This window comes from Nymphalis io, chromosome 16, assembly GCF_905147045.1.
Source record: "Nymphalis io chromosome 16, ilAglIoxx1.1, whole genome shotgun sequence".
Classification (NCBI taxonomy): Eukaryota; Metazoa; Arthropoda; class Insecta; order Lepidoptera; family Nymphalidae; genus Nymphalis; species Nymphalis io.
Genome location: NC_065903.1, coordinates 5,808,988 through 5,953,166, shown reverse-complemented (window position 1 = coordinate 5,953,166; position 144,179 = coordinate 5,808,988).

The window sequence follows — 144,179 nt, the reverse complement described above, 5'->3', positions numbered from 1 at the left end:
GTATCATCGAGGACAGCGACAGCGAGGGCCACCCGCCGCGATCGCTGTTATAGAGTGACCATGATGTTAGTGTCTACTAAAAATACTCTTACTTATACATCTGAGCTTAATTCAGCTTAAAGTCTGATGCCCAGTATATTTTTCCAAATTAAATTTTGAAAATAATACAGTTACTATTTTTTTTTATTGTTGCTTTTATTTATTGAGTTCATATCAGAGAAACTCTGTCAGGATTCAACTGTATACGGCTCGACAAATTGTATTATTTTCTACAGTAATAAAACGATTTTTTTTAATTCAATTGCATGTGCATGATACGTAAATCCATGAATAATTATTATCTAGATTTCGTTTTAGTCTCTTCAGAACACCGTAAGAGCCATTATACAAATTTATGCACATAATACCTTGACTTTCTGTCTAAGAGATGAAGGGGTCTTTTTTCCTTTTATATAATAATACTCTGCGTTACTCATTATAAAAAATGAAACTTCATTTAATTCTTTATCTGTATCTGAGGTACAAAATTGTGTTAAGCTATTGCGTTTCATTTTCACTTGTAACGAAAAATTAAATATAAGATACACCAACGGCACGGACAACATGTCTTTAAAGATACAAATAATACTAAAAAACACATTGCATCCTAAAACCGTGGTTTTTTTTCATCACTTACATAAATCATTAATAAACTTTGAAAAATTTTACATGATCAAATAACATGATATATTTTCCATTCCAGTAAAGGTAGACACACTACGCTATTGAGATTTATTCATGTCACTCTAATTAACTGCACTCACGCTACAACGGGATATAAAGTTTGTGCCCTTAATGTCTTAAAATTACCCATCCTTGATATTATGTACTGTGCCTTCCATGATTAGTGATATATATAAATATTCCACTAATATATAGATAACCTCTAATGGATAAGTAAATATAAATGTATTGTATAACATTCTTTTCTACAATATATATTTCAAGGTTAAGAAATAAAACAACCAATAATCAAATTATTGTATTATATTTTTTCTTTTAACTCTACAAGCAACCAACATTTTGTTAATTTCATTCTACAATTAAAATAACATTATTTTTATTTACCCTTCTGCCCAGTGGGTCCTTTCCGGCTCACTGACACAAAAACACTTCCAGATCTGAAAACTACAAATTACTGATATAAACCTGGTTAAGATTATAAAAATTAATGCTAAAACGAACTGCTATATAGGGATTACATATTATATATATATATATATTCGCCGGGAGGGCAAATGACTCTACTCCACCTGATGGTAAGTGGTAGTAGAGTCCAAACGCGACGACGGCCAGTACAGACGGGAAAAACATTCTGCACTAGCCGCCTTCGCCTTGCCGGCCCGCAAGATGCCTCTTCACGCCTCGTTTGAAGGAACCCGGGTTGCAAGAGGGGGGGAACACGTGAGCTGCACGTCACTGCAACCGGTCCAAGGCCTCCAGTAGGTACTTAGCGGAGCCATCCCAAAGGTGCGCAATATTCAACGCAAGACCGTACCTGTGTTTTGTATAAACAGGCACAGTGACCTCTTACTTGATGGTAAGAGGTCACCATCGCCCATAGAAATTGATGTCGTAAGAAATATAATCCATCGCCAATGCGCAAATATCAAATTGATATTAAGTCTAATGTATCATGATAAAGCACTCGTAGTATTACTTGCTACCAAAAACTTTATCAATTAAAAGGAATTTGTTGAACGAAATACCATATGTATTAATCATTACAACTATCAATCATTCTGTAAAAGGGAATTCGGTTAGGGCGTGGACCCATGATTATGGTGCGGCATCGTGTAACGGCAAGGCGGCGCTGCGTCGTGCCGCAGCACGGTGCCGTGTACAGTCCATTTCGATGTTTTGCGAACGCGAAGTACGTCTCGTTCTTCCACTAAAACTAAAATTGTAAACAAAGTGATGCTTCCCCGGACTGAGGAACCTCGATAAAGATCTACGTGTTGTTTCCACTGTATCTCTTATATTTACATTTAACATTTTTGTTGATAATGTTGTGTGTAGGTTTGTTTTAAAAATAACTTGATCGATTCAAATGTAAATACATAACTATATATAAATATATAATTGACGCCAATGTTTTAGTATATTTTTTATAATAATATATTATCTAAGCAACAGCAAAACATTGCGGTTCTCCATACATGGCACCGTGCCCGGTGTCGCACCGTAGACATGGGTCCACGCCCTTAGTGTATATTATAAATAATAGAAAATGATGTATCGTTTTGGAATTATTTTGTTTTCATTTTTTGTTATGTTATATGTAGGTGGACCGCCAAATTGGCCACCTGATGTTAAGTGGTCACCACCACTCATAGACTTTGGCAATTTGAGAAATAATAATCATTCCTTACATTGCCAATGCGCCACCAACCTTGGGAGCGAAGATGTTATGCCTGTAGTGGCTTACTCACTCTTCAAATCGTAATGCAACAATACTAAGTATTGCTGTTTAGTGGTAGAATATCTAATGAGTGGGTGGTACATACCAGTAAACGGGCTTGCACAAAGCCCTACCCCACCTAGTTAAAGTAGTTTTTATTTAACTATTCAGATTGTAATAGTTGTAGTATTTGATTATTTTATTTTGTTTATTTTACTATAGTATCATGTTTTTTGGTGATTGGTAAATCAATTTACACCTTATTATGAGTTTCTTTCACCGTTTCCTCCTAAGGTCGAGGTATTTTCTTCTCTGAGCCGGTGCTAGTTATGACTGACTATCATTAGGTAACTAAGTGTAATGCTACATTGAATAAATGAATTTAAAAAAAACAATACAATTATTATATATGTTACAATTTAAAAAGAATTCTCTAATTAAGAGAATAAAATTGTAGAATAAACAAAAAGCAAAGTATAATTTGTATTCATAATTAAAACAATTTCACTTCACAAAGCTCATTAGTCTATACAAGATTTTAAAAATGACCAGCAAAGTGAAAAATATTGTAGAAATGTAGATTGGGTAGATTAGTAAAATGATAATTAAAAAAGGGTTAAGAGACTAAGTAATTTGTTTGGATTAAGTTTTTGTATTTGTGTTTATAATAGTAATAATAATATTAGGATATAATATTTAACTTTATGTCATGTTGTTCTCATGTAATGGATGTTCGTCTTTTTTGAGAATAAAGATTCTTTGAACTGATATCCTGGGACATTATTCACACACGGCCATCTGATTCCAAATTAAGCAGTGCTTGTACTATGTAAACCAGACAACTGATATACTACATATACTACTTTTCATTTGTTAATACATACTTATATATCGATTACACCCAGACTGACAACAGACATGTTCATGCACATAAATGTCTGTCCTGTTTGTCAGTGGAAATCGAACCCACAACTTTCGGCGAGATAGGTAAGTATCTACCAACCACGCCAAACGACCCGTCAGATAAATTATCTCGTGAATGACGGTGAAGGAAAACATCGAAAGGAAACCTGCATGTGTCTAATTTCATTGAAATTCTATCACATGTGTATTCTTCCAACCCGCATAGGAACCTTCAACAAACCTTCTCCTTAAAAGGCAGAGGAGGACTTAGCCCAGCTGTGAGACATTAACAGGCTGTTACTGGGCTGTAAGAATTGGTCTTTATAATTCTAACAATAGGTATATCAATGTTCAGTAGCGTTAAACACAGACAAGGTCACAGACAGTCAATCCCCTAATGTAATAAATTAACTATTTAAAAATGGTTCAATGAACAAATAAATTAGATGTTTTTGTAGTAAGACACTCAATACATTTTCTCATTTTAAGTACTTAAGTTAATAAACGGCAATCAAATATAATGCTTATAAAGAAGTGAATTTTTTAGCAAACTTAGACAAAGTAACATAGCGATTGTCGATTTCGTTTGTAGAAAAGACATACGTTTTCGATTCATCTCGAGATCAACAATTGAATCATAATGACGGGCAAAAGCGAATTTCGATATTGCTTCAAATGCCGAAAACACTTCGTCTACCCAGAGCGTTGTTTCCAAGACTTTTATACCTAACATTAGCTTCCTTAACAATTTTGAACTTAGGATTTTAGCATAAACGTTATCGCTCCACTTAATGTAGGTCACATTTGGTATTCAAATCCATGGCAACACGATGTGCGGCAACAAACTAATTTTACATATAAGGACTATAATATTTCATAGCCTCTAAAGTTACGTTTTGCGAGATTAATATTAGAATATAACAACATTGGTTTCTATAACTAGTAAAAATCCAAATATTAGTTGTCTATAGACGATTGTATTAATTATCAATGAGCTATTACGGATGGTACATAGAACGATTGAGTGATCGTGTGTTTTATTGAACTTCATAGACAAAAAAAAAGTTGAATACATACAATTATACTATACAATAAATCATAATTGCAATGGATAAATTATTTTTCATACTATTTCTAAGGCTACTTATTAACAGTATCAGTTTGAAATAAATCTAAATTGATTTAATTAATAAAGATGATACAATAATCATATTAGAAATAGTTTGTTCCAATTAGGAGATAACATACCACTGGCGAATTTCTTCTAACATATCTTTTGTCCATAAATGGATATGTAAACTATTTAAGTGGAAATTATTCAATTACGAGAACAACATTAATTTATTTCAATTATCCTACGAATTGCGATGTTTAATTTCTATTTATTATTATTAGTCATAAAGAAGTATATACCTTTTTGTGATAAGGTATGATAAACATACTATCACTGTTTAGAAAAATAGCGAATATACTACATAGAGAGATTCAGCAAGGTTATTTAGGAATAGTCTAATTACTAGACAATATTGGCATTTGATGTATTACAAATATATTTTTTGTATCAAAAATAACAATAGATATAAATTCCTAGGCTGTATTATATAGAGTACAAAGAACCCATCCTTTATTAAATTTAGGCATTATTACATATCGTCCATTTATTTTTGTACCCGTATATGTTAAAGTAAAGTAACGTAACAATCTGTAATTGTTAAATTAAACAGTGGACACTGTTGAGCTAAGGCCTCTCCTCCGTTTGAGGAAATTAGTAGCTTATTCCATCACATTGCTCCAATAGGGCTTGATGAATACACATGTGGCAGATTTTCATCCAACATATGCTCGCGATGTTTTCCTTCATCGCCGCAGCAGCCGCCAGAGCACGTTGAATTATAAACACAAATTAAGGTTATGACTAATTACAAATTTATTAGCTTCAACTTATACGTAAGTAGAGAAATTATTTTATGAATTGATAACTAATATATGTAAATCATAATCGTATTATAGTAATTAAACCTTTAACTTGGTATTCCTTGACTTTCACTGGAAGATTTATAAGAGTAGATAAACAAAAATAACATTAGTAGAATTTCTTTGGAATAAAACTAAAGACGTTTTTGTTGCATATTTTATTATATGTTTTGAATCAACAAGCGTTAATTATGAGATTTACATTCTTGCGTAAATCTGAAAGAAAAATTGTTTATCTTTAAGATTATCTTATCTTTATTTATTAATTGCATCGTAAATAGAATAGGATATCAAAAAATATTAAAGTCCTTAAACATGTAGTAGGCGTTTCACAAGAAATCAAAACAAGAAAAGTAATTAATCACTTTTGGTGAAGTTTTACATACTTGATTTTCCAAACATGGTACTCGAAAGCTGTATGGTAGACTCGTTTAACGTGCCTTTACCGAAAACCATATATGAATTCTTAGAACAGAGAACGTAAATATGGTATGTGAACTAATAAGCCAATGGCATATACTTATCGTTAGTGGTAGCGCTTTGCGCACGTCCGTTTGTGTAGGTCCGATTGAAACACCAATTATTCTACTGCCAAATAGCAACACTTTCTCTATAGCCATTTTCCTGTTTGAAGAGTGAGTGCTCACAGTATAATTCAGGATACAAGCGACATAATGCTGAGTAAGACTTGGTAAGTAAGGTGGCGCCGCATTGATGGTAAAATAAAGTGTTAGTATTTTTTTATTGATCGTAATATACATTTTTATAATTCTATTTAATAATAATAAAAGTATTTTATGCCATTTCCAATATAATGCTTGCTCAATGTTGGAGTTAAGCTATACTTGGTACAATGTTTTTTTTTAAATTCGCCAGCTCATAAATAGAGCACCTGCCATATTGAGCAAATCGTAATGATAAACGACACCTACATACATGTACATACAGGCGTATGATATTACAAATAGAACATTGTTTAGTCGATTTATTATATATATTAAATTATATTATTATTAACACTTATTCTCTTGATCTTTACAACCCTTTTAACCGTTGACGAAGGTGTTTCTGTTTCCGCGTTGTTCGCAGGATCTACTAGAATGGTTTGAAAGACTTAGATAAACATTTATTGAGAAAGGTTTTATAAATTATATGACTTCGCGCTACACCCCACGAGGGCGTGTAGTTGCCAACTAGTGTTATAGTACAATACAGGATTATCAATAAGACAACTTATATAGAATAAGACACTGTCTTTACAGGTCTTGTCAAATGTATTGAAGGAAGTTTTATAAGATGTGTGTGATTAAAACAAAAAAAAATGTATATGTTAAACATGTTCCTATTATATTTAATATATATAATTAAATATATCTTTTTATTGCTTTTGTTATAATAGCTTTTATATTCCAATGTTGTCGTATAGTTTTTTTTTCAGGAAATAAAATGTTATTCAGGGTTAATAAACTGCATCACCATATTAAAACGAAGAAAGGAGTGGTTAGTTGCATCCAGTTTGTACAAAATAAAGACAAAATAATTAACAATTAATGCCAGCTGGTCCCATATGCTGCAGCTAGCCCGTGCGTATATTTCCAGCTGTTTGTATCTAAGATTTTTTTGTTGCAGATTTTTTTAATAAGTCGTCCTAATTAACTTTGTACATTCTACTTCCCATTTTATAAAATTAGATATCATATTTAGACTTAAATTTTAATAAATCAATTAAATAATAACTTCTTTACTTTGCAAATGCATGATACCTATTCTTGTGTGAATATAGTATGACTGTCATTTGATTTTACACAAAATATTGTTGCTAAAATTTGTGTTATGTAATCCTATACATAAAAATAAAATATATGCATTCGTTGTGGTATGTTATATGATAAAATGTAATAGATTTTTCTTTGAAACGTGATTACCTAAGAAATTTCTATAATATCATGTTCATTACTTAGCGTGAATTAAATAAAAAATATTCATGTTAAATAATTAAACATAACTAATTACAGCAAAAAACATAATTAATCCATTATGTTTATTATAGTATTTTGCTATTTTATCTACAGAATGTACGCATTAAGTGATTAGAAAGCAATAAATGGGAAGTGTATCGTTAAAAGTCAATCGGTCGGTTAACAGATAAAGCTTTAATTAGTTCTTCTAATGTTCCTCAGATAGAGTTCAATATGATCGTTTCGAATTTGTCTCGCCTTAAATTGCACACGTTTACAAAAGGACGACGTGGTCAGTATTGTTTTGTATTTCTCGTTAATACGTTATATAATACCTTACTTGGTAGGGCTTTCTGCAAGCCATCTGGGCAGGTACCAACCATTTATCAGATATTCTACCGCCAAACAGCAATATTTTTTGTATTCCGGTTTGAAGGGTGAGTGTACAGTGTAACTACAGGCATAGGGGACATCACGTCTTAGCTTCTTAGGTTGATGGCGCATTAGTGATGTATAGAATGGTTATTATTTTTAACATCGCCAATGTCTATAGGTGGTGGTGACCACTTATCATCAAGTGGCCCACTTGCTTTTTTCGCTATCTATTTCATTAAAAAATAATAATATAATAAGTTATATCAACGCCATATTTATAAACATATTTTACCTATAAATAACCAAATAATGATTTCGTGGTTGTATTTAATAAATAACCATAATATACCAAAATACAAATCACATTAATGTATATTTTATTAAATATATATAAATTCGAATATTTAATTCGTGTTTTGTATTTAATAGACTTTATATTATTGTATTCATATACACCTATATCGTTTATAAATCATGTACACTTTCATTCTTTACTTTGCAATTGCATGGATACTTGGTAAAGACGAAAAGGTATTCCTTTTATTATTTAGGATTTAAATTGACAACAATTTTAAAAATTATTCTGGTGTAGAAGTAACAATAAAAATACTAAATTATTTAAATAACAATTGGTATAATTTATATTGTGATGAAGTTAAAACTATTTTTAAATGTGTTTAATTAATAAATACAGCGCTTAGTCGATAATTAAGCAGACAAAATAAAAAAAACTATTTATTTAACTAATATTGTAGTAATGGCCGAGAAGCCGAGATGATCTAGTGGTTAGAACGCGTGAATCTTAACCCATAATAGTGGGTTCAAACCCGGGCAAGCACTGCTGAATTTTCATGTGCTTAATTTGTGATTAAAATTTATCTCGTGCCTGACGGTGAAGGAAAACATCGTAAGGAAACCTGCATGTGTCTAATTTCCTTGAAATTATGTCACATATGTATTCTACCAACCCATATTGGAGCAGCGTGGTGGAATAAGCTCTAAACCTTTTCCTCAAAAAGGGAGAGGAGGCCTTAGCCCAGCTGTGGGACATTAATCGGCTGTTACTGTAGTTATTTTTTCTAATAACGAAACATTGGACAATAATTTAATCAAGTGTTAATTCGTTTATAATGGAACTACCAATGGTGTTCATTATTTTTGTAGTGATTAATAATTCTTATTATAACTTGTACGTATAACACTGTAAGCATTTCGAGATATATAACTAAAAGTAGGGTAAATTAACAATTCAGACGGCTAGTCCCGCTTCAACTTGTTTAAACTTCATTCGTTAAATCAAATTGGATGACGAGAAACTTAATGAAATTCTGGAATTAACAAATAGGTGCGTAGTCTGTGTAAAATTTGAGTTCTGTTTTGTAAATATCCAGTTTGAGTGGCGGATTTAGGTTGATGAAATTTCATGACGAAATATTATAAATTTCTTATACAATTGGTAGTACATTTTTAATTAGTAAGATACATTCTTGGCTAAAAGAGCAATCTAACTTTTCATATTTATGTGTAGCCTATTTCAATCAAAAAAGCAGTAGATATAGACAAACCTTACATAAGATTGGAGAAAAATTCCATGCGATTTGCAATGAGCTCTGTTATATTACACATTACGAAAATGTCTTGATTAATACATCTTTATTTTAATACAACACGATTCCATTAATATACTCATTCCAATTTTAATTTTACTTCCTAAATTCTGATATCAACTTTACCGACATTTAAAACGCCATGTTTTCACGAATCAATTCAATATCGAACTCGTTTATTTGCCTTTTCTCCTTTAGTAATTCGAACAGGCTCTAATTATAAATGTGATTTTATACATCTCAGAGTTAGTTTTTTGCGTATTAATTTTAACGAGATTTTTTTTTAATCTGTGGGTATAGCAGTCAATATGAAACAAAATTGCATGTTATTTCCTGACTCATTTGTCAATTGAAGTTAATTCGTATAGTTGGATAGTAAACAAGAATGAATGACTGAACGATATGCTCTATTCAAAAATATTAAATATCGATAAATCCAAAAATGCCAACCTCGACGTCCGTTTAATATTGAATAATCAATTTATTTTGAAAATTATTTGAACCGAATATTATCTATGCCGTAGCTTAAAAATATCTTTACTTTATAAAAAAAAATAAGGATCAAGTGACTTTAAATGTAATATGTTTAAATGTGTTATTACAAACATAAGTACATAAAAAGTAAATAAAAGTTTGCCTTTTTATAGAATATTAAGCTTATATAACATGAGCCTTAAGTCAATAGTCATTTCATTTTCATTAACAGTTAGTAGATGTAATTTGAATGCTATGTTCCGTATTGATTTTTTTATCTTTGTTATCGGCGAGGCTGACGAAGGCAAGTCTGCGACCGAGGTCACGTAACATAATGTAGGTTACTTGATCTGAAATAACTATTTGCGAATCCAGTAATTATGTCATTCAGAATATATTTCATTAGTGCTATTATGTAAGAACTTACTTCGCATCTCACTCATGGATTGTTGAAAACAGATACTGTGATACGCAATATTGATACGTGTATCAGTTATCACAGAGAAATTCTAAAAACAATTTATAGTTAGAAGTCGAATGCCATAAACATCGATACTTCCAAATTTTTTTTAGAAGTATTATTATAAGTATATACATTAAGTACATTATTTGCTTTACATATTAAATATTATGTTTTGAAATAATTATTCATTTTTATGAATTAGAATTAGATAAAAAATATTGTTATCTTTTTCCAATCATGGGCCTTGCAGCAACCACTCCTGTCAATTAACTTTATTAGTAAATGAAATATTTCAATCTATTTTTATTATTATACTATTTGGAATAATATACTTTTCTACGAAATTGGATTAATATAATCAGCACCGTTATGATCAATACCGTCTATTTGTATACTTATCCATATAATGAACATATTTAAATTCACTTTGTTTTTCTATATCGATGTCATAAAGTGGTTATCGTGTACTATAATGGTACTCTAATGTGATATACGTTATTTTTACACGACTATGCGCAATAAAAATGCCATACATATTTCGAAGCGAGGCACGCCTGTGTTTTATTATGTACCTTCATATCGGTACGAGTTATTGCCGATAGCAGACATAACGTATTTCAATTATTTTGACCTAAGGACGATTGAATACTGGTGGATTACTGGTGGTAGGGCTTTGTGCAAGCTCGTCTGGGTAGGTACCACCCACTCATCAGATATTCTACCGCAAAACAGCAGTACTTGATATTGTTGTGTTCCAGTTTGTAAGGTGAGTGAGCCAGTGTAATTACAGACACAAGGGACATAAAATCTTAGTTCCCAAGGTTGGTGGCGTATTGGATATGTAAGCGATGGTTGACATTTCTTACAATGCCAATGTCTAAGGGCGTTGGTGACCACTTACTATCTTGTGGCCCATTTGCTCGTCCGCCTTCCTATTCTAAAAAATATTGAGTTAATTTATTTTAACATACAGGTAAGATAATTAGACACGATGTATCTCGAAGACGCTCACGTGTAAACAAGTAGCGGCCAATTATGAGACGACATGAATATAATATTAGTTTAATATGTTTTATATATCTTATATTGCAAAGCATATAACTTTTAGTTCTGTTTAATTTGTCTTAAAACTTTGATTTTAACTTTAAAGTCTAGTAGTAGAACAAACTTATTAACGGCTAAATATCATCATTATTTATACTATATCTTAATTATTAAAAATAATAAAAATGAGATGAATTGGAGCTGCTTTTATGATAAAACACTTTCTCACTTATTTTACCACTATACTTTGTACTACTTTGTAGTTGGTGTTACATTTTGAGCCAATGTAATTATACACAAGGGACATAACTTCTTAGTGCCAACTTGCCACCAACTTAGGGAAGTTTTGTGGCGCGTTGGCAGTGTAAGAATTTTTTTTTAATGTATATGGACGGTAATTATCATTTACCATTAGGTAGCTTATTTGTCAGTCCGCTTATAATAAAAAAATATGAATATTTTTTAATTTATTTCATAGAGTTTTTATTATAATATTGTGTGTAGCTTAATCCAAATGCTCAGCATCGGGAACTCCCATTCCCCTTTGTCTGCGAATGTCAAGATTCGCAGAATGTATACAATAGTGTCGTTCGATATTTCGTAAGATGGCCCGGCCCTTGCTTTCAATATGATATGCTTTTGAGATTTATATATGTTATATAAATAAATATAGCGTTCCAAGATTAAATATATGAAAGCGTTCTAAGTGCAATTTTATAACAATGCATCTTTTAATAGCGACTGCACTATTTTTAATTACGTTCTAAAGATTTTATCAATTGGATTTAATTCTTGGCGTTGCGGGACAGCGAGTTGCTAAGGAGTTAAATCTAAATAAAAATGTCAGGAAGTTAATATATGTTTGCCGAATGTTTGTAATTAGTAAAATAATTTTATGTACCAAATTTTTCATTTTGTTGTAAATTTGTCAGTGTTTTGCAGCTATCAAAGGATATATTATATATATAGCGCATGCATGTATTGTACCTGCGTCATAGTTAAAGTCAATATAGCCGCAGATCATATAGTTCTAGTATAGCTATTCTGTTACTCACCGCAGAACACGATCCTGAAATGTCGAAAGTGATATATGACATTGACCATAATAATTATAAACTTATATATATACTACTGTACTAAAATTCGATTATAAAGATTTCCTTAGTAATGAAGTGAGTTCAACAGAATAGCACTGCAGTTGTCAGCTGTCATTTATGAGATTCACTCGATGATATATATATATTTTATGAGAATTGAGTTGCTTCTTAGAATAACCAATTGATCTCTCTTGATTTTAATGAACGCTATAATATGTCAAGTCAATTAGAGAAAATAAATATTAATCCTGAAGGTTAAATAGACAAGAAAAACAAACGCAAAACGCAACTGACAATCATACACAAATATATAAGAGTAAGTTCTCCTTACTTTATTAAAATCAAAAAAGGATTTCAACATAATCGAACATCCGTCTTGTAATGACGATTGTCTGTAATTTTAAATTAGTTAAGATAAATTACAGCGTATTCTTCGGGCTATGTTGCTGTTTTAAGATTAGCATTTTATTAATTGTACATATGAGTAAAAATGCCGAGCTGGCCCAGTAGTAAGAGCGCGTTAATCTTAGTTAATATGAAATATGAATAATAGTGGGTTAAAACCCGGGCAAGCACCATTGAATTTTCATGTGCTTAATTTGTGATTATAATTCGTCTCGTGCTTAACGGTGAAGGAAAACATCGTGAGGAAACCTGCATGTGTCTAATTTCACTGAAATTCTGCCACATGTGTATTCCACCAACCCACTTTGAAATAGCGTGGAGGAATAACCTCCTAAACCTTTTCCTCAAAAAGGTAGAGGAGGCCTTTGCCCAGCTGTGGGTCAAACACAGGCTATTACTGTACTGTACACAGGAGTTGATGAAGGTGATAAGTCATAAATATGTAATTTCATAGAAATGAGCATCAAAGTTTCAATTCACATTTTGCATATATGTAGAATTATGCCTGACTTTGAGATAAATAAAATAGCTTTATTATTAAAAAATACAAACATAACATCTTACTTCTTAATAATAAAAAAAATAGAGTAACAGATAAAATAAGCACAATCACCTGCATTCACTTACATTTTCAATTTAGATTGTTTACCCTAGTTATCTATACAGGAACAATTTAACGGCATTTCGGGTGTGTTTTGAGAGTAAATCTAGAGTGTATTTTACGATGAAAGAGAGTGTCTTCAAAGTATTTAACTCTAAAAATACTTGAGCAATTGTAATGTTATCCTGTGACTTTGAACTAATTTAAGTGGCAACGACGTCGCATTATTGGTCTGTCTAGACATATTGTGATTTAAATTAATATCTCTCCTGAGATACAACTTTGTTGCGAAAATTATAATCAGTAACTTATATGTTACTAACTATATCTAAAGATTATAATAAAGTTAGTATTACCACTAAGATTTTATTATTCACATTACATTACAAACGTTTTTGTTACTATATTTTCCGTTGCAAATTGGAATGATTACACTTTTCAGTACCTAAGCACGACTCCCCCCTCTCCTGGGGCTTAAGTAATCATATTTTTATCTTTTGATCTTCTATAGATATGGAAAACTTAAATGAATTCAAACAGTTCTTCGATTTTCTTATGCTATCACTATCCTTGTAAATCATTCTTCCTGCGAGTCTGATTCTTATGACCCTTAGAGAGTTGTAGCCTGCCTTGCATATTCAAATTAAATCTAGATCAACGAATGTGTGTCTTAATTCAAGGAAAATAAAGACTATTTTCCATAAAAAAAAACTATATACAACGTGTTCTATGTAAAACTGGTGAAAAGGAGGATGCCGTGTAAACGTTGCGTTGAAAATCACCTCGCTTGTGTTTGAGCTTACAGGCCGTATCAAGGACCACGCTGAAAGCATTCATACTTTTACAAATTGTATGACGGTGCACATAAACGCAAGTTGTATGTTCTAATGTGAGCTGTGAACTGAACTATACTCGAGTTTATTCTTATTTTAGTTAACACTAAACTCTCGCTTTATATAATGTGATCATTTACATATTAGATATGTGCATGTACAATATACATACATACGTTTGCATACATAAAGCATGTGTATATGTTTAGCTGTAGAATTTCTGAAACGTGGGTGTTACCTAAGTCAATATAAAATAATAAACAAAATATGTTTTATTGATATTTGATATGCTGTATAAAGAACTTTATACATGAATACATTTTTTATACTCCAATTTGTTAATTTTTAATCAAAATCCGAATTCGTTTATTTCCGCAATATTTATCTTTTTATGACAGCGAGCCTATTATGTGTAACAAATTATGTGTGTTTTCGAAAGGTAGATGCGGAGAAAATAGGTTGTCGTTTGTTAAAAGGGGGCAAACAAACGTGAGAGTGATCGGAAAACGGTTTTATCGGATTTATGAAACAGTAAAAAATTGCGGCTTTAATAAATTTATATAAAAAAAAACACGATTTCCCTGAACGAATTATTTAATTAATTTGTAGACAGTAGCATTGAAATAATATAAGGATTATAACGAAACCCTCATACACAAATCGGTTAAGGCATTTATAAGTTATGGTAGAATAAGAAAAGTCACATACATGAGCCCTGAAAATAATACACTTCTTATTTTGGGTAGTTGAGTAAAAAGGACATTGCTATGACATTGACTATATTTAATCAAGTTGACTGCGCCGTAGTGAAGTACTATTACGTATACAATTTGAACACAATTACTGCATTATCTAAGTATTGCGCAGTGCTGTCTATTGTCATCTAAGCGTTGCCATCTTGCAGTGGTCGTATGTCTGGTTTCTATGGGAACGAGTACATTTTCTATGAATAGCTAGTGCGAAAGTAAACGAAACCTAAGTTGGCCAAGGGCAGATTATGTAAGACGTAAGGTTTGATGTTGATAAATTAAAAGATTTATAATATATTGTTTTAAAGAAACAGTATTAGTTAATAGTAAAGTAGGTTTTATTCTTATAATAACATTTTTAAATTGTTCATAAGCCCATTATATATATTTTTCAAATTGAAATTTTATTTACATTTATCTACATGGTTTATGTTGTAATAAAAAATATGAACTAACTCACTGAGTAAATATCTTTTCATTGATAATAGTATTCATAATTTTGATTCCAGCGCCATCTTTGAATACTTTTAGAAAACACTCGTGGCTCTTGACAAGAACTTTACCGTTAGTTCGTTACTAAGTTCTAACAGTTTTAACAAGATGGTGTATTTGGAATCGGAACTAACGAAGATAAAATGCAATATAAATATACTAGTAAAATGGTACATATCATATTGTTGTATATAATGTACATGATTATTTTGTCTGAATTAACAATTCAAAAATAGTGGTAGTATGAAAGCACTCATACTATATATCATAGTTAAAAAACTTAATGAAAGCACTGAATTAGCAGCAGTAATAGAGTTTTTTTTAAGACATGGATTGTTATATTTTATTTTTGTTATCTCTTTCTACCTTCTATCATTTAAGTTGAGTGTAATGTTAGTGATTATATTAGTTATTCTATAAGTGTCCATCGTGTGTACCATTCAATTGTATTGTTGTAAATGCCTATAATAATGTATAATACTGTATTAGCCTACTGCTGTCGTAATATTTTGTTATTCATTTTGTAGATATGTCGATGGAGCCGGTGGTGTGGTTGATAGATACTTGCCTTTCACGCCGAAGGTTGTGGATTCGATTCCCACCCACGACAGACATTTGTCTGCATGAACATGTCTGTTTGTCCTGAGTCTGGGTGTAATTATTTATATAAGTATGTATTAACAAAAGAAAAGAAGTATATCAGTTGTCTGGTTTCCATAGCACAAGTTTTGTACAAACTTAATTTGGGATCAGATGGCCGTGTGTGAAAAATGTTCCAGGATATGATTATATTATATTAACTTTTATTTAATTTATAATTAGGATTTGAAAATAAAAAAAAATATTGTATGGTTTCGATAATTTATAGAACGTTTGCAGTTCAGCGCCACCTAGTATCTATTATATTAACTACTAACAACCAAGGCGACAACAGAAAGAACGTTCGTGGTTTCTCACAAGGGTTCATTTTATTTACTGGAATTCTAATACAGATGTCACTTGTAATGGATTGTAAATGTTTAATTTATACTTATATTATAATTGTGAAAGTAATTATGTCTGTCTGGCTGTTTCTGTTTTAGGGCTACGGATTTTGATGGAATTTTGTATGAAGTCAGCTTAAACCCTAAGGAAAGGCATTTATATCTAAGAGCTGCTATTCGGGCGATAACTAGTTATATTATAACTTGAGTCTTTTCAATTTATTGTTATTTAAAATAGGTCAAATAACATATACAGTAAAATCTAGTTTCTAACTTTATATTTACTAAAACTAACTGCTTACGACGCTTTTAATTGACAAACCTTTTATAAATAAAAAGTAATATTTTTCTTAATCAAGGCGAATGATATCTATTTTTTTCGCAAATTTTCTATAGGATATTTTTAAAAATCATATTGAATTTCAGACAGCTACGATATGAGCGCTTCGTAGTCTTTTAAGAATTATAGTTTCTTCACAATGACAATGCTTCGAGTTTTATATAAAATAATTTATTATGAAATACGCCTTTTCCTGATTGTGCTGTTTAATTCTATGTAATGGCAATTTAAATTTTTAATTAAAATAAAGCTGAGCAAAAAACTGTACTTCGAGGTAGCAAAAAACTAGCGAACGGAATAAGACTTTCTTATAGATAAAAATGAAGGTGTATTTTTTTCGGAGTTAAGCAAATTGTTCTTTTTATACGAACTGTAAACTTAAATTTATACGAAAGTATATCGTGATTATAATATAGGAAAATGCTAGAGTTATTTCTTAATGTAACTAATATATAATAATTATGCTCAGTATAAAATGGTCGTGTAAATTTGCACAGCTTTCAAAGTGTTGACTAAGTCTACGTCATCGGCGTTCAGTAATTTGTTATACGAACTGCAAAGAAGTTTGTGTATTCTGAATATTAACTTTTCATAATATAAGATTTTAAATGCTAAAGCTAAGATAGCCTTTTCTACCATTCACGGATGAAATTACTGTTTTCAATTCCATATGTCGTGTCCAGCGATGAAGGTAAATATCGTAACGTGCTGTGTTTTATAAAATCTGCTTAGTGTGTAGCCTGCCTGCACTGGAGCAATTTGGTGGAATAAACTCCACACCATAACCTTAAGAATATTCTCCTAAGTCCTTTGTACAGCTGTGGGACATTAGTTTGCTGTTAGTATAATTTATTTATAATGTAAGTAATAGTCAGCGCTATTCATTAAGTTACTTCAAATTTTAACACAAAAATGATTAGTGTAAGAGGGTCGTGTAAATTTGCACAGCTGTCAACGAGTTGAAGTTTATAATAATACTTTTGACGTCATCTCCGTCATTATTTAATGTAACTTCGTCTTAAAACGAGAGAGTTGAAAATCGAACCTATTATGATTCAACAGAAACGTCAAAAATAAAAGAAAAATATTGTACCATTTTTTTATTCTTCTCTGAATTCCTATTTTAAGATTTCAACATGTTTTAAGCCGATATTATAAATATCCTGACAGATACGTACTAGAAATACAATTTCAAAGATTCCGGCAAGCTGTCTGCAATTTTCCAGCGCATGGGCTGAGATAAAAGCTTTCCCGTGTCATAACTCCTGCGTAGTGCAAACGTATATTATGAAATATTGAATTGAAAATAAGTTTCCTTCGCGCTTATGAGGCCGCTATCATATATTACACGATTCTAAGTGGAACACAATGATGTGATTTGTACATTTTTATACTGAAGTATGTCAGCCTTATTACTTTTAATACGAAACGAGTTGTTTCGGATTAATCGTTGTTTTATCGTCTCGAACGTAAAAGTCACAATACAAACAATGCTAAGACTGTTGTGAATACGTTAACACAGTTACGAGTATTTACATCTATAGATAGACTATGATAAACCTTTTCCTCAAAAGGGAGAGGAGGCCTTAGCCCAGCAGTGGGACATTAACAGACTGTTACTATAGATAAAGTTCATTTGAATATAGATTGAAAATAACATAAAATGACAAAATAATCTAATATTACATATTATTTTTAAAATTTTTAAATTTCAGTAGCCAGCATACCGTCCTTCTGATTGTGTCACCATATAAATTAGCGCTGCAAAATAAAGAGATAAAATACTTTTAATCATATCAATTTTATTGTACAATTTTTTATTTTCATTTTATGTTCATAGGTCTACAAAACAAAATGACAATCAAAAAATTCATATGATTACATTTCTCTTGATGTAGACACGACATACGTTTTTGATTAAGTGCGAAAAAAGTATCTAGTCTGTGACAGCAACAAAGACCTAAGCTTATTAGTTTTTTTAATAGTTAAATAATTTAATCTATCGAAACAGTTTTTTTAAACTTTTTTTTAATGAGGCTATAGAACTGTCGGTAAAAATATCATAATTAAAACTAATACTATTATAAGAGAAACACATGCGGTATAAAGGCGAGTGGCTAAGTACATTTGTTTTAGAGGTAGGAAGACAAAAGGTACATACAATATCGCATGCGACTATTTGGGCGAGGAATGGAAAACTGTATGCATTGCAGGATATCGGACGAGTCAATAAGTCCATGAATTAGCTTGTATAGAAAGATAATATCATTTATTTTCCTTCGAGTGTAAAGTGAGCTTGCTCTGTAAAAATTCAGTCTCTGTGCATACGATTTCAGTTCGAGACATTTATTATCGGTGTAAGAAAGGTGATATAAAAATCTCTTTTGAACACATTCAAGTCTATTTATGTGCACCTGATAGCAAGGACTCCACACTACACTGCAATACTCCAGGATATTTCGAACTAAGCTATTAAATAAGAGAATAGAAACACTCGGTTGCCTAAATATCTTTAACTGTCTATTAATAAATCCAGATAGTTTTGACGCTTTTTTATTATATGATCTAGATGTAGCCTAAAGCTTAGTGAACTATCAAGTATAACGCCAAGATCACGTATGCTCGTGTCACGTATGCTTCTTGGATAGTTGAATTATTATTGATATAATATGTCACCTTATCAGAAATAATCTTGCGAAAAAATTTTACGTAAAAACATTTTGTGGGGTTGAGGTACATTTGATTTGAGTGGCACCAGTCACAAATATAGTTTATATCCGTTTGCAATATTAGCTTATCTAACTCATTATTTATTACGAGATAAATTTTCAAGTCATCAGCATAAAATTTGAAGTTCGATTTTATATTAATACATAAATCATTTACGAAGATTAAAAAAGTACAGGGCCTAAATGTGATCCTTGAGGGACTCCTGAAGCTACCTCAATTTCTGCGGACTTAAAACCACAAATATTAACTAATTGTGAACGTTTTTGTAGATAAGACTCAACCCATCTCAATAACGAACCATGAATGCCCATGTGTTCAATTTTTTTCAATAATAACCGGTGGTTCACAACGTCAAACGCTTTTCTGAAGTCAGTGTATATTGAATGAACCTCTTTTTTCTTGTCTAAGACATTTGCAATTACCGATACATAAGACACTAAATTTGATGCTGTTGATCTACCTGCTAAAAAGCCGTGCTGATTACAATTTATATATTTACGTGTATGGCCTAGTATTTCCCTATGCACAATTGACTCAAGTATCTTACCACAATTAGATAGTAATGATATAGGAAGATAAGCAGTTACATCACCTACATCACCCCCTTTGTGGATTGGTATTAAATGAGCTTTTTTCCACATAGACGGGAATATGCCCGTCTTTAACGACTTATTGTAAATTGTGGTTAAGGGCTTATACAAATTTTTTGCACATTTTTTCAAAAATAATGGAGGTAATCCATCAGGACTGGGTGATTTATTTGTATTTAAAGACTGAAGACATCTCAAAACGTCGACTTCTTCTACGAACAATTTACTGAGTGACATAACGTTGCTATGGATTAGTAACATCTGGTGTTGGCAGTATTCACGGCTTAAATTATATGTATTCTGGAAATGCTTGGCAAAAAGGTTAGCTATGTCCTGCCCACCCACTGCTTTATGGATTTCTAGGGTCATTTCATTGGGAATCGAAGTACAGGTACTCATTTTACTTTTAATAAAATACCAAAAATACCTTGGATTTCGACGTAAATTATTAGGTGTATTATTTATATAATTAGTATAACATTCTTTTACCAAAGCCTCACATCGTTCTTGTAACAAAGTGTAACTAAGTTTATCCATTTCATTACCGTAAGTTTTGTATCGTTTATGGTATTTCGCTTTTTCTCTAAGAGCTTTAATAAGGGATAAGGAATACCAGACAGGGAATCTCTCATTCGTCGGCAATTTAACTGGAGTAAATTCATGAATAATTGACATTAATTTTGAGTAAAATACTTCAACCATTTCGTTAACATCCCAACATCCTAACCATATAACTGTCCAATCTATGGTTTCTAAGGCAGAATTCAGCGCTTCATAGTCACATTTTGTATAACTTAGGATTTTATTATACTTGACAGTGGCATATGAGGACTTTTGAATTAATATTTTGAGAGGGGGATGATGAATGTCAGACGGTACTAGAGGTGCTGATACTTTGGAAATAGCTATGCAAGCTGGGTCAGTAGAAAAAACTAGATCTAACATTTTTCTATTTGCATTCAAAACACTGTTACATTGGTACAGATTATTGAATGTTATAGTGTCTACAAATCTATTTACTACGTAGCCATCGGAAATCGATGGTAATAGAAAAATAGATTCAGCGTTGTACTCCCACAATAAGTCACTAAAGTTAAAATCCCCCAGGAACATAATAGATGATTTTTCGTTTACTTTCGTACTACACGCGATAAGTTATATAAAAACATGTCAACATAATTCCCATATAAAGGTGGTGGTAGGTAGGCAACACTCATATGAACACTGCTGCTCCCTCCTATTTTCATAGTAATCCATAAGTACTCACACGTCGACTCCCAATCATACTTTCGAGTAACTTCAAATTTCTTAGAGACAGCAATCATTACGCCGCCCCCATCTTTTTTGTGAGAAGAAAATGAGGAGGAATATCTATCACGCCTAAATATGTTATATCTCTGATCAATTACTTCGTAATTATATACAGTATCGTTTAGCCACGTTTCGGTCAAAATTATCATATCATAATCATTAGCCAATACGGATAAATGAAAATTTTCTACCTTCGTTCTTAAGCCTCTCACATTTTGGTAATAAATACTTAAATTGAATTTTATAATGAATTAAAACATAAATACGCATACTTTACATTGATTTAATGAATAAAGTTTATAGATTTTGCAAAAAGCCTTTATCCTTAACTATTTTAGCCTCCGACATAATATTCTTGCGCACGAAGATTTTCCCATTGCGTATCCAAACAAACTCGTATTCTTCTCTTTTTATTCTACTGGTGGTAGGGCTTTGTGCAAGCTCGTCTGGGAAGGTACCACCCACTTATCAGATATTCTACCGCAAAACAGCAATACTTGATATTGTTGTGTTCCGGTTTGAAGGGTGAGTGAGCCAGTGTAATTACAGGCACAAGGGACATAAAATCTTAGTTCCCAAGGTTGGTGGCGCATTGGATATGTAAGCGATGGTTGACATTTCTTACAATGCCAATGTCTAAGAGCGTTGGTGACCACTTACCATCAGGTGGCCCATATGCTCGTCCGCCTTCCTTTTCTATAAAAAAAAAAAAAAAAAGACTATCCTGGTAGCTGCATGCAATTGTTTATTCACAGGCTAAAGATGTTCCATCGCATAAATGGGCCGATTGACTTCAAATCCAAGGTGTGTTGAATTGAGCTTATTATCTTTATTCTTAAGGTTGTATAATTTGACAGCTGCTAGAAAATTGTCACGAACTCTTGGGCTAATCATTTTTATAATAATGCTGCGAGGTCTTTTGCTCCCCGAGTTGTATTTAGCAACCCTGTGGCAATTTAACACATCTTTATCTGATAATTGGTACGACACAGTGCTTGCAAGTTGTTTAATGTAGGTAAACAAATTTTCAGATTTGCTTTCTGGTACGCATTGAAGTTCAATGTTGGAGTCTCGGGATCTCTGCTCTATTTCCGCGAGCTCCGCTGTTATTTCATGTAGTTTTGTTCGCAGAGTATTGTTTTCAGCTACAACATTCGAAATCATCTTTGAATTTGCTTTATTAAAATTCACTTGATCGTCATGGACTTCCGATCTTCCGACTCACAGTCTTTGTAATCTCATCAAGTTCTGTACGCATTTCAGAATCTTTTGTGCCAAGTTCTTGGATATCCTTTCGGAGATTACATAAAGATGAGTCGTATTTACTTAAACATGCCTGTTGCTCTTTAAATTTGACATTCATCTCACTCCTTAAGCAACGAACTTCATCAAGAATCATATCCTGAACAGATGATGTATTAAGAGTACAAGCTTCCGGAGCCAGTAGGAGACTTTTTCTTTGTATTATGTTTTAAACTATTGTCTTCCGCCTTCAAAGTGTGTTTATCGCAGTCTGGACACATCCACTTAGATCGTGAAATCGCGGTCGTTTTATTATATTTCACGCATTCTTGATGATAATGGTTAGAGCAATTTGTTGACGAACATCTGATACGCTTTTGAGTTACCAGAATATTCGTAGTACACAAAGAGCATAACACCATTGTTAATAAAAAAAAATATATTAATAGTACTCAATAGTAAACTTATGCCCACCGGCATCTACTTCATTACTAAATGTATTTTAACAAATATCACTTAAGTTTTTATTAAATATTTTTACACTATATGTAGATTGTCCTTTAGTAATTTAAATAGTATATAATTTTTTACTTAACGCGAACTTTTTACGGAAAATAATTTAATTTAAGTGAGGAGCGAGTACAGTACGTTGCTATCGAAGACGTGACACGTGACGTATTCCATTACAATAGTATTATATCAGGCTGGAAGAATGTACATGTTAATCCTGAACGAAATACCCGATATTTCATTAGTAGGAGATTATCTTTTCTTCATTTGAAATGCCCTGAGCTAGTTACCTCAATTTAAAAAGTCGAACGGCAAATAAAAAACGCTCCTCACTGTGTCACTGCTAACCGTAACGAAGGTAATCTATTTTACTTTTTAACGAGCACGTTTATTGAGAATTTCCAATGATTTTTTTTGTAAGGATTGAAAAACCCTTATTACAAAGTATATTTTTTATTTTGGATTCTTTAAAAGAAATGTTTAAACATTTTTAAGAAATGTTTTTAGAATTTCTCATTGATTGGATTTATCTGGTTAGTCTAATTATCAAACTAATAATTTTTAACAACATTATCAATATTTAAGTGTATTTATGTTCAGAATTAATAATATTGCTGTTAAATAATAAATAATAATTATCCTCTGGATCATCACAATCAGAAAGACTAGCTTTTTGCGAATGAGATATAAACAGGTGCAGTCTGTTCTCCTTCCTTAGGAGGTACCTAAGGAGGTTTCTCAGGAGGTACCTCCTTGTAAAAAATCTACATAAGTCGAGTGGTTTTGGATTTGGTTATGCAGTAACAGTAACAGTAACAGCCTGTAAATGTCCCACTGCTGGGCTAAGGCCTCCTCTCCCTTTTTTGAGGAGAAGGTTTGGAGCTTATTCCACCACGCTGCTCCAGTGCGGGTTGGTAGAATACACATGTGGCAGAATTTCGATGAAATTAGACACATGCAGGTTTCCTCACGATGTTTTCCTTCACCGAAAAGCACGAGATGAATTATAAACAGAAATTAAGCACATGTAAATTCAGAGGTGCTCGCCCGGGTTTGAACCCACGTTCATCGGTTAAGATTCACGCGTTCTTAATTTGGTTATTCTTAGTTTGGTTATGCGTATTTTCTGAAAAGTACGCATGGAAACTTCCCGCGACTTCTGTAAAAGCAGTTAATTCTAAGGTAGTAGAGTAAAATGTATCAAACATAATATACATATGTTCATTTTAAGATACTATTTCTAGCTACATACTTAAAACCTAGGGATTCCCGTCTGGTGCTTTTTCAATAATGTCTGCTATTATTTATTGTGATATATTATTATTATATATCATATATCAATTATTCCTTACGTCTTCAATTACCGTAAGCCTGTTACGAAACATTTTACTGAAATTTTTAGGTTTATTTAGAAGAAAAAAAGAACTTCTTTCATAAATAAACAGTTTCACTTACAAAGCGTCGAATTAATTAGTTAATATCTTTATACGTAGAAAAAACTATAGATCTGTAGAATAAAATAGGTTATATAATTTCATGGTGTGTTTAATCATTTTCAAAGAGTGTTTTTCATTTTTCTTAAACGCCGAAAAAAAAATTTCGTGTATAATATCTTTAAGTAGATTGTTGTAGGTACTCCCTCTAACTGAATACTACCATTTTGGTCCATATTTCTTCCTATAAGAACGACCATGAAAATCATCGCAAAAGACGATCGTAAAATGTCACAATAGCATTTAAAAGATACACGCATCAAAATCGCGTGTCATTCATTTGGTTGTCAACATTTCACGAGTGAGATTCGAAGTTGCACAAAATAACATAGCTGACAATTGAAATTTATATTTGTTTCGTCTAGATGATGATTGATGAATATTTTGTGCCACACGTTGGGTGAGGCATAAGTCCAGAAGACTTCGATTAGACTTTGATTGGCTGTATAATTTATGATAATCACTGCTGCAATGTTTAAATGCATAAAGTTGCATAAAAATAAGAGTTCTAAAAAAAGTCTGGCACGAAGCCGGGGCGGGTCACAATTTTATAATAAAAAATAGATTGTACTCTAAATTCTACTTGTTAAAATATATATTGAAGCAAAACTTTTTATAAATTAAATTATTTGGGCGTAACTTTAGAGCGTACATTAACTTTCTGTTTTCCACGCGTAATCGCATGAATACGCCATTAATCTGCTTTTGGGTTGATGATGTGGATAGTAATCCATTTTAAATCGCATTTCATCGAGTGGGAAGCCAGCGGGATTAATACGAGTGATCGAGCATTTTGTGTACATGCATTTGTTGTACTTCATTATAAATAAGCCGATCGTGCTGTAAATGATATTTAAAACCAGTGTTAGTTTTAATAAGAAAAAATAGACAAATTCTTGTTTCAATTAAAAAAAAGATTGTAAAACAGCTTTAACGAATTCTCATTTTGAATTTAGCAAATTTTTTGCTTAATATTAGTTCTAATACAATAGATACGAAAAAATAATACTTCTGTTATAAAATAAAATATAAAAATGTTTTAATCTACATAAAAAATAAAGTAATAAAAGGTTGTCCTGTTAATATTTCAATGCTGGACAAAAGTCTTACTCCTCTTGAAGAGAAGGTTTCGAGCTCATTCAACCCTACTCCAATAAATGTGTGATGGATACACTGCGATAGATTTTCATCCGACACATGCACGTTTTCTCACGATATCTTCCTTTATCATCGAGCACGAGATAAATACGAATGAATATTCAGTAGTGCTTGCCAGGTTTTGAGCCAGCAATCTCTGTCATCAGGCTACATGTGTTTACTACAATTGTCCACACGCGACAATTAAACTTTCAACAGACAACACGCAACGAGAACACGCGGAATTGTACATAATTATTTTTCTTCTATATAATTGGTGATGATTATAAAGTATAATATATAAGAATAAATGAGTGAGTGTGATGTTGAATGCTCTTATTACAGGAACTAGCAGTTTCGAAAAAAACATGGTGTTAGATAGTGGCGGTATTGTTTTACATGATGATGTTCTCCTGACCGATTTTGGTCACGGCGGCCAAACTCAAGAGAGATTAATCAAGTGCGCAGGTCATATTATAGTGCAAACACAGATGCATTTTTTAGTCCAGCAAACCTCTCGTAATCCGATGGGACGGTATTCCAACACGACCAGAAAGATTTCAGGCGCAGGACCAACAGCTTTACGCGCTTTCCGAGGTATGGAATATATACACTTCCAACTTCTAGACTCCGGGCTACTACATTTTACTGGCCTGACCTGGACTTTGGACTTCGGGATTTGCGTCATTATATATAGCCACTAGATCAACGAGGTATACAGTTGTATCACATTTATTTATTTTATTACCCACACATTTATTTATTATTAGGTAATAAAATGCTACCTTGAATCTAGACGAATTCTCAAATCAGATTAGATATGCGTTTTTAATAAATAATTGTCAAGTGTTTTTATAAGATGTTGCGATCGTAATATTATAATAATAATTTATACTACAATTGTTTTGTTGAAATTATAATTATACTAAAATTATTTGTCTGGAAAATCTAGCTGTGATAGCTAAAAAATAATAGATAGATAAATAAAAATAAAACTAAAAGTAAAAGCCTGTAAATGTACAGGTGGGCTGAGGTCTCCTCTCCCTTTGAAGAGAATGCTTGAATTTCTATAAAATTAAATATATACAGGTTTCCTTGTAATGTTTTTCTTTACCGCCGAGCACGAGATGTGCTTGCAGGGTAAAATAACTTACACTACTACTAACAGGGTAAAAAGGAACTATTTCTTATCAACATTTGAATATAATGCCATAAGGATATTTCAAAATATCTTAAATTACTTACGTTGGGTTATAATTATGACTTTACATATATAAAATCGGGCCATTTCGGAGCTGCTTAATTAAAATTTTCAGCACTATTTTAATGAAGATACTTATGAAAGTAAAGAGTGATTAAAGTTTTGAAACAAAAAAAATTGGGTCAGTGCAATTCGTTACTTGGTGTTCGGACATAAATCTTCTGACAGCGCTAACTGTTAGCGTCAATTATTCAACGAGCATAGTGTTGTTTTTTGAATTTACGAGATGTTATTCTCTCGCTTCGGGCAAAGAGTATGTAAATGTATCGAACAAAATGTAAATGACCTGTGGGCTGCGGCCGTCCGGTGTAGTCTGAAAGTGGGACGTCACCGCTGTGAAATTATTGTATTCTTTCTTCTCTCATGTGACCGCTTCAGGGTTAGAATATGATTGGGGTCATGTGATTTCGATAGTAGATATTACTTTGATCATATTCTATTTAAGCAAATTGTAAAACAGTTTTTTTATATTAAGTGTATTGCTTGGTATATATAAGTAATGGCCTTACTTGTAAACGTTGTTTAGCGGATTATTAGTTAAACAATGCTGTCTCGTTTTCTTTCGAATGTCGAATCAATAATGACAGAAAGAGCAAAGTGAGTATTTATCAAAACAGCCGCTAAGAAACGTGTATAAGTAGGCCTTACTTATAAGGCCATAAGTATATAATATACATTTAAGTACTTACGCAGAAGCATACATTATATATTTGAAATATTTACTTTACGTTGAACTAATTTAACTATTATATTATTGAATTAATACTTGTTGATAGGGTTTTGTGTAAGTCCATCTGGATAGGTACCACCCACTTATCATATATTCCACCGTTTGCAGCAATGCTTCGTATTGTTGTGCTTCGGTTTGAAGGGTGAGTGAGCCACTGTAACCGCGGGTACAAAGGATATAACATCGTTGTTCCCAAAGTTAGTGGCGCATTGGCTATGTAAGGGACATTTATCAATTGACTCACTTGCCAGTCTGCCTACCTAATACAATAAAAAAACTACAATTTACATAATCTTACTTTACTTTTTATATTCGCCGGGAGGGCAAATGACTCTACTCCACCTGATGGTAAGTGGTAGTACAGTCCAAACGCTAAGTTGGCAATCCAGGTGCATAGCTGAGCAGGCAGACCATATGCCAGCAGCTTGGAGAGAAGACTTCTGTGCCAGACCCTGTCGAAAGCCTTGGAGATATCGAGGCCGACAGCAAACGATTCTCCATGCTTGTCGATAGCTTCACCCCAGAGGTGTGTTACGTACGCTAGAAGATCACCTGTGGACCGTTTTGGTCGAAACCCGTACTGACGATCATTAATTAAATAGTGATCTTCTAGGTAATGGATCAGTTGGTTGTTTGAAATCCGTTCCATCGCCTTACAAAGTACTGAGGTGATAGCTATTGGCCGATAATTTGCCGGGTCCACATTAAACCGCTTGCACATTAGCTCTTCTCCAAGCCTCAGGCATACATCCCGAAGAGAAAGAAAGTTGGAACAGGCGCGTTAACACAGGAGACAGCTCCGCCGCGCACTTCTTCATCACTATGGCTGGTATTCCATCGGGACCGCTAGCTTTCCGTACATCAAGTGATTGCAGCTCCGCACGCACATCACGTTGCCTGATTTTGATGTCAGGCATCGTATGGCCACATGAAGGTATTGTAGGTGGCAGCGCACTACAATCATCGATGACGGAATTGTCGGCAAAGAGTTTAGCCAGGAGATCAGCTTGCTCTTGCGGACTGTGAGCTAGTGATCCGTCCGGATTTCTGAGCGATGGCAGCGAAGGTTGGCAGAAATTGTTTTGCACAGACTTGGTCAGACGCCAGAAGCTACGGGAGCCCCTAGGATGCGAAACAAGGTCATGACCAATCTGTACAATGCGCTGTACATCCGCTCCCGTGTATGTCTTTCTACAGGACTTGGAATTTTTATTGTAGTTTGCTTTCAGTGAGTCAATGTTAGATGCCCCGCTAATGCAGCCGTTGATCCACTTGCGATATGCCGCCTGCTTAGATGATACAGCATCGGCACATTCACGAGTGAACCAACGGTTACACGTACTCCTACTGACGAGATCTGAGCTAGGAATGTAGTATTCCATTCCTAACATGATCCCGTCAGCAACAGCAGCGGCACTAGCTGTCGGGTCACTCCCACTGAAGCAACGTTCCTTCCATGGGACCGACGCATAGTAATCGCACATACCGTCCCAATTTGCCGACTTATTGTGCCAAACGTGACGTTTGTATACCGCTAGTGGCGGCAGCTTGGCCTGTGGCACTCTGGTAGATATAGGGCTGTGATCCGACGAGCCAAGAGGAGTCTGAACCACAACCTGATATTCCACCGGGTGAGAAGTCAGCAGAAGGTCCAGTAGAGAAGGTGCTTGCCCATCAATGTCTGGATCCTGGTGGGCTGATCAACCAGTTGAGAGAGAACCAAAGAGACGTGAAGCGAGCGACGTATTGCCACGATAGGGATGGGCAAAGAGTGGAGGCGTGTTTCCCCAAGTGGTTGCCAAAAGGAAAAATACACTGACCCGCCGGACGGAAGGGCCCCCGAACCCCCCCGGAAGTGGCCGCCGGGACCCCACCTTCCGGTTACCAACTGGCACGACGGTCCACCCCGAGATTATGCGTGGCCTGGTGGGGCAGCCTCACGAGCTGGTTAGGCACGCTCGGGCCCCTGTACTATGCCAATGGCGGCCAGCGGAACAGCCGTTTATTCGGGTCTCATTGTCCGGCAGGTCAATACAGTTTCCCCCGGCATTGGTTCAACAGCCGTCTCCATTGGACCAACACCCATCGCGGCAATACTCGCTCGGGCTCTGGCTGTACGCTGGCTGACCTCGAAACGCGGCAGCAAGCCACTTCACGAGTTTTTCACCATGCGTACGGTGATAACAAGCCAGGCGGATGTTTAACATCCTACCACCAGATGAGTAGATGGTCGCTCAGATATCCCTTAGTCGCCTCTTACGCCACCCATTTTTTTTTTTTTTTTAATTTGTCCTCCTGATTTCGCATACGGCGGCCAATCTCAACGGAGATTAGCCAACTTCAAGGTTGGTGATACATTGGCGATGTACGGAATAGTTAATATTTCTTACATCTCCAATGTCTATAGGCGGCGGTGACCAATGTTATCTGTTTACGGAATATATATAAATAGCTATTAAATGTTACAATAATATGTGACTTTTCAGTTTATACCCTAATTCATATCATACAATAAAATCTGTTTTAATTTCGACTATCAAAATATGATTTTACACAAAATGGACGAAAGGATTAAAAACTTAAATCAGCCAACTGGATTACAAACAGTCCAAAACGGAGTAGATTTAATACGTATAAAGCCATTGTACGTATTCCTAAGTATAATTCATAAGTGAGATTAGACCAACGAGTTATTGTACACACATTGAGAGATATAATAAATTTCGTTGAGATTAGAATGAAATATATTATATAATATATCAAGATAATAACGAAATAAATATGATAATTATATCATACGTTTATATTATTTTTGTTTTCTTTAAAACAGAGTGGTATAAATCAATGGATTACATTTATGTTACAGCATCCGTTTTTCCGTTTGTTGTAAGACATGTAAAAAGTAACTTGACTTGCTTTATTTTCATTTATTAAATTTGTGATTTATTAGCTCTTAAATTTGTTCTCTTTTGGAATTACTTAAAAAAAAAACGCCTCATCTTCAGATTTGATTACATTATTTTTGATCTAAACAAACTAAAATATCTTTATTTTAGTTGAACGGTTTCAAGATTCGTAATGAAAATAAACAATATTGTTTACGGTCACTTAAGTAACTTTAAGGACTTAATCCTGTCACGTCAAATCAAAAAATGTCATGTGAATTTTTAAAAAACTAGTTTAAAAAACTAAAAAAACACTATATGTATATGTAACCTGTAAAATACCACTCTTTTTTTTAATTTTTTGTCCTTGCGATTTTGGCATGTCATGTGTCATTAGTAAGTGTGCCAATCTTCAAGTTTATCAGATGTCTTGAAGGTGATGAAAATCACGTTGAAAGCTTCTGTTACATTAGATTATTTTAGACTATTTCAGTTTTGCACGTGTTATAAAAATATAAAATCAGATCCACATATACTAAATGGCATAATTACTTCTTTGAAAATAAATTTATGATATTATGACAGATTATTTTTAATCTCTATAGTTCGAACAATATATTTTTGTCACAATTGGAGAGTGCTTTTTGTGTTTTCTACATTGTATTACATCCAATATTAGTTAGCTATCATTAAATATTTAATATCTAGACGTGAAATCGTATCATAAGAATAAAGCTTAGTAATAATATTTAAGTGTTTTAGACGTAATTATTTTAATACAAATGTTTATAAAATTAAATAATTTTTAAAGATCTAGAAGCATTCGAAAAACTTTCAAATTAGGATTCAATAAACCTTTTTGAACTTTTTAAAGATTGCTAAAATATTCGAAGTGACTATTCGTGTTTTATAATGTACTATTCCTAAACTTTTCAGTCACAATCAAAAAGGTTTATCTTTTCCCCCAAAAATATCTTTTTCTTGCAACATTGGCCAGTGTCCAAGGTACAAGTATATAGTTAGTTGGGGAGCTAAGGTACAACAAAGCAAAAAATCTGGTAACAAACTTCATCAAAACATTTATAATTATGTTATTTTCGAAAACCTATACTATCTAATACTAAATATACTGAGATTTGAGTGCAAATAAAAACATTTTAATGAGTGTATATTCTCATGCTAAATAAATAGACAATAATTAAAGTGTGAAAAACGTACATTTTGAGAAAAAAGTAATGAATTAGCTCTTTTGTCGCCGGCGAATTACAACAAATCTGTCACATTAGAGTTTAGGATTGTTTAACATATGCATATGTTTTAAAGGGCGGGAGTTTTCGTAAAATTGTCATTATTCTAAGTAAAATGTTGTCCAATGTACAACAGGTTGGACTAATTACTTTATAACACAATTATTAAATACGATTGCAATACACAATTATCCGTTAAATTGAAATTTGAAACATAATTTTGGTTACATTTCAATTAATCGACATTAGTCAAACCTGAGCGAACTTAAGTTAGCTAATGTTTTACTTTTCTCTAGATTTTTAAATACATTTGTCAATATAATTCGATAATAATTAATATGTAATAAACTCTAAATATTATTAATATTCTTAATATTAAACTTATATAATCTCCCGCGATTTTATAAAAATATTGTTAAGTTTTTTCATGCGGTCAAATTTAATATTGTAAAATTACGATTACAAAGTCCTTCCACCCTTTCGTAATTAATAAAAAAATACTGCTCACTATTACTGAGTAATTAACGCAACGTCATAAACATGTACGAAAATGTGCCCGGGGGTTGATGTTTGTCACTGGATGTTAGTTCTGCGACCTTGTTTGATTCTGTCACGTTCATTAGTTGCAGTGGTATAGCCAGAAGGATAAACATCCATATTAGGTCCGTAGTGTGGATGTTGCTGAATAGATCACTTATATTTGGTTTACGGACGATGTTGTCTCTTTGATGTTATAATATTTAATCGGTAAAAATCTAATAATATTATTATATTTGTTTGCCAAATGTTAGTAACTTAATTCATCTCTTGTATACATGTTAGTTCGTTAGGAAATAATGAATAAATGATACAATAGCACACTTGTATAATCTGTTATGTGTTTTTTTGAATAAAAAAATGTATATACACGAATATTAAAAGCGAAAGTATCTCTGTCCGTTTGTCTGCTATGTTTTTACGGTTAAAACACTGAACCGATTTTGATGATATGTTATATGAAGCTGGCAAGGACCCCAAGGAAGGACATTGGCTCCTTTTTTATGTCTGTCCCCCCCCCTCTAACATAATGAAATAAAAGTAAATAAAACCAGTGGAAACAAAAAAAAAGGGCGTAAAAAAATCTGCGTACTAATTAGAGTATATTTTATTCATATTTTTTTACAAATAAATACAATACAATGTTAATTATTGAATTCATATATGTATGTATGTTTTATGTCGACGAACGTGGTAATCGCTATAATTCAAGACATTACTAATACTTCAATTTTATGGATTCGATAATATCTTGTGAAGTCCTTTGAAAGGTTTGAACTTATGAATTTCGAATTACGTATTAAGGTCACCTGTATACTATTGGGCTATTAATACTAAAAAAAATATTATTCGTTTCTAAAAATACAATTCAGCATTTTATATTTTCTTTTACAATACATTCCAGCATTAGTTTCTGATAGTTACCCGAAATACTTTTGCTTAAAATATCGTCCACGTTAATATCGATATATTGTAACCTATTTTAAATAGATAAATATATACAGTTTCGCTATGTCTATTCACCCAAAGTAATTCAGCAAATGCGGATACGTTTAATCGGACTCCTTCCACAGACATCCCGAGCATTTAATCTCCGTCTCCCTATCGACTTCACAGCCTCAGCCTGCATTGAAACTTTATGCAGCCGACTGCGGCAAAATCGAAATAAAACTACGAAGCAAACCAACCGTTAGAAAATCCCGCGTAGAACTTTTCACTAACTGCTGTTAGTGAATTTTTATTCTGACCCGAATACTTGTTCGAATCGGTACATGTTCCCTTTATTAGTAAAATATAAAATTTAATAACTGGACGAACGATTTTTGTAACGCCATGATGTTAAATAAAGTTTCGAAAAAACGTTTTTTTTTATAATTATAAATTCACCCAATCGTTAACACTTAATAAATGGCGTTATATTTTTATATATAGCCTAGATGGCCCAGCGTAAATAATAATCGATGATAGTGGGCTTAATACCATGAAATTTGTGTTTATAATTCACCTTGTGCTCGAAGGAAAGCATTTTGACAATGCAACTTGCATATGACTAATTTTACTGAAATTCTCCAACATGTATATCCACAATGGAGTAGCGTGGTGCCAAACCTTCTCCTCGAAGGGAGAGGAAGGCTTAGCCCAGGACTGGAACATTCACAGGCATTACTTAATTTTTATATTTGTAAACTTTATTACGTAACAAAAATAATTTGCACGAGCGCTTCTGCATTATCTACCAGCGCAACAATTAACTTATTATTGATTATAGCAGGTATGCAAAATGAAAGTAAAATAGAAAGATTTATTTATTTATTTCTTTCCATTTAATGGAAACAAACAGTACATAATATATTTTATAAATATTATAATAATAATAATATCCTGGGACATTTTTCACACACGGCCATCTGATACCAAATTAAGCTTGTACAAAGCTTGTGCTATGGAAACCAGGCAACTGATATACTACATATACTACTTTTCTTTTATAAATACATACTTATATAGATAATTACACCCAGACTAAGGACAAACAGACATGTTCATGCACACAAATGTCTGTCCTGGGTGAGAATCGAACCCACAACCTTCGGCGTGAAAGGCAAGTATCTACCAACCACGCCAATCGGCTCGTCATCAAATATTAATAAGTAATTGCCAAGAAAAGTTTAAAATGATTGACTTACACATAAAATGCGTATATGATCATTTAAACAGATATAAATGTATAAAATATATATATGCTATGTAAATGCTATAAACATTATTATTCATACGTCTGTGAATGTGATGGACGATATGGAAGAAATTAATCATATACACATTAATAATTTATACCTATTAATAATTATTAATAACAATCATTGTTAATTATTATAGTATCATACAAGATACTTATTACCTATTTTTAACCAAAAGCTGGACAAAAAACTTCAAAATTTATATACACTTAAGTACATTAAGTTGCTATTATAGTTTAGATATAATTTTGTTTTAAATTAAATTTATATTAATTGTTGTTAAAGGTAATGTGCATAGGTAGATATGTAATAATTCAGTGATCGCTTAAAATGTCAAGCGATCACTGTATTTAATTGATATTAATCTTTGTGCGGAATTCAACATGAAATGTCTAGTATATATGTCAAAGCAATAATCGTACAAACAAATTGTGGGATAATGAATTGCAATGGAATATTTCCAGCAAACATATCAAAATAAAAAATATATTTTATCATTTGGTTAATAAACAATAAATAAAAATAAAAATGAGTCTTTGTATGTTTGTCCTCTATGTGTTTTCAAACCATTCAACTGATTGAAATGGAACTTTGCTGTGTTGGTTTGGGTACGGATGGGAAGGTTCTTGACCCATCAAAAACTAAGTGTATTTCTTTGTATGATTGTTCTTCAATATGAACGTTTTATGTAGAGGCTCATTCTACCCGTGTGAAGCCGGGACAATTACCTAACGAAAAGCAAAAGCTATTTATATATATACAGGGTGACTGGTTGAATACTATCAATATATTAGGAGGATACTCGGTACACGATTCTTATTCGAATTATGTAAAAAAATAGGTATTTAATTTTTGACCAAATTTACAAAAAATTAAATTTAAATAAATGAAGTGTGGACACAAGATGGCGGCGCCGGCCCGGCGCCGTCGGCGGCGCCGGCGGCGCGTGCGGCGCGGTGTTGTACTGTGCCGCTTGACACCCGCAACACCTGCCCCGCGTTTAATTAGTCGGACGAGCGCTGCCGTAAGGTTCGTATGTCCGTTTTCCCGCGCGCGCGCCTAGCGATCGATCTTAAGCGTATACCTAATCTGTCGTGTGTGATTCGTCATTAATAATTAAGTATGGCTTATCAATACACAAATGCAAAATACCTGCACATGGTTCGTGCTTAGATAAGCTATCATTCGCACGCGCGCGAAAAGCTTACCGGGTGCTATCAATTTGTACCGGGCGATGTTCCCCAATCGCCGAGTACGTACTGCTAGCGTCATCTTAAACGCTAATCAAAGGCTTAAGAGACTTTGGACAGTTCTGTACTCCAACTCATGCCCAAGGACGAGCAGGAGCGGCATACCCTGTCTCCCTACAAGCAGACATTCTCGAGTATTTCGAGAACAATCCAGAAGCGAGTACTCACCAGTGCTTTCGAAAGTGTTAAAAGTGACCCATTCGTGTTACATCATGTGAAAGACAATATGCGTAAATGTGCCGAACTGTGTATCACACGAGAAGGAGCTCACTTTGAACATTTGTTAAGGTTAGTGTAGTTATGTAGGTAAATAGTTTAGTTTAATGATTGACAATCGTTGTAAATAAGTATAATTCCATTTTTAAATACGCCGGAAATACTAAGATAGGTAAACAGTTCATATTAATTTTTGTCCCAAGTTCACATCATTTACCTAGTCAACAAATTTGTTGCTTAAACGAGTGAAATATCTTGGTATTTTTGCCTATCCTAAGCCAGGATTAAAGTATGAAGAGGGATTGGATCATACTTGTTTATCAAAGGTAGCCTGCTACCCTGTTAACACGTGGCGACGTTTGGATGTAGGTATACTACCGCGTGATAATTAAATGTACCTACCTGTTTTGTGTCGACAGCGCAGCTAGGGTGTCCACACGACGCGTAATTAATTACATAACTCTTGGTTAACTTTACTTAGAAGTTTATTAATATTTATGTTATATGTATTTTTTTTAATCATATATGATCGTCAAAAATCACGTCCTTAAGTATCGATAGTATTCAACCAGTCACCATGTTCGGTAATTAGTAATAATTCGGATAATTAAATATATAGATATATATAAGTATATTTAATTATCCGTTATTTTCTGTGTAAGTGTAAATTTGGGCTTAGTAATTAACCAAAGATTAACAATTTTGATTTAGTTATACCCTTCTCGTAAGAAGTGATTTATATTTCTTACCTAAACTGACCAAAGTGCCCGTCAGCCATCTTGAAATAAGTTACAAACTTTTATTATTTAAATTATAAGCGTTGTGTTTTTTTAGATTAAATAAAAGTATTTTTAGATAAAAAAAAACCTAATGGATAGTTACTGCGCAAACAATTTTAGTGTGTAGTTTCGGTAGGATAATAAATTCGACTCCAACAGAACAGCTGTTCTGTATTACAATTTGTTATTGCAAAAAACGGTTGAAAAGAACTTTATAAGAATATTTGCCTGAAATATATCACTACAGATATAAAATAGTATTTTCACGATTTCCTAATTAGAATAAGCGAAAATAACAACAGGTAACAAAGGCCGCTTGATTGCACGTCTGTTTTGCATATTTCATTGACCGAAAATTTAATTTTCGTCGTATTTTATCACCCCACCCTCGAGGTTATTTTATAGTTATTTCGATTGTTTTGAGATATTTTCAATAATGAAAAAGTAGAAAATGAAAATCTGTGAACAACCTGAATAAAATACATTGAAGACATTTTACTTAACATCGAGTATCATCAACATTTATTTAGAATAGAATAGAATATGCTTTATTGTACACCAAAAGAGTTAAAGAACTATTTTAAACACAAAACAAAAAAAAAAACGAAAACTATTTTGTACAAAAGGCGGTCTTATCGCTAAAAGAGCGATCGATCTCTCCCAGACAACCTTTAACATTTATAACATTTAACATTTATTTATTTATTATAAACATCGTGAGGAAACCTGTATGTCGTGAATGAAAATCTGACACGTGTATCCACCAATACGCATTGGAGCTGTGTGGTGGAGTAAGCTCCAAAAACCTGCTCGTCAAAGAGTAAAGGAGGCCATTTGTTTTGGATCAACGTTAACTCAAGGTGTTTCAAAAGATTCAATTTTAGGTTCTGTTTTTAATTCATATAAATGAATTTTCTTGTAATATTAAAAGTATTTGTAATATTGTTTTTTTTTGATGATCCTCTATTACTTCATAATTAGGGTGGGTGTACGTCATAATTACGGTTATTTTTGTAAACTTTATGTAACAGAAATAACTTAATTTTGATGATATACAAAATACAATATCTTTTTTAAAAATAGATAAGAAAAAATAAAATCGATTTTAGTGTTCACGATATGGTAGTATTTTTAGAAGTCACTTCAGATTCGAAGCTTTAAAGGGTAACTTTTATTAACTCTACCTCAAATAGAAAGTCTCTTTATCTGATCATCATACTGCTCTATTAGTATTATTTATTTTGTTTTGATAGTTTTATATCTTATAGAATATTAGTGTGGGGTAGCACTACAGATTCTGAAACTATTTCCATAGGGCAAAAATGTTTATGAGTTTTTAATCTTATACCCTTAGTATATAATCTTATACCCTTCCTGGGATAACACAAAATATTGTGAGGTACAATAAAATCGAGAGCCGGTTGGCATGGTTGGGATAGTTGCCTTTCACGCCGAAGGTTATGGTTTTGTTTTCCACCTAGGATAGACATTTGTGTGCATGAACATGTTTGTTTGTATTGAGTCTGGGTGTAATTATCTATTCTTCTTCTTCTTCTTCGTCGTGATACTTTTGTCAGAGCGGTCGTGGTCGTCATGAAGTATTATGAATTATTCGGCGCAGATGTTATTCGCCTCACGAGCCTTCACCATAAGTCCCTGTTAGTGGTGAGCCTGGTGCATTCATGCAAAGGACCGCCATCAGTTGTTTTTATTTGGTCGGTCTATCGCATGGTCGTCCTTCCACGTGGTCTGATGCCATCCACCTTGCCTTGAATAACAAAGCGCTCAATGGAGTCATTTCCTTGCCGGGAGTAATTATCTATATAAGTATGCATTTACAAAAGAAAAGTAGTATATCAGTTGTCTGGTTTCCATAGCACGAGCTCTGCTTAGTTTGGGATCAGATGGCCGTGTGTGAAAAATGTTCCAGGATATCAGTTCAAAGAATCTTTATTCTCAAAAACGTCACTTACATGAAAACAACATAACATAAAGTTAAATATAATAATGGTTGCCATATAGGTAGGTACACGAGATATAAAGTAAGTTTCTTATGTCATCAGTATTAATTTTCCAAAATGTAATATGAGAGCCGATACTTGAACTCGTTAATTGAGCTTACATTTTTTATAGTAGGTAGTAATTTGTTATAAAGTTGTATTCCTTCAAACGTTATATCTTTTCGTGCATACTTAGTTCTAACTTTCGGGAGAACTAATAAACTAGGTCGACCGGTGCTACGCTTACTTACATGCTTCACAAAGGTCAACTCAGAATGTATGGATTTACTAATGATTTTTCGTATTAATATACATGAGTTATATATATAAAGCTGTCGTAGATTCATAATCCTAGAATCCTAGACAGGGATATCCAAGAAGTATTTTTACTATTTTATTTTGTTTCCTTTGTAGTTCTTGTAATTTTGTTTTAGCAGCATTACACCATATATCGATTAAATATAGCAGAAGTGACTTGACCAAGGAGTTGTAAATAGTATAGCGTAGTTTCTGAGGTATGCACCTAGAAATATTTTTTACTAAACCAATTAAAGAGGAAAGTTTTTTCTTAATGTGGTCTATATGGTTGTTGAAAGTTAGATAGTTTTCTATTCTTAAACCAATATATTTTTCGCTAGTTTTCTGTTCGATTGGAATGTGGTAACGGTTAGCGTGTGTGGAAAAGTTTTATTTTTTGGTTTAAATATTACATAACATGTCTTAGAAGCATTTATCGTTAATAGATTATAATGGAACCAATCGTACAAAAGATGTAGATCTTCTTGTGCTTTACCGATAATATCATTTATGTTGTTTCCAAAATAAAGCAAGTGTCATCCGCATACAAAGTTAAGTGACCATGTAGTTCCAATGCTGAGATGTTATTTTTAATTATAAGAAAAAAAGTGGTCCCAAAATAGAGCCCCGTGGAACTCCATAGGTGATAGGCAAAGCCACACTTTGGACACTTCCAATTGTAACAACCTGCGACCTGTTTATGAGATAGGATTTTAATATTTTAAGTACGTTACCTTTGATGCCAATGTTTTCAAGTTTATGTAAGAGGAGGTTATGACTTATGGTATCAAAGGCTTTTTTTAAATCGATGAACACGCCTACTGCGATGTTTTTTTTAACTATATTTTGTCTTATTTTTGTTATTAGGTAAACAGTTGCAGCAGTGGTGTTACTTTTAGCCCTGAAACCGTATTGTCGTTTAGATATAAAATCAAAAGAGTCCAAGTGCGTAGCTAAACGACTGTGAATTAGTTTTTCTAATATTTTTGAGAACAGAAGTTGGACAATAGTCTCCTGGGTCAGTTTGAGGTCCAGGATAGGAGTTACTTTTGCGATCTTTAATGAGTCCGTTAAATTTCCTTCAGACATAAGTTTGTTGAAACATTGAGACAAGCTTTTTGAAATCAAATTTTGGACACATTTTATGGCTTTAGGGCTAATCTTATCTATACCAGTTTATCTATACCCGTGCTTGTGTTAGAATCTAAATATTTTAAAATGTTTTCAATTTCATTAGAGCTACATGGTTCCAATGTTAAAAGTTCATAATTGCTATTACTATTTATTTGATATACGGGATGTAGAGTGTCATGATATTTTTTAAGTATTTTTTGGCTAGGACTAAAACTATTGTTGAGAAATATGTGGTAAAAACATCACAAATTTCGCTCACATCGGTGATAACTTTTGATTGCATGATAATTTTTGAAGGATCATTTGTTTATTAAAGTCCATGTCTTGTTTGGGTTGTTTGCACTGCTTTTAAAAAGTTTATAATAGTATGAATTTTTTGTATCTTGTATTAACTTAGTCGTACCATTTCTCTTTAAGATAAAATAATTTAGTATATTCTGACTTTTCGGATTGATCTTATGTTGTGTCCATTAATAGTTCCTTTGACTTATATCATCAATTTATTTATATGTACAATTATACAATTTACAATCAAGTACATGCATTTTTATTATAATTTCGAGTTCAGTAGAGTTAATTATTGTCACTGATGCCCTTAGACTCTAAAGAGGCATTCAGTTTTCTGTAGTCTGTTGCTTCATAAGTAGTACGCAATTTTTTCGGAGGTTTATATTTATTTATTTGAACATAGATTTCATTGTGATCTGACATTTTCAAATTAATAATAGCAAAGATAAAATATTATTATAAATAATATTATTACGCTAAGTAATATTTTTTTAACAAGACTATGTAGATAATAACAAAAAGAGGTAGTATTCGTTGTTTTTCATGTATGTTCTAGGTGTGTAAGTTCTACTGGTGGTAGGGCTTTGTTTAAGCTCGTCTGGGTAGGTACCACCCGCTCATCAGATATTCTACTGAAAAACAGCAGTACTTGGTATTGTTGTATTCCGGTTTGAAGGGAAGCCAGTGTTATTACAGGCACAAGGAACATAAAATCTTAGTTCCCAATGTGAGATAAGGATTCACCATTTTTTTTAAATTTATATTATTTTTATTTGCGTTTCCATTTAATTTTTGTATGATTTAGATATAATTAATATCCTCGTATTATGTTTACTATGCGAGAAAAAAATTCAATGCATATTTAATTAAATTATTTTCATTCAATGATTTTAATAGTTTAAGCTGTCTCGTTGGTCTAGCGACTATATGTAGGGCCGCAGACTTGGACGTCCTGGGTTCAATTCCTAGGTCGGGCCAATAAAAAGTTATTGGATTTTTCTGTCAGAAAATTCTCAGTAGTCTCCCGTGCCTCGGAAAGCACGTAAAGCCGTTGGTACTGCGCCTGAACAATTTCCGGTCGTGTCGGATTGCCGTCAATCGATATATAGATATAAAGGAGATTATTATATATAGTATAATATTTGTTGGACTACAACACATTCGTGTTAATTTTTCGGTAATATTGTTACCAATATTGTAAGAGAACAAAGTGCAGCTGTTTTGTTCTTTTACAAACTATTATTTTAGGATAAAAGTTGTAATAATAATACGTTTAGGTCAAAATTGTTTTATATTGTACGAAAGTAAATATTAACTTAACCGAACAATTCATTTGAGGTCAAAGTATTAATAACAGAATACACTGTGTATTTAGAAAACGTGATCGTCTTTGTCCTAAGAAAATAAATGTACGAAAATGTTTGAAATTACAGTGTTAACTTAACTTCATATACTAAAGTATACGTACATATATAACAAACAATTTAAACATTTAGTTAAAAAAGTATTTTCTTTTTTAAGTCATGTATGATATGAATTACTAAAGCCTACTAAACATAATAATAATAATAATAATGTCCTCCAGACCGATTTCGGCTACGGTAACCAATCTCAAGATAGATTAGCCAACTGCGCAAGACATATGGTAGTGCACAAGTGTGAGCGCAAACACAGGTGCACTCTCTATTGCCTAACTTATATAATCCGATGGGACGGCAATCCGACACGATCGGAAAGAATTCAGGAAAATTTATATATTATGTTATACATACTTGTTAAAATTTAAAAGTACCAAGTTAAGTATCGCTAATTGTTATGGCTTGTTGTCATTATTGTTGTTGTCATTATATTTATCGCGTGGTATAATCACCGGGAAATACAACTGGGATCAACAGATAACGATGGAAATATATTTATCACATCAGTTCAATTTTAATATTTAACTATTTCTTTTTTGATATGTTTTCATGGTGAATAAATAAAACAAAATAATAAGCAACTAAAGGAATTAAAATATTTTTCATATGGACTACGTAGTTTTTTTTGAGCTTTATGCAAACCTATTAATCCAATTTATGTTAGCTTAGAGTTTCAAATGCTTTACCGAATATTTATGTATTGATTTTTTTTTTTTGCGAATTTGTACAGAATGTTTCAAACACTTTTTTGGCAAACGCTGGCAAAGCTATAAAATATTAATAAAAATGAATTATTTTTTTAGATCTCTAAAATAAAATGACTATGTAATGGCTGAAAGGTTGGTTAAAAATATATACTAAAAAAAAAAAAACATAAAATTTGTGTTAGGGCTTTTTGTAAGTGAGTTCGGATAGGTACCACCTTATTGCATATTCTAGCGCTAAGCAGCAATACTTAGTATTGTTGTTTCGGCTTAACGGGTGCGTGGGCCAGTTTACCAGGCTCAAGAGAGTCATATCATAGTTTCCAGCTTAGTGGTGCATTGATTGTGGACGATCTTTTTCAGTGCCAATGTCTATAGGCGATGGTGACCACAAATCATCTGTGAGCCATTAGCTAGCCTATCTAGTATCTATATCTTTTTTATTAAAAAAATAACCTCAAAGTGTATATGCGAAACCGACACTGGAATTTAGTCCTATTGGGAAAATGACCTCACTCGTTTTTGTTCATATCATGATGACTGATATCAATATCAATTTTAGAATACAGCTTATAATATTATATTGAATTGTTTCAAAAATAATTTAATAACCGAAATTCCTCAAAGCATTGAAAAACTTTTCCAATAAATACTTCACAAAACTTTTTCAATTTAGTTCTGATCAATGTTACTTTGTTGTGATATTTTTTGTGAAAAAAAAAATACAGTTTTCTATGATTATCTTCAGCCGTAAGTGTTATATTCAGAGAAATAATACAGTAATATACATTCGTCATTACTATTTTATTACGAAAACTTACACTTTCCTAACTTACGTTAATACAAAAAAATACAATAAAAAACTATTTCTTAATTGCCAGTGCCAAATATTACAGTAAGGTTAAATAATAATTTTGATAATATATATTAGATTAGATAGAAAAAAACCGAGATGGCCTAGTGGTAAGAACGCGTGAATCTTAGCCGATGATCGTGGGTTCAAGCCCGGGCAAGCACCACTGAATTTTCATGTGCTTAATTTGTGTTTATAATTCATCTCGTGCTTAACGGTGAAGGAAAACATCGTGAGGAAACCTGCATGTGTCTAATTTCATTGAAATTCAGCCACATGTGTATTCTACCAACCCGCATTGGAGCAGCGTGGTGGAATAAGCTCCAAACCTTCTCCTCAAAAGGGAGAGGAGGCCTTAGCTCAGCAGTGGGACATTAACAGGCTGTTACTGTTACTGTTACTGTATATTAGATTTACTAATTAATTATTTTCAAATATCGAACTCCAGCTTCAAAAAAAAAAAAAGATAGATAATCCTTTATTGACATACTTGTATTTTATATGTAAACAACCCGCTATTACATAAATTTCATATAGTTAAAGTGCCTCGAAGAACTTCCGCACGGACAAATTGTCATTGTAGTTATTATAGTTTTTTTGTACAATAAAGGTGTGATGAAGGTAGATGAAGAAACTCGTGCGATCGACGTCGGAGGGCGAGTGAAGCTCCCAGTCAGCTCCTAACCGCTTCTATAAATGGATAACATTCACCGCAAAACCTTAAACTGTACAGTTATAATGAGTGTGTTGGACGATGTAGCTATAATTGTGTTTTATAACGAGAGTGTAGGATGAACTAATAAAACATGTATCTACCGATGTTTGTCAAAAGTAGATTTTACCACAAAACGTCCCAGTTTCAACTTGTCTTTTGTTGTGTGACAAATGGTCGAATAAGTTTCTATGATATGGGTTTAATTTGTACGAACAAGGTTGGATATAATGAATTTCATATTAGTTGTTGTGTTTTATTTATTGAAAATGTAGTCTTTATCTGATTAATTACCTAACTCCTAGCAAAGTACTGTTTGATAATATAGAAGCTCATCGTTTAAATGTAAAGAGAACATTACTCATCCGTGGGTTGTCAAGGACTCTTAATTTAAACTCAATATTGTATAACCGAATTACTTCTTGAGGTTCTTCGAATTTTGCAGTAATAAAAAGAAAATAAGAAAAGAGACTTAATTTACAGATTTTTTTTTAGTTTAACTACTACTTAAAAAGTCACCATCGCCCTTAGACATAGACATTGTAAGAAATTTTACTAAATTCTTCTCTTTGAAGAAATGATGAGTAGGTACTGGTCTTATTTTGAAATTGAACAAATAGCTCAATTTTACATTTAATTGCGTAAATATTTAATTAAGATTTTCAAAACAAGCAATAATAAATGCACCTCCAAGTCCAATCGGCTTGAAAGCCTTCAAACTTCCTAAAGATGTTTCTTTACAACAAGTTTAGTTGGAGCTTATCAGGGACGGTGAAATTTTCGTTAAAATTCTCTTCGGAAATCCGACTCGATAGCAACCTTCGCTCCGAATCGAGTTAATGGTTTTGAGTTGAAGGTATTATGTGGCTATAGAGATAAATTAAAAACATTAATTTACTTTAGATTGCAGGCTCTTGCTTTATTTTCTTTTTATTTGTTTGTCGCATTATAAAAGTATCGTTTTGTTATTTTTTCGCAAGCTTTATAGAAAACTACTAGCAGTTGAATATGTATGTATGTATCGAAAATTCCATATATCTTTCATATATTTTCTATTGTACATACCTCTCGATAATCATATAGCTTGTGTTCAAGGATGAAGTTTAAGTAAAGATTAATAGATCAATCGATATATATATATTTGTCACAATATTCTGCCACATTACTTACGAATTAATTTATAGTACATACGTATATTATTTTGTTTACACATACACATTATATATTTATATCTAGACATGTGACATTTACTATTCGTAATATATATATTTTTTTTGTTTTACATCTGTTTCAAGCCAGAATGAACTTCTAATTAATGTCTAATCAGAATTTATTAGATAACACAATCCATGGAAAAAAGATTTATTTAGTTTTTTATTTCCTTTTTTGAGAATGATTTTGAGTACTTATTTCATTCATAATAGAGGAAAACGTATAGAAGCGTTCCTATTGGTTAGATACGCGATTACAGAGCCACATGTATTGAACTACGTCTCACCGATATCCGAACTGACAGGTCGATATTTTAAGCGCCATCATAATTAAGTGTTAAGTGTTGTTAAAACTATCTGTGCTATATATTAACATCTGTTCTATTATGATTATATTTTTTTTATATAGAATAGGAAGGCGGACGAGCATATGAGCCACCTGATGGTAAGTGGTCACCAACGCCCATAGATATTGGCATTGTAAGAAATGTTAAGCATAGCTTCCATAACCAATGCGCCACCAACCTTGGGAACTTGTTATCTCCCTTGTGTCTGTAATTACACTGGCTCACTCACCCTTCAAACCGGAACACAACAATACCAAGTACCGCTGTTCTGCGGTAGAATATCTGATGAGTGGGTGGTACCTACCCAGACGAGCTTGCACAAAGATCTACCACCAGTAAAAGTGTGAATAACAGTCCCTGGTGTGGTGTCAGCAACTGGTAACTTATGGAAGACACATAAATAGGAGGACCGAAGGCACGTACTGGGCCCAGTCTGCATAAGATAGTTGGTGCTGTTGAAGATAGGTGCATAGGCTCAATTACCTTAATAATTACCTTATAAAATCGTAATGATATAGCCGTGAATCCCACGCAAAACGCTGCGAGATTTATGCGGCGTAACATGAAATAACATGACGTTTGATATGTGGTGTAAATATACCGATTTGGGTCACGGTGGGACAGTCAGCTAGTCAGTAAGCCAATTTTTTTATTGACCCAACCAGTCATTAGGGTCCACTAGCTCCGGATCTGCAGGATGCATCCCGGGATATAAACAAATATATAAATAGCAGGAAACACGTAGTAAAATATAAAGTCAATGACAATGAACCAATTAACATTCCGTATTAATGACCTTTCCAATAAATACATTAAGTTTTCAAAGGTCTATCCTGTTATATATATACCATTAAATAACTATTTGGGCACTTAAACTCGACCCGGGATAACACAATTAATTATTTTGTTCACGGCGTATTGAAAAATAAGATTGGCATGCTTAAACTAGAATTAATCGATAGGACAAAAAAATTTGTAAAGTCTGTAGACTTTATAATATAATGTATATTGCTTTGTATATAGTTAATTATTTTATGGCAATATTTAATTTAAATATTTGGTAACTATTTTATATCATTTTACAAATTCGTACGTGTAAGATTATCAAAATATAGTAACAAACAAGTAAGGTTTATAATTTTATAAACTGCCTGTATTTTGTTTTAAAATTATTAATTATTGAGAGCAATAGAAAAACAATTTAAAGAAGGGAAGGTTAGGTCATTGCCCTCGTTCGCGGTTGACATTTTTCATACAAAAATCGAAGCGTTTTATTGATCGTTCTACATTTCAGAAATAATTTATTTTAACAATACTTTAGATCAGAAATTGTTTCATATAATAAAAACCTATCGGAATCCCTTTGTACGTATTAACATTTGTTTTTATTTATTTAAAATTAGTGATACACATATTTTAATCAATTGAATTGAATTAATAATTTCACATAAAATAGACGTTTTAGTAATTGAAATTAATTTAGCACAAGGACGTCTAATAATAGTTAATACATGAGATGTATACAGGTTCCGGTTTCGAAGACGATTAAGTCTGTATCGCATTAACTATCGCTAAGTAAACGTTATCGCTTTATCTACTACGCGATGCGAAGCATTAATTAATTCAGTAAACCTTCGTTGCTCTTTATCGCTTCCTTGAATAAAAATTTGAGTAACTGTTTGTATGTGAAGACGGTCAAATCAATTACTTTAATTTTGTCTTGTTGGATTTTATACTAAAATATTCACTGAATAAACTGTTTTTGAAATAATATTAAGTAGCGTAGATTCTCATCTGAGACATGATTTCATCTGAGCACGAGTTGTTTAAAAACCCAAAATAAATAGTTTGTGGTGCTTGTCAGGTAAGACATTATTCGGTTAAGATTCAAGTGTTCTAATCACTGAGCCGTCACGGCTGATGAAACCTTTTCATATCTATCAATAAAATACTCACACTGCTTTAAAGTTTAAAAATTTACTATACTGTGTAGTATTTCTAATAATACATATTCATTATTTATATGTATAATGGTCATCTACTGCAGAAAGGGTAGTCTACTGTACCGACGGTCAAGAATAATAAATTAATTATTCGCGATTAGATATATGTATGTAAGTATCACTTAACAATTGGTGTAATATATATATATATAGGCCTCTGCATCTTTGACAGATGATTTAAGCGGCATTGCGAAGGCACTTGCGTTCATGACTGAAAAGACCAATGCGAGAGAGGATCCTTCGGCCGCACTTTCGACAAGTGTATGCGCCCCCAGATGGGCGGGGGTTTGAAGCCCGCTCATGACGCCTAGTGCATTTTTCTTTTAGTAAGAAGTGTCCTCTCCGTGGATGCTGCTACGCCTGGTTCAGGCGACTTTATGACAACACGGGCTTGCCCAGTACCTATGCCACCCTCTCCTCCTCCCCAGCAGGATCCGCAGGAATGACGAGCCAATACGTGTGGTGCTGGTTTGGTCGCAGGTGACTGGCTTACGCCTAAACGGAGGCACCGCTCCGGGCTTAATATTAGTTTTCCTTCTTCTTTGGCGTGACGCTGGGATAATTTTGGGAAACAGCGTATCAAGGAGAGGGGTGAGGATACTGTGATCACGGAAGATACAGGAATGTGACACTAGTAGCTAGAGCAGTCCGGGGCCGCGTACCCGTAGTGATTCCAACCAGATATCGGACAGATAACTGGTAGATCCACCGTCTATACAACTGACAATTGGTGTAATAAGAAATTCTAAAATGCACATGAAAAATAATATCAATCAAAACAATAGAAGAAATACATCCCAGACACGAACAAGAAGTTTGTGGAGGGCTGTTATTTAAGTAAAAAAAAAACTAACATTTTTAATTAGGATTCCTGATCATTATATATTATTAAAGTGAATTTTAATGCTAGTTGTTGTCTGTTATGTAGATACAGCATACATTTTTCACTAATTTAACGTTTGCTAAAGGTTTGTACAATCATTGAAACGAATTAACGTATTTGTTTAAATATATTTTTTCAATGTCCTATTTAATAATAAACAAATAAAAAAAAACAAATAAAAATAGCTTTACGATAGCTATCTAGCACTAAATACAATATGTGATACTGAATTTTGAAATTTTTGCAGCGTCAGCCTCGATATAGGTTTATTTTTTTAATCGCTATCTCTTTCATCTCGTTATTTACATAAGCGCTTGAACACCGCTTCGCTCGTTAGGAACTAGTTGCTGTGGGAATTTTCCTTTATTTAAAGAAGTAATAAAAATAAAATTAAACTCATTCAATTAAATAATTTGAATGTATTTATAATAATCGTTCTGAAAACGTTAGAAGGGATGTAGAATTATCTTGAAGTAATCAATCTTTACAGATAAAAGATGGCGCAAGTGGATTTGCAAGTACTAAATTTTGACATATTGCCTACAGTTTATCTCGCTTCGAATCGAAAAATATCGTGATAAAATCTGTATGCGTCTCAAGTACAGAATATATATCTTATATATCTGTCAGTCCAGCGAATCACTGTGGATTATCCTGAAGCCTTCAGTTTAAAAGGGAAGAAAATCTACCTCGGTTTAGATAATAAGGAGAAGTTTCCAAGCTAATTAAAAACTAAGAACGGAACGGAACGAAAAAAATCAAATCATACAAGTAAAAATTCTTATTCAAAATTCTTATATAGAAACTATTCAATTACTTATTATTTAATAAGTAGATAACTAAGATATTTCAATATAACACATAATATGTGTTATATAAAGTGATATCCAGAGGATATCGCGAACCCCTAGAGGATATTAAGAAGAGCAGATGAACATTCGATACATACAATGCTTGCTGAAATCATAATCACTAAAGTCAGGTAAAAATAAACGACGCCACAATATGTATCATTGATTAAAAGATCACTTTTGCTGATCAACATTACAAGTAGCAACATTAGTGAACTATAAAGAAAAATTATAATTCACCCCACGATCAGCCCTCTTTATTAACTGTGTTGGGCAACTCAAACTCAATTTGGCGCTGAAGGGATTACGAGGGTGCTACGTGTTTCAGCTATTGTTGTAGCGAAGAAAATATCGTCGTATTAAGATTGCCGCTAAAATGGAGCACGTAACCGAGTATATCTATTAATTCTGTGAGAAAATGAAGAGAGCTGTGAGAAATATGGAATGATCTGTATGCCGTAAAGATATTAATGTCTTTGATGTACATTTTAGCCAAATAGAATCCCCATTTGGCTGAAATGTCAATGGAACATTTCTTTATTATATTTTATTTACATCATTTACTTAGTTATTGTAAAATCCCAAAAAAGTCAAATAATAATTTAAAGTTGTGGTACGTTTGTCCAAATTTATGTTTCATTATATCGAGTCTTTTTTTTGCGTCTGTCATTACCGAAAAACCTCGTCAACAACATCTGGTGACTAGTGATACTGCCTGATAAATACACAATGTTTCCCTTTTTGATATGTTTATTTTTTACAACACTTGACAAAAGTACTAGTAGTAAGTAAAAATATTAAAAATTGTTCATACGGGTTACCATAATTAATTGAAAAATACATTTTTAAATGACTTTTAAAATAAGAGGTAGGTAGGTAGAGGTTTTAAGTTTTTCACTTCACTTCACTTTGCCATCTCGGTGTGTTGGTAGATTTATACAATTAATAACAAAATTTCTATTATCATATCATATTATATTATATTTATTATATTAAACTTACGTAAAAATATTATAAGATTTTAATTTTTTTGATTTAAACTGATATATTCGTACATAAATTATAATTTTTAGAGTATTGACATTATTTGCACAAAATAAATGGTATATGAAGCCACACCTGTAAATAATCTTTTATTTGTAAAATAAAATGAAACATTAAGTGGAATGCGATTTTTATTTTGTGGCTTTAAAATAACTATATCTCGAATTTCGCATTCGAAGTGTGCAATATTATAAGCAAAATTAATACAAAGTAGAGTATGTTATCTCCTATATCCACTATACAGTAAGACTGTAAAGTTGTGGTAGACGCAATAAGACCGGTTGAAAGTTGAATCGCTAACAACTTAAACTAACTAAAAAACTTTATGGAAAAAGTTAACTGAAATGAAGTTTCTTTGAGAATTTCGCCTCGTGAGACTTCATTAGGTTTATTATTCATTGGCTGTTCCCGCGGCTTAACTTGTGTTACGTTTGGATTAGGTATACCTGTAAGTGTCTCACCATGAAGTTAAATATTCTTCCTCGACGGACAATCTAAGGCGATAATAATGCTACAAATTGGACTGGTGTTAACGCATTCAACTAAATAAACTTTCCAGACCTTTAGTATAGTTAGTTGCTTGCGCGATTTCAACCGCGTCAAACGACTAGCTCAGATCGCGAAAGTCGTAACGTGATTTTATATAGCCCTGTACAGTCATATCCTTAGATTATTTATTTATTTTTTTGGCTCACATAACTTATTACAAACATTAAAAGCAATTATTGATTATACATAAATAAAGCTAAGCCTAAGTTTTATGGAGTTTTTTTATCTCTAAAACATTAATTTACTTTTAAGTTTTTCTTTCTCTATTTTATACGTTACCTTCAGATTTAAAATTAATTAAATAATTATACATCTTTATCCTTCACGTTATATACTTAGATACATCATGTTAATATATTTTTTTATCTTACATATAATTATTTGTGATACAAATGTGGCTTACGAGTTTTTACGTAACCATTTTACGTTATGACAAGTAGACTTGTTATTTGCTTATAAATGCTTATATTGTAATTTATAAAAATAAAAACATTACCTATGTTATAAATAATAAAATCTGAAAAACTCTTATTGACAAATTGATAGTATTCCGACCCCACCTTACTACAAAAATATTAGAGCGAACTTAGTACGTACATAATTATTTAATTAACTACTTCAAATTAACAATTACACCTTAATTACGTTAAAATTATACAGGTGGTATTGTGTTACTATTTCTGGTAGAAGGGCTTTGTATAGACCCGTTATGGGTGGCACCTTCTAACATATTATTTTACCGCTAAACAGTGTACCTTGTAAAAAATAAACTAGCCTTTACTTCAAAGTTTGTTTGACTTTTGCGGAGATAGGGCGTGGGATTCATTTTATAAGACTTGTTTAAAACTGTAAATGTTTAACGTACTAGGGTAAGTTACTTATTATGCACTGATTGTTTGTTAAGATTGACTAGCGCTTTTATTTCTAGAATTCTCTTTTAAAGTAGGTCACTTGCAAATACATTCGCGTCGAACGAACTTAGGTATTTCCATGGTATTAGTTTTTAATTAATTCAAATGCTTCTATAAATAACGAGAGGATCCATCTGTGATAACTGGTTATTACCATTTAAAAACAACATAGCTATGTGCAATCATTATATATTTTGACTGGTGGTGGTAGGGCTTTTTGCAAGCTCGTCTGGGTAGATACCACCCACTCATAAGATATTCTACCGCAAACCAGCTATACTTGGTATTGTTGTGTTGCGGTTTGAAGTTTGAGTGAGCCAGTGTAATTGCAGACACAAGGGATATAACATCTTAGTTCCCAAGGTTGGTGGCGCATTAGCAATGTAAGCAATGGTTAGCATTTCTTACAGTGCTGATGTCTATGAGCGTTAGTGACCACTTACCATCAGGTGGCCCATATGCTCGTCCGCATACCTATACTATAAAAAAAATCCTTGGCTTCTCTCGCGTCATAATACAACATTTCAAAAAACCAATTTCTATATATCTTTTTAAAAATGAAGGATTATCATACAAACTTTCATTCCCTTAGGGCTTCAATTTTCCTTCTTCAGTGCTAACGTACTGTGTAAAAGGAACTCGTATGCAAAATTTTCATGGTGCTAGCCCCAGTAATTCAGGCTTTGCGTTGATGTGTTAGACAATCAGTTATTATTTTATATAAAGATAAAGTGGACGACTTTATCTTTATATATATAGACTGGGACGGATTAAGCTGGTTATATTTTCGCGAATTTTACAATTTGATTTGATTCTTTCTACTTTTTGCTTTCATGCTACTTTTTCAAGCCATTTAAATTTTTTAAGTAATTCATTTTTATAATTTTGATATGTAGTTACCACTTACCATATACAATATATTGTATTTAAAAAGATTTAAATTGTTTCATTTTTAGCACGTATAATGATTAAATTGGTTTTCTTCATTTTTCCAACAAAAGAGAACGAAACGAAATATTTCTGTTCGGTAATAGAATAACTGACAAGTGAGTGGCAGACGTCTTAAAACGAAGACGTTCTTTAAAATTTATAAAAGCATTATTTGTATAAAGTTCCATGGAAAAGTGAGATAAAAAAAATCTAATGTGATGTACTGAAAATACTTATAAATGAATACTTGTATTAATTTCTGTTATTAATTATTTATTTCTTACATAAATTAATATATGTACTTACTTAAGGTCATCGTAAAAAAAATCTTAATTATTTTCGTTACATAAAATATTTCCAAATAGTCTCACGCAAAGCGTCCGTTTTAATATAATAATACTTTTTTACCTTAAATACATAAATAAAATCTGAATGCGACACACGCTGGATCCGTGCCATGTTGATTTAAAAATTAGGTACCAGGGAAGCAGAACGCGACAGGCGCTTGGTCCAGCTCCAAGAGTTGCCTCGTTTTGTGACAGTTCGCTGATAAAGCCAGCCGAGCTGCCAATGACTTTTATGAAGAAAAACGGAAATAGGTTATATGTTTGTGTTTATTGTTAAAGTCATTGTTATTAGTGTTTATGTTCGCGATTATAATACCAATATTAATATTATAATAACGTTGTTTAACCATTTGAGTTTAACACAATGTAGGTTATACTTAGTTATGGTCTAGTAAATTATATAGTATGAGCCTGGGTATATTATGTTCTATTCATAAACAGTACCCGTGAGATGCCTATGAAGTTAAGGCTAGTGTAGATAATAGGTCTCAAGGCGCAGACCCGCAATGATTCACGAGGCCTTGCCGTTTATTAGAACGCCGAAGGATTATATTAGCCATAATTCATGGTTTCGTCTGTGTTTCATTTAGACAAACGAAACAAAACTCGCCAAAGTAATTTCTTCAGTTTTTTTCAAAGACATAAGTCTCAAGCATTGTTGTCGATGTGGTCGTTGATATTTCATAGTATGAAAAGTGGCTTGCGATCTTATATAGTAATAAATAATAAAATTGGATATTATATAATACAGATGTATTAATGCAAGGACATTTTCACACAATGGTACAATGGGTCAAATTAATCCAGCGTAGGAAAACAAGCAAGCCCGTTAATTACATGCTAACGAAGTTTATTCGGTGCCCAGTGCATAATTGGATTTATGCACTGAATAAATTAGTGGTCTACTGTCTACATGTGCGCGTTTTGTCAATAGCTTTGCAATTTTGTACTGATGTATCTGTCCGTGGTATGTAGATATAATATGGTAAAGCTGTTAAATATACCCTTATTAATTGTCAACGAACTCTTGGTGATATTAAGGGGCGAGTTTTAAAGTCGAATATAATTACAATATGATGTGCGAATAAAATATCGAATATACAGCAGCTTAAATAGACAGCAATATATTTTTGTAAGCTTACATTAATTAGTTTTCTAATGAGATTAATATGTGTGTTTTAACGTTGTTAAATTGCGTTATGTACGCGAACGAAAGATGAAAGAAAGATGATTAATTGAAATACAAAATAATGTTTATGTCGTTTTTTTATAGTATTTATTAGTTAGGCAGAATGTCAAGTGGGCAATTTGATGTAAAGTTGTCAACACCACCCACAGACATTGGCGTTTTTGGAAATATTAACCACCCCTTACATCGTCAATGCGCCACCAACCTTGGGAACTAAGATGTTATGTCTCTTATGCTTGTATTTACACTGACTCATTCACCCTTGAAACCGGAACACAAAAATACTAAGCACAGCTGCTTGGAGATAGAATAAGTAGGTGGTACATACCCAGACAGGCTTGCAAAAAGCCCTTCCACTTAATAAAACTTTTTTTCTAACTATATATGTGCCTTTTTTAGTCATTCGCTTTTCACATGTTGTATTTTATTCATCTTTATCTCAGTCTGTTAAGAAGCCGAGAGGGCACAGCGGTTCAAACATGAAAATCCTTACTGAAGATTAACCACGTGCAAGCACGTGGGTTTAACCACGTGCAAGCACTACTAAATTTTGTGTTTAATTTGTATTTATTTAAAATTCGTCTCATGCTTCGCGGTGAACGAAAACACTGTGAAAAAAACATCATGTGTCGGCTGATTATTAAATTACAATTTTATAAAAGTAATCATAAGTTGATAATCTACTATGATAATTTTTATAACAGATAACGCATCAAAATAGCGTAAGTTTTTTTAATTTTTATAGTATAGGTTGGCGGACGAGCATATGGGTCACCTGATGGTTAGTGGTGTCCAACGCTGAACTCAAATTGGTTTAATAATAAACAGTAACAGCCTAGGGACTCAAATTTGGTAGTGTTAACATCTTTCATGCCTCAAAAATCACGTAAAGTGGGCTTTTACTTTTTCCAGTCGGATCAGTTATTCCGTCCCAAAAGATTAAAAGAGTGAGGAAGTAGAGAGTGCACTTATTCTATAAAAAAAATATTATAAAAGTGAACTGTATATAGATTATTCTAACATGCACTTAGTTGAACAATCAGAATAGGCACAGAACACATGCAAACGTAAATCGCGTTAGTCACCGAACAGATAGGTCACAGTGATATAGGATCGTCCGTCAATAGTTAGCTGGTCCACATCGCGATCATCAATCAAACCGCCTTATCTCGTCCAGTTCGATTCCATACATTTATCCAGGAATGGGAGATATTGATCTAAAATCTGCATTTTGTTCTTACGTTGCATTTTATAGACTTAAATGTACTGTCATTTTGTAATTACAAATAATTGAATATAGAATATCGTATTTGTTTTTGTATTTAATATGAATACGATGTTTATTATAAAGATAATAGACCAAACAATATATGTTTTTACTCGTGATCAATTGCATTTTAGTAGGTATTATAAGAGATTTTATTCAAATATACATTTCATATTAAATACAATATTACCAAACGTGTGAACGTCACTCGGTTGATTTTTGATAGATAAAGATTAATGACTTTTATCAACGTAATGGATTTTTTTTATAAAATCAGTAATCGCCAATGTCTATGGGCAGTGGTGAAGAGAAGATTTCTGCTATTTTTTTCCATTTAACATAATGTAAAGTAATTTTATTAAAATAAATGTCTTTGAAATGAAAATTAGAACTGAGGTCGGCTTCTATACTTTAATATATGTTGCATTGCATTAATTTTTAATGTACGTTGCCTGTTGCTCTTAAAACTATTACATACATTCGTTCTTTTCATTCGTATTCAATCTTCTGATCTCATACATTCGCATATTTTAATGAAATAATTATATTGCTAGCATAGTTCAAAGTGGCATCGATCGAGAAATACTTAACTAAATTAATTAACGTTTCACATCAAACGAGATATCACATCTACTTTGTGGTATTTAATAATCGAACAGTAACTTTGAACTTCTAAGAGATACAACTATTATTTCAATTGATATTCTATCATTATTCTTCCATCAATTATTATATTAAATGCTTAAAAGCTTAAACGCTTAAATACTTGTAGTGTTTAAGATAATTTATTATTGTCTTTAAAGATTAATTAAATATATTTGACATTAGAGGTTTATAAGGTAAAAACATATGATGTTCGTATTAAGTAAATCGATTAGTGTTATAATTTGAAAAAATGCCAACAGAATTGTGTAGGACGTAGCGTTAACATTTTTAACGTAATTTATTTTAGGAGCGTGACGAACTCGGTACTCATTAAGTTTCGCATGTGCATTCCCATGGAAAATAAAATATTAAATAGACTCGATTTAGTTATTCTTGTTTTAAAATAGAATTTCTAAACTGTGAAATAGTTAATATTTCAGAAGCCAACTTTTATTGGTCGCTTCGTATCGTAACAGCCTGTGAATGTCCCACTGCTGGGCTAAATCCGCCTCTCCCTTTTTATATAATAAATATAATATCCTGGGACATTTTTCACACACGGCCATCTGATCCCAAATTAAGCTTGTATAAAGCTTGTGCTATGGAAACCAGACAACTGATATACTACATATACTACTTTTCTTTTTGTAAATACATACTTATATAGATAATTACACCCAGACTCAGGACAAACAGACATGTTCATGCACACAAATGTCTGTCCTGGGTGGGAATCGAACCCACAACCTTCGGCGTGAAAGGCAAGTGTTCTACCAACCACGCCAACCGGCTCGTCATCTGTAGTCGTTTTGAGGAGAAGGTTTGGAGATTATTTCACCACGCTGCTCCAATGCGGGTTGGTGGAATACACATGTGGCAGAAAGAAAATAAATAGAAAATAACTCTTACTTTGTATAAAATAAAATACAGCTTAAAATATATTTTATATATCCCGGAACCAAAGATCCTACAATATAAACATCAACAACTTAAATAACCTATCTTTATTTTCTTGGATTTCCAATATATGTTCAAATATTTACATACACGTGTCATAATACTTGCATCTTCATATCCCGATATTTGATCTTATCCGATTTTTTACATCACAATCCTTTTTCATCTCACGCAACACACGCTCGATAGAGCGTCATTATATATGGGAGGCTTTTAGGGAGAGTAAACATCATTAACGCATCGCGGGCGGAGGTTAAAAACATTGAAGCATTTTTGTCAACCCTTTCAAAAAGAGCTTGCATTAACCGCTTTCAGTATGAATACTGTGAAGTCAGAAGTGTCATGTGTCAACAGTTTTAAAGAAATTTATATTTATCAACTACAGGTAGGTTTTTTTTATTTATTTTGTCAAATATCACTTAAATAATGCACTTTTTATAAGTAGTATTTCATTCTCTAATCTCTTATTCTTTATTTTATAGTAATGTTGGGAATACTACTATTTAGGTACTCTTGGCTCACGACTTCGACTGCCTCAAATTTATTGTGCCGTAGATTCCGTATTTTCCCATAAATCCCGTAATTTATATGCCTATAATCTTATCCAGATTCTAGGCTACCTCTATATCAAATTTTATTACAATAGGTTTAGTGGTGTAGTTGTAATGAAATAACAAACAGACAGAAGCTCTTTCGTATTTATGTGTTGTTTTCGATTCGATGTAGTTTATCGCGATTATTATGAATAAAACTTATAATTTAATAACATTAAGCGACCAATAAAAATTTGTTATTTGTGATTATAATTCATCTCGTGCCTTACAGTGAAGAAAAACATCGTGAGGAAACCTGCATGAGTCTAATTACACCGAAATTCTGCCATATGTGTATTTCACTAAACCGCATTGGAGCAGCGTGGTGAAATTAGCTCCATACCTTCTCCTCGAAAAGGGAGAGGAGGACTTAACTCAGCAGTGGGACACTCACAGGCTGTTACTTTACTTCTATATAAATAAATCATTATTATATTACAAAAATTTTAATTTCAGTCCAATGAACTTGACTTAATCTATGCAGGTAAAGAAATAGTGGAATCATCATAAGAAGTATTTAAAGGTTCCATTTAGTCAAAAAAATTGATCAAAAACGGTTGAGTTTTAAAAGGTTTTTCAAGTACTGCTATTTCGCGGTAGCATACCTGATGAGTGGGTGGTACTTACCCAGACGAGTTTGCACAAAGCCTTACCACCAGTAAAAATATAAATATACGTAGTTTTATTGTTATCTATACACATATAATTACTTGTTTGTACTGATTCATCAACGCAGAGCCTAAACCAAATGTTTAGAAACTGGAAATTTGGCAGTTTTTTTATGATGTAAACGCCCACTAAGGAACGATTTCTGGAAATTCCTGCCTTAAGAGTTAAAATAAGGGTTGTTTTTAAAATTAGCGGCATGTTTCATATACAAGCTTAAAGAAGTAAATAAATATGACTTTCGCGTTTTTGAAAATCTACCACCTAAGAGAGTAAAATAAGGTTGGTAATTTTTTTACGGGGACTTCGTCATTTTTGATGTAAGAAAACTGGTATTTAATATTAAAACTTCTGAGAAAACATGTAATTCAAAGTTTTTAGAAATTTCACCCAAACGGGGGGCATTTTTTTTATTTTACTTTTGAAGAGTTAGAATGTTTGTTACATACAAAAAAAATACCATCCATGAAAATAATCGTTTGAATTTCAAAGTATATAGTTCCCTTTTAAAGTTTTCTTCGCCATGACAATCGAAATTTCCAAGGCCCGTCGTTGAACATGGCCGGCATTGATTTTAGTGAGATAGTTATAACATGGACAGTTTATGTTACATCCAGAGTGAGTTCTGCGAGAAACACAGTATTTTAAGCCACAAAAAGAAACAAACGTCGGCTACAAATGTTTAATCTCAGTTTGATAGAATAAAAAATATAATTTTAAGCATGCTCATTTACAGTATTAACTATATCCAGCCGTATGACCGTAGAGGGGTCGTATTTAAGCAACAGAATCGAAGATCTGGTGACATGCATAAAATATTTTTTTCTTCAATCCATTTAAGTTACCATAAAATATATTGAATCAAACTACAGGGATTCACAGTAATTTCACTGATGATTATTAAAAAAATAATCGCCAATCTAAATAAGAAAAAACCTTTAACATACTTTTTTCTAACTGGAATGACATGTCATGCTTCTTACTTTAAAATCACAGACTTCAAACAATCATTTATCCTTTACTTATACTTAATATTTATTTCTTTCTATTTTGTTACCATTTATTTCTGAGAAAATTACATCAACGAAATACACAATGAAGTAAAATGATATATCAAAACAATTTATTTTAAAACGGATTCTTTCAGGATAGTAGAGATACGAGATGTACCTACAGAATGTGAACAATAGCAGCAATAATGGCGCTGCTCATTTTCCACTGCGCTGCCGCTGAATAGTGGCGACTTGCTAACTAGCAGTGATTACTGCTGCCTTGTCGCTGTCTGAGAACATGTTACTACGCTATGTAAATTAAAACAGGGTAATTAACATAATAGACTAAATTGTAAATGATTTTATCTCGTTTTATTTTAGTGACTTCTTCATAAAAGTTCAACATATTGTTACAATAGAAATGGAGATTACGTTTTTTTAATGATTGGCGGGCGCGCTTATGAGCCACCTGATGGTAAGTAATCACCAGATAAATATTGGAGCTGTAAGTAATATTAAAGAATCCTTACATAGCGAATGCGTCACCAATCTTAGGAACAATTTGTGTCTATAGTTACACTGAATTACTTACCCTTCAAACCGGAACCCAAGAATACTAAGTATCGTTGTTTAGAAGTTGAACATTTGATTAGTAGATGGTACCCACCCAGATGGGCTTGTACAAAGTCCTACCACCAAGTTTGTATGTATATGAGATGATTGAAATAGGTGGTAGGGCAACCCACTCGTCAGATATTCTACCGAGGACAAGCGTTTTGTTTTGCCTAGAGCGTCTGTACCTCTGCCGCAATTACAGCAGGTACCTACGCCTGTAATAGATATTTTCTTTGCTTTTGTCGTTTCTTTGATCATAAAGTAACGTTTGATTACATAGGCAAATATGCAAAGTACACAATACAGAGGTAAACAGAATATATTAAATTTAACATTAGAATCGTGTCGTGTTTGTTTTGGGGACACATCAAATATCTCCGACCTTTTATTATTAAGTTAGTTCGGTCATGCAACTCTGTGCTTTTGATCTGGATGGCTTTGAAATTAACATAATTTACCTTTTCATATATTATTTATAAATTATATTCATGGTAAATATATATTTTGTCAATTATTTATTTATTATATTTACTAGTTTAAAAACTGCAAATCCGACTGATCCATGAGATCGCCACCCATATTGTTAATCTACAATAAGTAAAAATTAAAGAAAAAAAGTAGAAAATTTGATCCGTTCTATTTAATATTTTTCGGGAAATGTAAAAGTGTAGTACTTTTGTACGCATACAAGCTGATCAGTAAGGACCGTTAAGAGTGCGCCTAAAGCCAGAAGAATTTCAAATTTCACCCGCGCGTGCCTAAAATACCCCTGTGCGACTGATTTAAGAAGCAAATGCGTATGTTTCAAGTATGAAACATGTGATAGATGTGTTTTTTCGCAAAAATAAAATGCAAATGATATAATCAATTATTCAATTTTGCTTTCTGCCACTTCTTAGTAAAAATATTTTTTTTGATTTTTATTAAATACTAATTATAGTTGAGTAAAAATAACGATTTCTATGCAAATAATTATGAGTATATTTTTGTTGTATAACAGTCATTCTTTTGCATTTGCGTGAGTCGTGTTACGAAATCTCTTAAAGAGCTTAAGACCATGCTTGAGAGTGATATAGTTTAGTAAATAATGTGTATCAAAGAGTGCATCACGATTTTCACCACACTGTGTATTTAAATCATAAACAAAATATACTGGTTTGTGTTTATTTTTTACGCCTTAGTCGTACCTATGATGGACTCATGGTACATTGAAATTGTTTCCGCAGTTAGATACATAGCAAATATGTCCGAAATTTTTTTAATTGATATAGTTACATTATAATAAAAGATTAGTGATTAAGCAAAGAATATATATAATATTTTTTAAATATATAAAGCACCTTGAGTATTACATATATTATTGACATGACTATTACCTATTTTAGCAATATATTTTAAGAGCCACCCAGGCCAGCTACATGTAAAAAGAAAAGAAATGGCAACATGGTACCACTCGGGTTTAGATTTATTTTTATTTATCAGTAACTTTACTTTTACTTTGTTTTTATCACATTTTTCTGGTGGGTTAAGGTTATATTGAGTTTTTTTGCATTGTTCCTTACCTTGATAGTTCTAAAAGTACGGAAGAGAATAAGCTACTTAGTATATTTATATGCTATAAGCTCGATTGTTTGCACACCCGAGAACATGCCACGTATACTTGTCCGTGTGATAAACATAGTGTGCCCAAATCTAAGCCACAAACATTTGGCCTTGCGAATTATTGATTGTCATTATATATATTATTGATTGTCATTATATATTATAAGCAAAATTTTTCATGCGTTTAATTATTATTGTTTTGTTAGGTTATGTTTACAGATTTTGTTTGTGAGTGGTGGCTCATCGTACATTCGTCCCACATTATGAGACAGAGCTTTTGAAAATGGTAGTCTGTTATTTGTTTTCTTTATAATATTGGTAAATGGTCACTACCCATTATTGGATTAGTACATTGGAACTATAAAAATATTAACCATTCCTTACATCGCGAATGCGCCATCAACCTTGAGAACTAAATTGTCCCTTGTGCTTGTAGTTACACTGGCTCCATCGCCCTTTACGTCGGAACACAACAATACTAAATATTGCTGTTTGGCGGTAGAATATGGGATAAACATAGTAGATACGAATGGAACATAATCTTTGAGCTGGCTATTTCGCTGTCGCATCGTTGGCTATCACCATAATTTTTCTTCTTGCGCGAGAATTTTAATTTTGGCGTGACTCCTAAGCTATTAAGTTAAATTAATACTTTTATAATTCCAGTGAGGTCCACGTCTTTTTATTGCCTTTCAATCGATTCAATTATTAGCAACTAACAGTTTCTATAAAAACAGACAAATTGAATTACTGCTAAATATTTTTTGAAATATAGTTTTTACACAACTCGAGATGATTTATATCACACAAACAATATAAACAAACATAATCCGTTCAAAGGTGGCGCTGCTAACAGAATTTAAATGGAATTAAGTTTTACTTATTTCATTAAATAATTAAATTCGATTCAGAATAATGATATTGTTTCTAAAGGATTTTATTTTGAATAATGTCAAAGTAATTTAAATCCTTTACCAATACATTAAACATCAAAAATGTCTTAAAAAGTTTCAAGCAATCAAAACAGTCTACTATAAATTAAATATTGTTATAATTGCTTGACAAATAATGATCATTGATTTTGTTTTCTTTTTCTTTCGATTGTTTCGAGTGTTTGTAACGTTCAGCATATGATTATACTATTTCATTTCATTTCACTGATTATACTGTCAATAGTAAGCACTCGAAAATGTATGTCATGTATGTATACTAGAATTAATTTACATGATTTATAAACTTATTTTTCAAGTTTACATTTCTTAACTTTCCTCCAAAAAATTGCGACGAAGACACGACATAAGTCCCGTGTAAATTAAAACAAAAAAATGTACGGTTGGGCAAGAAGATACCCGGGGAGGAACGAAGTCCTATACGATAATTTTTCGTTTGCGAATGGACTTCAGGAACAGTCTTGCTACAGGATATGTGCCGATGAGCAAACCGTTAATGGTGATATGCTCACACAACTTTTCGTTATTTTGTTGGATTTGTTCGTCTGTTTTATCTACTCTTTTATTACGCATTTATTAGTTCGACGTCCCAAATGTGCCCCCTTGCGTCTTGCTGGCATTTTTCACTGTAACACACACACACACACAAATAGACCAAATTGTTGTATTTACTGATAAAAACGGTATACCGATAATTTATTTGATGTTTTACTATTTTACCAACCTTTTCAATATCATAAATTACGTTTATATTTCTTATCAATTAAATAAATCGTTAAAAATTTTGCAAAATTTTAATATCAAAATGACGCGACGCGTCTAGTGAATGACGTAGATGAAATTTCAATGAAGTTCACTATAAGAAATTATTTTGATATTGTTCATACAAAAATACTAAAATCGTGTTTACAAAATGAGATGATGGGTAAGGAAGGTGAAAATTGGGGTTATATGTATTTTTTGATGCTAAATCGAATAAAATACAAATTAAAAAAAATAGAAAAAAAAATCTGGATAGGGACACCCTTATCAGCTAGCGGTATAAAATATACCTTACGACCTATGCTCATGCCTGCCAAATATATATAAAAAAGTTTATAAAAATTGGTCAAGCCGTTTCGGAGGAGTTGGACCATAAACATCGTGACACGAGATTTTTATATATAAGATATGCCAACGTAGCGAGAAAGGAAATCATTTATATTAACTTTATAATAATAATAACTTTATTTATATATTTCATTACTTTCCATCAAAAGCACTTTAAAATGTTGTTTTGATAGAAGTTAGTTGTACTGTCAATTAACAATAGCTGATTTTCGTTTTAAAATTCCATATACTTTTTATTTTTCTTTAATTTAATACATAAATGTTATCAGTTTATCATATATGTACATATATAAACATGTAAAAGTTGATAATTTTATTATAAATTCAGTCAGTAAAAGATATGTCAGATAAAATTTGTAACTGAATGCGAAATGATATCATAATTTCGCATGTGAATTTATCGTGACGTTATTATGGTGCAGAAAAACGCCCTCATTTTATATCTGTGACGCGAAAACCGCATAATTTTATCTCGTTTATTTTGTTTAAAATGGAAATGTTCTTGTTTTGTAATTAATTAAAAGAATATTTTGCCATATTTAATATTTTCAACCTATTTTTCGTTTAGTCTACTAACAAAAGTTTATCATTTGTATTGCATGTTCATAATTATGCTGGACCTACGTCATTTTCATTTTTAAAATACTGGCGTCTTTTCACGAGATGGATGGAAAAGACGAGAGGAATAGATTGTATAAATAATTGACTATGCAATAATATAAAGTTTAGTTCTTATAATAATTTGACGTCATCATTCTGATATTGATCAAGTGCGAGTCGAACTTGCAGTGGAGTTTCGTACTGTTGCAAAAGCTATTGTAGAATTCAATTACAAAGGTACAGTAAAAAAGGAATAGAATAGAGAATAAAGTAATCATGCTCAACAAAGGTGCTACTTAGTGCTTTTTAGCTTTGTGCAACACCCGTTTGGGTAGGTACCACCTACTCAAAAAATATTCTACCGCCGGGTGAGTAAGCTAGTGAAATAACAAGCATAAGGGACATAACATTTTAGTTCCCAAAGTTGGTGGCGCATTGGCGATGTAAGGGGTGGTTAACAAATCTTATAGTGTCTATGGGTAGTGGTAACACTTACCATCAGGTAAAATAAAAAAAAGTATGAAACGTGCAACATCAAGCTAGATGCTAATGTATAAAAATCAGTCAATCAGATTCACGCTGAAATTCAGTCGAAAATTTTATACGAACTCTCACTTTACAACTTTTTATTTCATTATTTTTGGGAGCATTTATGGTTAGTAATTTATTTTTAGACATTTTTTAAGTTGTTATACAACACTCATACCTCGTTATCTCATGAAATACTATGCAATTAATTGGGCGTTATCCAAATTTTTACTTTTAAGTACTACTAGTATAGAGCGATATTTTAACGTCTCCTTTCTTTGTGGAAATCATTGAATGAGGGAAGTGGTTTTGCTTCATATATGTGAGAGATAATATTTTTAATCAAGTTCCGGTCTTATAACACGGTTATTCAATTGATTCAAATGACAAGTCTTTATATAAGGCTCGACAAATATCAACAGATCAGAAGTGGTTCAGTGTTGAACACTATCGGTGCTCTGAACTGTTTATTTGGTAATTACCAAGGTGAACGTATTTTTGTATTTATTCTGGTAATTATTTAATTTAACTTAATTATTTTATGTATTGAATTCATTGTAATCAGTGTTTAGAAATAAGTATATTTACTTGCTATTGTATTTTTTTCTTATAAATTGGTTTTACTACTTATTTTGACCCCCGTTCTCTCAAATATAAGCACTAAACGTCACGTCCAAAAGTATTTTATTTATTCAGTACGATGAAACCTTATAAAACTTTGTTTCGTCTTTAAGCTTTTTCGACTTCCGTTTATATACACCATATTATCGGAGCGACAACTTTGCATGTGGAAATTCCAGTGGTGACTCGAATAGAATAGAATGATATGGGAAGTTTTCCTGAGAATGGTCAAAAAATTGTATAATCATGACCAATGCAATTAAAGTCACGGGTAAACTTGATCATTTTATTAATATATTAAAACAATAATTCAACGTATATTAAACAAGGTTTTACATAACTATAAGCCGAGATGGCCCAGTGGTAAGAACATGTGAATCTTAACCGATGATAGTGGGTTCAAACCCGGGCAAGCACCACTGAATTTTCATGTGCTTAATTTGTGATTATAATTCATCTCGTGCTTTACGGTGAAGGAAAACATCGTGAGGAAACCTGCATGTGTCTAATTTCACTGAAATTCTGCCACATGTGTATTCCACCAACCCGCATTGGAGCAGCGTGGTGGAATAAGCTCCAAACCTTCTCCTCAAAAAGAGGAGAGGAGACCTTTAGCCCAGCAGTGGGACATTCACAGGCTGTTACGGTTACATAACTATACACAAACGTAGCACGAACTTCAATTTTAATTAGACCTTTTTGGTAAAAAAGTAGTAGGTAAAGTATACCTATAGCTACGAATATAGTGTATACTCGCGTGCAATTACAGTCTCAGCACGAATGAGGCCGTTAATATTAACATGAAATTATTCTCTTTGTATGTTAGTGTAGGAAATTGATATTGTAATAGCGTTATTAGGCTCAAATATTATAGACAAAAGACGAGACGTTTGAATTCTGAATAAAATATAAAGACAATTCATGACATGAACAGTTTGAAATATGAACATGAATTTTAAGTGTTAAATTTTAAAATAAATCGAATCGAATTAAAATAAAAAAAAAACAAAATACACAGTACAAATTTATAGCAAAAACATACCATCTAAAAGATTGTCCTGTGGCATCGTACCCAAGACGCTTTATATATTATAATATAAAGCTTTTTATATTATAATATATACTGGTAGTAGGGCTATGTGCAAGCTCGTCTGGGTCGGTACCACCCACCCATCTGATATTCTACCGCAAAACAGCAGTACTTGATATTGTTGTGTTCCGGTTTGAAGGGTGAGTGAGCCAGTGTAATTACAGGCACAAGGGACATAAAATCTTAGTTCCCAACGTTGGTGTCATAATGGCTATGTAAGCGATGGTTGACATTTCTTACAATGCCAATGTCTATGGGCGTTGATTTCCACTTTCCATCAGGTGGCCCATATGCTCGTCCGCCTTCCTATTATATATATATATTTTTTTTATATTATATAAAAAATTTACTTTACATAATTTCCATTGTTAATAATACTTATAAAATTCGAATTTTAATTTTGAAAATCAACACATTCCACATGCGACACAGGTTCTGAATCCTCCCTTGGGGTCTGAAAGCTACTCTGTTATGTATTCAATTGTCTCCCACGGCGATCCCATGCTGTCGCAAATAGATGCAACAATAATTTTTAAATTTAAGTTTAGAAATGAGTTCGACGTAAAAGTATTTTAAGGTTATCCTACCAAATTAGGTAACTTTATTTTTTCACAAAATTAATAAAAAAGATAATAGCAAGCAAGTACAGCATGATATATCATTACGGGAAATTACTTTAACTAAAGTGAAAAATATATAAATAGAACAGAAAAATATATAAATAGAACAGAACTTTACAGCAAACAATAGCAACATTTCTTCTTTTTTTTAAACTTGTTCTTAGTATTCTTCTGCCTTAAATACTTAAGCTGCTGTTGTTGTGATAGGTAAATATCCCTTGATATATCTTTAGGTGGTCCACCACCATCGCCACTTAATAATAAAATTAAATTTTGAAAATGCCGGCCGCGTATGTCTGAATTGTGTTTGATATGGAAAGTAGTTATAATATATAAATTATATCCTAAGCTTACCCCAGAGTCCACATTAACTGGTATTTCACATCACTCATCCAGTGATGCAAGTATTATAAATTAAAGAGTATATTTTTTCCATTACACATACAGGGTACACGAAGCTTTGAAAAAAACACTAAATACAAATCTAAATGTTATGTATAATAATTTTGTGTCATATTGTATTACATTTATTTGCTTATCTACAAACATCCCTGTACTTTCTATGGTTGTTTGTAAGAGCAAAGATTTATCCAGTAGGTAAGAACGGGTTAATCTAAACAGAAGAATTCGAACTCGAATTCTTGCAAGCACTTCTGAATTTTCATGTGCTTGATTTTTGTTTTAATTCATTTCGTGGGTTGGCAGTACAGGAAAACATCGCGAGAAAACCAGTATGTTTTCGTTAAAAATCTTGTCGTGTACTACACGAATCCACCAATCCGCATTGGAGCAGCGTGGGCAGGTCTGGTACTAGGGCTTTGATAATACTTGGTGGTAGTGGGCGGTTTGAACGGTGAGTGAGCCGGTGTAACTACAGGCACAAGGCTACGAAATTGGTGGTGTATTGGCGATTTAAACAATGGTCGATATTTCTTATAATACCAATGCCTATGGGCGGTGACCACTTATCATCAGGTGGCATTTTTATAAATATAATTCTATTGATGTATGTCATATATGTATTCACTTAATAAGGCGGTCATCTTATTTCGTCTCATTTCCGTTAAATGTATTCTGGTTTAACGCAGTATTTGCGGTTAATGTTCGCGGTTTCACGGTTGTATCGCTACAAATGGAACTAATCAGTGCTACAGGATGCTTGTGGAAATTACCGTTTAAATAGATATAGTCTAAATAGCGCACCAATTTATATACATACTCATGTTAAATTCTGTAGAGATAATTATCATAGAGAAATAAAGAATACACTTACTAATCATATCCCCCTAACCGACCTGACATCATAGGCGATAATATGGTGCACAAGTGTGTGCGCAAACAGATAGACTTTATAGTCCGTCATAAAACTATATGCTTTCCGAGGCATGAGGAGTATAACACTGTCAACTTTTTAAGATACTGATTCTGAACTGTTCCATAGCTATTGAAATATATAAATTTGAATTATTTAATAAGATATATTATTTTATGTCTCTTCGCAATATTATCGCATCGCGGAGTATGAGCATTGTGAAATAAAAAAAGTAATCCGTGATGTGTATAAGGAGGTTCAAGTTCAAGGAGTTTCTATGGTATTTTGAAATAATCGGGAATATTTGTCACATCAAACTAGTATAAATACGTGAAGGATGATTATTTAGTAGAACAGTCAATAGATTGTATATAGCAACTGCTACATAATATCGATAGTGTCTTTTATCATCAAAACTATAAATATTATAGTATTAATATTTAGTTATGTATTAACGGAACACAAGTTAAATTTCGTGTGTTTATTTAAGAGACAGCGTTGTCAATGACATAACTTGTGATATACTTGTGTAAAAAATATGTTATTACCATATACATCATATATAATCTCGTAGTATTATAGTATAGTATAGTAGGGTTAGTGGCTCGCTCATAAAGCCGCGGACCCCGGGGTCTTGGGTTCAAAGTCCAGGTTGCGATATATAAATTTTATGGATTTTTTTTGTGGATAAATTCTCCGTAATCATTAGTTATCAGTCATTCTGGTGGTAGGGCTTTGTGACTGGTGGTAGGGCTTTGTGCAAGCTCGTCTGGGTAGGTACCACCCACTCATCAGATATTCTACCGCAAAACAGCAATACTTGGTATTGTTGTGTTCCGGTTTGAAGGGTGAGTGAGCCAGTGTAATTACAGGCACAAGGGACATAAAATCTTAGTTCCCAAGGTTGGTGGCGCATTGGATATGTAAGCGATGGTTGACATTTCTTACAATGCTAATGTCTAAGAGCGTTGGTGACCACTTAGCATCAGGTGGCCCATATGCTCGTCCGCCTTCCTATTCTATAAAAAAAAAAAAAAAAATCCCAGAAGTATAGGAGTTGGCAATGCTTAGTCCTGAGCCTTGAAAAACCCTTACAGTCGTTAGTCCTGTGCCATATCTTTGCAGAAGGAATAGAGACTGTATTTGTGTTTACACAAACACTTGTGCGCTATTTGTCTTGCGCAGTTGGCGAGTCTCTTAAGAGTTGCTGACGTGGGCTAAATCGATCGGGAGGACATAATTATCAATATAAAGCTAATATATTATATAAATTGATAATAAAATTTATACTTATTTGAATTTCCAAATAAAATACTTTTGTTTTCGTTGAAATCGGATCAAAATAAATACCATCGATTTGTCAGGTAAAATTATATTTAGATAATTATTAATAAATATGAATGCAATCTGTTTTTATCTGTAATGATATACTCGTATCATTATTGAATGGAAATGTTTAATTGGAGATACAATTAGATTGCGCATTATACTACAAATTAAAACTAAATTATAAATAATACTAAATATTAATAACTATGTACAATAATGAATATCCGTGTATGAATTTAATTTTGGTTTTCATTTATTAAGTGGTTTTCATTTCATTATAGAGTATATATATTTGTTTACTTAGTCATGTAAAATACTAAATCTTTATATGTACCTTTAGTCTTTCGTCTACCTTAGGTCGCCTGGAAGAGATTGCTGTCTAAGCGATAATGCCGTCTGCACATCGTTTTCTAGATTTTATATCTTAATTAATAGATGCAAATAAAACCTACAAATAATTCATAAGATTATACTTTAATATTAAATTAAAAATATTTATTTTGATCTCTCTGTAACTGTAACTGTAACAGCCTGTGAATGTCCCACTGCTGGGCTAAAGGCCTCCTCTCCCTTTTTGAGGAGAAGGTTTGGAGCTTATTCCACCTCGCTACTCCAATGCGGGTTGGTGGAATATACATGTGGCAGAATTTCAGTGAAATTATACACATGCAGGTTGATCTCTCTAAATTTTAACAACTCCACAAAAAAGTACTAGATAAGTAAATAATCGATGTATACCTTGTAGCTCGATTTTCGGTACTTAGTCATAATTTCATTTATTCTCCTTTTATTTTTCAATGTAGCCAGTCCTAAGAGACAAACCTTAAGTAGTCATTGTTTAATGTCAAATATACTTAAATGATTTATGGCATTTTAGTGGATAGGCATAATTTAAAATATATTCCAAAATGTGTCGATTTTCTCACAATGTCTTATACAAGATAGGATACGAGATTAATTATTATAAATATACCACCACCACTTTATTATTTTAGATAAGTCTTGCCTACTTAAAGCGTGTTCTATATTTTCTTCCTTCATTAAGCTTACAGTGAATATCTGTACCTTAATAACCATCCATAGTCACAACCACCAAGTCTAAATCTAAGGGTGGTACTAATTATTCAGTAAACAAAACTAATCAGCGTAACTGACAACCTTTTGCATTGTTTTAGTAAAAAATCGAATAATCTTCTATGAGCTAGTGAAATTGTTCCCAACATTGAATAATACATTTATGCTTCGAACTTAAGCTTGTAAAGTGTTTATTCAATAGCGTACCAGCTTAGCTAAGGCTGCAGTGAAACCGTACACACAGCTTTGCCATAAAATAGTGTTCGAAACGAATGAATAAACATACTATCTGTATGTATATTAAGTTCCATCTGAATAAAAATTGAACTAGATGTTGCGAATAAAAAAAACTTCAAAATTATATAATATTTATAGATACATGTAGAATTAGCAAAATCAACAAACCCTTATTTTTTGGAAACTGGGATTAATATTAAATCATTTCTTTTTCGTGCAGTGGAAACCTTCAGAAAGTTACCTAGCTCTCATGGGGGTGGGGGACTGGGAGTATTAAATCTACAATATCCTAACATATCTACGTTGGTTTTATACTATTTTGGATTATTAAGGCTTACTTTGATCATCATTTGTAGAGACAGATCATCATAATGGACAGAGACGGCCTATTACTCCACACTGTCGCCATTTATAATGAATTATTACAAGCTATGCACAAAGGATTAGTGCAAATACTGTTCGGGCTATAGCAAATTGTCAATACAAATTCATCAAACATCCCCACGTATAAGTAGTATATAGACATCATATACTTATTAATAAGTAGGCCTAATTAGTAATGTAATAAGTATATTATATAACTTCTCCCAAATAAGTTAGAAGCCGTTTGATGTGAAGAGAATTATTGTTGCGTGTGTTTTTAATTAGAGCTCGTAAATATTTTATATATTAATAAGCTAATGCCCGGAGTTCTTTGAAATGCTTTTATTATTATGTATTTAACTTCGATCATTGAAAAAGTACCAATAGAGCTATAGAAATATCACTGAAAAAGTTTCAATTCAATCGAATAGTATAGGAATACAAACGGGACCAACAAAGACACATAAACCAACTACATAAAATTAGTTATTAAAATATAATTGACGTCATTCATTTTCATATACAAAAATAAAAATTATATGTTTATTTTAAAAATAGAATATGAAACATCACATTTTTTCTATTGGAATATTTTATATTTAATTGACGTAGAAATGCATCCATATTTGAATTTTCTTTTTTTTTTTTTATAGAATAGGAAGGTGGACGAGCATATGGGCCACCTGGTGGTAAGTGGTCACCAAACGCCCTTAGACATTGGCATTGTAAGAAATGTCAACCATCGCTTATAGCCAATGCGCCACCAACCTTGGGAACTAAGATTTTATGTCCCTTGTGCCTGTAATTACACTGGCTCACTCACCCTTCAAACCAGAACACAACAATATCAAGTATTGCTGTTTTGCGGTAGAATATCTGATGAGTGGGTGGTACCTACCCAGACGAGCTTGCACAAAGCCCTACCACCAGTGTACTGTAGAAGCCTGTCTTACTGTAGAAGCCTTTGTTAAACAGGGAATATAAACCTTAGGACTTTGAAATAAGGCATGTGTAAGTGATATGTTAAGTTCGACGCAAAATAGCTATTCTGCTTGCAAATGACGTAGCCCGTCCGTTTTTTTTGTGTCTGTAATATTACCCTGAATTTTAAATATGACCGAAACGAGTTTTGATTTTAGATATAAAAGTAATTTTATAAAGTATATTTCTGAAGTTTTAATTCAATGTTATAGTTAATTATTATAATCTGAATTTTAATAACGTTAAAATTCTGCACACATTATTTAAATGCATGTCAAAACAAAATTTCTATTGTATGGCCTTTTAAATAAACAATGGTCTGTTTTATTATTTTATATTATACATCGTTATATAATTCTCTTATAATTACATAACTCCGCTTCATGCGTAACAACAACAGCTATGCTAGCAGTCAGTCTTGGCTTGGGAGGTTTGTTCTTTTAGGAGCCGCAGCTGCGTATTTCAGCAAAATAAAAAGCTGCTTTACATATGAATTAGGTAATTATTTGTATTATTTTACATACACTATCATCAATTGCTTATCAAACTCAAGTCATTTCATGTAAATAGTATAACAGTAAACATCGTGTTCAACATTTGCAAAAGCAAAAACTTCTCCCTACAGAGCTAACCGCAACATTTATCTTAACATGGGGTGTGGCAACGAGTTTTTCGATATAAATATCCAACCGCATGGGGGTCAGCGTGATCTTATCACATAATTGATTGGCCCTTTTAGTGCTATCGGCCTTTATTTCTACAAATGCCGAAAGAAATTCGCAAATGGCTTAGCAATCTCCTAAACGTCTCGTTTTTCTTTCACTACAGCAAAAAGTTTATATATATAATTTAAGTGCAGGTTTTTTTTTCTAAAATGGGCGATCATATGATAAATACGTCGTTTCAATAATATATTTTGGCTTAATAAATAAAAATAATGATGCAGTAAGTTACATCTTCTAATATTTCTAGTTTCATTGGTAATTACATTAAGACGTCATTAATATCACTTAGAAGTCATATATTATTCCGGAGTCAAAAGTAGCTTACGTTCCTGTTTCACAAAAACTATTTTCGTGCCAAAAGTCACGTTTATCCGTGAACCCGTTTTTGCGTGAAGGAAGAAGAAACCAAACAACACACTCACAAATATAATTTTAGTAATGATTGCGAAAGACTAGATTCCACCCGCGGCTTCACTCAAGTGAGGGAGAGGGGAGGTGTTAGGTAACCTATATCCATTTTTTGTACCCCTGAAAGCATATATACAAAATTTTATTATAATCAATAAGCAAGTGTAATGAATGTGTATCGAATAAAGATTTTTGACTTTGAACCAACAAACAAATAAACCCTTTCGTATTTATAAATAAGTGTAAATAATTATTAATATAGTTTAATTGTAGAAAACAATAATGATTAATTTACTTTGTGCTATGACTTTTTGCAAGCCCATCTGGGAAGTTACCACTCACTCATCAGTATTGTTGTGTTCTAGTTTGAAGGGTCAGTATATAATAACTCAAGCATAGATAGATAGGCTTAGTTAGTTATTTCTTAGTTCCCAAGGTTGGTGGCGCTTTGGCGATATAAGGAATGATTAAGATTTATTACTGCGCCAATATCAATGGACAGTGGAGACCATTTACTATCAGTGGGCCCATTTACTTGTCTTCCTACCTTATATATATAAATAATAATAACTTACTTTATAAATCAGACATAAAATGTTCAATTAAATTTATAAATAAGAATTGTTATTTATTGAAAAGATAATGAAAAAATAAATTAAAATGCACTCGAATACATTCGACGATTAATTTCTGCTTCGCGTTCGAAATCACAATTCGAATTGAGAATACAGACGACTATAAATTGTAAAAAAATGAATAATTACGAAATCATAAAATCCTTATAAATTTTATAGGTCTATAAACTTCTCTTGTGTACAATTTCTGATGACATCTCATTGTTTGTTATCTAATTCGTCATGCCGTACACCAAAGAAAAGAACATATACCTATTTTGATAACCTTAATTATATTCAATGTCATGTCAAAAGATACCTCAAGCAAGTGTAAGAAAGAGAATAAACATTTTTTTTTTTTTTGCATCTAGAGAATATTTTTACGGCTACAGAGTATTCGGTTAGTAGTTTTAAAAATACTTTTAATCCATCCTAACAGTAATTTAGTTTTGACAATATTTACTAAAGCTTATAATATTTATTATAAGGGTTTAATTTTTTAACGTAAATCGTAGAAAGAATTTAAAAAATATCTATGAATATGCTGATTATATTAAGAGCGTCGGTCGTAAGTAAAATATGCAAATAATGTCCTCCGGACCGATTTTGGCCACGGCGGCCAATCTAAAGACAGATTAGCCAACTACACTGGACATATTATAGTGCAATAGTGTGCGCAAGCACAGCTGCATTCTCTATTCCCTAACTCTTATAATCCGATGGCGGCAATCCGATATGACCGGAAAGAGTTCGCGCAAGCGCAGGTACAACAGTATTTAAATGCTTTCCGAGGCACGGGAGTATACATACTTCCAGCTCCGGCTTTTCAGCTTCCGGGCTGCTACTGAGAAGTTTCAACAGAAAAACCCAATAACTTTTTAATGACCCGACCCTTATAACTAGTGACAAGACTAACGAGGCAGTCAAAAATATACAAACACTTAATAATTGACCATTCGGTAAAAGCTAAATATGACTACTAAGTTTTACGTTTATAATATATAATATTATAAACGTTTGTTATTTTGTTATGCTTTCATGTACCTAATACCTCCACCTGCCCCCACATACAAGGATGAAGCCGTGGAAAAACCAATAATGACATAATACAAATGATCAGATTGAAGGTTTTTATTGATGAGCAATTGAAGCTCCAACTGAATCTACATATATCTTTTGTGCACGTCACTGGAAATTGACAGACATTACTACACTACGAATATGTCGAGTAAAGTCACGTCACGACAAGCTAAATATCAAGCTAAAATACAGAGCTATTTATGAAGGTCTTGCAATTTCAGTTAAAATTAAATCAAATGAAAGAAGAATTGACATGTATTTAAGGATTGAAATTTCCACTACCCTAAATGCAGTGTGATTTCATTAAGATCAACTACCAATGTAGCTTTTTATATAGGTGCAATGGCCCAGTAGATTCGATATATGAATCGTGTGTTCATAAGTTTAATTTGTATGTATTTTCATATTTTAAGAAATTTTCCTAGGTGTGTATCCAACTAATAAGATACAAAAATCTTTATTCTTAATAGGAGAGAACGCTTTTGTCCTGTAGATAAGCATTTATGGGTATTGTTTAATGTAGGATGTTAATTTACGAAATAATCAGGGAAAAATCCTTATACTACCTGTTCTATTATAAAACATCATATAAAATCTTCTAATACATACTTAGGAGTCTTTTGTATTGCCTAAGTGGAAAAACTACAACAGTAATTATATATAAAACTTATACCAGAAGATGCGCGTTTCGGAGGAAGATATTATTTTTATAAAAATATATATATATAACATATCTACGCATTTTAGTTTCACTTACTTTAAATTTAGATCATTAGGATGAAAAGTGTTAACACTCGTGGGTTTTATGAAAGTAAAAACAGTCCAATAATTAAAACCACACCCACTTTATACAAAAATTAGCCTGAAGTCATTTTACGAACTAATAAAGTTTAATTATTGTTTACAATGTAATTTTATAATATGATGATTAACAAAATTATGAATAATGAATTATAGACATAATAAGGTTTATGTAAATAAATCACTGAGATAAATATCATTAGGAGTAGTTATTATACGCCACAACAGCTGAGTGCCTATGTGTTACCTGTTAACACAAGCATGAATTTAAAGCTCTTGTAATCTGTAAAACTAGAGAGGACAACATTTTTAATATTTATCAATAGTAAACAGAACGGAAAACTCAAAAAATTTATGTAAAAATACAGTAGTAAAAATGTTATACGAATCTAGTCACGTTTTAATACAACTAAAATTGTACAGTCAAATATCACAAGCACATTAAAAATACAATCAATCAAAATGATAGAAAATCAAAGGCATGGAGAACACGTACGTAGAGATTCAGTTATTTTAAAAAAACGTAGCTTTTTACTGAAATAGGTCACTTTTTATATTTATATACATACATCATATAATACTTTATTTCGTTTGATAAATGTTATATCATTGTTTACTTCGGAGGTCATTTTATGCGTCGTCATGTCGATCCTTTGGTTACGGATATTAAATTTGTCGAGGCAACCAGTACATGTGCCCCGGGCAAAATATGATTTAATCATTTTGAACCTCTGAAATACATCACAGCATTATTGAAACAAATGTCAAATTGTAATGTTCAAATATTAAGTATTTTATTTGTGAAATATAATTTAGATTAAGATCAACGAAAACGTTTCGATGATCTAGTGCCGCCATTGTCATCCAACATGTTGATTTGATTAAATCAGTCAGACTGGCGCTGGCGCTGTCCTGAAAGTAAGAGACCAAGTGTGTCACTCGACAAATGATCACACAGTAACCCATAAGACGTCAATCATGTTGTGTGGTGTTACTATTCTAATAAAATAAGTGACGTCGTAAATTGAATATTTCTAACATGATTATAGACCAGTTTTCTAAGATCATAGTCAAAGTCATTAGGCCAATTAAAGCATTACACTTGCTTATTGATTTTCAAAAATCTATTACCATATCATAAGATTTACAATCTATTTGCTTATAAATGGTTTTCTTTGACCGTATGCCGCTTATAATTAAAAAAAAACTGCAAATCATGTGCTTTCAGAATACCTTCGGAATTTGACAAATTCCAAACACTAAATTTGAATTACTTGAAAATAGATGGGTGCTTATTGTATTTACAATGGACCCCTTGTGGTCTGTTGTGTCGAGACCCCCAATAGGCCTAGGGGAGACCCAGCGAGACTGATTAGCGAACGAAGCTGCGGCATATGAGATTCCGATATCGGGCATGAACATGTCAAGCGGGTATCGCCTGCTGGCTGGTGGTTTACGTTTATGTCGAACATGGACAAGGCCAAACATAATCTTCTGGACTATGGGGAGACGACAACAGCAGTGACAGACTTTGCTCAATGTCTGTTTCGGCTTTTCTTGCTCATTAGAGCGAATTAAGCCGGTATACGTGAGGCAATACTGTGTTTACGCAAACTGTTGTCGCCTGTCTTGAACAAATATTTAGTCTGTACCTGTACTTGTTATGTTATATAAGTTATATATATATAAGTTATATATATATGTTATAGTATAAAATTGCTTCTTTTAAAAAACGTTCATGATAAGTTAACATTAAAGACTAAAAATAAAACTTGAAAACTAATAGTCAGAATTTTAAAACATTTGCCCACAGAAAGCATTAGAATCTATTAAAGAAAGTACGTCATTATTTTTGTAATTAATTACGATTGTCAAAAATGTGTCAATGACATTCCAATATTGGAATAGGATTATGACGTCAACGAATTGATAAATGCGATGTGAAATAAAAATATTTATGAAGTTTATTTAACAATAGAATTGACAATATTTACCTCATAGAGCACATTCTATATTCATTTATTCTGCTATAAATAAATAAAAAATATATTTAAACGTGTATACGAGTTGCTTTTGTTTTGAGTCCTTTTGTTTAGAAGTAGGATACGAACAAAAACTGTGAGCTCTGTAAAACGGGTGGAGTGGTTTTACTTAATGCGCAAAAACGGCTTGAAAAGGGTCTAAATCTAGCTTGAATGAACTAAATTGAATCTTCACAGCGATAAACACGGATTTTCTACTAACTTTGTAAAGTTAGTCTTTAATTGCGATTTAATCGTACCTTTCTAGCGATAAATATTAAATTTATTTATTCAAATTATATATCTTTAAAAGACTAAAATTGTGAAATAGTTATTTAATTAATTTTAATAAATATCAGTAATCATAGTAGAACATTTTCATAACGTAATCACAATAACAAGTGCAATTGCCTATTTCAATTACAATACTTTATCTTTTTTCTATCATTGATAGAATATTAAAAAAAAAAAAAAAATGATAATAATAAAAATAAAAAATATTTATTCTAGTTTTCTAATAATTAGATTTAACCCATCTGCCGGAACTCGACGATTTATAGAAAAATATTGTATGACCAACTATCTTATAATTTAAGACAGATCCTTAAAGTATCGAGCACATTTCATTATAATTTTAGGTACAATAAAAAAGAAATTGTAATAATAAGAATGGTGCGACGAAATAAAAAATGGATAAGCTATGTTGCTCATAGCAGAACAAAGGTGTTCTCATTTGTTCATGACATGACTCTTATTACCGGGGAACAAGGTTGATGTTAAAAGCATATGAAGTCAAAATATTCAGACTCTGCCGTCGCGGAAATCCGGCGCTGGATGCGTTGCTGCGAAGTCAATTAACTAACTGTGAAATATGCAAATGGAACGGACTTTTTGCTTTGTGTATTGACGCTTGTTTTCTGCCTTTGTAACATTCAACGGCACTTAGTAAAAGTCGAATGCATCTTTTCATTGTGCTAAATAATAAATGTTTTTAATATAAACCGAAGTTAGTAATAATATAATTTAAGGGCTTAATGTTATATCAAATATAGATTAAAGTATATTTTTCCATTACAATAATTTTTACGGTTAATTAATAAAAAAATAAGTTTAAAAACCAAAAACCGACTACAGAAACAACAAAATATTCTTGTCCGAAATTCCAATCTACCAACTATTCAAATATTTGACATCTAATAAGTACACAACATATATTTTTGATGTAGCGTTACTGACAGGATAGATGAGGTCGTATAGCCCCTTGCCTTAACTAACGCACTAATTCTAATATGTCGCGTATTCATTTAGAGGAATCAGATCTTTCACATGGCGAATGATCTTTATTCCATAATTAGGGATGTACTGAAACAACGTTGATATAGAGTTTATGAAGGTTTTCAAGTCCTCAAAACTTATATATTGTTGGTATTAGTTGTTAAATGCTATGGTGTACATTTTTTAGTGCGTTAAAAACATAATTTGGTAACATATTCTACAGCGTTATGGCGTGGTTTACTCAAAAAGGGTCCCATTTTTATGTCTATAGCGTGAAATAAGTGATGTAGGTATATGACAACATTAAGTAAAACATGAAACGCTTTTACGATAAATGGGTTAGAGCTTAGGATCGAGGTCAATAACCGTAAAAGTATTGGTATGTTGACGCAAAGGTAATGAAAATGTAAGGGAATAAAAATATAACCGGTACTTGGGAACGAGGATAAATATTAATTTATTGAGAACCACTTCTCATATTTATATATATATATATATATAATAAAAAGATGGATTTTTTTTATTAAATTTGAATTACATATATTTAAAACATCAAGAAATATTATGAATAAAGCAACAGAGAATAAACGTCTCGTATTAAGTGGCATAAAGCAAAATTGCTTATCTTTTATTTCATTTTATATGGGTAAATCCAGTATGTAAGCTACATTATATATTCAAGGGTTATATATGAGCAAAAAAATAAAAACATACAATTTACTCGATGGAATAAAAAACCTCTGACCTTATATTTTCCAAATGTACATACTCGTTTAAGGTAGAAGCTGGATATTTAATTATATTAACAAATAAGTTAGGGCTGTCGCTAGTAGTTCAGGAATTTTAACACCAAAAATGTGTTCGCTCTGCATAAAATCCTGCTATTCTATCTATCCCTGACCGCGAGTGTTAGCCGCCATTTTGAAAAACGTTTTTTTTTCAAATATATCGGAAATGGTGAGTTTTACGTTGAAACAGAAGAAACTTTTTTGTAGAAGATGAGATTTTCCATCTTTTTTATTTTAAACTTTTTCTCTATTGCTAATATTTACTGATGTATAGTTAGTTAAAACAAATAATTTATGTTTTCGTTAAATATTTATGTTAATAATTTTCGGAAATGCGAAAAAAAAAGTCATAAAGTTGGAGAAATCAAGTATGGGTTGATACACATGGTAGAATACAATATTTTAAAGTAATCTTGTGTAAGACAATAACAAATATATGAAAATAAAGAGAAAAACAAGTAGCAATGTTAAGATACTCATAAGATTAAATATTTTTTGAGTAAATTTAGGGAGGCCTCCCTGTTGTAGGGTTGAAATTACGTCGCCGCATGATACTAAAGTTTGGCGCGTACGTCGAGTTAGATTAAATATAGCTATAAAGTTCTCATGAAATTATAATTTAATTTTTTTTCCGACCATACTCATGTTACCAAGAATAATGTTTTATATACTTCGATTATATGATATTAGAATTATTTTCTTTGAACATCATTTAGCAAAGTAGTGCCGCAGTATCGTTAGTTTTTTATATTATTCATTCTTTAAATTCTTTCTTTCTTTATGTTGATAATTATAATGTGTGGAAGCTGACTGTAGTGTATTTTTTAAATTTTTTTTTGTTCTGCGTATTGCGCTCACGCATTGTTCATCCGATTGAGTTCAATCGTATTATTACTATTGGTATTTGAATATTCCCGGCACAGTACTATACAGTGTCAATGTACTGAAGCTGGCGCCTTAGTAGTATTTAAAATTTAAAGAAGTTTTGCTTTTTCCTTGTTTAAACTTATAATAGGAAGAAATATTTTTATTCATTCTATAAAACCGCTTTGTATTCCACGAAAGTGTCAGTATGAACGTAGAGTTAAAGAAAATTGTTCGAACCTAAATTTAGCTTGGGTCACGATTTGAAAAATAATGTTAGTGTAACCGCGCATTACAGTTTTATTATGAACTGATAATTTGATCAGATTCATGTTATTTTTAGGTAATAAAAGTACGTAGATAATAGTTGATGAAATTTCATTAATCATCTCAATCTCAATCATCGAACTTGAGTGCTACTAAATATAATTATAAGATTTTTACGAACATATTAATCTGTAACAATCTTAACTCTTACATGTTCGAAAATAAATTGCCAATTATCACGTCATTGCATTATAAAAGTGTATATCTTGCTATCTTGAATAAATAAAAATACTTTATGTTGAAAAAAAATTGTACCCAGAATGAATATAAAAAATATAGTACTACAAGGCGCATTATCGCTTATATAGATATCTTCGTTGTTGCTGTGCTTTAGTGATGTGTATACGTTCGTACGTCTACCAACATATGTAACTTTTAATAAACTTTATTTTACGAAGCAAAATTATACTTGATACACCGTTAATGCGCAAACCATTGGATCCAAGACGTTGTACCTTCTGTGTTTGTGAGGAAACTCAGCAGTGTAGCGTTAAAATAAGTAATTAGTATGTCCACCACACGCGTGCACAAAGCCTTACATATGGTTATTGAACTATAAATTTTATAGATCTTATCAATAAATAAGCTCATTAAATACATGGGATGTTAAATAAATCGGCGTTGTCAGGGAATTCCCAATTATATAGCATAAAGGTTTTACGAACAATTAAAAGATAGACTTAAAATAAAATAATATAAAAAAATTAAGTTATTTTTTGTTACAAACATAAACACAACCGTTTCCTCTTAAAAATGAAAGAAATGTATGCATATAATTTACTCTAATCCTAAATAGAGGTAATAAACATTACGAGATTTTTCAATTGTAGGGAGATTTTATTAATATTTAATTTCCAGCTGAAGTAAAATTTTATTTATATTTTTATATGTTCCTAAACGTATCTGTAAAAGTATTTAAATAGACCTATTTTAGGAAGCCTTGGGAACGACAAACAAATTTGCAAATTGAACAAATAACCCGAACGGTGGTATGAACTCCTGCCGATGCATACGTATTCACTTAATATGGGGATTTAGAAGGTACCATCGCTTTTAACGCTTTTGTTTTTATTTATTGTAGAATCATATATTCTCTTTGTTAATAACAGCTTTTATGGAAATAAATAAAATTAGATTACATATTGGATCGTCAAAAATAATGTAAAATTATATCTGTGTTTATAAATATTTGGAGTTCTTTATAATGGCTCTTGTTTTATATTTACATTATCCACGTTATGTTAATTAAATCTAACTGAGCATGCATAGTATTACTTTGTATTATTTATGTTTAAAATCTAAACACGAATTTTGACATTTGCTTACAATTTTCAAAGCCTAAAGGAGATAGAAAGCTTTGTCATTTACAAATTAAATACTTAACTTCGCAATTATTTGATAAAACAAAGTCCGTGAAGTTCAGTCATCACTATATTGTCAGATCTAGATTATAGTTGATGGTTCTGCGCTATCTTAACAGGTTATGAAATAACTTGAAAGAGCGAAGAAATAATGACTACTCTTCTACGAACTCTTACTGACAAATTTCGATGAGAATGGGGGCCATACAATGATGTCGATAATTACGTAATGATCACCATCATCATTATATTAACGAATATTGTCTACAAGTTACTTATGTAAATGCCACCAATTACCATTTATTATTTACTTTTTTTTTTTTTTTTTTACTTTTCAAGCCGAGATGGCCCTGTGGTAAGAACGCGTGAGTCTTAACCGATGATCGTGGGTTCAAACCCGGGCAAGCACCACTGAATTTTCATGTGCTTAATTTGTGATTATAATTCATCTCGTGCTTTACGGTGAAGGAAAACATCGTGAGGAAACCTGCATGTGTCTAATTTCACTGAAATTCTGCCACATGTGAATTCTACCAACCCGCATTGGAGCAGCGTGGTGGAATAAGCTCCAAACCTTCTCCTCAAAAAGAGGAGAGGAGGCCTTTAGCCCAGCAGTGGGACATTCACAGGCTGTTACGGTATTTACTTTTCAATCAACAGGTTTAACTAGTACTGTTTAACTAGTATTGTGTTATTACTGCAATATATAATTCAGTTACAATAAACTTAGGTATGATAGACAGCTCTTGAATTGAAATAAGACTTATAGTTGTTTCAGTTGCCGAGTTTTGAAGGAAGTTTGAGCTGTTGGCAAATACCTACTTTCTCATTTTAAACAGGTCTGCGAATTTCAGAGCCGTATATTGAATAAAACTTTATTTTAAACTGGAAAACGCTATGATTAATAATGTTAATAATGTTATCTACTATATATTTCATTTGATATAAAATATATATATATACATTTATTTTTATCAGAATGTTGTTCTCAATGTTGGGCTAAAGTATAATTTTCTTATAAAGAGAATGTTTTTTTTATGTCAGAGGGCGGCAAACGGGCTGTAGGATCAACTGATGGAAAGTGACTACCACCGCCTTTCGATACCTGCACCACCGGAAGAGGTGCGTTGTCGGCATTTGAGGTTGCTGTTTATTGCCCCACTGTTTGATAAAAGTACAAATTTTCAGACAACTTTGTCCTTATCACTATTATATCAGCCCGATATGAATTATATATACAATTTAAGCACACGACAACTCAGTGTACTTCCTCGGATTTAAGCCCACGGTCTTTCGGTTAACAATCACATTCTATCTACGAGCCATGGCTTCTTTTAGTTACTATTTAATTAATTTTAGAGCGTTGTTCATCGAAAATTCTGCTATATAAATTTAAAATTCCCAACTCATGTTCTCAAGAGTTGGTAAAATATTCAACAAAATAATTCGTTATTCATTACCATTCTCTGGCTCTTGACTCATTTATTTGGAGTCGGCGTATGTACGAGTAAACTACATGGAAAGGATTCGGCTGGCCTGGTTGCAGGAGGGTTAATTGGGAATGCCTTTGTTAATGGGCTGTTTAAACGCCCACCAAAAGAAACGTTGAAACGCGTATGTGCTTGAATGATAATTCTTAATAAAAACAATGGTTTGGTTTGAGATGAGGTGGCTCAATTGTACACTGCTAAAATAAATATTTAGTTTAGTAAAATTATCGCTATACATATATTATATATATATTATTGTTGCGTGTTATATACATACATCTCTCTATAATGTAAATAATTTTATTATTATTTAGTAAATTGCATTGCTAAGAATTGAATGGAATATTCTCGAGCTGTATAACATTTTTTTAATTGAAGTTTGGATCTCATCATTTCGAAAAGTATTTCAACCTAAGCCAAAGATTTCTTAGTTTCAAGTCTCTTATTTTACATCATTATCGTTCTTGCTAATTTTAGTCATCATTATGTCTTATAAAAAATGAAATCTATAGTAGCAAGATTACGTGACCAAGTTAGACGTCCTATAATTATCATATAAAGTAAAAAAAAAAATAGATTTATAGTTCTCGTAATAAATTTAAGTCTGCATGATTTTTTTTCTAAAAGTTGGTTTGTTGGTTGGTTAGTTAGAAGTTTTATTTCGACTTCGTGCAGTCAGCCCGCATAAAGTCTATTTGCAGCTTTGAACTCGATAGTTAGGTTAAATAAAACCTCAGCCTTGGAAATGCTTTTTATTTGTAATAACGTAGTTATTTAACTATTATATAATTGCTTTATATTTTATATTTAGTTATTTATTAAAAATTGTGTATTAAAGTTGCTACACTGCCTTATTAAGGTTAATAAATATGAAATAAATATGGAGTAGAAAAAAACATTTTTTATAACAAGTTTTTGTATACAAAATTTCGTATGTATTCTGTTGACCGTTGAACAGTTCTTTCATCTCGAGCCTATCCTGGGTGTAGTATCAGGTCATGTTTACTAAGAAGTGCGTTGTCGCCGGAATTGAATTTTAACTCCATAGGATTACAGGAAGTCGCTCTATAGCGAAGTATATGGAAGATTTATCTTAAATCTCTTGAGCCATTTAAATGTTATGGAAGAATAAACAAGCTCATGATACATGAACCTTGAAAACATTACACTCATTTTTGAGCAGGCAGGTAAAAGCAAGGACAATAACCAGTTAAACATAAAATTTATCAATTATGTATTCAACCTACACGTGTCAACAGTATTGAGTTAACAAGTCGACAGCAAATTTATTTGGTATAGTAATATAATTAAGCGTTGGACACAGCATTTGTTTGTTTATTAACATGTAATCAATAGGTTTGTTTATGTCACTGTCAGATACATTCGAACCGATTTATACTTCGTTATTTTACTGATAAAATGAACCACACATTTAAATTGTAGGTTCTTTAATTTTAATATTTTAATAGTAGATTTTGGCAATTCTTAATTAAGTAATATTTCTGTAGTGAATTAAGATATTGACTTTGAGTTTAACTAATATAGTTTCAATGTTTACATTCATATAAAAGTATCATATTCGATAAATTTATAAAATTGTAATCATTTTGATGTTGATTTTGATATTCATTCAAGAGAGTTTAGTCAACAGCGAACGGTATAGCAAGCGCGTTCTCTATTCTCTCATTCTCATACTTCATGACACGAGCGGAAAGAGTTCAGGAAAGGTAGGTCTGGTGGTAGGGCTTTGTGCAAGCTCGTCTGGGTAGGTACCACCCACTCTTCAGATATTCTAACGCAAAACAGCAGTATTTGGTATTGTTGTGTTCCGGTTTGAAGGGTGAGTGAGCCAGTGTAATTGCAGGCACAAGGGGCACAACATCTTAGTTCCCAAGGTTGGTGGTGCATTGGCGATGTAGGCGATGGTTAACATTTCTTACAACGCCAATGTCTACGAGCGCTGGTGACCACCATCAGGTGGCCCATATGCTCATCCGCCTACTTATAAAATTTAAAAAAAAATCGCGCCTCACATTTTGATATTACCTATTGCCTATTTTTTATAAGTTTTACTTTACGCTTAATATAATATATTTCTTTTTTGTTTGAAAATATTTTTATTTTATGAGTTTGTTTGTAATCCAAATGGCAAAAAGCTCGTATGTCATAAAACATTAATTTTAAATTAAACTATATCTCTATGTGTATGTTGTCACTAAAAAATATTCAAGAAATTCATTTCAGTAAATAAAAATTATTTCGAATGACAATTAATTTATTGTACGCCATAATGTAAGTTACTAACAATTAAATAAAATTACTTACAATTTGTAAAAATGAAATATGTTACATGTATATTAAATGCTTAAGAAGCAATTGTTTCATAATTAAGGTTTTATCATATGTCAGCTCACAAATTGTACCTTTCGTCGACAAATGTACCTTTTCATTTCTTTTACATACTTTAACGCACATGTTACTAATACAAAATAGATATATGTATTTAAATACAATACATTAGAACTAAAATGTTAATAATTTGTAATTATTGCTTTTGATATATTCAGCATAATATAATATAATTCCATATATTTTATAAGGATAAAGAATATGGTATAATAATATTGTTTGTAATATTCTCACAGTGTACAATAAACAGTTAAAAATATTTTAATAATGGATAAAACCACTTTGCTTATATACTCTTTTATGAAAAATTTTCGTAATTCGAAAAAGTAAAGCACCTACATATATAGACTTTCATTAACATGCCTCACATCATGTTACGGCTGAGATATTGCGGCATTTTTCTTAAATTTGTACCTATTTCTTTTTAACCTTGTGTTTAGTACAACAAACTTTTAATTACATTAACCAAAATAAAAAAAATAAATAGTTTAAATTAATTATAATGAGATGTAGTGAATAGATTATATTAACTAAACATACTTATTAATCAATTTATACTACGTAACCTAATTTTGTACCTATTTAATGTACGACCTATTGGAAATAAAGGCAGTATCTATTCAGCAGTCTCGGCTTTCGTTCCTCTCTCAGGGCACCACATTACATGGCGACCCTGCCAAAAGTAGATTCACGCGCGCGAATATTCTGACACCGTCCGCCGCCGCGTCGCCGACCGATTTTACATATATGGACAGTGATTTATAAACAACGTCTTCTCGTCACAATGCAATCGTCGGATAAGAAAAAAAAAATTCTATTAAAACTGACGACAGCGGTGCTAGTGTGGTAAAAGTGTGCTTCGAAAATGGGGAAACAGCAGTCTAAAGAAGAGAAGATCGTGATAGCACAAAATGCAGCTGGGGGCACAAATGATGCACCAATCGAGGAGTTCCGATTTCACATGAAAACGTCGAGCGCCCTGTTATGCGTGGTGGTACTTTGCCTAGTTTTGGTAGTCCTGTATGGAGTATTCCGGATGTATCGGAAATGTCATACGAGATGGATACGGCAGGAATTTGAGTCGAACGCGAGTGGCAGCAGGGTGCGACAACTCTCCTTTCGACGGCGCCAGGGTTACCCCGATTTGAAGATCGATGATAGCAAAGTGTAAAAGTGTTCAAAAGCGTATAAAGTGGTATGAGGTGAAGTGCGGTTACATAAATATGTGTATTTCTTTTCGCGTACATCGGAATTTCGGCAAGTTTATGGACATTATTTAGTGGACTGTAGCCTTATTTAGCAACGTATAATCAATATTGTTATAATATAATATATATAAAAAAAAAAAAAAAACTTATTAGTTAAAAATATTATCTAAACTTAGTATAATTAAATATGTATAACTAAATTTATGTAACTAAATATATAATGTATACTCGTCTATTATTATAAATGTTACAATTCTTAATAATATGTGGAGGATCCAGGGTTTAAAACAGGTATGTTAATATTCTATTATGCATATTAAGTATTTTTAAAATCTATGGCAACATATTTAAAGAAATTATATGAAGATTTATTAGTAGTGAGACAGTATTTAATTAAAATAGGACCCGCTAGACGACAAGGTAAAATATTGCAGACTAAGTTAGACGAAGCTAAATGTATTATTGCACAATATAATAATTATATAGAAAGTATTGAACTGAAAAGCATTGAAAAGGACGAGCGTCTTATTTTTGAAAAATATCGTACGGATATTAAGAAATTGTTTGATGAAATTACTGAGTTGTGTCGAATTTCAGACGGTTCTAGTATTTTTTCAACAATGGATAAATTCGACCTGAAGGTAGCTTTGAACTTATTGCCAGTGATGAATGATGAGCTTTCTAATTTACGACAACTTATCGATGGTATTTTGTATTATAGTTCGGTTCTCAATACTGAGTCACAGACGTATTTAATATCTTTTACTTTGAAAAGCAGATTGTCGCAGTCTGCCAAGCTAAAATTAGCAACGAAATACGACACTGTAACTGATCTTGTAAATGATATGAAAAGGTTACTTTTACCGAAAAAATCTACAAATGCCTTGCAAAAACAGTTTTTTAATTGCAGGCAAAATGATGCATCTATAGATGTTTTCGGAAAAACCTTACCGAATTATTCGTTGATCTTACAATTTCTCAATCTGAGGGAAATGTTGAAAAATTTAATATTTTAAAATCTATTAACGAGAAACAGGCAATTCGTCAATTTAGCGACGGATTGAGAAATCGTAGGATTGGCACTATTATTACGGCTCAAAAATTTGAAAATTTGAAAGACGCGATTCAGGCCGCAATCGATGAGGACATTTCAGGTTCAAGTTCAACTGCTGAAGTGTTTACACTAACAAGGCATAATAATAATCGTTTCTTTAAAAACACTTCCAGGCCGCCTTCTCATCAGAGCATTCCAAGAGGTACGTACAATACTGACCGTTGCCGAGGCAACCCTAGCTACAACGGGCGACAGTCGCATACCAGGACTGGACAATGGGTCCAGCAGCCACAATCTCAGCCACGGGGAGCGCCACGGGGTAGAGCGCCATATCGAGGTAGAACTTTTAATAATTATTCTAGGGGTCATAGACCATTCAAAGGACAGATTCGGACAATAATAACTGATGAGTTACAGCCTCAATCGAGTGCATCCACTCAGAATTCGGAACCTGAAAATGATTTTTTTCGTGCCTACAACATATAGTATTCTAGCCAGCGATAGTAGTTACTTCATAAAATTATTTTATAAAGACAGATACGCTTTTAACTGGCTCATAGATACGGGAGCCTCAATTTCAGCTATAAAACATAAACATGTTTTAGATTTCAACGTTCCAATTAACAAAGAAAACATAACAATAAACGGGATAGGTGGAAAGGTACAGGCTATCGGATACGTATGTTTACAGTTGACAGTACACGGGCAGTATATTAGTCATAAGTTTTATGTATTTGACACGTTACCTTGTAAGTCGCATGGTATTTTAGGACAAGACTTTTTAGGAAAGTATGGAGCGGTGATTGATATGAAACATAATAGTCTATCTTTATGGATCAGTGAATCTAAACAAATATCTTTGCAATTAATCTCTGACTCTTCAAAATCAAATGACTCGTGTAGTCATTTATTGTCGTTACCTGCCAGATCAGAATCAATTCACTATATTAATACCAGTTTAACAGAGGAATGTGTGGTATGTACAAAAGAAGTATGTGAGGGAGTATTTTTAGCGAGTACGTTAGTATATCCAATTAATGGCAAAATACCCGTTCGAATTTTGAATACGACTTCAAAAGATATAACTTTGTCTGAAATTAAACTTAATATAGAAAATTTAAAGGAATATAATATTTGTAACTTTAATAAGATCGAGAAAAATGCATCGCGAGTTAAAACACTCTTGTCAAAATTGAAGTTAAATAATTTAAATAAAGAGGAAAGGATTAACATAGAAAGTTTATGTGCGAAATATCCCGATATCTTTTATTTGGAAGGGGACAAGTTATCAACCACTGATATTTATCAACACTCAATTAAAGTAAAACCGAATATACAACCAATTTTTTCAAAACCTTATCGATTGCCTCATGCTTTAAAAAATGAAATTAAAAACCAAATTGAACAAATGTTGAAAGAAAATATTATTGAACCATGTCAAAGTGAATGGTCCAGTCCAATCTTGTTGGTGCCAAAGAAAAGTGACCAAAATGGAAACAAAAAATGGCGTTTGGTCATAGATTACAGAAAACTTAATAAAAGTATACATGATGACAAATTTCCTCTTCCAAATATAACAGAAATTTTAGATTCGTTATCTGGTTGCATGTATTTTTCTCATTTAGATTTACATCAAGGTTACTATAATGTTAGCTTAGACCCAGACAGTCGCAAGTATACTGCTTTTTGTTCCGGAGAGTTTCAGATGACTAGAATGCCTATGGGCTTAAAAACCAGTCCTAGTTCATTTTCGCGTATGATCACTATGGCAATGACAGGGTTAACATACGAAAAATGTCTGGTGTACCAAGACGATTTAGTTTGTTTTAGTAGAGACTTACCTAGTCATATTAAGAATTTACAATCTATTTTTGAAAGATTACGTAAAGTTAATCTAAAGTTAAATCCTCAAAAGTGTATTTTCTTACAGAAGGAACTATTATACTTGGGTCATGTTGTGTCAGCAGAGGGTGTCATACCAGATTCTGATAAAATAGAAGTCGTTAAAGATTACCCAGTTCCTACTAAAGTCGACGAAGTAAAAAGATTCGTTGCGTTTGTAAATTATTACAGGAAATTTATTCCTAATTTTGCAACAAAAGCACATCCATTAAATAATTTGTGTCGAACAAATGTTATTTTTAAATGGGATGAGGAATGCCAAAAATCATTTGAACTGTTGAAACAAAATTTAATATCCCATCCTGTATTGCAATACCCTGATTTTTCGGAGTCTAATCAATTTATTTTACAAACAGATGCATCAGGATATGGGGTAGGTGCAGTTTTATGCAACAGCGACGGTAGGCCTGTAGCCTATGCCAGTCGTAGTCTTAACAAAGCAGAAAAAAGGTACCCAACGATTGAGAAGGAACTGCTTGCGATTGTATGGGCCGTGAAGCATTTTCGACCATATTTGTATGGTAGGACATTCAAAATTCAGACTGATCATAAGCCGCTTATCTATTTATTTGGAATGCGGGATCCATCTAGCCGTTTAATTAAATTTAGGTTAGCATTAGAAGAATACGATTTTGTACTTGAATACTTAAAAGGGAAGAATAATTCTGCCGCTGACGCACTTTCACGTTTGCATTTAACTTCTGAGGACTTGAAAGAGATGAATCAAACGGTGATGAATGTAATGACGCGTGGCCAGATGGCTAAGCAACAACGGGATGCTATTATTTCTAAAAACGATGGGACTGATCAACCAAAACTTGTAGAAGTACATAGCAAACCGAAATATTTCACGGAATTACGTTTCATAAGCGCTTATGAATTAAATCGATATCGTAAATTGAGAGAGATAACGCATGAGAAGGGATGTTTGAGTTACGTGCCCTCAATGGATACTATTTTTATTAATTTAGCTTCTCGATCGCAACTATCGCCAGGCGAATTTGTGAGAGAGCTGAAAATATTTTGTGGGAAAATAAATATTAAAGAAGTGTACTTTATTAAGATTGAGAAAAATAATAAATTTGTGGAAAAGTTAATAAATGAAGTAAATAACATATGTAGTTGGCCCGGACCACGTATATGTATTTTAAGGGGAACAAAGAGAATAACTGATAAAGACGATAAGTGTGTAATTTTAAACGATTTTCATATATTACCCACAAGTGGCCATGCCGGCATAAGACGAATGGTAAATAACATAAAGAAATATTATTTTTGGCCAAAATTAGAAGCTGATGTTACAGAATTTATAAAAAGGTGTGACAAATGTCAAAAACAAAAACATTCCTCACATTATACTAAGGAACCTATGACAATTAGTTCGACGGCAACTTCAGCGTTTGAAAAGGTATATTTAGATATAGTAGGGCCGTTAGAGAGAGAGTACAATAATTATGTGTACATTTTAACTATACAATGTGAGTTGAGCAAGTATGTTGAGGCCTACCCATTAATATCAAAAAGGTCAGATGAGGTAGCCAGGAACTTCGTAAACAATTTTATACTCAGGTATGGTATTCCGAAGGAGATAGCTACAGACAGGGGAACGGAGTTTTTATCGGACACAATGAAAGAGGTTTGTAAACTTTTGCATATTAACAAGCTGCAGTCTACTGCTTATCATCATCAAAGTATCGGTGCCTTGGAGAATTCTCACAAACATCTAGGTAACTATTTGCGAATACAGACAGACAATCACTCAGAAGCTTGGAGCATGTGGCTTCCATTTTGGTGTTTTTCCTATAACACTGCAGTACATACGGAGACTAAGTTCACTCCCTATGAGTTGGTGTTCGGTAAGAAATGTATTTTACCATCTAATTTGCGATCAGCACAAGTTGATCCTTTGTACAATTTTGATAATTATCCTTTGGAACTCAAATTCAGATTACAAACGTCACAAAAAGAGGCTAGAGAAAATTTAATAGCAAGTAAATTAAAAAGAAAAGATAAGTATGATCGTAATATAAACCCTGTGACTTATAAACAGAATGATTTGATTTTAATAAAAAATGAAACCGGCAGTAAGTTCCAAAACATATATTCAGGTCCATACAAAGTAATAAGGGAATGTTCACCCAATGTAGAAATAATTAAGGATAATAAAAACTATGTTATTCACAAAAACAGAACAAAAATGTATTTTGAACCAATTACCTAACAATTTTGTTAAAAGTTTATGTACTAAATACTTACTTCAAAAGTTTGTAAAGATAGTAATTATAATATGACATTATACTATATGAACATTCGTAATATAAACTAAAATAAAATAAATTGTATTGTTTTTTTTTTTTTTTTATTGCGGTGGAGATGAGATGTAGTGAATAGATTATATTAACTAAACATACTTATTAATCATTATATACTACGTAACCTAATTTTGTACCTATTTAATGTACGACCTATTGGAAATAAAGGCAGTATCTATTCAGCAGTCTCGGCTTTCATTCCTCTCTCAGGGCACCACATTACAATAATATATATATTTTTTTTTTGTTTTTTTTTTTTTTATAGAATAGGAAGGTGGACGAGCATATGGGCCACCTGATGGTAAGTGGTCACCAAACGCCTTTAGACATTGGCATTGTAAGAAATGTAAGCCATCGCTTATAGCCAATGCGCCACCAACCTTGGGAACTAAGATTTTATGTCCCTTGTGCCTGTAATTACACTGGCTCACTCACCCTTCAAACCGGAACACAACAATATCAAGTATTGCTATAAATTAATTTACTCGTGATAAGGCTTTGTGCAAGCTCGTCTGGGTAGGTACCACCCACTCATCAGATATACCGCAAAACAGCAGTACTTGGTATTGTTGTGTTCCGATTTAAAGGCTGAGTGTGCCAGTATAATTACAGGTACAAGGGACATAACATCTTAGTTCCCAAGGTTGGTGGCGCATTGGCGATGTAAGCGATGGTTAACATTTCTTACAATGCCAATGTCTATGGGCATTGTGACCACTTATCATCAGGTATGCTCACCCGCCTACCTATTTCATAAAAAAATTTTTGAGGATATCACACCATGCATCTCCAATGTAGATTGATGTATAATCATAAGGAAGGATTTCATCCGACAAACTCATGCAGTTTACATCACAGGATACGAGATGAATTACAAACACAAATTAAGCTCATAAAAGTCCATGATGCTTGCCAAGTTTGAACCAGTAATCTTCGGTTAAGATTCACGTATTCATATCACTGGACTATCTCGATTTTTAAACATATAAATGCATAAGTATAACAGTTTATTATTTTATAATGCATCGATAAATTAATATGTCCCCTAGCAACATGACAGTAATGTTTGCTTTTTTTTTCGGTGAACCCACGAACCCATTTATTTTATTCGCTGTATTTTTCTCTTTGTTTTTCGTATGTAGGACTCGCCGGCGTAGAAAACGCCGAAATACCCACTAAAAGTACCCACCACACACTCGTGGCTGGAGGTTGATATCTGGGCACTACTCTCCAGCCTGTCCCTGGAGTAGATGACTCAACAGGGGGCAGGTTTACACGTGCGTGCGGCAACAGGGAGGGTCCGTGGTGGATCTCTCTTTCGCCACCCATGTTGTAGCACGCAGAGTGTTGAATTGGAGAGTAGAGGAGGAGGTGGAGACTCTGTCGGACCACAGGTACATCCGGTTTGAGATCTCTACCTCTCGCAGGTCGGTGGAACCCTCTAGGCTGCCAACCACGCTTCCGGGGTGGTACTTACCATCAGGTGGCCCATATGCTCGTCCGCCTACCACGTATGTTATTGAAAAATCCAAGAAATACATTTGTACAAACTGTATTACAATATTTTTTGTAGTTGTTATTTGACATTTGTCGAAACTTTTTTAGACAAAGTCAGACAAGCAGAAAGGACAAAAGGACAGACAGACAAAATTATCAAAGAGAACTCAACGCGTTTTAGAAATCACTTAGCACCCTTCAACTATTTTTTATTTTTCATTATTTTTTGTATTAATGTCTCAGTATCAAAACTTTTCCTACTAATCATCAAATAGTAGCCTAATCCTGTGATATTTTAAACAATGTCATTAAGTAAAGTAACAACCGGTGATGGTCCCTGCTGGGCTAAGGCCTCCCCTCCTTTATAGGAGAAGGTTTGGAGCTTATTCCACCACGCTGCTAAAATGCTCTTTGGTAGAATACACATGTGGCAGAATTTCAGTGAAATTAGACACATGCAGATTTCCTCAAGATGTTTTCCTTCACCATCAAGCACGAGATGAATTATAAACATGTGTGTGTATGTCATTAATATTAAGACAAATATAATTACTCTTATATTTATCTTATATTGTGTGTGTTTCAGTGTCATTGTTCTCAGTTTTTGACAAACGTTTTATTAATTTGCTAAGTTTTGAAGCAGTGCCTCGTTAGTATTCATCATACGAAGTGTAAACTCTGCAAACTGGCGAAGTCTGAACTAACTTTGACAATAATTAACTGTGGAGAAAATCAGCTTAACTTTTAACTAACGAAATCTGGATGGATGAAACTTAAATTAAAAATCCTAATTAGAAGCGATAATTCATATATAAGATAGCTTTATATTTAGAAACATTGCGACTACGTCAACGTGCGACGTCTTTCTACGTCTGGCTGGCAATTTGTTACTTTTTCATCAAATAAAACTATTGCTTGATGCATCGTAACTAGATATTATAAACGCGAATGTGAGTTTTTTCGTTGTGCTTTACGTTTTAAATACTCAATCGATGAAATTATACTTAGCTAAAAATAATCTCATAAAAATATCGCTCCAATCGCGAATATATTACATGATATATTTGATATTCTTGGAAATAAATCTTAATATTACTTTTCGGATTTTATCATTTTCTATTCATTCGGTCCGCTTTATGTAAAGAGTCTTTGAAAAATTAATATTTTCATGGAAGAAAATCCATAGCATTCTTAGTATCTATGCAAAAAAATATCTTTTCACTTTTTCGTATTTTCCTAAAGCTAATTTGTGTAATTAAAGCAACTTTGTATTAAGGTTTTAATTATTTAAAATACTTACTTACTTACCATTTCTTATGACATTGGTTAAGCGTTTTTTGGCTTGTGTCAAAAAAAGCTCCCGTTGGAATGACAATCCGAGATCCGCCCAGCGAGAGTTTAGCTGAAAGACTTTATGTACTTCACGAGGCATGAGAGTGTAAGCAACCTGTTAAATTACACATAGGGATGCTATTGATAATTCCTTGAAAATATATACAATGTCATTTTATCTTCCCCCGATTAGTACCAATAATAGTCAGTTACAGTCATCTCATGAATAAAATTAAATGAAAATTCAAACATAAATAATCTCTTTCAATTTGTAACATAAATACATTTTATACCCAAAGATCATGAAATTCATAACGAACACCTCTGTCCATAGACAATGGCATTTTAAATGTAAGCAGTTCGCAACATTGTCAATTTTCCGATCATGGGATCTAAAATGTAAAGTACATTTTACATTTAAGACAAACGTTTTTTTTGTATCGTCTGGCCTGTTATTTTACTTCCTGAATCACTTTTAAAATTTTACATAATTATAGCAAAGCAACATAAAATATTCATATTTAGCGTTAGAATATAATAAATAACTTTACTTGAAGATAAGGCCATATAAACCACCAGATATTTAAACCGCTTAAGAGAAAAACTATGCTGTAAATATAAATAAGTAAATATTAGAAAAACACAAATATCTATGATATTCATATTCATTAAACAAAAAATATATATGATATTCATATGGAATCGATTTAACAACTTATAATTAATATATTTCTAAAATACTAACAACAATTCCAGTTAAAAATATTGGTATTATATAAGATAAAATTTCTATGTTTAAACACAATAAATGAATTTCTGTAAAAAAAAAAATTAATAAAAAGTTAGGCCAAACAAAAATCGTATTTTTGAATATAAACATTTAATTTGGTGTTTTTGTATTCCTAAATAAATGTTTATTTTTTAAAATCATACATATTGAAATTGCTTCTGGGAAATAGTCCTTTCAAGTCTCAGATATTATTTATATTCGGAGAAATACGTATTTTGTTAGAGGCTCATAATTTTACCTCTTAACTTATCTTTTTACTTTCTTTTCATCTTGTTTCTTTCCGACATTTGATGTCGGTACACGTACAATGTAACATGTGAAAGGGCACCATACTGCCCTTAATTTTATTCAATTTGTAACTTCGAACCCAAAACTTTGGTGATGCATGACTCGAACAGTAATTTGACTTTTATTGCTTTCAGTCTGCCGGATATTTGGAAAAAGGTTCGATATATCAGACTTAAACTACTATTAGTTTAAGTTCGTAATAGCGTTGTCTAAATGGGCATCAACACGAGTTTAGTGCATGAAAATGATAGCTATTTTGAGACAGTGAATTATATTTTTAATGACATAATAAGTTAATTTGATTTATTTCTACCGCTAAACAGTAATAATTTGCGTCGTTGTGTTCCAGTTGGACTTAACTTGGAGTTAGCATTCTTTGATTTCCAAACAGGATAAATATAAAAAGAATAATAATAGAAAAGCAATAATAGCATTTTTTAAGGAATTACTTATATTTCTATTTACCCCTCTAATTAAGAGTACACGACAATAGCTCAAGGCGTATATTTTCGTGATTAAAAATAAACGATATCACTCTCTACCCCATAAACTATTTCTATGTAAAAATCACATGGATCCGCTACTGCATATAAGAAGGTCTTTTATTATATTAAAAGATAGATAGAATATCTCTTAAGTAGTGAGGTGGCGAGATGACTCATTTAGACCACGCGAATCTTAACCAAATAAAGCGGATTCAAGCCAGGGTAAGTAATTAATTTGCATGTGCTTAATTTCTTTTTGTTTGTTTTAATTAACGTAAATACTATTTGTATCCGTTGTTTTTGATGTAAGAAATTATGTCTATATTTCAAACAGTCCTTGTGGAATAATTTTGTATTGCTCTGTAGCATCGTCAAGGCGTGATATCTGGTTAATATTAAAATAATTTATACATCTATCGATCTAATTAATTGACCGGATGTGCCAAGTATTATATCATTAATATCTTTTGAATAATGAGAACTGTAAAAATGAAATATTAAAAAAGGAATTTCTTTCACTTACAGTTTTATAAGTTGTTTGAAAATACAAAATTCCATCAAGAGCTTGTTTGTAGCGAGTGAGTCTAGGTATGCATTGGAAGATTGGTATCACTTTTCGATCGAACTTTCTTAATTGAGCTTGAATTAAGCTCATATTGAAGTAACTGGAAAAACTTTTTAATCAATAATCATACAGTTAACTTCATTAAATACTTTTATCTATACTAATATTATAAAGAGGTAAAGTTTGTTAGGTTGTAGGGGGTAATCTCTGGATTTACTGAACCGATGAAAATTCTTTTACTAATAGAAAGCCACATTAATTGTAAGTTGTTAATAGGCTATATATTAACTCGAAAAAATGTAAAGAATTTTTCGTGGTAGTCGATTTTCAAAGTAAGTCGAAGAAAAAACGGTCGAACGAAAACGTTTCTTACGAAGGCTGCCTTAACGATGAGAGATGTATAATTAAATTCTACAGAAAAGTTGTAGAGCTTGATAATGTCTATAAAAAAGTCAGCGACAGCATGTCTAACTTTTATATTTAAGTCACAAAAAGTAGTTTTTTATATTAAAAAAATAATTTAAATCGTTGTTAGGTCATGTTTATTACATATTAAAATAAAATACTTTTCCCTTTTACTGCATATAATTTGGATAAAAGGTTAAAGAGATAATACGATATAGGTATGGAACCGCAACCATGTCGCAATCTATTGAGTGATATTTCTATTTGACGGTTTTTTTCATATACAACACGTCAACCTATTTAGAAATAAATTACTTTATCACCAAGAAAATTTTATTTAGATACTATTATTTTTTTACAGTATGTTTTGGTTGCGTAGTTTAAACAAATTTAAACAACAATTTTATTAATGTTCGGCCAACGTGACTTTTGGCAGTCAGGAAATAAATCATAGCACTCAGTACTAACCGAACCACACTCATAATTTCATCACAAGTAAAAACGTTTACCGCCCAACGAAGTGGGCACGGGTCAGCTAGTTTACATATAAAATTAAGACTTACTTTATGCGTATACGTATCATTCATCAATTGACGTGGAAAATTCGTACAGTTGTAAGTGGTACTAGTTTCTACTATAGTAAAATTCTGACAGATTTTTATCACGGCATAGGATCATATTTAGTACGTAGTATAGCATTATAGTACGTAGTATAGTATAGTACGTAGTACAGTAGTATGTGAGCAAATATAAGTGCAGTCTCCATTCCCTTATTCTCGTAATCTGATGGGACAGCAAATCTGATACGAAAGGGTGTAAGCGCACTATTGGCTTGAAGTTCTGTCTGAGATGCAAGAGTAAAAACGCTGCTAACTCCAAGACTCCGAATGTCAACAGAGAAACTCTCGACGAAAAACCTAATAACCGGGGTTTGAACTGAGACGCAAATCCTCAGTCTTATAAGCCACTTGACAGGTGAGGCAGAAAATAGGCATTAACTTAAATGGTATTGCAAGCGAGTCGTATTAAACATTAAAAAAAATTGAAGGTTCTTTTCCAATATAATTATGGTCGATAACATTTTTCGATGCTCCATGTTGATACAAAGCTAAAATACAGAGCCTTGTATATTCAATTTGCCTCTTTGTGAACCCAAAAGTTTTGTGATACATGACTGTAACAGTGATATAGCCGTGTTTGTTCCTACATTTTTTGTATTATTATATATACGTAAATGAATGTTTTACAGATAAAGAACTTATCATAAATTCTAGTAAATTCATAGTAGATCATAAATTTTAGTAAACATTCCAAAAAAAGAAGTTTTTTTATATTTTATGTTAATTGTTAACACAAAAATCGTTGAATAATATGTGTATTTATTATCCTAACTAATATTATAAATGCGGAATTAAGTTTATTTGTTAAGCTTTCACCTCTTAACTACTCAAGCGATCGTCATCAAATTTTGTATACACGATGTCAGGGATACGTAAAAGGACATACGGTATCTAAACATAGTATAACTAACGCCTGGAACCCTTGCTCCCTCTCTCCCACGCGGGCGAAGCCGCGAGCGGAAACTAGTTATGTGCGACCAAGTTCCTAATGCGCTCAATTGCTAAACTTGTACGTGTTAATGAAATTCTTACCATGAATACCAGCCCATGGATCAGCATTTTGGAATTAGTTACTACGTCTTCCTTTATTTTTGTTTTCGGTCCTCCGATAATCTTGATCTGGTTACCTATTTTGATGAGTCTTGTTTTAGTATCGATTGTTTTCATCGTATAAAATTACATTTTTATATCCTGCACAACTATCAACTAATACGAATTCCACGCTTTAAAATCTGTATAAGTAAGCGAAATACAACTCATCACGAAATCTCTGAAACTCCGCCTGATTGACTTCGAATTTGACACAGTTCCTCCTTCCCAGATCACGCCCACTAAGAACGGATTTTACGTAAATTCTATTCAAAATACATTTTTCTTCTTATCTACCAGTGCGATGCCGGGACGATTAGCTAGTTATCTATTTAATCCTGTACAAAAATGTCTTAATATATTAATGTTTTAATAACATAAGGGTTATATTTATTAATTGATATATATATGTATATATATTTGTATTAAACCACTTGTAACAGAGCTATCCAATATAGGACTACGTTAGTAGAATGTGAACTGTTTTCGAGTCAACAAATAGAATCTGATATTTTTCACCGAATACATTTCAAAAGTATATTGAATGTGAAGCACTTCAACAGCAGAGTTTTCTATTGAATACGTAGAGCCTGACAAACGTTGCACTTTTGGGAAAAATAATTTAAGATCAATACTGTTAAGCATTTCTGTTGACTCGTTTTGCAAAGCAACTAATCTGATTAAGGTTTTTTCGATATCAAACAACAAATTATATTATTAATGTATGATATTTTATGTACTCTGTGTGACAAGCAATGCTTTTATAAACTTCAAAAGAATATGCCTTCTTATTTATTAATTTCATTCATAATTTCAAAGGGATGGCATCTGTGAAAGCAGATGACAAGTTATAATTATGGAAAATAAATCTCTGGAAACAAGACGTAAAATAAATGTTAAATCAAGTTAAAGGAATTTACGAAGAAAACATTTTCTATGAATAGCAATGGCAATTTGAGGTAGAGAACTCGTTATTAACTTTCCGTCAACGTTTTTAACTGTCGTAACGTTAAAGCTTTAAAATATTTCATTAAATTGTCGTGTATTTTTACTCGTTTCACTCAAACGTCTATGTTTATATTTAATAAAATTATTTTTTACTGCAGGCAAAAACGAGAACGTCGTGAAATGTGACGCTTAACTCAAATACTCGCTGTTTTGTTTGTTTTATGCTCTATACTAGAACTGTACTTGTTCGAAATATAATTGGATAAACAACTTAAACATAAAGTTGTTATTTTATTTTCGAAATATTGTGTTAATATTATCACACTACTTGATAATTGGATCAGTGTATGTGATATATGGGTACCATCCATTCGTTGCATATACTACTGTCATATAGCAATACTTATTGATTTGTTCCAATTTGAAAATTGAGTGAGTTTGTGTAATTACAGACACAAAGAACGAAGAGATTGGTAATACTTCTTACAGTGCATTGTATATGGGCGATGATGATCACTTGCTATTGTGTAGCCCATTTACCACCGTCCCATAAAATAAAATAACACATTTTATTCTTATCTTACATTTATTGTTATCTAATGTTACTTACATTATGCTTAGATATCCCATAGTTAATTTAAGTTCCCTTTTTTTATATAGCGTACGCTAAAACCAAATATGCCCAGAAATCTTTTATTCTCAGAGCTTGTGAAATGCACTATAATTATTTTCTTGATATTGGTTTCGTTAGATGTACGATACATTCCGTAAAAAAGATATAAGAAATGCAATATTTTGTAAATTGTATAGAATTCGTGAATTGTAATAAAATTTATTTCATTAATTAATAATTGTTTATAATTAAATTAAATGAAATCTGTCGTATGCATAATTAATTTTAAGTAAATTTATATAACTTGAATTTTTTTTTCTTATATTATTATTAGTTATTTATTTTATGCTATGGTGTATTATGTGTTATGTATGTAATTTACTATCCGCAGGAGAAAGCCGACCAACTGGCTAAACTCTTTGCCGACAACTCTGTGATCGATGATTGTAGTGCGCAGCCACCAACAATACCTTCATGTGGCCACACGATGCCTGACATCAAAATCAGGCAACGTGATGTGCGTGCGGAGCTGCAATCACTCGATATACGGAAAGCTAGCGGTCCCGATGGAATACCAGCCATTGTGCTGAAGAAGTGCGCGGCGGAGCTGTCTCCTGTGTTAACGCGCCTGTTCCAACTTTCTCTCTCTTCGGGATGTGTGCCGGAGGCTTGGAGAAGAGCTAATGTGCAAGCGGTTCCCAAAAAAGGGGATCGGTCTGACCCGGCAAATTATCGGCCAATAGCTATCACCTCAGTACTTTGTAAGGTGATGGAACGGATTTTAAACAACCAACTGATCCATTACCTAGAAGATCACTGTCTAATTAATGATCGTCAGTACGGGTTTCGACCAAAACGGTCCACAGGTGATCTTCTAGCGTACGTAACGCACCTCTGGGGTGAAGCTATCGACAAGCATGGAGAATCGTTGGCTGTCAGCCTCGATATCTCCAAGGCTTTCGACAGGGTCTGGCACAGAAGTCTTCTCTCCAAGCTACCGGCATATGGTCTGCCTGCTCAGCTATGCACCTGGATTGCCAGCTTCCTACACAAGCGTAGCCTTCGTGTTTTAGTAGATGGTTGCGCTTCACAATTCTATGTAGTGAATGCTGGCGTCCCCCAGGGATCTGTACTATCTCCCACACTCTTTTTTTGCATATCAATGATATGCTCTCTCTTGGGAACATTCATTGCTATGCAGATGATAGTACAGTGCATGGTGGGATATCACGGACGCGCAGTGGCTGGGCGGGCGGAAACTGAGGAGAGGCGGGAGAATCTTGTCATTGAACTCGATAGGACATTAGAGCTCATCGCCAAATGAGGTTCTGATAATCTTGTTGAGTTTAATGCCAAGAAAACACAGGTGTGCGCTCTCACAGCGAAAAAGTCACCATTTTACCCTCATCCCTCCCTCTGTGGCACACCGCTGATGATACAAAGCAAAATCGCCATGCTGGGGATGGACGTTCGCTGCGACCTTAGTCCAAGGGATTACATCGAGGCTATTATAAAAACAGCTTCACGAAAACTCGGAGTTCTGAACAAGGTGCGGCGTTTTTTCACGCCACAACAACTGTGCCTGTTATACAAAACACAGGTACGGTCTTGCGTTGAATATTGCTCGCACCTTTGGGATGGCATCGCTAAGTACCTAATGGAGGACTTGCAGCGACGTGCAGTACGCATTATTGGCGACGTAAAGGTCACAAACACCCTTGAACCTTTACAATTGCGTCGCAAGATAGCAGCACTGAGCGCTTTCTATCGTCTGTATCACGGCGAGTGCTCTGAGGAATTATTCTCTCTAATTCCTGCTTCCCCCTTCCTTCTTAAGTCCACGCGAGCTGGTTCTCGATGTCACCGCCTAACTGTGACATCAATTCCATCGCGCACAAAGAAATTTGGCAACTCCTTTCTTTGTCGCACTACCAAAAAATGGAATTCCTTACCAGCTCACGTGTTCCCCTCCTCTTACAACCCGGGTTCCTTCAAACGAGGCGTGAAGAGGCATCTTGCGGGCCGGCAAGGCGGGGACGGCTAGTACAGAACATTCTTCCCGACTGTACTGGCCGTCGTCGCGTTTGGACTCTACTATCACTTACCATCAGGTGGAGTAGAGTCATTTGCTATCCCGGGGCATATAAAAAAAAATACTTTTTATTAATGTGTGCCTTTTTGCTCGTTTGATGTATTGTTTATTATTGAAAACTTTTTTGGTTTGCATATTTGTTGTATTCAATTAATTTATTGTGTTATTGTATTGTTTGTTTTCTGATAACAACCTAAATTAAAAAATGAAACAATTACAATAAATACGAGTATTTTTTTTTCATAGAATAGTTAGGCGGACGAGCATATGGGCCACCTGCTGGTAAGTGGTCCCCCATAGACATTGGCATTGTCAGAACCATCGCTTACATCATCAATGCGCCACCAACCTTAGAAACTAAGATGTTTTTTATTATATTATATTTCTTCAAGTTATTGAGATAATTTAACAAATTTCACTAAGATAATAAATAACACAGCAAAGCGCTTTATATCTTATATGCTAAGGTGTTATAAGTTATACAGGTGTTGTACATGTAATATTTAAATAAGTTCTATTCGTTTCACTTAAGAATTCTTCGGAGGAAGTTTCAGCTGTTAGCAAACACTAACTTTCCGTCGTCTTACTCGTGTGCAAGTTAGACTAGGTGTGTATTGAATAAAATACTTTACTTGAGACGTCTTTGTGACTCAACGACACTTGTTTAATTAATCTTCTGTTGATACTTTCTACTTTAATAAAATAAGAACTTGTTACTTGACTCGTGACTTAGTATTCATTTGTCAAATGTATAAGAATAGATAGATTTTTTAAATAACATTTTAGTAAATATATTTTTTATTACGTAGTCGTAAAGAAACATAGAATACCATATCCATTGTTGCGATAAAATATATAATAGAAACGTATTGCAATTATAATTACACAGGGCTTTTGTAAGTGAAATCTCAGCTTATATTATCGTATTAGGTCGCAATGATTACAAGGATAAAGGATTAATAACTATAATCTCGATGAATATGATGTATATTCGGTAATTAATTAATATTTTTCGCAACCTAATTCTACAAAATTCATGACAATAAAACGCGTATTTGTGTTTGTTTTCGCGTCGCTCTGCTAAGAGAAAACGTGGGTCGAAATTTATGCAAAGTGGGGTAAGACGGATTTGCGATATAAGTAAAAGTAGCTGCTATATATATATACCGCATTATATATATATAATATACATATAATCATCAATACATAAGTTAAGTCTGCTAGTAAAAAATAAAATTATAATGCGAATAAACAATGGAGTTGGCTTCCTGACCGATATTATACATGGCCGTCATTCCCAAGAGATATTAGCAGATATTCTACCGCAAAACAGCAGTACTTGATATTGTTGTGTTCCGGTTTGAAGGGTGAGTGAGCCAGTGTAATTACAGGCACAAGGGACATAAAATCTTAGTTCCCAAGGTTGGTGGCGCATTGGCTATAAGTGATGGTTGACATTTCTTACAATGCCAATGTCTAAGGGCGTTTGGTGACCACTTACCATCAGGTGGCCCATATGCTCGTCCACCTTCCTATTCTATAAAAAAAAAAAAACTATATTCGCAGGACGTATTATTGGACAGAAGTGTATGTGAGCAAATACAAGTGCAAGCTCAGTCAAGTCAGCTCTATTCCTTCACTCTCAAAGTCTGATGGGATGGGATGATGACACGACCTAAAAGAGTTAAGGTGTATGTGGGGAAAGTAAGCACTGCCAACTCCTAAATTTATAGCGGCTACCTCAACAAAAAAAAAACTCGGTTTTGAACTCTCAGGATCTGCGGCTTTATATGCTGGCGACATTTTTTTATAATATAGGTAAGTGGACTGGTAAATAGACCACCTGATGGTATGTGATCATTACCCCCCATAGATATTGGTGCCGCTAAAAATAATAAGCTATCCTTATATCGCCAATGCACCACTAATTTTATGATGCTGTCACTTGTGCCTGAAGTTTCACTGGCTCACTCAATCCAATCGGAACACAAAAATTCTTAATATTACTATTTGGCGTAGAATATTTGATGAGTGGGTGGTACCTACCCAGACGTGATTGCGCAAAACCCTACCATTAAGTAGTTTTAGATCAACGAGTTTACTAATATACTTTGGTGCTGATATTTTTATAAAAATGCAAGAATATATGCGAAATATAAAGTATATTTCTAATTCAGTTACAAAAAAAAAAAACCATTTTTATAGCTGGCTCTTTTTCACGTATATGAAAAGCTTTTATGGAAGCAAATATCGTTGAACGATGGCTGGTTGAAATGTTGGAACATTTTTATTCTAGTTCTCTTAAAACAGAAACGGGATTATCAATTATGTTCCTGGTACGAATGTACGCAACATACTCTGAGCGTTATATAGAAATAGTAAAATCATATGAATTAGTAAGCCGCTTCTGTGTGTATTTCTGGTCATAATAATATAAATACCTTATAATTCTGTAAATATTTTACTAAATAATTATATGAATCTTGCGACAGCACAAAATTGCGGCACTACGCTTTGGCAAGCAACACTGAATTTTCGTGTGTTCAGCGGTGAAGAAAAAACAGGTGTCCAGTTATTCAACAACTTGCATTAGAGCAGCCTGTTGGAAAAACAATGGGACATTCATTAATTATTTAGACTGTTGCATTTTTATTTATCGTTGTTAACATCAACTATAGACATATACTTTGTTAAAGTATAATCCATTCTTTTAATACCACCATTAATTCAATACCACCATTACCATAGGATCTAAGATCATGCGAACCTTGTGTTTAATACACTAGCCTACTTAACCTTTCAACCGAAGTGCAGCAATAAAAAATAATTATGTGATAGCTGTTCATTATCATTTATCACATAAGATCGTAGTCTATAATATTCTTAGTGTTAATTTTTTTTACACATATTTATAGTAAAGTTAGTTCATCGCAATAAAGTACTACTTAGATAATTTGACTCGACGGACTTCTTGTCGTCGCCAAGAAACAAATTGCAAATTTAATAGCCTTTGTCTCTGACACAGCAAGTTTTACCGTCTTTAATGCAATCTGATTATACAATTTCCAGAAAATCTTTAAGAAATTATTGTATGTCTTTAGTTAAATCTTCTATATTGATATTGGTTGTTTATAAGGACTTATGACTACAAACATATTAAAATAAAAGAGTCGTTAACGTATATTTAAACTTAATATATTTGTTCGATTGTTATTTTCTCGCATTGATATCGTTAGTTACTAGTAGGTCGAAGGATAAAATGACACAACTTTAATTTCGTGGCATTTCATATATATATTTATATATATTGGACTTGCTGAAAATTTTCATTAGACATTGGCTATTTGACATATATCTAAGAATTAATCATCACAAACATAAAGACGTTAGGACAATAAAGGGTAGCAAATAAACACTCTGTTTTATAATATTTTCTTTTAGTAGAACTGTAAAACAACCTCGAAATTCAACGCAGAAAATGTTTGTGAAATGTTAGAAAGTGATATTTTGACATTTACTGAAATCATTTTAATGATTAAACTATACGCGCGTATTGTATCAATTTAAGTCGGTTTTCAAAATTTCAAGATTGTGATATTAAGTTTTTACAAAAAAGCAGCGCTTATTAAAGGCATTATTAAATACAGATACACTTTGTTTATAGTTTTATTAGGTTGATATAATATTCATTGTTATATATGTCCAAATGCGCTATAATAAATTATTATGATAAATTTATGGGCCATGTTGTGATTAATTTCAAGTTATACGTAATATATAGTTGCTTCAAGGATTTTCCCCTTCAATAAGTAAGTAATAAGTCTTAAATTTTTTCTTTTACGAAAATGGCAGTGGGTTATAACATTAGGGTGACTATGTCAGACCACAGATACATCCAATTCGAGATCTCTGCCACAGGCCAGCGGAACCCCCGAGGGTACGACGGAGGATCAACCACGCTCCCGAGGTGGTCTCTTAGCCAGCTAGATCGCGAGCTGGTCAAGGAGGCTGCCATCGTGCAGTGATGGGGTTCCACGGGAAGGTGGCCAGTGTAGAAGAGCTGGCCAGCTTAAGGAGGTGTGCGATGTGGCCATGCCGAGGGCCCGGCGCAGGGCACCACACCGTCAGGTGTACTGGTGATCGCCCGAAATTGCTAAACTTCGAGTAACGTGCAACTGGGCGCGGAGGGTCTACGTCCGCTGTCGCAGTCGAAACGGCGTCAACACGGACTTAGAGAGACAGTTACTGGCCGCTTACCGCCAACTGAAAAAAGAGTTGCAGCTGGTGATACGTTCGGCCAAGGAACGAGCGAGGGAGGAGATGCTGGCAGACCTGAATTGGGATCCATGGGGGTGCCCGTACCGTGGTGTGCGAGGAAAAGCACCCATGGCGCTCCTGTGACGGAAACAATGCTGCCGAAGCCTCACCTGCGCCTAGTAGGGGAGGTTTTTCCCCTTCCTGCTTTGCAGAGGAAAACCTGGGATCCTCATCAGCAGGCCTGGCGACAGTGGAGGCGATCCGCCCCCACTTGATTCGCTGGGTAACAAGAAGGAGCGGCACACACACGTTTATGCTGACGCAGGTGCTTATCGGACATGGCTGTTTCGGTAAGTACCTGCACGGGATAGCGAGGCGGGAGATATCAACCTCCTGCCACGAGTGTGTAGTGGGTACTTTTAGTGGGTATTCCGGCGCTTTCTACGCTTGCGAGTCCTACATACGAAAAACAAAGAGAAAAATAGAGAGAATAAAATAAATGGGTTTGTGGGTTCACCGAAAAAAAAGCAAACATTACTGTCATGTTGCTAGGGGACACATTAATCTATCGATGCATTATAAAATAATAAACTGTTATACTTATGCATTTATATGTTTAAAAGTCGAGATAGTCCAATGATATGAATATGTGAATCTTAACCGAAGATTACTGGTTCAAACTTGGCAAGCATCATGGACTTTTATGAGCTTAATTTGTGTTTGTAATTCATCTCGTATCCTGTGATGTAAACTGCATGAGTTTGTCGGATGAAATCCTTCCTTATGATTATACATCAATCTACATTGGAGATGCGTGGTGTGATATCTTCAAAACCTTTTCCTCACAAGGAGAAAAAGTCGTTGCCCGGCTGTGGAACCTGTGTATATAGGCATTTTTCTTTGACGTGTAACGCAGCAATTTTCGGGAAACTGGAAAAAACATGTTTATTTTACTGTCATCATTTATGCTTTTCGTTTTTTTTTTATAAAATAGGTAGGTGGGTGAGCATATCTGATGATAAGTGGCCACAATGCCCATAGACATTGGCATTGTAAGAAATGTTAAATATCGCTTACATCGCCAATGCGCCACCAATCTTGGAAACTAAGATGTTATGTCCCTTGTGCTAGAGGCACAAACACCCTTCAAACTGGAACACAACAATACAAAGTACTGCCATTTTGTGGTAGAATATCTGATTAGTGGGTGGTACCTACCTAGACGACCTTGCACAAAGCCCTACTATCAGTAAATATAATCTGTGTTATTACTCAATAACGCGACAACCGATTTCACTAAAAACAGGTTTTTTTTTCGAAAACATTTTAATTTACTCAACAGTAAAGAGACTAATACAACGATAACTTTTTTTAGTTGTAATATATTTCACAAAAATAAATAAAAATACATATTTAAAAATTATTTCGTTAAAATTGAATCGCTGATTTTTTATTTTATTGATTTTTATATATAAATTTTATGTAAATACATACATAGATAAGTAGGCTTAGATAAATTAAAAGTCATATAATAACATTTTATAAATTTAACTAAAGAACACGTTTCACTAAATCAAAAGAAAGTTTTTAAAAATTGGGAATATTAAACGTCGAAGCTCCAACTTTCGGTCGAAGTACGAAAGTTATTTATATGTAAATATTACTAAATTGCGTTAGAGCTTTTTATGGCTGCGGTTTTGGGTCGCATGTCATTCAGTTAAACTCAGTTTTTAGGACTTCGTCGTTTAACTTCTTTTTGCGTACAAATTTACCATCAAAATTCGACCTCAGTTTTTTTTATGTGGTTAAAAGTTATGATATTTGCTTAACGAAAAATGATGTCGTGCCGATCGTTTACACAACTACCATTACCAGGAGAGACTGGCTAACTGCGCGGGATATGTTATAGAGCACAAGTATGTGTGCTAACACAAGTGAGATACTCTCGCTCCTATGATCTAGTGGCATCCTATATCCGATAAGACTATAAAGAGTTCATGCGCAGAACTAACTGCTTTTACGTGCTGCTAATGCAGTCCTCGAAATTTGTAGATTTATTAGCTATGTACTATACCTACAAAGATAAAAAAAAATCAAAATATAATATATGCTTAAAGAATAATTTAGATTTTAAGGATATTACAATTATTCAAAGATTGAGCGCACACAATTACACAAAGATAAGCGATAAGAAAATGTCCCTTGTGCCTGTAACTGTAGCGCCTGTAGTTGTACATAGCTCGACATCACAAATAAATTTAAAAAAAAAATTTACTAATTAAATCATGTTATCAAATATCAAAACTATTTTGTAGTATTTGTAAGTTTTCGGTAAGTAAAACTTTTCAACTAATACTGAACGAAATTTTCAAGTTCCTTAACCTAGGTCAGCTCGAACATCGGTACACAAGTCAAGTTATTTTAAACGAAACTTTCGTATTGACTGGCTTATCTGAACCGTTGAAATCTTAGTTAAGACTCGCTGGGGTCGGATTTCCGACGCGATACGGTCGCTCGCATCGGGCCAATGATCTTCTGCACGTAAAGTCAAAACGGAAAAACAACTAAATGTAAAATAACTTTGACCGAATATAAGAAGATTTTTCTATAGTAGTCAATAATGAGTGAGTTTGCATTTATACAATTTCCAATTCTAAAATTAATGATTACTATTCAATGTTTTTAAGACTGAATACGTAAATTTCTGAGACAACATGTTTAATAATAGACCAGTGCATGTTAATTTTGTTACATAGCACCAAATTTCCTAATAGCTAAAATGGGTCACTGGCTAGAATTCTCCAATTATTATAATTTTAATAGTAATTTGTATTTTTCGTAACTACGTAAATGGAACACAATATGTTAATGTATTTTATCTTCACCTATTAATCAATATTTTAATAATCTTATTGTTAAAATACATTAATAGAAATAATTATAATATATTTTTAATAGAAATAATATATTTTTCAGTAAACATATTACTGCGTTCGCAGTTCGTTTTATTTAAAAAAAGTAGCTACATCACATAAAATATTCAACACATTAACTTACAAGGTAAGGTCTCTCACTAAGCTCTTTATATAAAATTACATTTGAATCATTTTATTATATCAGAAAGGTCAATATTTTAGTAAACACTACATAAATATGATTATGTTTAGTGTGTTTAATATAATCGTGTGTGTGGTATTTATTCTGTTTGAATATATTTATAAATATTCCGGAGCTAGAGCTAGGTCAATATAAGGGCTGTGCCTTTGTATTATATTATATATACGTCTTAAGCATGATACAATTCGTAATAATATTATCTTAGTGTATTCGTATATTGTTTTACCCTTCTTAAATATTTCTTGATTCTCTTACTTATTATAAAGAGAGTCGTGGAATCACGGTAATATGCGCATGCGATCCCGTGGTGCCCCCGAAGCGACCGATGGATAGAATATTTATGTCGTCTCTAAAAAAACTGCTACATATATATTTTGGATTGAAGCAGCGTGTTGTAATATCCAAACCTTTTATTCGAAAGGAGGCTTTAGCCCACTTGTGGGACATTACCAGGCTGTTACTGCTATAAACATAATCATTAATATTCTTGCTCGAAAGAACAAATGAAACTAAAAGCACGTTACAGTAGTGAAAGTTCAGAAACGTTACTTTTATTTTACGTTGTGTTGAAATATTTTTTTTTATGTAAGAGAGGGCAACGGCCATGAGGCTCATCTGATCGAAAGTAACTACCACCGCCCATAGATATCTGCAACACCGGAGGGCTTGTAAGTGCGTTGTCGACTTTTAAAGAATGGAACTTATGCTACTTATATTGAAGTTTTGCTTCAAGAAAAAAATGAAATTTTTCTATTATAAGATTCTAATTACTATTTTGAATAAATTCACTTTACTATTATTTGTGAGAAAACACTACATTAGTTTTATTGTTATCGCTAAGGCACTGTACTCTATAAATCTGTTATCTATTTTTCAGATCTAATATAAAGATTATTTTAAAAGTATATTGATCTATTAATCTTTAATATCGTATATTAAAGCATAGGGCTGTCGCAGATATATTAATATTTATGAAGCATTTGAAACTTGATCACTATAATTTAATGTAGATTGTGTTTACTCAAAGGAGTATTGTTTACATTATCAAGTGAAAATATGTACAAAGCAAACACTATTTTTAGAATACTTATTTTGTATGAGCGTGGGTTATTTTATGAATACATTGAGCGTGGGTTATTTTTGAATACATTGTTATCTACATAATAGAAAACATTATTTTTGTTTGTTTAAAATGTCTAAAGCTAAAAAAAAAATTCCGAATGTTTTCTTTCAAAAAATTACTTATAAATTGTATATTATTCTGTGCTTTTCTCTCTTCGTAGCTTGCGAAAACTTTCCTCGGGAGCGATAAGGTAATTTGGCCCCCCAGATGCAACTATCCTCAGGGCCATCAGAAATAAGACACACAAATTTTCTATCTCAGGCTCGACGCCTTCATTGGCGAGCAAGAGGGAACTTCTGTCACCTTGCTTTTTTTTTTAATTTGGAACATGAAGTTTTGACAAAAGGAGGTTACATCAATCCATGTTCTCTCTGCGGATCATTACCGACACGGCAGCATGCAAGGAGAGGTGTTGTCCAACTTCACGAAGCAGGTTCTACATCTTACTAAATTAACGAAATAGTAATCTTAACAATAATTTGTTTGTAAAATATAAATTTCACTGATTTCAAATCATAGTTGATTAAACGACGTATATTTTTGTCAACCCTTATTATGTAAAGCGATACTTAAAAGGCAAATCAGTTTCATGACATGAAAGGAACATACGAGTATATATGAGCACCACAAACTGGTATTCAAACTTCGCGTGACTTACTTTAGTTTTAAAATTTCTTTTCTACAAAGACATAAAAGTTTTAAGAGCAGTTCGTGTTTGTAACAAGTTGTTCGCGTTGCCAGTATTAAGTCATTAGGTTAATTACTTCATTTCAATTCGTTAAAAAGCAATTTAACAAATATTTTCATTGAAACGAATACTTGAAGATTCATTTATAAGCAGCCGCTGTTACTGATATATAAAATTCTTAGAACAAAAAGCGTCAGTTTGTGATTTTTAATTATTTTTTCTTCCTAGTTAATTGAGGCATTTTAGCTTGTTTTATTTTGGCTTTGTAATAAAGACTTGTGTAAGTATAGAATAATAACCTTTTAAGGTTTCTAATTTATGTATTCTTTGCCTTATTAAGTTAAATATCAAATAATTATTGTTGTTTAGACATCTGATATATTGGGGAGTTTTGTGTTATTATATATACCAGTATGTTTGTATTGTAATGTCTTGTAAATGATCACATTTTTAGTTCATTACTATATGTGTTCATATTTTTGTTAGTGAAAGTTTTACTTAATTTTTTGTTGTTTTTTAATAAAGTCTACATACTCAATACTGCGTTAGCTTATATAAATAATAATTTAAATGTACTTTTACAAGCTATTTGAATAAAGTTGAATTATTTTTATTGATAAATTCTTTGATTATAGTAAATTATACACTTTATCATTTTTTTATTTGACTGTGGTGCCGTCATCGATTTAGAACTATTGAATTTGAAACGAGAGTGATAGCAGACTTTTTCTTGTTATGTCACTCTGGCGGCACGTCAAACAGACAACCATTTCGTGGTTGGACGTCATCGACGGATCGCCGTTAATTATAATTATAATATAAGATGGATTTTACCTAACTTCTCTATTTACCTAGTGTCTCTACAAATACGCCGATTAATATAAAACTGTTACCAAATAGTATACAAAGACAACATTCAGTGTGGATTGCCCCTAATGTGTTCCGGTGGACTGGAGGTCAACACCGGATGGCGTTTAAGTAATGTTTGTTCGTACTAAAAGCATCAACGTGTTCCTTACATAACCTTAGCTTATTTGTCTTATAACATATTATTACGTTTGCTTTCTCGTCATTTATCATTGTGAATAGTTATTTTTACTTTTATTAAAAATAATGAACGTAATGGACCAACAGCGTTTATTACTAGCGCTGCTTTTATCCTTATTATAGCAGAGATAAGAGTTATTGATGGTGCTTTTTTATAAATATGTTTTTATAACAAACGGTGCATTAGAGTATTCTTTTCATATTTAGCTACCAGTTTCAAAGAAAAAAATAATGATTAAGAATTACTGATGAAAATAGCGAGCTTGGCTTTTTTATGAAGAATTATGAAGCTGATTTTACTAAACTATATTATACTTTAATTTAAAAGACGCATTATAAGAGTAACATGTTGATTTCTTGCTATATAAATATAATCATTGTCCCGAAAAGAAATACTTACAAGTATTTTAATTAATTGTTCAATCGGTTCAAATCTTAGTAAGCAAGTAAAATAACAATTATTTCCTTGTAAACTATCATTGTAAAATAAACAAATAGCTATGACCCAAAACGCGGGAAAATAATTCCTGCAATAAATATTTGACATTTATTTATTATGTAATGAAATTTCTTATAATTAAGCTAAAATAATATAAGTTTAAATATTTGCATGTCATAAAGATAGTGACTAAACATGTATATTATGTTTAAAGCAAATAAATAAAATAAAAAAAAACAATTGAAACAGTTGAAATTGATTTACGAGCTACTGCTTAAAGTTTAATAATATCGTCTTAAAACTTTGCGTCCATCGTATAAAAATACAAATTTTGGGTGTAAAAATTCATTTTAATGACATTTATACAAATCTATTCTCTTACGAATAGTACATAAAAGATTACGGGAATAAGATCTTGATACTATCGTTAAAGTATGCGTCGTGAGATAAACAAGTCTATTGTGTGTTTTGTTTCAAAATAAAATTTTCTTCGAATACCGTGATGCTATATATCGATTAGGTATCTCGGCTTTCTACGACGGGCGTACTTTCAAAGATTGCTTTCGGCACTATGTCATGAGAGAAAGCGTGTTGTAAAGTATTAGCGATTTACGCGCGGCTTCGTTCAATTCAGAGCATAACCTAACCTGTTGTGTAAAAGGAACCCGTAAGCAAATTTTCATGATGCTAGCTCCATTAGTTTGGGCTGTTGATATGTTAGTCAGTCAGTTATTCTTATTTTAATTGTTTATTTCTACACTAATAATAAGCGTTTAAATATTTAAATAAAGAACGACTGACTTACTTAGGAATGGATGGTAGTTTATTTTCTAAATAAAGGTGTCCATAACAGCCATACAACGATTGTAACATCAAACGGTATACTGGACTAGTAATAAGCGTTTATATATTTAAATAAATAACGACTGATTTACGAATGGATGCTAGTTAATTTCTGATTAAAGCTGTCCATAACAGCCACACAACGATTGTAACATCAAACGCAATTCTGGACGTAGATTCTGATTTGAATTATCATAAAATGATACGTTCCATTGACTTAAATATTTATCGTATTAATATAAGTATAAAAATAGCGGGTCTATTGTCGATTTTCATTGTTTTTCATAAAGAATAGCTCATAAATGAATAGCATTCACATCATTTCGATTTGCGTGTGCAACTTGCCTGTGTTGTGTTCGGGGGGTATATGGTTAACGTATTGCTAATAACATATTATTTACCGCGAGTGTTAGCCATTTCATGGGTCACAGTAAGAGCCTGTTTGTTACAAATAAGGTGTTAATAATAATACTAAAATACGACCATAGCGTTACAAAAGCTAGTACACTTTGCACGCATACTTAAATGCATGATAAATCTTTATTCGAATTTTCGCTTATGTCATAGACCACAAAATTGGTGTCGATCCTTTAATTCTCTGAAATTCCATTGAAGGAAATCTAGCTTAAAAGTTTGTAAGGCATACCTTTAAGTTTAAATCTGGTTCACCTGACTACGAAATTTTGATATTTAATCAGTTAATAGACAATATACTAACAAGTTTTTCGTAATTTTTTTCTAGTTTAGGGTAATTTCTGTACTGTCCATCAACCCGCATTGTAGATTGGGACAGCGTGTTTGTGTGCCATTTCTTACTGTACTGCCCAGAATTTATTTCATTTCACTATAATATATGAAAAATTTAAAATCTGATTATAAATAAATTGCTATTATGTATTGTATTATAACTTAATGTATTAGGTTATAATATACTTAGGATTTTTGGTTTCATAAAGAAACTTTATTTATAATTAAACAAGAATATCTTTTAAATGTTATTATGAAATTTAAAATATTAATTACAGGTTTTAATTATTGATAAGAATTTGGTGACTCGCAAGTTATCGTTGGAGATTAAATTATGTTATTTATGTTAAATATTTAAAGGTTAAGCAACCCAAGTTTATTAATTTCTATATTTTATTCATTTATAGAGAACCAGTTTTTGCCTACGGCTTCGTCCGCGTGTTAGTGAGAGCCTATGTAATTATTTTGGGTTCAAAGTTGTTTTATATTAAAATTCATCAAAATCGTTTAGTCATGAAAGCGTAACAGAGAGAGAGAGAGAGAGAGAGTTTTCACTTTTATAATATTATAGTATACATACTTTGTTTGATATTTTAAATGTATTGAGGTTATTATCTTCCAAAGGAATGTAATTTTGCATCATGATTAGCATGATACTTTAATTTATTTTGGGCTTGAATATCTTGTTATAAAATTATTTGTGTTAAAATAATATAAAACTAATCGAGGCGAGGCGGCGTACTGGTTAACACTCAAACACTCGACACCGATGGTCGCGGGTTTTAATCCATACAAGAGTTTCCGAGCTTTCCGTGATTCAATAGAAATAATTGAGTATGTATAATAACTATATGAATTTCATCTGACATGTAATAGAATATTTTCGTCGTAATACACTTTGGTGGCTTTTGTAAGGGTAAGTATTGTTGTGTTCCGCTTTGAAGAGAGGATGAGCCAGTGTTATGAATAGCTATAGACCTTCGATCAACAATACTACGTTGATTGAAGCTATAGACAGATGAGACATAACATCTTATTTTTCAAGGTGTTATGTTCTACATTAGCCCGTGACCCGTTTGTTCGAACACCTATTTTGAATATATAAAAAGAAAAATGTAATACATTATTGTGTAATGCATTCAGTAAGAAACGATATTTTTATTTCTTTTACATTACAAATTATTGAATACTGATTGTCAATTTAAGCAACTAAAACCGCAGAAGTATTTATTTTAACCGCAAGGCATTTACGTTTTAAAAGTTAACACTCGAATCATTAGTGTTGAAGTACCGAGAAACATTAAGATGCTATTGTTAATGGTTACTTTCGTGGCGCACGCAATTTCAATGAAAAACGAAGTGAAGTGGCTTTTACTATAATTCGAGTTTTTCGAAAGTGCTGGTGTTGTAATAATTATTACAAATCTAAGAAAATGAAAACTTAGCCAAGACGGCCCAGTGGTTGTCACACGTCAATCTTATAACCTATGTGGATACAAATCCAAGCTAGCAAGACGTTAACACTTCTTATGACACTATTATCACTATTAATAATGTCTGTAATATGAGAAAATCATACATAGAAATTTTGTTCGCCGCCTTCATAGCTATTATTCCACAACATTGCTTCACTGTGGATTGTCGAAGAACTTTTGTCCGAAAATTCAGATTTTTTCTTAGCTAAATATACGGTTTCACAGAAAATCGGAAAAACGTGTATATTCGACTGTCAATAATGTATGTTCTTTATAGATTTTGTACAATAACGTGACAACTGATTCGATATTTAGGAATAATTGTGTATATTTATGTCAGTGTATCGGGTTTCTTGTTAGTTATATACAGTATATGCAGCATTTATGTATGTATTTATATTAACGCTCTAAGTGAGCGTGAGTGAATTCAAAGGGTTTTAAGGTTTCTTTACATTTAAGTTCAAACCTACATACAGGTTCTGAGATAAATAACTTATGTGATACCGTAATGACGTGTATACAGCCGCGGAAATGACTAACATTTTGAGTGACTCATAATATGTGCCCTGTTCGGCCTAGTTCATTAATTGAGTGCTCCTTTGTTATGATACTCTTCATCAAAGTACGCCGCACGTACAAATGTTAATTAGTCGGTTCTCTCATTAATCATAAGTGCGTAAAAGCTGGGTGTAAACTTGATTAATGTCGGTTTATGTTCGACGTTTAACATTGATTAACTTTTTAATCTGTAAAATTAACTTTTATTAACAACAATTATGCTTTACTTAAATGTGCTGATTAGAAAAAATTACAAAAGTAAGTTTGAAGAAATTTGTATATACACTCAATCAAAATATTGCAAATCCTATAAATCAAGTTCTTGCTGATATTTGATCCATATTAAAATCAAAATATACATTATTCAAGGTCGTTCTTTTAAGCAAAAAATATTCTAAGCCTATATATATAACAAAAATAACTTAATGGTCATAAATATATAAAAATAAGTTTATATCGATATTTATTAATTTGCTACTTGTAAATATGCCTTATAATATAATTGCAGGTGTTTGCCCAGTTTGGGGGAACCAGCAGAACGATACATTGTCTTTCATGTCAGAGGACATGGAATCCATGAAAACATTTATAGAGTATATTATTCTGAACTGATGTTCCATATTTTACATGGTCAAATCACATTAACTAGCGAGGAAGTTTGACTATGTAATCTCCATAACGCACGTCGGGTTTTCGAAATAATTCCAATAGCAACAAAATAAGAGATCATAAGCCGGTTTATCTCCTGGGAAGCGTCACTGACATATTCAAGAACTAAAATTGTGTTTACAATCCATCACATCTACACGGCGAAGGAAAATGCCGTGACGTAACTCACATGTGCAGATATTCAGAGTTATATAACAATATATTCCAGTTCTTAAAATAGTAAAAAAGGAAAAATCTAATTCAAACGTTGACAAATACATCTTGTATATAATAATGTCAGATTAATATATATATATATATATATATATATATATATATATTTTTAGAAACGAGATGGGCTTAGAACCTGAAATATATAACGTATAATTTATAATGTCTTCGTCGAAGATTGCGGATCAAGCTCAGTAAAGAACCGCTGAATTAAAAATTGAAAGCGTAAAATGTGCTTAATTTGTATCGTGCTCGGCGGTGAAATAAACCATCGACTCATATGACTAGCGTAGTGCCTTATCCTCAATAATAAGAGAAAGTCTCACCCAAGCAGGATAATCACGGGTTGTTACTTTTCCCAATGTTGATAATACTATATTAATATAATCTTAAGGCATTTCAAAAGGGGCACCTTTAATATCTGGCTTAGGAGATATGCGTGAACTGTTTTGAGTCCGCTAAAAATAATTTAATGCCAGCGCTCGCGGCATCGTGAAACGCTGCAAATAAATAACTGAAAACTTTTTCAATTTCACCCCGCGATCCGTAAATTGTGTTTTTCGTTTGAGTAAATCGGAAACGAATAACAAATTTTGGCTTCCATAATCAAGGAAAGAAAATTAATTACGTTTTCTTCGCGTTCAGCTCGTAACGCTATGAAATTGTTTGAATGTCTAATGTTTTCTAATTAATTTCCGTTTGAGGTATAATTTTCTATCTCTTAATGAATTCTGTGTTAAGAAATCACCTCCGATACATCAAGAAAATAGTATAATTAATAACATTTATTTGCGTGTTCGATTTTGTCTATAAATAAACTAATCTACGCCTGCGGCTTTGTCGTAAATTTTCAACTTTGTCATCTTCAGTCAGAAGAGAAGTTAAAGTTTTTCTTCGCGTTTTTTGATTCCCAGCGGCGCGAAACATCAAAAATTTGTGGAAATTGAAATCCGTTTAAATAAGTAACAAAAATACATAGATACACTTTAGTATTTATAATATTATTATGGATATAGACAAGCTTGCTCAGTAAATAAACAAATATTTCCTCTCTAATAATATTTTTTTCTTTTTCATTAACTTTTTTTATTCTTATTAACGTTGAATAAAGAAATATATTTACAATTGCTATAATAAAATAATTCTGTAAAGGTTAATGACACTTAAACATACTTAGCACTTGTTTAATAAAATTGAAGCGAAAATTAGAAATAATATTTTTTCAATTTTATTTTTCATCGAACGGTCAGTGCCATCTACGTTAGAACTGAAATATATAAATAGAAGTCTGTGATAAATATTAAAAGAGACTTAACTTTTATACATTCATTTTTTAGGTCGAATCTTAAGCACGTTTGCCATTTGGATGTTGTCCAAAATCTTTCGAATGATTTCGGATCGAATGTTCAACATAGCATTTAAAATATTTGAACTATCTGTTCAGAAATTATATTTCAGTTCTGAAATAATATTCGTTGATTATGAATATGTATATTAAAAAAAAAAGAAAACATATTATCTAATTAGTTATAAATTAAGTATAAGCATACATTTATACATTTGATGAAAAAACAAATGTAAATAAAGTTATTTCGATTAAAGTGTTGTTACGCTAAACAACCTCAAGGACTAGCCAACAACTAGCAAAGGGAATATTGCACTTATCTGTGCATAAATATAGGTGCAGTTTCTGATCGCCTACTCTAAAACCTGATGGGTGCAGAAGCTATTTGTTAACAAGTTTTATTGATTATTGCCAATTTCTTAAATGATTGCGGCTACTTTAATTTTTTAAATCAACAAAAGTTTGAACCCAGGATATGTCATTTTTGATAAAGACAAATCAACGATGCGCATTAAAAAAGAAGAGTTAAAAAAAGAATAAGAAGTATATTTTGTTTCATTCCACAACAATGGCCTTAATCAAGCTAAAATCTATCACATTGTATAATCAGGTAGTGAAAACAATGAGGCCTTAATCGAACAAGCGGATGGTGGGCAACAATGTCGAGTTATGCATATTCATAAGTAATAAATTCAATTTTCATTGGGTCTCGCTCAGCGCGTCGATTTTGGTTCATTTGTCATTTTTCACGTGAATAAATCCAATATATCGTAAGCACTTTATTATGTATGCTATTTTTTATCTTTTACAGTCATATGTCATAACATGTATATAGATAAAACTTAATATAAAATTTTAATTTATTATATATATTAATTAATTCAAAGTTATTATTAGAGGTTTGTAATCATCCTACAAGGAGATTTATAAGTACAAATTATATATAAAAACTCATTGGTGCTAGCACGATCTTCATTAGAAAACCACGCACTGTATCCACTGCGCCGTCTTGGCCTTTTTAAAACTCCAACATAAAAAAGGAAATAGTGCCAATTTTCTTATCTTTTGTTTTTCCCATTTTTTAACCTTTCACATCCTATACGAGAAAGTTATGGAGATTACGGTGTGAGCATAAATTTATGATCGTAAAACAGCATAACTGCGAAATCACAAGGCCGGGTCTTGCGATAAATTTGAAAGTGTTGAAAGCTGGCTTCTGATAATTTGCCATATGATTATATTATAATGATATTTAACGTAATATACTTTACAAATTATAAGACAGAGTAATATTTCGAGAAATTCATTTCTTATTTGTGTTTATAATTAACATATAATAATTTAATCAAAAAGTATTCAGCTGTATTATTTAAGGTTCGGTTTCGTTTATGCCTATTATTAAATATTATATATTGAACATAATTATAAATTTACTAAATTATTATTTAAATTTGATTTGAGTGTATTACGTGAGAAGCCAGCCTAAACTTCCGGCGCGATGGACAATATTTTCCATATGGCGGTGACGGGTCACGCAGCCCCCAACATCGCCTGACATCTTAGAATTTTTACTACTTTTATATTTAGGACAATATAATTTGAGGCTTTTTTATAGTTTTATATGTATTTATAAATACAACTACTATTTTTTTTGTTATAGCTTATATACAAAAATAGATTTTGGTATATACAAAAATAGATTATGGATATATATATATATATATATATATATATATATATATATATATATAGGCAGACTGACAAATGGACTGATGGTGAATGTATATGTGGTGAATGTATATAGGCAGACTGACAAATGAACTGATGGTGAATGTAACTACTGCCCATAGACATTGGAACTGCAAGCAATATTAACCATCACTTACATTGCCAGTGCGCCACCAACCTTGAGAACTAAGTTGTTACGTTTCTTGAGCCAATAGTTTTATTAACACTGGCTTACTCACCCTTCATACAGACCACTACAATACCTACTAAGTATTGCTGTTTGGTGGTGATGAGTGGGTGGCACCTAACAAGGTGGGCTTGTACAAGTGACCTACTTGGTGCCCTACCGCCAAGCGACGACTCGGTGTGATAAATACCACTAGTTACACATTAATGTTAATAATTTGATGATCTTATATTTTATATCTTCTTCTGCTCTTCTCAAGTATAGATTTTTAAATAATTATTATTTAATCAAATTCAATTTATTTAATTAAATCCATATGTTACTTTCACTGAAATTCTGCCACATGTGTATTCCACCAACCCGCAGTGGAGCAGCGTGGTGGAATAAGCTGCAAACCTTCTCCTCAAAAAGGGAGAGGAGGCCTTCAGCTTAGCAGTGGGACATTCACAGGCTGTTACGGTTACATGTTGTCGGTTATCGCAAACGACTCTGAAAATAGAATTTGCAAGCTAAATATTAATGACTTGCGAAGGTTGTCTGTTCCACTATATGAGGTACATAAATATTAATTTTGATCTCTCTTTGTATTGTGTTTTAATCAATTTCCACATGAATAATCATGTATAACTAAGCTTACTTCGAACCTATTTCAATCAAATGAAGACAAAACGTTTTTATTACAAATTAAATACGTAGAAATAATTTAATTATTATTTCTGCTGGTTTTGTTAGTTCACTTGTTCACTCATGGTTATTGTCTCGCAAAAACTAAATTTGACACATAAAAGACATATTCTGACACAATGTGAAAATCAAACAGTGATATGTAAACATCGGATTAACTTAATAATTTCGGAGTATGTGTGTGTATTTTGCCACAAATAACATGATGTAATCAGTAACAAACTATACATTTTATAAGAAAAAACAAATAAAGTATTATATATTTTTGTTAATTTATAGTTTTAGCACCATTTTATAAATAGATCACTTTTTTATAATATTCGTAGGTGGACGAACGGGTTTACGGGCTACTTGATGGTAAGTCACCACCGCCATAAACATTGACATATTGATACACATTGGATTCGTAAGAAATATAAGCCATTCCTTACATCACCAATGCGCCAGCAACATTGAAAACTTAGATGCTATGCCCCTTGTGTCTGTAGTTTTACATTGGCACACTCACCCTTCAAATCTGAACACAAGAATACTACGAATTGACAGTACCCCTACCCAGACGGGTTTGCACAAACTCTACCACTACTACCACTTGCATTCATAAACATGCTAGTTGCATTTGCTTATGCTTTTTATGAAATTCTAGATTTTCCTCTTGATGTAAACCTCAAAATATAATTACAAATGCCTTTATGTGATCTCCTAATCTAAAGGATATTATTAAATTAAATATGAAATAAATAAATAAAACTATACTTCAATAAATTTATAATAATTAGGTCGAGACCTCCTTTTGCCCTGTTTGTCTCAGGTCCGCTTATTGCCTTTTCTATTCAGTCTTTTACACCCACCGCAAACCTAGCGCATCCGTGGTCTACTTTTCTTTTTCCTTGTAAGCTAATTATATAATATCATGGCTGTAGTCTTAAAAAACATTGTCAATGAAAGTTAGTAAAATTTCTTATACTTTAATTATTATATTGCCATATCAAAATGTCGTTTGTTTATTACGTAGTCTTGATCTAAGTCATCATCATCATCATCAGCCGAAAGACGTCCACTGCTGGACAAAGGCCTCCCCCAAGGATTTCCACGTTGGCCGATCTTGCGCTGCCCGCATCCAACGGCTTCCCGCGACTCGTTCTAAGTCGTCGGTCCACCTTGTAGGGGGCCTGCACACGCTGCGTCTTCCGGTTCGTGGTCGCCACTCGAGAACCTTTCTGCCCCAGCGGCCGTCGGTTCTGCGAGCAATGTGCCCCGCCCACTGCCACTTCAATTTAGCAATTCTTCGGGCTATGTCGGTTACTTTGGTTCGCCTGCGGATTTCATCATTTCTGATTCGATCTCGCAGAGAAACTCCGAGCATAGCCCTCTCCATTGCCCTTTGAGTGACCTTGAGCCTTCTTATGAGGCCCATTGTGAGCGACCACGTCTCTGATCCATAAGTCATCACTGGCAACACACACTGGTCGAAGACTTTCGACTTGAGACACTGCGGTATTTGGGATGAGAAGATATCGTGTAGCTTCCCGAACGCTGCCCAGCCGAGTTGAATTCGACGATTGACCTCTTTCTCGAAGTTGGACCTACCTAGTTGGATGGTCTGACCTAGGTAGACATAGTTGTCTACAACTTCGAGTGCAGAATTTCCAACCTTGACTTGAGTGGGTGCAACATGGATGTTCGACATGATTTTCGTCTTGTCCATGTTCATTTTTAGACCCACTTGTTGGGAAACCCTGTTGAGGTCATCGAGCATAGTGCCGAGGTCTTCCAAGGTCTCAGCCATAATTACAATGTCATCGGCAAAGATGAGTGATGTACTCGCCGTTAATATTGATGCCAAGTCCGTTCCAGTCCAGAAGCTTGAAAACATCTTCCAATGCAGCGGTAAACAGTTTCGGAGATATCACGTCTCCCTGTCTTACACCTCTCTGCAGTTGGATAGGTTTTGAGTTCTGATCCTGGAGTCGGATCGACATGGTGGCGTTCTCGTACAAGCACTTTAACACCCTGATATACCGATAATCAATTTGGAACCTTTGAAGAGAATTCAGCACGGCCCAGGTTTCGATCGAATCAAAGGCTTTCTCATAGTCCACAAACGCTAAGCAAAGTGGCTGGTTATACTCCTCAGTCTTCTGTATAACTTGCCGCAGCGTATGTATGTGGTCTATGGTGCTAAAGCCTTTCCGGAATCCGGCTTGTTCGGGTGGCTGGAAGTCGTCAAGCCTTTGCTCGAGACGATTCGTAATGACTCTCGAAAACAACTTGTAAACATGACTCAGCAGTGAGATGGGCCTGTAATTCTTCAGAAGGGTTTTATCACCCTTCTTAAAGAAAAGTACCACCACACTTCTGTGCCATGCTTTTGGCGTTTGACCTTTGGCAATGACGGAGTTAAAAAACCTCTGAAGAGCCCTGAGGATCGGTGTACCACCCGCCTTCAGAAGCTCGGCTGTAATACCATCATCACCAGGTGCCTTGTTGTTTTTGAGTTATCCGAGAGTCATTCTAATCTCGAAAAGACTGACGTCCTGAAAATCTTCAGTGTAGTGTCGGGTTAGTCTTGCTCTGGGATCTGCAGCATGACTACTGACAGGTGATTGAGCTGTCGTGTACAGCTGACCGTAGAACTTCTCAACCTCTTCCAACAGCTCAGATCTTGACGTGACTATTCTGCCATCCTCAGTTTTCAGCCTTGTCAGTTGACTCTGACTAACAGACAGATCTCTGGCGAACACTTTAGAGCCTTTGTTCCGCTCGTCTGCTAGGCAATCGAAACGGTTTTGGAGTTCGAGCTGAAAGGCTTCGGGATTTCGGATTTGAAGAGGTGATGGTCGGAGCGTAGACTTCATCAGTCGGGACCTCTGGAGTTTAACATTGATATTTAACGAGCCTCTTACGAGTCTGTGATCGCTCCCAGTTTTGACTGCATTGATCACGGAGACGTCATTAAATATTTGTCTTCTCGTCGACAAGATGAAGTCTATCTCATTCTTGGTTTTCCCATCAGGGCTCACCCAGGTCCATTTACGCTGACCTGGCTTCTTGAAAAAGGAGTTCATAATAAAGAGTCCCTCCTTCTCCATAAAGTCGGCCAACATCTGGCCCCGAGGGTTGCGGTCTCCAATTTCATGAGGTCCCACCTTTAACTTATCACCGAATCGTTTGCCCAGCTTCGCGTTGAAGTCCCCCATTACAACAGTGAAATGAGTCTTGTTGGTATGTATGGCTTTAGATAAATCCTCATACATGACCTCAACCTCATCGTCGGAGTGTGTCGAAGTCGGCGCGTATACCTGTATGACCTTCAAAGAATACCACTTGGTGATTCTGAGTATAAGGTACGCCACTACGTTACCACAGCTGTTACCAAGGCTAGGAATAGCAGGGCTGCCGGGGACTAGGGGCCGTGGTTTAGTTGCGCGATACATGAGGGGATATGCCATAATCGCCACGCTTGGCAGACGGGTTGGCGATCACAGTAAGTTAGTCATAGTACTCAGAGAGACGCTGCTGCACGTTCTCTGGTGTATATTCCCTCGGGTCGACTTCTACGCCCCCCACGGGATGAGATGGGGTGGTGATATTCGTCGCCGTCACCACACGGCACGGCACTTGATCTAAGTACTCATAATGAAACTGTGCATATTGTGTATTATAGACACGTTATGCACATACATACTGACAAAAGTAAACGTATTCATACTTGTAAATATTTTTATGAATGATTGTTTTTTTGTCACAAAAATAATTTATACAATTAAACTTAAAAAGTAAAACGTTTCTAAGATACACGTAATATATACATATATAAGAATTGCTCATTTAATAACGTTAATATTTCAAAACAAAATGTAACATATTATACTATATCCTGTCCAAATGCAAAAAAAAAAAATAGAATAGGACGGCAGGCAAGCAAATGGGCCACCAAACGCCCTCAGACATTGGCATTGTTAGAAATGTCAACCATCGCTTACATAGTCAAAGCGCCACCAACCTAGAACTAAGATTTTATGTCCCTTGTGCCTGTACTGGCACCGGGTACTGGCTCACTCACCCTTCAAACCGGAACACAACAATATCAAGTATTGCTGTTTTGCGGTAGAATATCTGATGAGTGGGTGGTACCTACCCAGACGAGCTTGCACAAAGCCCTACCACCAGTAAATATGAGGATATATATTAGAAGAATATGTGAATCACATTATAATATGTATATACAATGCAATTTATTATATTAAGTATCTTTAACAATTTATGTTCCAAGTCAAAGGGAGATATTGGAATGTTTATATTTGTTTTTAATTAAAATATTTTCATTTGGCCTTTTTGTCCGATTTCGTTTTATAATTGTATAATATGAAACAAAAAGGATTTAGCTTAGTTATTCAGTTTCATTTTCAATCCCCAATTATTATTTTTGATTGGCTTATTTATCTCCAACGAACCTTTTTACCGCTTTGTCAAAAAGAAAACAGAGAAAATTATGTAGATTGACGAGTAAAATAAGTACAATTCGTGAAAAATGTTCGCCGACTCCATCTAATACAAAAGGAATATTTACTTGGTAATTTTCTTAAGTGTAGCTTTTTCTTTTGACACAAAGCGCTACCCTTATAATTGCATGGCGACGAGATCGTTATCGTCCACGCTTTTCCAGCCATATTACAGAATTACGCGTAATATCGACTTACTTCGTTTATGTCATTTGCAGCAGACAAAACGCTATTTTTCATCTTAATGTCTACGCTAACAGATTTTCCTTATATGTATAAGTATAACAGTATATGTGACGTATTTTTTTGTCATTATTATTGTATTGTAGCTAAAAATACTTCCAGTACAATGACTGCACAGAGGCGTAAAGAAACCTCTCACAAAGAGATTCGAAAGCATCTGCAGCTCGGCTACTCCTTTGGACTGCAAATTACAAGTGATACAAACAGTGACTGCGCTGAACGTCGCTCTATACGGCGAACGGCAGTTCGTAGCGGTATTACGAAGCGAGCGGACGCCCGTAGCCACACGTAGCTCAGCTGCTACGCCGACGCGTTATGTACGATCCTGTAATATACGTGACCAAACGTAAACAAAAAGTGATATGAGTTGTGCGTCCCCAAGCGCAGTATTGAGACTGACTTTGATAATATTAACTTTTGTTGTGTCGTGTTCATTCATCGCCAGTGTAGTGTGGTTATTGCGAACCAAAGGCTCCGCTAGCCAATATGAGAATTATTACTTGTCGAGAATTAATATAAGCATGAAAGCGCAGGATAGCAATAACGTGTCGTCGTCCCCCACTATATCGGATCATTACAAAGACTTGATTAAAATAGAAATAGCTATGCGCCGAGTGGAGGAAAATAGCAGAAGATTGAAGGAGTACACGAAGTCATTGTTGTGGGATAATAAAGACAAATCTCTATGGTGTGTTTTGTTCAAAGACAGTGAAAGGGCTATGAATAAGCCGGTGTTGAGAGGAAAAAATAGACATTCTATAGACGAGGATTATATACGGGCTTTGAGAGAACAAAAAATGAGGGATTCTGTAATACATCTGAGACATCATGGAAACCATCATCGGAGACGCCCCGACGACATACCAAACATGCCGTATATTAAATGAAACATATAATTATATTAATCGTCATGTATATAATAAAACATATATGCCAGTTAGTGTATAAATCGCTGTAAGGACTTATGTATATATATTTTTGTATAAGTGTACAGACATTCGTTTATGAAGCACTATTTGTTGACTTCAGACAATACTTGAATAAATCATCGGAAATTTGTTTGAAACGTTTTATTTACACTTTCAAATATAAATAAATTAATATTACTACTTTTAGAGCAATAATAATCTTTCATATAAATATTCTAATAAAATGTACGTCACTTATTTCTTTAATTAAATGATTAAATTTTGTTTTGTATTGTTGGTATGCTATGTCCTGCATGTAGGGCCCTGCCATCTACATAAAGAATATTGCGTTATACCGTTCATATATTTTCCTATTTTTGATAGTTCCAATTGTCAAATAGCCTCTCAATATAATATTTTGGTTATATTATGGTTACAAGATTTGTCTCAATTAATTAGCTTTCTAGATTAATATTATTTAACTATTAAATTAAGATTCTTAAATCGATATGAATTGATTTGAATCATACTAATATTATAATTGTGAAATTAAATACGTGTATCGGTTTGCTACCTACCTGATTTCATAAAGATAGCTTGTCCGAATAAGGACATAGGATTAACGAATGTACGGTTTTATGATGTACGGTTTAGTAGTTAAAACGTAACAGACAAAAAAACATATCAAACAAATCGCTTTCGCATTTATATTATTAGAAAGGATAAGGGACATTAATTATCTCGGTAGTAATGAATGAGCTGAATTTACTTCTACATTTATCCTCAAATCTATGAACATAGCTTGCTGACGCCATATTAATGTACAAAATAAGTTAAAGCAAATACAATATTATAACCAAAGTAATTAATTACAATTTTTGAGTAGGTAGGCTAAAGTAAATATTTTTAAATTACGTATTTTAGTCGTAATTACACTTAGGCAGATTTTAATTTATTTTATTTAATTAAAATTAATAGTCATTTATATGAATTATATTCTTTTTTATTTTTACTTAATATTTAAACAAAGCAAAGTTTGAAGCCAAAAGTCTTTAACGAGTGCAGTTACAGATATCGGGACTGAAACGTGGACACTGAGTGCGTTTGATCAACCAATTTAAGGTCGCTCAGCGAGTTATGGAGTGAGCTATGCTCAGTGTTCCGACAGAGAACAAAAGTTATCGACATAGCCAAAAGGATTACTAAGCTGAAGTGACAGTGTGCTGGTCACACATGTCGCAGAACTAACAACCGTTGGTAGACGTGTTGACCACGCCTTGGCAAGCGTACGCTACGCTTGCCAAGGCATGGTCAACACGTCAACGCCAAGACGCCCTCCAGCTAGGTGTAGTGACCTATGTCTAGCAGTGGACGAGAACAGGATTATGATGATTATTTAAACAAAAAATAAATCCTATTATTTAACTTGATTATATATTTAATACGAACATCAATCACAATATTAAGAAACTTTTGGTTTGGAGATCATCTATAATAGCTACCTATTATTCAAAGGTTTTAGGGATTCAAAAAATCTATCTACATCACGTGGAACCTTGTCTAAAATTTAGCTTATATTAAAGGGAGTTTCTCTCAATTCTGAAAAAAACCTCAACGGTTGTGGTTTCAATCTCCACACGAAAAAAATTAAGAAATTACTGTAGTCGGTATTTGTGTTTGTGTTTTCGGTATTTTCGTTTTGCAGATTCCCAACAAAGTATATGAAAATGGAGGTCGTTAATTGTGACACGTTTAAGATTAAGCGTAACTTTATTATCCAAGTATAAAGGCGGCTCATGTACAAAGAAGATATTAATCGTTTTTGAAGATGTTATTAACGCAGTATATTTTATAAAAGATAAAACCTGCTCGTTCTTTAACATAATCTTCAACTGATAACATGTTTAGGTTTAAATTTGTTTTTATAGTAAGTTTTTGTATTTTTGATACATATTTTTTTATTACATATTATAATTAATACCTATCTATATACCTTTTCACTCAAGAATATATGTGTTACAAAATAATCAATTTGAGAATAAATATAATTTAAGAGATTGCTTAAATGATTAAAGGGATTAGGTCGCCTTTGTATACTAGAAATCTATTAACTTTGTTTATTTAAAAAAAAGTATATACAATAAAGACTTTTTCTCCATTTTTCTTTTTCTAAGCGTCAATAGATCAATGGTATATGGGCTCCCTACAAGTTAAGTGAAAGTTGGATATTGACCTCCAGATATGTCGTCATTTTTTTTAATTTTTTCTATATTTATTATTAGTTATCGTCCTCACTTTTCACATAAAGTTAAATGGAAAAGTTACGGTAATAGAGTTTGTGCAAACCTGTTTGGGTATGTTGCGCCCATCATCAGATATTCTCTCCACAAATAAAAATACTTAGTATTGCCGTGTTCCGCTTTAAAGGGTAAGTTAGCTAGTGTAACCACAGGTACAAGGTACAAAACCTCTACGTTACCAAGGTTGGTGGCGCATTGGTGAAATTTTGGATGGTTAATTTTTCTTAATCATTATTGTCTATGCTGGTGACCACTTACAATCAGGTGGCTCATGTTTCAGTCTTTCCATCTATTTTATAAATGCAAAAGTAAATAAGATTTTATTAATGTTTGATAACAGGTAATGTAATCTTGAATTTTTAAAGACATTTATGTATCACATCAGATGCCAGGTGTTAATAAAATACTGCACATATACACATTTTTTCCAGGACAAGGATAGAAAAATATCAAGCATCTAACTTGTGTTATTTTATTTGTTACCCTAAAAAAGAAATATCTGAACGCTTAGTCAGAATGATTAAGTTTTACTTAGTGCGTTACAATTGCTTATATTTTTTGAGAAAATTTTGAAGAACTACAAATAATAATCATAATAACATCCTGGGACATTACTCACACGTTGCCATCTGATCCCAAACTAAGCATAGCTTGTACTATGGAAACCAAACATCTGATATACTACATATACTACTTTTTATTTATAAATACATACTTATATAGATATTATACCATACTTATAAAGTTGTTCAGATAAATGATTTCGATTATCATTACTACATTTGCGCTTAAAGTGTGTATATGACAAGCGCGGCGTAGTGGTCAATGACCCAACTGACTTCTACATAGGGAGTACTGGTTACATGTGTGTTTGATGACGTCAAGTTGCAACGAAGAGGCAGGGATTATAATTTTTAACGATTTGTTATAATTTTAATTATTACAGCTGAGATAATCCAGTAGTTAGAACACATGAAGATCAACATCTTAGCTGAAGGTTGTGGGTTCAAAACCACTGAGTTTTAATTTGATTAATTGGTGTTAAATTTGTCTCATACTCGGCGGTGAAGGAAAACAACGTCAGGAAACCTGCATTTGTTGGGTGAAAATCTGCTACAAATGTACCAACCGTACCAACCCGCATTGAAGCAGCTGAGAATGAGCTCGAGACCTTCCCTTCAAATCTTGATCAAATGATTGAAAAATTGATCAGCACTGAGAAGTACTTTACTGTACTTTTTTAAAGAAATGCTTCATTTGGTTTAAGTGAGAGGTCTAGTAATATAATTTATGGCCTGTTATTTATTTCTATGTAGGGCATTGTGCAAGCCCGTCTGAGTAGGTACTATCCACTCACTCGATATTTTACCGCTAAATAGCAATACTACTAAGTATTGAGTAAGGGTAAGTCAGTCAGTTGAGGTGTAAGTATTAAGTAAGGGTAAGTCAGTGTAACTACAGGCACAATGGACATAACATTTTAGTTCCCAGTTGATAGCGTATTGACAATGTATGAAATGGTTAAAATTTCTTTCATCGCCAATAAATACATTAAATAAAATGTTATTATATCTACTACTATTATTTAAGATATACCGTAACCGTAACAGCCTGTGAATGTCCCACTGCTGGGCTAAAGGCCTCCTCTCCTCTTTTTGAGGAGAAAAGATATAAATTAGTTCAATTCGTGTGATATAAACGTTCAAAAATTTAGGTTAAAATTGAAATATGGATGCCGCAAATATATTTAGTGTCACAGTATAGCAAGTGCTTTCATCGCTTGTACCCGGCCAGCCTGCCCAGCGCTAGCACAGCGTACCACACGCCTTTGTTAGTATTATCTCCGAAATCAATGGTCTAAATTACAAAGCTTGAACTATATATTTTTACTCAAGTAAAATGTTTATTATTTCATATTGTATCATTTTTTTAATATCGATTCATTACTTTTTATAAATAAGGTATTTATTGTGTAGTGTACATAGTAGTAATTATAATTTGATATATTAATTGAAAACAGCTAGACCGTCATAAAAATACAACATATAAACACATGTCGAGTAATGTCTATAGTCCATTTGAAACTGTTCATGCATTTAGAAACTGTAATATAAAATATAATGACATAAAAACAACATTTTTTATATTAATATTACTAATATAATAAAAAAGAAAATATTTAATGTAAATAGTTTAACAATTTTTTTAATAACTTTATATTGTTTTTTGTCTTGCAGTTGCATTTTAATTCCAAATTTAAAAATTTGATGTTGATAATAGGTATAAAGTATAATTGAAAACAATTTGAAAAAATATATCATGAAATTTAAAGATGATTTTAAGTTATTGGCAGATTTATGTTTTTAATTTATTAGTTATTCGTTTACATAGACAGTTTAAAAAGTGTGTGTTGAACTTACCATCATGTGTATGGCAACTTAAAATTGTTATCGATTTAATAAATTCAAAAAAGTTTCAAAATGTGGCATAGCACCTTCATCCACTTCTGATTTCAATTCATATTGCACTTTTTAATTTATTCAATACTACTGTTCGCACGCGGCTTCGCCCACAAGTTGGGTAAGGGAGATGTTGATTTTGGATTGTTGTAAAAAAATAGCCATGTCCATCTTCGGGGTTCAATCTTCGTGCAAATTTTATCAAAATCGGTGCAGTGTTCTAGTCATAAAACCGTCACAGATATACATAGTTACGTTCAAGTTTATAATATTAGTACTGATACTAGTGAACTAAGTATTTATTAGGATGTAAAGAGAACTACGTCTCGTATCTTTTATATGTACGAAGTGCTCTTCTCTACCGGTGCCGGATGTAACGTATAAGTTGTAACTGTATTATATAACTAGATATCCGTCCTGAATTGACACGGGTATAGTAAGAATTTTATCTCGCGATATTTTTAAACAATGCGATACAATATTAGTTCGATTATTAAAATACGAGTAGAACGAGACGAGATATTACATAAAAAGTGGTTTTATGTAATATAAGTTGCATAATTGTCATAAGTGGGATAACTGCCTCTTTGGTCTAGTGGCTAGATATAAGGCCACATATAAATTCATAAGTTCTTGGGTTCGAACCCCGGATCAGGCCGATAAAAAGTTATTGGGATTTTATGTCGAAATATTCTCAGTAGTAACCTGGAGTTTGGAAGTTGGAAGTTGCGTTGGAAAGCACGTAAAGCCTTTGCTCATGCGACTGATTTTTTTTCGGTCGGTGGTTACTTACCATATTATGGTGGCCCAAAATAATAATTTTCAAATGTCTAATAACTTCATTAAATGTCCAACGTCAATCACTTTTCATTATCATATCGTAAAAAGTCTTTTATAGCTGCAGAATATCATTGTTCATATCTGAGAAATGCCGACAAAGAAAACAAAGCGGGATTACTGTTTTCATCCATTCATCAAAATGACGTTTCCCAGTTTTGCTGCTGATATCGATAATGTAAGAAGGATTAGCTATTACTTAATTTATATAATGTGACTTCGTAAACAAAGGGTTTATTCGCCTGTATTACAATACACTACAATATATGTATGTGTTACTTAATAATACATTTAGCGAGATTTTAGACTGACCTTTTCAGTTTATATGATAATTTAATAGTTTATTCAATTAAAAAGCTGTTTCAAGTTGTTTCCCAATGAATTACCACATCTGTTCACCTAAAAAATGATGGTACTATTTTGTAAAAGCTTAATATTTATTATTAGTGATAAAATGTTACATTATTTTATTTAGTATAACGTGATAATATATCAATTTTTTTTTACATTTTCAATTTAATCATTACCCTCCGCATTTAGATCGGGGTCATTTTGAGTGTAGTTAATTATAATTAAAGTAATAATAATGAAAATAATTATTTTAAAAGTCGTTGAAATTGCCAGCTAATATAAGTACCCGTAATCTATTATTTTCTTTACTAAATAGTAAGCGTTTTTTTTAAAGCTGTATTAAGCACTTTTCTATATCTAATAATTTCCTATAAATTTCCTTTATTTATATAACACTAGCTATTGTATAACTCTATTGATCTAGATATCGCCGAGTAGACGGCGAATGCCAATAAAGCTCTTTGTCAGCTTGATTTTTTCCGACATCTTTAACAATCTTCGTAATATTTCAATCAACTTACCCGAAACATAAATGAATTATAAACCTTAACCTTCCTCATGAATAGCTTCGCCCATTGGAAAAACCGTATGAAAATGTGTTTGGTACTTTTTGAGTTTATTGCGTTCAGATTATTAATACTGGTGGTAGGGCTTTGTGCAAGCTTGTCTGGGTAGGGACCACCCACTCATCAGATATTCTACTGCAAAACAGCAGTACTTGATATTGTTGTGTTTTGAAATTGTTCTGGTTTGAAAGGTGAGTGAGCCAGTGTAATTACAGGCACAAGGGACATAAAATCTTAGTTCCCAAGGTTGGTGGCGCATTGGCTATGTAAACGATGGTTGACATTTCATACAATGCCAATGTCTAAGGGCGTTGGTGACCACTTACCATCTGGTGGCCCATACTCTCGTCCGCCTTCCGATTCTATAAAAAAAAGATGGACAAACAGATTCGGCGTGGACACTTTGTTTTATAATATGTATCGATATAAATAAATAAACAATTCGAATTGAACCATACACTATATATACTTTATGCTAATGTTTTTTTTAATTTATAAAAACAACATTTATTTACATTAAAATCTTAAATAAATGTATTATATAATATAGAGATTAAATGTGTATTCTGACAATTTTTTGATGATAGAAATATAAGTACATCCTGTCTTATTGTATTCCTATGTAAATTTTTGTGCATTAAAATTATTTCAGAATAATTACAATATGAGACTGCCCTGACTCCTAATACCAACAAGCGTATTGAATATTATCGGTCTTAAAACTAATCATCATAATTCCGATACCAAAAATGTAGTTGATATATTACAATATATCGAACCACTGGACTGGAATTTTTTGGTGATTGGGTCAAATAACGGAAGTTAAAGAATAAAAGAACATTTTGGACCCAAAATAATTGACAACAAAATGCGATAAAAAAATGTAATATTTCTAAAAGAAATAACAACTTAGGTGACCCGTTAGCATGTTTGTATTTCTATTATAAAAATATATATAATAAAAATATTCCACATATCTAGGAAATCAAATGAAATCACAAAACTCTCGACCACGATACTATCTCGTTGATTTAACATCAATAAAATACATCAGATACCGTTTTCACTGAGTAAGCTAGCTATGTTTTGTTCTATTCCTTCGGGTATCATGTGATCAGGGCAATGTATTTGTTCGATACAGAGATAAAGCAGCCAGATATTTATTGGTTGTCGTCGACGACGTTAAAAGGGGGAGACACATCGTTAAGTCTATAGAGGTCAGCACTAGGTCAGTGAGGATCAGAATATATGGCTGTTTTAAAGCTGAATGTATTGCGTACAATTTTGATATCCAATTGTCTTTAGGATGATGTAAGCTGTATATAATGCATGTATACTTTAAATAAGTTGGCTTTCACAAGCAATTTTTAATCGTCATTTTTGTCATAATTGTATATTATGTAGATTTTGCCTAGACGAACCGGTCAGAAGCTCAATTACTATTTTTTAATACTTCAAACACACAGTTATGTTAATTAAATACAATTAAATTTATATATTATATTGCCCAAAAGTCAACAACACTCGACACTTTGTTGCTATCTAAATAATCTTGTGTCTTATCTTAAATTGATTAATTGGTAAAGTTAAAAATATCTGCAGAATTTTATAATAGAAACGAATACCTTGCCTCTGGAAGGATTTATTAACTTCGTACTTAGTTTTCACTCTCGTGTTTATACATTGGTTATCAGTGATTCTATGGTAAATATACATAATATTGTCGTTTAATATATTGTGATGCAACTATAAGTATTCCAACTTTTGTTACTGTTCGGGTGTTTTTTAATTTCAATATAAGCGTATCAGCATCATATTCAAATATTACATATTAAATTGCATTGCAATACAAAAAAAAGTTCGTCAACTCCCTTTTACCGTTTTCGCGAGATGTCTCGCTTCTTCGTCCGTGTGTTATATAAGAAGAAGCGAGACTGCTGATATCGCTTCACAGCCATCCGTTGTTCGCAATTCACACGACATTCCGTAATCTTACACGTGTACATCGATATTGTACGAGATAATATCGGTTATAATTCATTTTGTTTATTCTTAAGTTATATAAGTAAGTATTATTACTAATTAGTATTGATTATAATCTTAGTTTACTTGTACTTATTGCACATAATATACAAAGATTATGAAGTTATGGCCGTCATCAATTTATTATTACTAAATGAATATCAGCCCACACCAAACTCGTCCACTGAATGGACAAAAACGATTCTTATGTATATTATTGAGAACGACAATGTACCAATTGATACTTATACAAGAAAAACCGATAAGATTGAAAAATAAATAAAAAATCTAATTTCAAGCATATATGTCTTATTACCGCTTTAACTTAACTTACATATATATGAAACGGGAAGGTAATATTGATAACAGTATATCAATAATCAAATGTATCTTAATAATAATAAATATTACCATTGTTATTTTCCGTTGTCATGGCCACATCCTCTCATCCGTTGGTTGCCGTAGCAACATTTTTATACAAAAACGAATGACGTTACGAAATGAGCCAGTCGGTTGGTAAGTGGTCATTAACGCCCATAGACATTGCCATTGTAAGATATGTTAACGATCGCTTACATTGCCAATGCGCCACCAACCTTGGGAACTAAGATGTTACGTCTCTTGTGCACGTAATTACACTGGTTCAACAAATGTTAAAACCGGAACACAACAATACCAAGTATTGCTGTTTTGCTATAAAATATCTGATGAGTAGGTGGTACTTACTCTTCTGGGTAAGTACCACCTACTTACTCAGTGAGTATCATCACTCTTCATGGAAAGCGCAACGTAAATTCTAAATCGTAAAATGATTTAATAAAATTACAGTAACATGAGACTTCTTAAAATTAATTTGCATCTTATTTTTAACATAAGACCTTCCGCACTAAAAATAGCGAATTTTTATTCAACGGAGAAGTGTTACTATTATTCCAAGTGGTTTTGATTTGTACAGTAATTGTATGAAAACCTTGGTTTGTACAAATTTAATTAAGTCTATTGTTAGTTACAACATTGCTAAAGCACATTGTTGTTATTCATATTACTTAGAAACAACATTTTGTATATATATTTTGTTCGATTTGAGTGCTAATGACATGAAGGTTACATTATGTCAATAATTTCGATTACATCAAGTGTATTAGATTTCTTCCATGCCAGATTTACGATACATTTATGTAACATTCAATTGGCGTTTACGTCACGCACGTGTCACGTTTTCGTCACGCTAATAATATAATATTATACTTACGTCATGTGTGCATCTAGATCTTGACGTTTAGATAGGATAATACAATATTATACGATTTATTATGCGACAGACTTATCTGAAGATGAAAATATTTAACTTAAATATATTCTCCGCGTTATTTTCACTCACACATAATTTTTCACTAATATACAATATCATTACATCTACATGATTAAACTATGTTTCGAAGAATTCCTTTAGACTAATATTTGATTGATTTGTTAATTTGTAGATTCCAAAGTGATAATTTCGAATGGAAAATTCCGGAACAAGACGGTAAAAAGTTATTAAGTTTCTCTTTTCACAAATTTTCAATCGCAGCGCAGTCTTTTGGTATTGTGGTATTCATACTTGCTAGACTTCTGTGCCTCGCGCTTAAAAAGCACATAATTAAAGTTGCTAGTTAGCTCTCATTTCTATCTAGTCATTCTGTTGGTTTAAAAAAGTAAGATAATACACAATACAACCTGCCTTTGCGCACATATTTGCGCACTATAATCGTATTATAATATAGTCATACTAGCTTCTCATAATTATACGCTTTACCCGCGACTTCGTTAGTGTTATAATTCAGTTCTATTTTCAAAAATGAAGGATTTACACAAGCTTTTATCCCCTTTAGGGGATCCATCCATAAGGATTAAATTTTTAAAATCCTTTATAAGTGCTTTATTAGAGTAAAACTAACCAGTTTGTAGCTTGGATAGAGCGAGTAGTAGTTATTACTGTGCGGTGATATGTCAGTCAGTCAGTCATTATTTTATATAAAAATATAAGATATTGCGTAGTTTGCTGGCGTATTTAAAAAAAACCATTCTAGAGGATATTATTATTGAAAATAAAATTGAAAAAAAAAGAATTAAATGACTTTTTAAATTTAACCATTGAATAAATACGTGAGCAAATATTAGGCTTTATTTGTATCATCGTTAAAACCGATATCGACAGTTGAAATATTAACGACAGATTTGCGTGTGGGAAAAATTGAATGTACATGTATAATTGATTGATAATAGCTTCGGATGACATGACAAACATTGATGTATTATATCAGTCTGCGAATAATTATATAAAAGGCCTTTTAAATAGTGGGTTTTACTTTGGGAAATTGATGTATTTACTCACACATTTAGTACGCGTTAATGGATTAAAAATACCACTTTGAGTAAACCTATAATGTAAAATAAAGTAATAGCCTTACTGTATGTAGTCCATCATTTCAGCGGTGAAATGGTTTGTGTTATTTTTAATTTCTTATGATTCTCTAATCGTTATATGAGAAAGCAAAATTTAAGGTTTGTATATAATCATAAACATAAAAGAACAAAAAATAAAATCTCCATAGGAAATAATCAAGAAATGTCCTGTATCTTTACATTTTTCTGATTTATACTTAAATTACTGTGAGTCAGTAACAGCCTGTGAATGTTCTACTGCTGGGCTAAGGCCTCCTCTGGCTTTTTGAGGAGATGGTTTGAAGCTTATTCCACCACGCTCCTCCAATACTGGTTGGTGGAATACACATGTAACAGAATTTCAGTGAAATTTGACACATGAAGTTTTCCTCACGATGTTTTCCTTCTGTCAAGCACGAGATGAATTATAAACCCAAATTTAGCACATGAAAATTCAGTGGTGCTTGCCCGGATTTGAACCCACGATCATCGGTTAAGATCCACGCGTTCTGACCACTAGGCCATCTCGGCTTCTTGGGTTTAGTTCTGTTGGTTATTGAGACAAAAAACTAGGTGATTAACTATACATACCAATTATCCTAGTCTGTCATTAGGGATTTATGTTAAACGGTTTTCGTTTTAGTTTTATAATGATGAAAAGTTTATGGCACTTACTAGATTTCATAATTGAGAGCGAAGATGGCCTTATGTGTTTATAACTCAACTTGTGCTTTTCGGAAAAACGTTGTGTTATACGCTCCAAATCTTCTTCAAAGAAGGAGCTCTTACTTTTTTAAAGTAAAAATTCTACGCTGCATACATGGATCATGCGCTGAAAAAGGGCATTGTGCTGGTCCATCTTTGTGGCTAACATGCACTCGCCAATATTTTACACCCAAAAAGTAATGCTCTGTATTGCTGCGTAATGAACGTGCCTGTATAATTACAGGAAACTTAAATGACAGTTTCTATAGGTGAAAATGACTATTAGGTGTTCCATTGACTCCTTTGTGTTCTTAAAACAAATTTGATAAAATACCGAGTATTGCTGTTCGACGGCATAAGTGGGTGGACTATTCAGACAGACTTGTACATACCCCAACCATCGGCAAATGAAAAAAAAAAATATTACTTCTTACTGTTTATTCCGCACGGCAATGCTATTCTGTAAAAACTCACTTTGTATCTAACTCGTGAAATGTTGAAATGTGACTTATTTAGCGCATACGCTATTTTGATGCGGGTTACCCTTTAATGTTATGACTATTATAGTCATTGTTGCATGTCACTTTCTGACATTTCACGTGTTCTGCAGCGAGTTTCCAGCTTGTCAGCTCTACAAAAGAAATAAACAGCACAAGATATTAAGCACGATATATAGTTTTTTATTGTGAAGTTAAAATACATTTTTATTAAAACTTGTCGCTTTCATTTATTTCTGTTCATACCCGATAAGAAAGAATCTAATACGATTGCGCTGTAAGCCTTGCTTTGGCTCTAATAAATAGCATAGAAGCATTTCAGTTAAACCGCTAATGCGCAACTCGGTCACGTACGGAACGTATTGCGTGCCGGTTATGACCGCTGTCACTAATTCGTTGCTTTTTATATTGTTCTTTATATTATTTTTTGTAATTTTATTGCTATATGGTGAAAGATGATATCGTTGGTATAATCATTTCATAATTTATCTTATTAATTCAAAATGATTCAATTGTATATTTTTTGTGCAAGTTATTTATGCGATGAAATAAGTAAGTATAGAAAAATAGTAAAGTATATATAAAATCTTTTATACTATAGATATGTATCAAATCGTCACCAACATTGGGATCCAAGATGCTACCACCCTTGAACCTGTGATTGAATTCTTTAAGGTAGTAGAATAATTTGACGGGTGCACAAAGACCGATAACTGGATATTATAAATATGTATTTATTTAAACTTCTAGCAAATATCTTATCTCTAAAAGCGTCGGAAAAATCGCGCACTCTTATGACTGTGCGTAATAGTGCACGCTCGCTCTTATGAGTCCTCATAAGAGCGAGCGTATCGGAACCACTCTACTAAAGTTCTGGCTGGTATCGATAATTCGTTATATAACAACGTGATCTTATGCATGAATTGGTGTGTAGTTTTTAATATAAAATTTAAGGCATGAAATATATATTTTTTCAATTCATAGCTGTAATAACATGTTAATTGAATTATTTTTAACCAGCTTGAGACTATATTATCTGTTATGTGCGTTAATAACCAGAAATCACTTTTTAGATATCTTGTATATTTGTGAGCATTTTAAAGTTTCTTCTTTCCTAAAATTATGTGTTTTATAAAAATATTTATCTCAAGATATAAAATGTTTGTCTTACGATATTTAGAAACTTCATTTTGAGGGACAACACCTACGCATAAAAGTATTAAACGCACCTTTCTATTAAATAAAACATTGTCAATTACAAACAGAATATTATGTATTTTTAAGATAATTCCTGGAATAATGTCGAATGTTTTCATTCTGGCGAATTTCTTTATCACTTATATTTTGTCTAATGATCGGTCTATCACCCTGAATTACTATCGATATTCCATTTAGGTTGTCAGTGATGGATTGCCTTTGATATAATAAAGTAAATGAACTGCTTTTTAAACACACCCCGAACGGACGCGGAAAAGCAAAATGTCCCGTCGTGACTCGACGAAAGTGTCAGAAAAATATGCTGGACTGATTATGCTTTTAAAAATGTGAAATTAGAATTTTATTCTCTTATTACTTTTTGTTAAACAGCTGGGTTCAACAATATTTTGGAACGATTACATTACAGTTGTATTTGTATGTAAAGTAATGAATGATGTATCTTGCTGGCCTTATTTCTCTAAGAAATCGTTAACGATATTTTTGATTATAGTTTAATTTATTATTATACTATAAATCCATCTCCCTGGAGGAAAATCAGTTTTTCTTAAGTTAGTCGTTTGCCTTGGCCGGCTTTCAAAGAGTACCATGAAATTACTGACCCTATGGTAACCAACTAACATTGAGGCGGCTGAAACCACAATATGCTGTTAGTATGGACAAGTAGATTAAAAAACAATTTTAGAACAAAATTTTAATTATTAGGAGGTTGTACTGATTTTCTCAGTTTTATAATTAAGTTTTAGACAAAATTCCTATGATTAATCCCTCGGGTTGTAACTTACCTGTTTTAACTCGAGGGACTAAACATAAATGATACGATGAACTATGTGGACTTTGATATAAATTTTAAACGAATCTATGTTGAACGTTAATCATCCTAATATAATAAAGAGATAAGTTATCGTTTTGCTCATTTGTATTTCCAGAAAAAGACAAAAGCTTGTTAAAAGTTTTACGGTTCTTTAGACCAGCCGAAGGTTTACAAATAGTTACTTTGCAAATTGAAATGCTTTGAATTTCCTTATATGTATAACTATTGGCAAATTTTTACTTGCTATACTTATAAAAAGATTATTTAAAATGTAAAAATCTTTAAGATATCTCTTTCTTCTTTTTGGGTTTAAAAGTTGTTATTTTAAAATATATTAATAAGCGTTCCACTTTTTGCGTCAAAAATAAATAGGGAAGGAAATTGTATAAGTTCTGGAGCTAGCAGCCCATGGGATCACGCTGCTGTCGACACTTCAGTAAGCTTCACAGCTATTTAAAAAGCAAAATGTTTTCATCATGGAGTTTCATGAGTTCGGACTTCAAAGCAAAAAAGGAAAATGACCTAAAGTCAATAGTACTTTGCCCCACTCGAATAGTTTAGTAATAAAATATTTATATAAATATTTAAATTAAAAAAACAATTTTGTAATTTGCTTTGATATAAATAAACACGATATTTAAAAAAGATTATCATGTATGTCATAATTCTCGTTTTAATTCTGTTTACATAATTTAAAACACCATTCAATAAAATAACACCAAAACAATGTAAATTAATTTATAATAAAATAGCTTGCAAATAACCAGACTTAAATTGTGCAATTTCAATTATTAAGACAGAAATCGATTTGATTAATGTGTTCCGAAGGTCTAATGGGAGCAACCGGCGTATTATCGGAAACAAAGCAGAAACGAGAATATTGCATAAAATAATAGATGATTTATTTAAACAATATTTTATACAGTTATTAGTTATATACGAACATGAAAGTTATAAATAAACGCCTTGATTATTTATTTGTTGCTGTATGATATAATTGGTTTTATAGATGATAACTTCTGCTGAGGTTTTCCTTGAAGTCTTCAATCACCTTTTTGATACATATGATTGAGAATGAACGTTAAACGTATTTACTTCAACTGCTGCTGCTGCCTGCTGGTCCTTGACTGA